Raw genomic sequence first — 137,105 nt, 5'->3', positions numbered from 1 at the left:
GGCTCTCAAAAATCCAAAGCCGCAGACTATCCCCAAACGAACCCTTCCCGATTTGAACTATCACCCCTCAGGCGAAGCCCCCCGGGTCCTGGTCCCCAGCGGGATGTCCCTGGGACACGTCTCCAGCACTGTCCCCAGCCGGTGCCCAGGGGCTCCCTCAGGGGACCCAGAAACGGTCCCGCTGCTTTCAGCATCTCTGCTCCCCCTGGGCTGTGCAGCCCTTGCCGTCCTCTCCGCCCCGGCCTCCGGAGCAGGACGGCATCTTACTGCAGACCTCAGCTCTGCCTCCAGCTTCGCAGGCCCAGCACAGCTATTATTTTTAATGATGTGCAAATTGGCTTAGGACATGGCAATCAATCCGAGGCTCAGCGCCTCGGTGATGGGACCTGGTGGTTGTTTATCCAGGGGTAGGAGCTGCCCGGCCGGGCTGTTTGAGCAGAGGAGGGGAGCAAAGGCTGCAGCCTGGCCCGGCGTCTGCCCGCTCGCCAGACACGCAGGGAATTGATTTTGGATTGTGTTTCTGTGCAGAAGGCGATATAACAATCAGATATATTTCACTTGTGGGTCTGAGTGCAGAGCTCTATTATTCATACTCTGGCTTTAAGTTATAGCCGGTGTTGTGTCAAATGTACCAATTCCAGCAGCTTTAATGGAGTTGGCCTCTGCACCCCTCTCCAAGTGGCAGCTGATATTTTCTGCCCACATCAGTTGTATCTACGAGGGAAAAATATCGAGTGCTCCCTGCGGCTGTTGTTCCAGAGCGCGTTAAGGGGAGGGGAGGTTTCCTGACTGCGCTGCCGGTGGGGCAATGCCGCGCACGCCGTGTGTGCCTGCGTGCACATGGCTGGTGTGTGTGCACGTGCACGTGTGGTTGCACACCGTCGCCGTGGGGCATCGTGGCTGCCCCGCGCTGCCGTGATCGAACGGGCTTTGCTCCATCGGCTGCAGCCCAGGGAGCCCAGGCAGCCCCTGCGCTCCCACGACTGTGCCTCGGAGGAGCAAACCCAAGCTCCGTGTGATTTGCAGCTTTCTTTGCCCTTCGCCCACCAGTTTGCACACTGATGCCTAGTGCAACCTGCCACGTACGGGTCGGTGTGACAAGAAACAGGACTTTATTGGGGAGCCTGGGCAGGGAGCACCCTGCAGCAGGATGCTCGCTTCTAGTGACCACTCACTCATCAATGTTTTTCACATCTGCATGGTGCTGCAGCTGTCACCAGTGAAAAGCCCAAAGGGGTGGGAGGAAAAACCTTTAAATTCTGCCACTATTAAGTACAAGGTTTCCCCTGAGCTGCTCATTGCTGCTTCCTCTTCCTCCTGCCCTGGCCGTGGGGAGGCTGCAGCGCTGGGTGAGTGTCGTGTGCTGGGCATGGAGATGCAGGGACCTGACCTCAGTGCTTCATAGAGATGGGAGTGGGTTTGGAAGGAGTTGTCCCTGGCAGCCGATGTCCCAGAGCTCCTCTGACCTGAAGGAGGAGCCGTGGGCAGCCCAGCCACAAACGTCCATCTGGAAACTCAGCCGGAGGAGCTGTCGCAGGGAGTGGGAATCTTGTGTGTGGGTGACCCGCGCTGGTGTGTCCAGGGATGCTCCGTCTGGGCTGGCTAACCTGGGCCGGCCGGGCACCGAGCAGCAGCTCCAGCACCGTGCGGGGCTGAGCAGGGTCAGGGCACGTTCCCGTGCTCCCTGGAGGAGCCAGGTCCCGTCCATGCTCCAAGGCTCCCGCTGCAGCCGGGGCAGGGACCCTGGGGACATTCGATCTCTCTCCTGCTGCTGGTCAGAGCTCGGCCTTTGGCCCATAACTGAATCAGATGTTTTAAAACAAGCTTTGATCCCTCGGAAAAGGAAATTCTCCTGACTGCCCCCATCGCCATGGCGCCTGTAAACAGTTGGCAATCTGCCCACCTCCTAATTTTTGTAACTAATTACCTCTCGTTATCTCGCATCAGGCCAGTAGCCAGCATGTCACTAAATGATTAATGCAATGCACACAGCAACATGAAACTGCATCCTTCATTCACCACCAGAATTATCCTATTTGCCCTCTCATTATTTAGCTTAATGAAATGGTGAGAAAAGCAGGAAATGCAGGAGATCAGTATCTGCTGTTGGGTGAGCAGCTGGGAAGGCAAGGGAGCAATAGGGCTGGGTCAGGATGTTCTAGGGGCAGGAGAATTGTCTTTGAGGAATATATAATAAAGATTTAATACACAGGAGCCTGTAATTGGCTTGTACTCTGATGCTCTTTCTGCATGACCAGCGCAGTCTGTGGCCCGCTGACACCCTGCAGAAGGGTTTTATAAACGTAAAGGTCTTGACCTAAGACAAGACAATTTCCAGGAGACGGAGGGATTTTTCTTTATTTGCTTTCCACATTTTTTTTCCCCGTAGCTTCTCCAATGCAGCCGGAAGGACCCGGCTGCTGGGGCTCGGGCTGCACCACGTGCCACCGGCCAGCCCAGGCTGCGGGCGGTGATGGAGCAGCTGTGCCAGCCCCGCGCCGGGCCCTGGGAGCAGCCAGCCCTCGCCAAGGGTGCCCTGCAGCGCTCGGACCAAGGGGAGAAGGCTTCCTCCTGGGGTAGGTCCCCACCATCCCCAAAAAGCGGATCAGAGGGAGCAGGGGGGCTGCTGAGCCCGGGCACTGGTGCAACCTGTCACCTGCGTGGCTTGGCAAAGCGCTGCCGTCCCTGCCGGTGGCACCGCGGGACGCGGGCAGGTCTCACTACGTGACAGCAGCCGCTGGGTAAGCATGCATGTGCCCTGACACCATTAGTGCCCTGATAACGCTGCACTAATTGTGTGATGTGGATGATAACACAGGATTAGTGCTCTGCCACACGGCAGCGCTGGAGCAGGAGCTCTGCTCCCCGGCGAGGGCGTGCGGCTGAGACGGCCGCCACGTCCCATTGCTCAGCTATCGGCTCCATGCACATGGCTTGTCATGGGGTGTGTGCACTGAGCCAATAAATTAAATTGTAGTGGCTTCATCAATATTCAGTTAGATGATACTCAAAAGAGCCTGAGCAGAGGCACCAAGCTCGCTCTCAAAAAAACAAAGACGACCAGTTTGTTACCCCTGAATTTGTCCCATTCCGTCTGCTTCAGCCCTCGGCAGGAGGGTCGCTCTGTCACCCTGGGAAGGCGGCGGCAGCCACGGTGGTGTGTCGGTGCTGGGGAGGAGCTGGGCTTGCTTGCTGGGAGGAAACACTGTGCGAGTGGTCCGGGGCAGGCGAGCGGGGCTTGGGGTGTTCGGGGCTCGGATCTGCCGAGAGCTCGCTCCTCGCCTCTGCCCCTTCTCGCCCCGAGCTGGGCTCCCAGCAGCACCCCGGCTCCTCCTGCTAGCAAGGGCGGGCAAGCACTTATAATAATGAGGTATTCAGCGCTGACACCTTTTAATTCCCCAAATGATTAACTTTCAGCGGATTAGAGCTAGAATGGCTATTTAATTAACAGACATGTCAAGCTTGCTTATGAGTCATTAAAAAAAACCCACCCTAGTGATTGACTTGTTAATACGGAAGAAATCAATTAGGTTTTTTTTTTCCCCTCCTCTGAAGTTTTTGGCTCCAGCCGAAAGGATGGAGGAAGAAAGGATGCTGGGATTCAGCTGAGCTTTATTCTTTACAGAGGAGATTGCAGGAACAGCTTCATGCAGGGATTTGCGGTGTTTCCTGGGAGGCAGACACTGAGCCCTGTCCCAGGGTGCCGCGGAGGACGGGAGCAGCCCCTTGACGCCAGGCTGGTTGTGGGCTGGAAAGCTGCCCCTGCCCCCCTTCATCCCCCCCATTCTCTCCTCCAGAGCCAGATTCCAGGTCTCCCGCTGCTCCCACTGCCCCTTCCCAAAACCACCTCCCCTGAACCGCCTGGCTCCGACTGTGGCTTTCCCAGGAAGCCTGGAAGCGGGGACGGGAGTGGCTGGAATGGGGGGGGGGGCAAGGTGGGGGCAGCAGAGCAGGGGCTGCCCTGGGGCTGGAGCAGCTCCTTCTCAGCTCAAAAGCTGGGGGGTGATTCTGGTGCTTCTGGGAGAGGCAGGGTGAATCCCGCGGCGGGGCTAATGGCAGCCTCCTTAGAAATGGATCCTGCAATTTGCAGAGTTAATGATTACGTTCGGGGGGGGAAAAAATGTACAATGTCTCTTAGGCAGCAAAGGCCAGACCTGAGCGGGAGTCTTCTGCTCAGGGAACAGCTGATGACGTTCAGGGACAAAGAGGAATGAGCAGGAATTTGGGAGCTGAAGGCCGTGCAGGTGGTGGGAGCTGCAGCTGGTGCTGCCGTGAAAGCCCCGAGTTCAGCCGGGGGTGCCGGGCCTGGGGCAGCAGCAGCGGTGCCGCTGCGTGGGGAGGTTCAAGGATTTTCCGTGCACCGCATCGGCGTCAGGGTGTGGGAGGGCCGGGCGTCGGGCCCTTCTGCTCCCTGGGGAAAACCCACAGGGGGTTAAATGTCTGTCTTATACACAGTTATAAATTGCTGTCTGCGGAGTCTGACTTTATGCACAGAAACTCTGATTGCTCAAATTGTAGATTGCCTCTTGACATTAATTACTATGTAAATCCGGCAGATTAACATTGTCAGATGATGAGTGGCAAGTTTCACTTGCAGCCAGTCTCCCAGGAGCTCGGCTGTTGCAGAAGTTGCCATAGCAATTTTTTCCTCTTGGAAAAAATTATAATAAGATAAAACCAAAACAAAACAGCGCATCCTTGTGCTCCCACCCAAGCGCTGGTGCTTTCCCTGCTGCCCCCCGGTTCCTCATTCAGACCCCGTTAGACCAGAAGATGAAGTTGCATTTTGCCCGGTCAGTGGATTTAACGCTCTTCAAGCGCTTGTCTGGCTCCTCTTAGCGCTTGATGCCTAAATGACCGTGATGGGGAAGATCATCACCGCTCCTGCACAGGGTACAGGCCGGCTCCCGCTCCCTGGGCTTTGATCGCTCTGCCGGCTGGGCACGGTGCGGTGGTGCCACGGAGCCCGGCGGGCGATACGGCTGCCTTTGGGGGAGAGGAGCTGCAGCTGCCCCTCTGTGTCCGCTTGAGGAGATTTGATTTTGTTATCTCGGTCTCTGAGACCAAACAGAGAAGAGAAAAGAAAAGAAAAACCCCTCATTTTTCACTTGAGATTAAAGATGCATGAGCAGAATTGAGCAGGGCTGCTCACCACGGAGTCAAGAGGCTTTGAAGGTGAGCTGCAAAGCTGACTAAATAAATTGATAAACTGCCTCAGATCTCCGGTCAGGAGCAGAACAGGCAGACAGCTTCAAAACTCACTAAATCTGGGGGTGCTTTGAACTGCCCCCGCCCCAGCCCAGTGCCCCTGGCACATGTTGGCCCCTGGGACTGGCAGGAGGGTCCTCAGTACCTCAAGATGCTGCTGAGAGCCGGGTCCACTCTGGTCCGAGATGTCCCTGCCGGGGCTCCCGCCATGCCCTCCCGCAGGTTACCCAGCTCCTCGGGGACTGGAACAGGGGTGTGAAATGGGGGTCTGGGGCACAGGGACCTCCAGACCTGGAGCCTTGTCCCTGTGTCCTGGCTGAGGGGCGGTGGGGGCCAGCCCTGCGTGGCTGGTAGTCCCCAGAGAGCTTCCCCAGCGTCCCCCCCTTCTCGCTGGCGCAGCCGCAGCAGCTCAGGCTGTGTTTCACGGTCACGTTTATCTGCTGGGGTGCCACTCAGCAGCGCTGAGCGAGGAGCTGTTTGTCCCTGCACCTTCCCTGGCGTGCCCTGACACCAGCAGCACACCTTCCCGGGGGACGAGCCCAGGACCTGCTCTCGGCACACAGGGCAGGGGATGGGGCGCAACATCTCGTCCTTTATTAACGTGTTGTCCTTTGGGTGCCTCGAGCACATGCTCCTCCTGAGCTGCTTGTCCTCATCCCACTGGCAGGCACTGCTGCCTGCCAGCCCCCCTTCATCCCGAGCACCGATCCTCTCCCCCATATCCCATACAGATGAGGATGTCTATGGCGGTCCTCAGGGTGAGGAACTCGATGTTTCATCGTGCCCCCCTTGGGCCCCAGCACCTTCTCCTGGGCTTAGACAAGGACCCAGCTCCCGCTGCTGCGAACCGGCTCCCACCAGGCTGTCGAGATATCTTAATCTTATTAACACAACCCAATCCATTAACTCTAATTACTGCCCTTGTTGAGGAGGGGCAGTGTAATTAAAGCTGCTCGTTGTCCAGGCTAGGGCTCCCCTGCATCCCTCAGCTCGGCGGTGCCGGGAGCACGCAGGGCTCTGACCCACTGCGCAATGCCTCTGGGGCCACGGGCATCCCTGGGGCAGCGATGCTCCTGCCTCAGCCCTGGCCCCAGCACCCCCCAGACCTCCCCCAGTGCTAGTCCTCTCCCAGCACTGAGCTGTTAGGACAGGAATCAGCCCCGGCTCGCCCAGGGAAGAGCAGGGGACAGAGCCCAGCGCACCCCGTGGGGCTGGGTGGGCTCCGCAACACCCGTCAGCTCCGTGTCCCCCGAGGGACGTTGCACGACAGAGATTGTTTATTGCCTTTGAAAGGCAAGAATATGTTTCTCATCCATGTCATACTTCTAAAAATACCAGACGTGTTGCCCCGGCTTTCCTCTTGTGTGCTAATGACAGCTGAGGAGCGACATCTGTATCATAATAGATGAGAAACAAATTCCTCTACCCCCAGAGAAGGCTGATTATTTTACTGGCAAGCTGCATTAAAAAATGCCTTGTGACACAAAGTAACATTAATGTCAGGAAACGGCAGCGCGGCGCCTCCGGGGAGCCCCGCTCCTGTCACCCTGATTAAATTAGCGTGTGTCTTCCCCCCGCATCCAGCTGCCCCATCAATATTCATGCCGGAGCCGCTCCTGGGCTGTGCTGCCAGGCCAAGGCTGTTACTGCCTGATCGTGGTGATAAAACGTGGGTCGGAGATGAAGCAGCCTCAGCTACGGGATACAGGAGCAGATCCAGGAGCGGTTTCACTCGAGACGGTGCAGGAGCATCCCTCGCTCCAGCCTCGGGGCTCGCAGCAGGGCAGGGATGCTGCCAGACCTGCACCCCAGGGCTTCCCTGGGGCGATGCTCTGCAAGGGACTCCTGCTCTGTCCACGATGTCTTCCCGCAGCAAAAGACAATTTGCAGGGTGGAACGAAAACATGCCAAACCCCATAGATTTGACTCTGCATTTCTCAATTCCACAAGCCCCAGCCCGGGGGAATTCACCGGGGCTCCCTGACCAGAACCCCCTGCCTGGAGCTGAGGCCACCACGCGCCTCCCCTGCAGATGGGAGCTGCGATTCAGCTCTCCTGCTTTATGTAAGAAGATAATTATGCTCTACTGGGATTTGCAAAATTCATAGCTATAAATTTCTCCCAGGGAAGAAGGTGCTGTAACTCATGAAGAATCAAATGCCAAAATGCCGCTAAGGAAAGGCCGGAAAGAGCTTTAATTGTCCCAATGAATCAGTGTCGTCCCGGGTTTCCAAAGACATCACCACTTCTCCACCCCCTGAACGCCAGCCCCTTTGGCAGCCCGGCCTGGGGTGAGCCCTCGCTGCCCGAGGGGTCCCACCCGGTGGGGGGCCCCCCGAACCCTGCACCCCCACGGTGGGACGCTTGCTGTGCAGCCCAGGGCGAAGCGGCGGCGGGTGCAGGATGCGCCCTGCGCGGCACCTGTCCTTGCTGCTGCTGCTGCTCACGGGCAGCACGGGCTGGGCTTTGCATTTCTGCAGGACTTCATAAACCCATGGCTCCGGATCCCTCTCTCCGTGCCCGGCCCTGGAAGCGCAGCCCCGAGGTCCCTCTCTGAGGCCCAACCCTGGCTCAGCAGTTTGCCCCCATCGCACGTTGTTCAGCTGTGCATGGTTCAAGGCTGTAACTTCTCCTGGACTTAATAGCAGCATCTCCGTATATCTCCATGAAAGGAAAGTGCAGACTAAATACGCCCCAGGGAGACGGCAGATATACTGCCGGCATTACCAGCTGCTGGGAGTGCTGCTAATGCGAGATAATTATTCCATAACTCTGCTCGCTGCTGCAGCCAGGTTGGTTAACGAGTGAGAACGGGCCCAGGGTGATTTAAGGAGCTGTGAAGGGGCTGCCCTTGTGCTGGGCTCTATGAAAGGTGCTGACCTGCTTGGGTGAGGAAGCCTGGACCTCGCTTTGTGCTCATGGGAGGTGCAACCCACCCGAAGCATCACCCGTGTCCCAGGTGATCCCAGCTCCATCCTCAGTTTAGGTCTGACTTGCAAGAGGACAAAGTATCATTTTATTTCAGGGTTTTCCCTGCGCGTCCCTCCTTCTGCGCCAGCCTCCCTCCAGGTCAGTGCCCTGTTCTGGTGATTTGTTTTGGCTGGTAATGTGTGCACGATGCAGGACATCACTGATTTCCAGACACATGCAGCTCCCAGCGGTCCCTGTGAGCTTGGGTTCGGGTATTGATTTAGCTCTGTATTCCCTGCTGCCCGCTCTCCTCAGCGTAACACGGGTGACAGCAGCAGGATTCACCCCGGCAATGCCAAGAGATGGCCGTTTCATTTGAGAGCAGCTCCCCCAGTAATTGCAGGGCCCCGGCAGCTGCTGCGGGCGCCCTTGCCCTCGTCCTGCCCCGTTCACATCACGGAGCGGCTGGCAGGCATCGCATGGTTTCCGTGCAGGCAGGGATTTTGCCGAGGGATCCGAGCGCGGCAGCGAGCGCTGGCCCGGCTCAGCACGTGCTCCCCGGCAAGCGCTGGCGTTGCTCCTATTTGCCATCAGCCCCCCGCCGCAGCATGCAGTCGTGTCGGCTTCCACCAGCCCGGCGGTCAGTGTAGTTAACAACCTTTTTAAAAATTAACTCCCTGGGAACATGTTATTCCAGGATTCCAGCCATTATGGGCTCATTAATATTTATGAAATAATTAATAGATGCACCTATGTTCTTTAATAACTCATTTAAAATTGTGCTACGAAATGCAATCTGTTCGGAGGAGGTAACGGGCATTCTGCAATGGAGTAGCTTAGAGCATGGAGGGGCCGTTAATTATGTGTTAAACATACACATATATATTACACAAAGTTATGAAAAAACAAAGGCATTTAATTTAAGAAATAATGAGGCAAGTTCTGCTACCTGGAGACCTGTTTTAAAGAGCTGACTGGCTTTGGAGCTCTGCTCCAAGGAAAAACATTTACAGGGGGGACCCGGCCCCATCGTGGCGGGGTTTTTCTTCTTGTGGGCGTGCACAGTGCTCACCGAGGTGGGCAGCGGGAAGGGCAGGCAGGGCTGCCCGCCGGTCTCTGCCGAGGCTGCCCAGTGCCGGCCGTGCACACGTGGTGTGCACACACACGAAGCTTTTTGGGAGCTTTTCCGACGCCAGCTCCTCCCCGTCGGCACGAGGTGCTCCTTTACGCCAGGGACCCACGTGCTGCCGTCGCCGCGCGTGGGCTGAGGGTCTCTGGAGCCGCGGCGCACTGGGCTGGAGGCACCGGCAGCGAGCGCACGCGTGTACTTCTACCCAAACAATGATCTATATTTTCAATTTTCCAAAAGATTATGTTTTCATCTTAAAAGATGTTGTCTCCTGCTTTTTGACCTGAATAAAGTGAAAGATAATAGAATCCAGATGAAATCTATATCTATATTAATCTTACACAGAAAGAGCCTTCTCTGAGCCTCCAGGTGCTGCAGCAGGAGTGGAGCCGGTGTGTGATCAGATGGCCACCTTTAGCTGAGCAATTTCCACTCCGCTTTAACAGGATTAAGTGCTGCTGTGGGATGCAGCCGCCCCTGGTGCACAGCCCGCTGGCGCGGAGCGGGGAGCACGCGGGCCCGTCCAGGTGTGATCGTGTAAAAGCTCGAGGGTGCATTTTCCCCAACACACGGCCACGGGGGGGTGTGGGGGGTGTGGGGGTGACCCTGCCGCCTCCGGCCACCCGAAGGTGACACTGGGGGTTTGATGGCAGCTCTGCCTCCAAGCTCGGACCCGGCGGCTGCTGCTGACTGAGTGGGGTGAGGCTGTGCTGAGCAGGATGACGCTGTCTCAGCACTTGGAAGGGGACTTTTGAAGTGGTTTTTGGCAGCAAAGAAAGCTGCCGGGAGCTCGGCGGGGGCTGCCCCGTCCCCAGCCCCAGCCGGGTTAGATGTTAACTGCCTTCTCGGTGCAGGAGAGAGGATTCACGTTGCTTTGTATCTTCTCAGGTTCCTCCTGCAATTTGCATTTCAGAGCATCTCCTGCCTGTCCTACCTGTGCAGAGCATGTCCCCGTCAGACAGGCCATCGTGCAGCCGCAGGCGCTCCCATCCCCGCTGCGGCACGTGGCCGGGGCACCTCGCACCCGTCGCAGGCACTGTTCCCTGCCGGGGACAGCGCTGGCTCCCCCAGCCCGAGAGCAGAGCCAGGCACGGCGGTGGCTCCGGCGGCAGCGAGCTGCAGCAACCTCCTTCACCGGCTGCGAGAGGGAGAAATTGGATGCAGAGGCAGCAAATGCAGTTCCCCAGAATGGATGTACATTTTCATTATACTTATACGCTGAGTAATTGGTGGTAATACAAGAGATATGGGCAGTATCATTACAGACCAGGCTGAGCTGGAGATGTATTATCATCATCTGTCATTATCTGGGCTTCCTCGTGGCTGCTAAAATTGTAGAACATGATTTTAATAACCCTGGAAGGCAAGAATCATTTTTCTTTTGTCACTTAACAACTTGGCCTCATTCACTGATACCTTTAAATAAGAAGGGGGGGATTAATTTCTAGTGGAATAAATGCAGACCTGGTTGTTTTTCTCTCCCTTAATTTGCAAAGGTGCCTCAGCGAAGCCTGACAGCTTTCAAGGAAATTGCAGATAACGGGGGGAGGACGTCAGCGCGGTGCAGGGTGCACAGCAGCACCCGGAGGCGGATGATGCTGACGCCGATGCCGGCCCTGGGGCCCTCGCCTTCAGCTCCCTGCTGACGAGCAAAGAAACGCAGCGGCAGCACCGTCCCGGCTGCGGCAGCGTGCCCCTGGGCAGAGCACTGGCGGCTGCTGGAAAGCGCGGTGCGAGCCTCGGAGATTTATTCCTCAGGCCGAGGGCTGAGCAGGCTCCAGTTTGCAGCAGGACCGTTGCAGGTGCCTGTAGCATCCCTGGAGCTGCCTCGGCTGCTGCACCCAGGGCAGCACGACGACCCCCACGGCGCCGCAGAGGTGTCCCCGGAGAAGTGCCCTTCCCGAGCCCGGGGAGGCAGCTCCGTCCAGCAGCCCGGAGTGGGGATCGGTGGCGGAGCCCCCGGCTTGCTGACTCCTCGGGGCCAACACCCTCAGCTGAGTCCCCCTGGGAAAACAGGTAGAAGGAAGCAAACCAAGGAGAGAGAAAACAGGTCTGCAGGGAGACCGGCCCGGCATCGCCTCCAACTCCCTCTGCTGCAGACTCACAGCAGAGTGGATTGAAGGGGAAAGACCTTAATCTGTCTTTTCAGAAAAGCAGAAAATTAATTTCTAGAGAAATTAATGTAGATGAAATGTAGAGAAATTAATTGGAATTTGCAGAAAACAAGCCAGCCTAGGTGTGTGACAGCAGCAGCGGAGGTGACGTCCCTGGCACGCTGCTCCTGGGATAAGGCCTGCCCTGCAGCAGGGATGGGGTGTCCCCTGCCTGGTTTGTAGCTTTGGGCTCTGCCCTCCTGCACCGAGCACTTGGCTGCGGTGACTCCGGCCCGGCTCAGCCCTCCCGGCAGGCTGCCTGGGATGCCACGGTGCCAGGGCTCGCCGGCGGGGACGGTCCGGGCACCCCGAACCCTCAGTTCCTCTCGCACAAACGGGCACAAACGCAGCCGCTTTTGGGGAGCCGGAGGAGCTGCGTCACTGCTGACCCGTGTGGACGCCGTTGGGGTTCGCGAGTTTGAGGGTGTTTCATTTGTCGCTCCTCTTGGCCGTGGAAAAAGCCAGCAGCAGGAGAGCGACAAATCAAATTACAAGCCAGCTAATGAAAATAATGGGGAATAAAGCACTTTTGGAGGCTGCTTGGTTGGATTCCTATTTCCGTGTGTCACTGGATTTAAATCGGTGATGTTTATAGCCTTCAAGAAGCAGTCATTTAATTGCCCTTTGTGATTAGCTGCAACTCAATTGACCATGAATTTCTTGCTCTTGCAGACCCGAGCCTTTGGCAGATGAGAGGCGGCCGGCTCCGAGCCGGGCTCCAGCCCCACGGCTGCTCCCACCCCCGTTGCTCGAGCACCCAAAGCTCTCCTGGGCCTTTCAGGGGCCCGGCCCTTGCAGCTTGTCCCGGGGTGAAACAGATGGGGGATGCTGAGGGTCCTCCCACAGAGCGCAGCCGAGATGCTGTATTTATATAGCGGGAGCAAGCAGGGGATCTGTTGGGAGGGTTTTGCCCCGTTTCCATGCAATGGTCTGACAGCGAGCGGCTGTCAGCGCCTGCCTGGGCTAACAGCCTCCGTTTGCACCTATTGACTCTGAGTAAATAATCTCCAGATATATTTTTCTCCTGATAAAAGCTGATTTTTTCTATTATTGTCAGGGGTGTTTATTAGAGCAGAAAAATAATAGTGCTGTGCTTGCCGCCTGATTGCCGGGAAGTGTCAGAAGTCAGCCGTGCAGCCCTGGCAGCTGGGATCAAACGTGCTGCTTGGCCCGTGGTCACGGGGGGTGAGGGTGCAGGGGGGGGCAGGAAAATCCCCCTGCCCGGCTGGTTTGATGAGGGGTGGCATCAAAGGGAAATTTCTTTTCAGCAGTGGCAGAGGGAGAAGATGCTCCGCACATCTGAGCTCTGGAGCGTCTTGGCGAAAAGGAGGGGGAATTTCCAGGAGTGTCGGGGATGAGGGGCTGGCACAGGGCTCAGCTGTCGGACACAAGGAGGTTCCTCTGCTGCAGACACCTGGCAACAGAGCCAGTAATTTAGGGACGTGCAAGTTTTATGTGGTCCCATGGAAGATCTCGCTCCCTCTCGCCCATCCACCCGAAGGACCGCTCTCCCGTGCTGGAGCTGCAGCCCCTTGGCATCATTTTGGCATCTTGCAAATTAGAGATGAATAATGGCAGGCAGCACAGGCAGCTCTCTGCCCCTCTCGCCCCATCCTCCCCCTCCCTGTGCCCACCAGGGACTCCCCAGATCCCTGCAACACAGAAAATTAATCCTCCTGCCTCATTAATTACAGTAATGTGTCAGGAGCCTCATTCAAGGTCAGCCTCTCAGACCCCTGTAATCAATTCTCTCCAATTTGCAGCCGCCTCGCTGGGGAGGAGCTGGGTGGCAGCGGCAGCACACGGCGGGGATGGGTGACCGGAGCCTGCGGACACAGGAGGGTCCCAGCCGGGCTCCCCTCCCTGGAGCGGCTCCATGCTGGCAGCCTGGGCTCCCCGTGTCCCCTCGTGTCCCCCCGTGTCCCCCTGCGCTGCTGTCCCGAGCCAAGGGTCTCCCCCCTACCACCTCTGCCTGCCTGCAGGGTGGCTCGGCCGGGAGCCCTCTGCTCCCTCCCCATTGCTGACGGCTGAACGAGGTGGTTTGTTTGCCTTAATCGTGTTGGGCAGCAGTTAAACAGCTCTCCTCATCCATTACAGACTGCAGCAGATTTTGCACTTAGATCTTGCATCTTACATGACTGGCAATATTTTATTTTTTTAGGGAATGAAAAGAAGAAAGGGAAAATCTCTTTTGGGAGGCCGGTTCTTGCTGACAGCTGAGCTGATACAAGCCGGTAATGTACTTTATTCTGCTTAATAGCAATGATCCGCCCAGCAGGGATTAAATCAGAGGCGCTGATAACACGCCTGAGAGATGGAGGCAGCTGACAACCCCCCGGCACTTAACGTGGGGAGCGGTGAGAGAGCGGTGCTGGTCGGTGGGGCTCCGCCGGCCCTGCTGCCCTGGTCCCCGGGATGCAGCGTGGGGGTCCCGCTGCCCCCCACACCCCGTGTCACACTCGGAGCCCGGCGGGAGCTTTGGCAGCCGCGGTGGGGAATGGAGCCACTTCACACCTCCCCTGCGACCGGATCTGCTCGCCCCGAGGCTCCATGCTGCGGTGCCGGGAAGGGTCCGTATCCGTCCCTGTCTGTCACCTCCAGTGCTACCTGTGGATTGTGACTAGAGCTGCCCGAAGGCTCTGGCCGTGCCGGTGGGCTGCCGCCCGGTGCCATCAGTCCCCATCCCACGCGCTGCAACCCGGGAAAAGCCCCGCGGCCGCTTCCCCTTTCCGCCTTCCCCCTCGCCAGGCGGCCCTGGGCAGGGGGGGGCTCTTGCGCCACAGGCTGGGGGCCCACTGCCCTGCTGCTCACCCCGAAACGTGTCTCATCCGGGCTGCGAGCACCCACCCTCCCTCCAAACTGTGCTCCCCAGCCCGTCCCGCACCATGTCCCTGTGTCACCACCTGCCTCTGCGCTGCCACAGCCTCATCCCGCGGGACCCTCCGTCACCCAGCCGGCTCTCACACCCTGGCAGCCTCCTCCCCACGCATCCTCCTGCCCCAGCCCCTCCGAGGCCCCTCCGCCAGGCTGGCCGGGACCCATGGCTCTGGCTGCGGGTGCCCTGCAGGGACGGCACCCTGCCTCTTGTCCCCATGTCCCATCCCAGGGACGGGATCTGTGGGCTTGTGAGAGTGACTCAGAGCCGAAGGGGAACCGAGAGCACTGTCATGGGGGCACGTCTGCTCCATCTCTGATCTCAGGAAGGGGCCGCTGCCCCGGGTAGTCCCGGGAGCCGTGCCGAGAGCAATGCCCTGACAGATTGGCACGCTCGGAACCTCCTTGGGGACAAACGCTTTCCCTGCGGAGCATGGGTGAGGCGAGCCCGGGGGCAGGCGTGCGCTGGGGTGGGATGCACGGTCCCCTCCGCACACCAGGACACGGGGTCCCACGGCACGTACCCCGTGGCGGGGCCCCAGCGGCAGCAGCAGTGGGCGGGCGTGGGGAGGGCAGCGCTTGTTTGTGTCCGGCTGGGTGTTTGCAGCTCTGCCTGCCCTCCGGTTCCCACGGAGATGCCCACGTCGCCATGGCTACCGGTGGATATTCCTGCTCTGGCTGGTAAACAGCCTGCAAGCTGCACGCTTCCGTCCCAAAAGACTGGGGGTTGCTACACCCCAGGGAAATGTTGCAAGGCCAGCTCCCCTGCCCCAGGCCAGCGGCTGTGGGAATCGGCCCAGTGCCCTAGCCCGGGGAGCTGTGCCCCCGCATCGCCCCTGTGAGCAGCCCGGCCCACTCCAGGCAGGGGAGATCTGGGGGAAAAAACCTTTGTTTGGACTGTTGGGGCTGCGGGGCGGCTGGCCGCAGCCCCGGGCCATCTCCCTCTGGCCAGCAGCCTGGCTCTGCAGGAGGCGATGCTGGGAGTGCATCTCCTCCAAGGCTGCTCTCCCGCGGGTCTGGGCCACCCTGCCTCCCGGGGGACGTCAGGGTGGGGGGCTGCGCTGGCCCCGCAGTTATTTGCAGCATGGGGTTGCGCGAGCGCTGAGTAACGCACCGCTGGAGGTGAAACGCGTGCTACAAATCCCGTAGTAAACAGCTGTTTGCACAACAGCCGCCTCCGTTGCGAAGGCTGCGAGTGTGTCGCGGGTTGGGCAATCCCCTGTTTACCTCCATGCTCCAATCCTGTCCCACGGGACACAGGGTTCTCCGGCCAGGGCTGCGATGCCAGCCTGGCACGGGTGGGCAGAGCTGCCCGGCATCCCAGCAGTGAGCCCCCCTGGGGTGGCTGGGCAGGGCCCTGGGCAAGGAGCTGTGGGAAAAACCCGGGTTAATGGATGGCACGGGGAGGTACCAGTGGGAAGGTCGGGTCTTGGGTTGCCCTTGGGGCATCTCACAGGTCCCCTCGCTCTGGGGCAAGCTGGACTGTGTGGTGGGAACATGGACAACTTGAGTCAAACGGGGCTTTGCCGGGCAGCTCTCCCCAGGGCCGGGCTTTAGGAGACAGCCCAGGCTTGGCTGCAAGGGGCAGCGGTGCTGTCCCCAGGGACCGGGGCGGTGAGGCTGGCAGGCATGTCCCAGGAGAGGGCTGAAGCTCGGAGGGACGAGGATGCGGGGATGATCCCAGTCCCCCGCAGCGAGTGCCCAGCGAGGACACCAGAGCGGGCTGGGGGATGCGAGCTGCGCCCAGGCGGCACCACACTGTGCTGGCAGCCATGGCTGGCTTTGCCTCCTGCCCTCTGAGTCCCACGTCCCCCAGCCCACGTCCCCCTGCCCTGTCCCCCAGCCCAGCTCCATGGTCCCAGGGGAGTCACAGCAAGGAGCCGGCTGTGCCATGTCCCGGCTGTGCCATGTCCCAGCTGCGCCACGTCCCGGCTGCTGGAGCGGGCAGGGTGGGAGGCCGGGTGCTGCTCCCCGCCGCTGGATGTGTGTGTGCCGCTGGGCTTTCCTTCCTGCGGCGAGTGAGGCGGTCGCAGCCTTCAGGGAAGTGTTTTGCAATCACCTTCTTCAGAGAGACACAGCAATTAACGACACTGGTTTTGAGGAACTAACGGTGAAAGCAGCATGTTAGCAAACGGGCTGAGCACAGCGAGCTGCCGGGAGCCGGAGGCCAGCGCTCGGAGCGGGCGGTGAGTGGCAGCCGGACGCACCAGGCGCAGAGGAGAGGTAGAGATGGAGGCGAGGCAGGGATGGCGGTGAGGTAGGGATGGGTTGCGCGGTGCTCGGGTCCGGTTGAGCACCTTGTCTGTGGCTGTGCGGGCTGCTCTGCCCTGTCCCCTGCCTGGGACAGCCACATGTGCCGGGTGCTCGGGGGTGGCTGCTCCCCCATTTCCCACACTCGAGTCCCTCGTCTGCCTCTGGACGTCGGCTCGGTGGGAAAAGGAGCTGTGGGCACCCAGAGCCGGGCACAGCGTGGGCAGCCCCTCCTGGGGCAAGTGCCCGGCACCGCCAAGGACACAGCCGGGACCAACCCGGGGCAGAGGATGAGCTGGCGGCCGGGCAGGGGCAGAGGCAGCCACTGCTCCCGGGGCCATTCCAGCAGCAGGCAGGGGGGTGCAGCTGGAGGGGGCAGCAGAGGGGAGGGGGCGCAGGAAGGACCCCACAGCTCTGGCCAGCCCCGCTGCGCTGCCGTCGTTCATTCGTTTCCCTCTTTCAGCTTATCAGCTCTGCCGCCCCAAGCCCCAGTGCTAACCCTCCCTGAAACCGCAAATCTCTGCCCGGCAGAGGCTGAAGATACCTGAGATAAAATCAGCCCGTGCCTGCGGCCAGGCACGGGGCGTTGCGCCCCAGGATCGGGGTGCGCGGGGCCGAGAGCCGGTGGCAGGCTGTGCCGGAGGGGCCTCCGCCGGAGAGCCTCACCGCTGAGCTTTTCCATGCCGGCGCCTGCGGCGGCACGGGCTGCCGAGCCCAGGGGCGGAGGTGTCAGTGCTGCAGAAGGGCTGCGGGGGAGAGGCTGCCTCTGATGGCAAAAGGACATTTTGCTCCAGGAAGCGTCGGTGACAGTGGCAGCACGGCTCCTCCAGCCCGCCTCATCCCCAGCCCCTTCCCGACCCACCAGGACAAGCTGCTTTCTCCATTCCAGGTGATGCCAAAGCCACGGAGGGAACCATGGCCAGGCACGGTGCTGGGACACCCTTCCTGCTGCGGCTCTCCCTGCTCCTGCTCCTCTGCCCGGGCGGTGAGTGGGGCCCGTCCCGTCCCACAGCCGTGTGCCCCACGCCGCCCCCGTGCACCCAGTGCCCGTCCCAACTAGCCGGGGCCGCGGCACGCAGGGGCTGCTGCGGGCAGGCAGGAGCACCGGTGGCACGGCGGGCGCTGGCAGGATGGGGCCTGGCATGTGCCAGCAGGCTTGCCCAACACCCGGCTCTTCCTCTCCAGCGGCCGGGGGGCCCGTCTAAGGGAAGAGGTGCTCGTCCCTCTGTCCTGCCTGGGTGCCGAGGAGCTGAGATGGCTTCGTCACAGCCATGCCCTGGATGTGACACGTTTTTCCTGCCTGCAGGGACCCTGGGCTGTGCCTCGGTGGCCGTGGGCTCACCCGTCGTGCCCCTGGGCTCAGCTGTCACGGCGTCCTGCACCATCCAGACCGAGCTCTGCCGCGGCTTGGAGCAGGGGAAGGTCTGGATCACCTGGATGCTGGACAACGAGCCCGTGGCTGGGAGCCAGCGCCGGGGCCCGGGGGGCACGGAGGTGTCCAACCTTACCCTGCCCCAGTTCAACCGCACGCAGGCCAAGCTGTGGTGCTGGGTGGAGTGGAACGGGACCAAGCAGCGTGTCGGCATGGCCGAGATCAGGGCAGGCTGTAAGTCTGCTGCCGCCATGGGTCACCCGCGTGTGCACGCGTGCACTTCACAGAGGCGCAACCTTGCACGGGAGAGGTTCTCACATCTCCTCCCCGAGACGCCTGTCTGCCCCGGGCGAAGCTGCTGGGGTGCGAGCAGCAGCTGGGGCCGATGGCTGATGGAGGCTGTTTCGGGGCTGTGCCCAGCCACGTCCCGGCGCGCCGGTGCCCAGCAGGCAGGCTGCGGGGCAGGGGAGGTTTGGGGAGCGGTGGCGTGGCAGCGGGGCTCTGTGCAGGCAGGCACGGAGGGGGCTGCGGCTCCTCTGCAGCCGGGATGGGCGCTTCGCTCAGGCTCTTCACCGGCCGGTCTCCCCCAGACCCGCCTGCGAAGCCCTTCAACCTCAGCTGCATCCTGAACCTCAGCGACTACGGGCTGACGTGCCAGTGGGAGCAGGGAGCCGACAGCCACCTCCCCACCAGCGTCGCGCTGAAGTGTGCCGGGTAAGCCTCGGGGGGTGACACGGTCCCCAGTGTCTGGCCCCTGGTCACCTCTCCCGGCCCTCACCCCCCTCCAAACCACATGGCAAGCCTCGTCCTCTGCCGGACGGACCCCCGAGCCCACTCCTCCCACTGCCACAGAAGCAGAGCCCAGGCAGTGACAGGCTGCACCCCGCAAAGCGGCCGCAGCCACTGCACGGTGCCGCGCCGGCTGCTCCAGCTCTACCGGCAAATGGAGATCTGGGTGTCTGCCACCAACGCCCTGGGCATGGCCGAGTCGGAGCATCTCTGCATCGACCCCATGGATGTCGGTGAGTGACAGCCGGAGCTGCCCACCTTGCGTGGAGGTCAGGGGCCAGGGAAGCTCATCAGCGGTGAGAGAGGGGTATTAAAGCGCCATTAAAGCACGTCGGGCTTTTAGGTCCTATTTTACGAGCAGGTTCCCATGATAAATGGCTTGCCGGGATGAATAGGTGCCAAAGCCACATTACAGACTGAGCAGCGTGTGCCGGCGGGTTATGAGCCGTCAGTTGACCTGCTGCACTCTACAACTCTCTCCAGCAATTGATCACCCATTTATTCAGGAGATCTATTAATAATATATCCAGCTCCTATAAACTATTTATAAAAGGAACCTTCCCAGATGGTGCGACTCGTCCTCCCTGCTCTGGACCAGGGGAAGGGCTGCCCATGAACCAGCTGAGCCCTCCCGTGGCCATGCCGGGCCCTCGCCCCGGGGCAGACCCAAATGTGCAGCTTTCCTGGCCGTGTACCAGGCTCTGGGTCCCGTGGGATCTGTTTTTCCTGTGTAGGCGTTAATCCTGCCTGGAAACCAGGCTGCAGAGCAGTGTCGGCGCTGTGCTCCTGAGCATGACCCCATGTCCCGGGCAGGGGCACACACTGGCTCCCATCTCCTGCCACGAGCCATTCTCCTACTGTTTTGGGGCAGTTTCTCCTCGTTCCTCGCCTCGGGCAGGCCAGCACCCCGGCTGCGGCTCGTGGCATTAACAACAATGGCTGCATGCGAAGCCACAGCCCCACGCACTGCCCGCCGCGGCACCTCTCCAGCTCTCTCCTCTGCTCTTCCTCCAGCCAAGCTGGACCCCCCAGCCCTGCAGAGCATCCAGTCCATCCCCTTCCAGACCGACTGCGTCGCCCTGGCCTGGGAGGTGGCCCGCAGCAACGCGCACATGGAGCTGCAGTGCGAGCTGCGCTACCGGGCACCTGAGGACCCCGCCTGGGCTCTGGTGAGTGCTGCTGGGGCAGCGGGACCGGGGAGGGCGAGCGAGCAGGAGTTGGGACCCTCCCCTCCGCTCCGAGCTCTGCCAGGTTTCCTGCAATGGGAGCGGTGGGGTGCCCGCGTGGGAGGGGGACGGCAAGGTGCCCCCTCGCACGCCCTGCGCAGCACCCACACCAGGGCCGGCCCCTGCGCTGGCTGTGCCCCCGCAGCCGGCCCCTGCTCGAGGCAGGAGCCAGCACAGCCCTCGCTCCGGCTGCCACCAGGTCACCGGCATCGTTGGCCAGGCCGGCACCACACAGTGCTGCGGCTTCCTCTTTGGCATGCAGTACCACTTCCAGATGCGGTGCCGGCGGAGCTCGGCACGGGGCTACTGGAGCGAGTGGAGCCTGGGCAGGAACTACACCACCCACGAGAAAGGTGGGTGCGGAGTCACCCGAGGGGGGGTCCCCTCTGCCCGGCCAGGCGGCACAGCCGCGGTGGCATGGCCACGCTCACCCCCTCAGCTCCCCGCTCGCCCTTCTCCTGTTGCAGCCCCCGCGGGGAAGCTGGACGCATGGTGGAGCGCTCGGCCGGCCGGGGCGGGTGGGCGGCTGGAGGTGCAGCTGAGCTGGAAGGTAAGCACAGGCGGGCGGTGGGGGCGCGGGGGCTGCCGGGGCATCGCCCTGGGGACCGAGCATCCCCGTGGGGACCGAGCATCCCCGCACACCCTGCCTGCGCCCAGGCCCCACGGCGGCAGGAGGCGAACGGGCGAGTGCTGGGGTACCGCGTCACCGTGAGCCCCAGGAGGAGGGGCAGGGACCCCCCCACCGTCTGCAACACCACCCACACCCAGTGCAACTTCTCTGCGCCCGCGGGGACCAGGAGGGTCTATCTCTCAGCCTACAACGCCGCCGGCGAGTCGGCAGCGACCGAGGTCGTCCTCCTGGAGAGGAAAGGTGAGGGCAGTGCAAACCTCCCGTGGTCCGAAACCTCCATGTGCCCCCCTGGGGCTCTGCCCCCCACCACCCGGCAGCTCCACGAGCTCTCAAACTGCGTGCCGCTCCCTCACCCCGCGGCGGGGGAGACACCTCCCTGGGGGTGCAACCGGGGGGCTCCCAGGCAGGCTGCCCGTGGGGTGCACAGCCAGGGTGAGGAGCCGGGCAGGCTCCGGGCTGGGGGGCACAGGGGGACAATACAGCAGGGATGCTCCCCTCTCCTGTCATCCCGTCCGGTTGTCCCCATGCAGGTCAGCCCCTGGCCGGGCTCTGGGCTGTGCCCGGGGGCGAGCACAGCCTCTGGGTGCGCTGGGAGGCACCGCCGGCCCCGGTGGCCGCCTACGTCCTGGAGTGGCAGTGGGTGTCCTCGGAGCTCGGCCACTGCAGCGCCTGCTGGCAGATGGAGCGTGACGGGGCTGCCACCGCAGCCCTCATCCGGGGTAAGCCGGGTGCTGCCGGGGGGTCCCTGCCCTCCCGGTCGGCTGCATGGGGAGGGGGGGGTGTACCAGGGGGCTGGCACCCCTCCTGACTGCCCCAGGACCAAACCCTGCCCCGAGCCCACTCCACACCCTCCCTCCTTCCTCTGGATCCACTGCCGGGGTACGGCACGGGGCAGGCAGGCTGGTGCCATGGGGCAGGCGCAGGGCAGCCAGGGGCTCTCGGTAGCCAGAGCCCCAAACCGCCGGCCCCCCTGTGTTCTCTGTTGCAGATGGCATTGAGCCTTTCCAGCGGTACAACATCTCGGTGTACCCCCTCTACAAGGACGCCATCGGGGTGCCCGTCCACACCGCAGCCTACTCCAAGCAGAAGGGTAGGTGTGCTCCCAGCAGCCGCCCTCGGGGCCCCAGGGGGCTCGCCCCACACCATCAAGCCTTTGCCTTTCAAAAAGGAGAGCCAGCCTTCCCGCCACATACCCCTAATTCAGGGGCTGTGCAGAAGAGCTCAGCCCGCTGGGCTGGATCTTGGCTTGTCTCTGAAGGGGCTCTCAGCTGGACCGAGCCCCACGGGGGCACAGCGTGGGGCAGGGAGTGGGACTCACCACTCAGTGCATCCCCCCCCGCCGGTCCCCCACCCCGAGGCAGCGGTTCTGCACAGCGCCCGGTCACTTGTCCTGCTCCGTTTCAGCACCGTCCTATGCCCCGAAGCTCCACCTGAAGAGCATCAGCAAGTCCGACGCCGAGCTGTGCTGGGACCCGCTGCCGGTTGAGATGCAGAACGGCTTTATCACCAGCTACACCATCTTCTGGGCCAACAGCACCGCAGAAGTGTCCAGTGAGTCCTGCCTGCATCACCGCTGGCCCTGCCCTCCATCCTGCCTCGATGTGTCGGGTGGGGATGTCAACAGACTCCCTGCCCTCATCAGACAGGGTCAGGGTGTGTGTGCGGGTCCTGTACGGGGACCGCCCGCCAGCAGAGACCCAAGGGGCCATGCAGGTGAGGGGCACCTGCCGAGCAGCCCCCGCTGTGCCAACACCCCCCGCATTTCCCCAGGCGCCGCCGTGAACCCCTCTCTCAGCTCCTTTGTCATCCGGGAGCTGAAGCCGTCAACCCTGTACAAAGTGCACATCATGGCATCCACGGCTGCCGGCGGCACCAACGGCACCAGCCTGACCCTGGTGACCACGGTGCTAGGTGAGGGGGTGCAGCCACCCAAGGCGGGTGTAGGGACGGGAGGGGACCCGCCAGACCCTGGGTCCTGCCCCGGCCTCGCAGCACAGTGCAGCCAGCACTGCCCCACCGCAGTTCCCCCTGTGACCCTCTCCCCTGCCCGCTTTCCAGACGACATCGAAATCCAGTTCCTCTTCCTGACCCTGGGGCTGATCTTTGTCCTGCTCATACTTTTGCTCATCTGCTTTCAGAAGAACGGGCGGTGAGTACCGAGAGCTGCCGCGGGCTGGACCAGCCCTGCACCGGGCTGGGCCGCCCTGGGAGTCCCTGTCCCCAGTGGCTGCGGTGGCCCTGGCCGCAGCCCGGCTGCTGGAGGGACGGGGTGGACGCGGGGAGTGGTGGCATCCCGCTGTGAGCTCGGCGGGAGCAAGGCCAGCCCCAAGGCCGCTGGTTTCAGGCCCCCTCGCTGAGTCCCCTCGTCCTGTGGCCACCAGGGTGAAGCAGCAGTTCTGGCCCAGCGTCCCTGACCCCGCCAACAGCAGCCTGGGCAAGTGGGTGCCGGCAGAGCTTCAGCAGGTGAGACCTGGACGGGTGCTCCCCCCTGGCCCTCCGCTCCCCACCTGGGCACCGCTCGGTGCGGAGGGCACGGCACCCGGGGCGCGGGGCCATGCTGGGATGGGGAACAGGGGTGCAGGGGGCTTCCCTCGTGCGGTGCTGGGAAGGGGGGGGCAGAGGAGGGGCTGCACCCTGCAAACAGGCCGTGACCGCACGCCGTTCCTCCAGGAGCCTCTGCAGGTCCCCAGCGTGAGGGAGCCCGGCCTGGCAACCATTTCTACCGTCACAGTGCTCGAAAGGGCGGCGGGGAAGCAGCCATCCACCTGGGCCAAGGAGCCCGCCATGGAGCCTGCTGGCACCTTTCCCGCTCTGCCCCAGCCCTACGTGCGGCAGGAGAGACCCGGCACGCCGGGCCGTGGCTGGGCGGCAACGGAGCCGTGCCAGGGCCCCGGCGGGAGTGGGGAAACCGTCCAGTACGCACGGGTGGTGGGCGACGGGTACAAGGGCCAGCAGCACGCCCCGCCTCGCCTCTACCTGCGCTCCAGCTCCACCCAGCCCCTGCTCCTCGACCCCAGCCCCAGCCCCAAGCCCTACGAGAACCTGTGGTTCCACGGGGCCGGCTGCCCGGGGGACGGGGACTACCCCGAGGAGCCCCCCGCCACCTTCCCCCTGCTGCAGGGCCTCCGCATCAGCGGGGCCGAGGAGTTCCACGAGTGCCGGACGTTTTAGTGGCACCGCTAACGGACCCAGCCCCGGGCCTCCTCCGGGGCCTGCGGGCGGCCGCGGGCCGGGCCTAGGCCTGGGGCCGCCCGACGAGGGCCCGGCTCCCTCCACCGGTGACCGTGTGCGTCCCCTCCCGCCCCTCCTCTCCCCTCCCGCAATAAACGGGGACGCGCTGAGAACGGCCCGGGACGCCTCTGCAGCGGGACGAGCCCGGAGCGGCCGGCGGAGCGCGGAGCCTCCGCCGCGACCGGGTGTCGGGGCGGGGGGGGGGGGGGGGGGGGGGAGGGCAGGGGAAGGCGCCCGACCCGCGCCCCGCCCATCGACGCGCTCGGCGCTCGGCCCCTTCGCCCTCGCTCGGCCCTCGGCCGATCGCGCCTGGGCAAGATGGCGGCGCCCGTGGCGGCGGGGCCGTGAACGGCGGGCCATGCTGGCGTTGCGGACGGCGCTGGGCCGCTGCCTGGCGGGGCCGGCCCGCGGCGGGGCCGCCGTCCTGGGGAGCGCCCGCGGCGGCGACGGGGCCGGTGAGGCGCGCGGGGAGCTCGGGCCGCGCTAGAGAGGCCGCTGGGAGGGAGGGTGGAAGGGGAAGCGGGGCCCGGCGACAGAAGAGGAGGCCGGGCGGGGGGCCGGGGCGGGAGCCCAGGACGGGGGGTAAGGGTCGGTGTCGGGGTTAGCCTGGGGCGGGGGGGGGGGAAGGAGCCTGAGGCGGCCCTGAGAGGGGACAGGGGGCTGGGTGACCCTGGGGGACCTGGGGTGCTGCGGGGGAGGCGGGGCGCGGGCAGGACCCCGGGTGTCCCCCAAGGCACAGGGGAGGGCAGGGGTGAGCGGGGCTGAGCCGTCGCCCCCCCCCCCCCCCCCCCCGGGCCGTGCTGGGGCAGCCCCGAGCGTGCCACCGGCAGGGAGCCGGCCCGGGCAGGCACGGCAGGGCCGGGGGCTGCCCGCTGACCCTGCCCCACGCACGGCGGGGACCTGCTGGAGCAGCTCGGGCGGCTCCGAGGGCAGAGGTCTCTGGGGGGGAAGGTGCTGTGACCTGGGCCGAGGTGCGGACTAGAGTCCTGGCGGGGCTTCTGCGCGTGCTGTTACCGTACCGTAAGCGCGGGACGGCGTGCGGAGCCCTGCGCTCACCGGCTGTGCCGACAGCCCGCGCGCAGCTCTGGTGCCGTACAGACCCAGAGCCGAGCTCGCGTGCTTCTCCAGCCAGTTCCGTTTGCAGGTAGGTACGTGGACTGGCAAAGTCTGTGCTTGAAAACGTGTTTGAGGCACAGGTGAATAATCTGAAGGAGGTATTGATTCCAGTAGCAGGGGCATTGAAAGAGCAGTTGGAAGAGTTCATTCTTGAAAAGTCAAAGGACAGCCCAATTCAGGCTGCTGATGAATATTCTCATCCGTACCAAGCTGTGCCGGTCAAAGGTTGTCTCTAGGTCTCGCTGCCTCTGCGCTCTGCCGCTGGGGTAGTCCAGAGCAGCCCGTGTAACTCACACATGAAATTACTTGAATTAGTTCATCAGTTTAAACCCTCTAAATGAACACAGTTCAGCTGGGGAGCCCTCACACTCTCTGCTCAGTGTCTGTAATCTCTTCCTGCTGCTCTGTTCTTCTCATCATTTGAGTTCAGATCACCCTGAAGCAGCACAGCTTTGCCCATTTGTTTTAGCACCCGTGTGAGAACCACACTGAACTGTTCCACACTCCTTTGGGACAAAAGACCTGGCTGGCCGCTGATCACCTTGGAGTCCAAGTACTCTGACCAGTTTTCTAGTACAGACTGAGCAGTATTTAATGTGTACATAGCTAAAAAAGTGCACACAGGTCTGATAAATCTGTGTTTTCTTCTGTCAAGCTCGCAGTCCCTTTATTCAGACAGCCAGATGTTACGCCAGACCTGTGAGGAGAAAGAGGAAAGGTACGTCGGGATTAGTGGGACCACGTGGCAAAATGTTTTACTGTTGACATTATCACAGTTGTACCCTAATGCCGCAGGAAGAGAGGGTATTTGGAGAAGTTAGTGGTTTTCACTTTAAAGCTGCAGAGCTCATCATGAGAAGACAGAGGAAATATAATCCTTGTTGCAGGATTCTGCAATCCTGCAGCTTCTTGATGGGTAATTACAAGGGTGAGGGAGCCAGACTCTTCTTGGTAGTGCCAAATGATATAATGAGGGACAGTGGTCCCAAATAGCAGCTCAGAGATGTTCCAGCTGGACACAAAAGGACAAAGGATTCACTGGGAAGGCAGTGCAGCATGGGAACACGTTTCACAGAGGGGCTGTGGAATATCCATCCTCAGAGGTTTTCAAGGCTTTGCTAGACAAAGAAATGATGACAGTCCCACTTTAACAGGGCGATTGGACTAGAAACTTCATAAGGTCCCTTTGTAAACCTTTTTGTGGTTCTGTGCTTCTAGAAATAATTCCTTGCAAGCTCAAAAGTTACTCAGAAAATTCAGCAGCTCATGAATGTGTGGGAAATTAGCAGTTGTCATTAGCAAGAGATCACTGATCTTGGTGGACTATACACCATGTTGTAAATCCAGAGCGCTGAAGGCAAGAGACCGGACCCAATTTTATTCACTCAATTCCTGCCATCTCAGCTTGATCTCTTAAGTTCCTTCTTGCTTGGAGCATACAGTCTATTTTCTTTGCAACTTGTTTCCTCTGATCTAGTTTGCAAGCATGTTCAGAGCTCTGACTTTGTACTGCTCTTCCTCAAATCTTAATCTTCTCTTTGTAGACATCCCCAGCCATTTGGATGATCTTCCTCCTACAATGCTGAAGAAGGATTATGCCAATGTCCCAATAATAGATAGGTATGATACAGGGAAAGGGAATGACTGTTCTCTTCAGAGATTTGTATCTTACACGCGCACACAACCACAATACGTGGAAGCTGTCACCTGCTCAGTAATTAATTAACACTCTGTAGTCACTGGTATGCAATTTAGCACAAAAATTGCAAAGTCGTTTTGAAAGTCAAATTTGCAAAAGCAGTCACTGATTAGGGTTATGTAAGGATTTTGTCTACTTGATGTAAGATTAAGTGCTGGTTGCCCACATCTTCTGTGGGCTTTGTAGTCCATAGAAAAAAGAAATAATCTTGAAATGCTAGAAATAATCTTCTTAGAAATAATCTATGCCCGTCTTGAACTCAGGTGCTAGAGAGCGTGTAGTTAAACAACTCAAAAGGAATGGCTGCTTCTGAAATTTGGACCTGGAGTTCAGCATTTTTATGCTTCGATTCCAGAACCGCTCATGTGCGGTGCATGGAGAGCCCCCAGTGGCGGAACTGAGACTTTCACAGATCTTTGAAGGAGCCGGCCTTAAAATTAGTTATTTTGTCCTTGCACACTTACTTGGGGGTTAATCTTCAGCACCCAGTTTGCACGTAACGTTTTTGGAATTGATAAGACTTCATCATCGTTTGAAATAACTGTGCTTCCCACAGCAGCAAAACTACTCGATGCTTCTGTAATCTCAGCCGTGATTTTTCTTAAGAATGCAAGAAACAGTTTATGGCTGACAGGTTTGGGAGGGGAGGAGAGGAGAGTTGCTGTAAATTTGTAGAGTAAGTTAAAGTTGAGAAAAGTTAATATGTTCTGAAAACCTAACCTCATTTCTGTTGTTAAATATACTTTGTTTCTAGCTTATAAACTAATCTGCAATCTCCTTGCAGTGTTGATGATGTAGTGAGAAGACTGTTGTCACTGGAAATGGCAAGCCAGGTTAGTTTCATTCTACTTGCATAAAAAAACCTAGAAGATTTAGTGAGCACATTTGTGTAAGACTTGTCTATATTGTTAAATGCCCTTCACTTTACTTTTAAGTGTTGCTCGGTGACTGCAGATCTGGGGCTATTAAATAGATGAGAGTGATAAGTCTTGTATGCTCTTAAAATTTATCGTGCAGTCTTCTTTATGATAATAATTGCATACTAAAAGGAGAGAAGAAAATATTAGGCAATCACAGGGGAGATGAGCTGTGTTATGTTGCTGCTGATGGTTGGCCTGTGTTCTAGAAAATAGTACACCGGACAGCAGATGTTCTTCAAATTACTTTTACTTTTTGTATGCCCAGAAAACAAAGTAAGCAAATTGTAAGGTAGCACAAAGATCTTGCCATTTCTTGCTGCTTACTGCTTAAGCTTAAAAAGATGCGAAAAGTAAAGGCTACTGCCATGTGAGATCAGCTTCAGCTCTCTCTTCCATTCATGAGAGCGGTGGGGCCTCTTCAACGCCCTTCTTCTGTAGTCTTGGGATGAAGGGTGTGCCTGGACTCTTGGTTTGAACAACGGCGATTCTGTGTTCTGCTGAGATCTTTTTGTGCTGCTTCGCTGCTGTACTCTGAGCACTGTCCTGCAAGCAGCAGGTCCTTTTTTGCAGCACTTTTTACACGTTTTGTGGTGGACACTGAGTAAAGCTATTCATTACAAAGCCTTTATCCTGGCATTTGGGAAGAGAGCTGGGGTGTCTCAGACCTTTAGTGTTCCTGAGGAAGTGACAAGCTCTTTTCTGTTATCCACAGAAGGAGAAGATGAAAATAAAGACACAGCAGCTGGTGGAGAAGGTCAGGAGGTCTCCCAACGACAATGGCTCCTTTGAGGTGCAAGGTAAGTTAAAAAAGTAGAAGGCTATTGTTGGCGGATGATCCATCTCTGCTTTTATTCAGCTATTCCCACCCCAGCACTTCAAGTTTCCTGTATCAGTTAGGAGCATCTCCTTGAGGAGAGCACCTGAGAGGCAGGTAGCCTGCAGTACGCCCTGGAGGACCTGTTCAGGGTTTGGGAACGTTGCAGAGGCGGTGCGTGCACTTACTGGCAGATGTCTGCTAGGGTGCTTTCCAAATTCCTGCTCCATATCCACCCTCCAAAGGCAGCACGTGCATTAGTCTGCTTGAAGTGCTTATATGGCATGAAGCATTGCACTGCATTCATTACCAAAATGAACTACTAGATTTAGCCATGGAACCCAAATTTCCCTCTGCGTCAGAGAGCTCTGGCTGAAGCACAGTGTAGGGACAGTGCAGGGACGAAGGCCACACTGCCGTTGACCAAGATGCACTCCTTTATCATTAATAAAGGCCTTCCGTTTCTCAGGATGCCACCAGCACCTTTCGCCAAAGCCTGAAGTCACAAAGAGCTGGCTGCTGCTCTTAGAAAGAACCTCTTAATTTGTCTCTGTTCCTCCAAAGCTTAAACCAAGTGAAGTGAAATGAATGTAAAGTCATCAGTAATTAAGTGAGTGCAAGAGGCATTTTACAGATAAATTCATATGATCTGTTGTTAAAATTTTAACCTCTAGTTAAGCAGCTTCATAATAGTAATAGTTCTGACTCGGGTTATGTAGGTTATACTTTGTGGTTTGTTTTGCACTTATTCAGAAGGCTGTGCGGTAATATTTGCTGTGGCGCAGTGGGTACCCACAAGAACAGCAGTGCTCAACCGGCAATTTGAAGGGAATGCAAATGATGCTGTCTCACCCTGGAAAGCTGCTGCTCTCACACGGCTTCTTATGTCTGTTCTTTATAGTTGCTGCGTTGACTGCCAAGATACGCACTTACGAGGAACATCTTCAGAGGCATCCCAAGGTAACTATCGGTAATCTGAGCCCACACGTCCGAGACAGCAGCTATTCAGGTTGTTTTCTCAGTTTAGAACAAAAGGATTTTAATTCTGCGGATTATGGCTTTCCTAAGAAGGTTTATAAAATAGTTATAACTGTCCCGTGTTGCCAGTCTGGGAAACTGCTGGCTCAGTCACAGCTACATTCTCACTGACTGAAATGTGGAATGTGTTCTTTTTGGTTACTGGATTGGTGGAAACAGCTGAGCAGATACCTTTGAATGGAGTTTAGCTAAATTTATCCTTGCTGCAGATGTGGCTTCACTGCTTAGTTTTCAATGTAATTAATGTTATGACTTCAGCAGCTGTATTCTCTTTGTTCTGCCTCTGAAAATGTTTAGCGGACAGGACTGTTAATGTCGTAATGACCACTTTCCTACCTAAAGCTACCTGGGTTCCGAACCCAAATTCGAAACATCACAACTATGAGTTTATGAACAAGATATATTAAAAGATTCTTTATGCAGTGCAAAAGGTGGGAAATGGATTAATCAACTGCATTTGAAAAAAGTGTGTAATTATTTGTTAATCGTAAAAGCTTTTAGGGTAAAACAGAATAGAATTCAGTTTTTATAAGCAGCCAGAAGTTGTACCAAATGTTTCAGCAGAAGAGGCCTTTTGAAATTACTTGGATGAAGCCTGCTTTTTACACAAATTGCTTGTATAGGATAGGGAAATTTCTCCCATAGGGGATTGCCCGGAATGGCATGGCTCAAGCTACGCATATTCTCTTCCAAAGAACAACCCAAACTGTCAGATAGAGCCAAGTCACATTTTATTTTCACATTTAAGTTCTGGAAAAACAAATGCTTCTGTGTTATTTCTGGAAGAATATATTTCAGGGCAAGCAGAGTTTTTAGCCAGCAGACCTTCCCTACAGCCTTTGCCTCCAAGCCATTGCAGCTTTTGCCACCGCCTGAAACTGCGTACAAGTTGAAAACAGTCTTCAGGGTTGGGGGAGGAAGGTGCACACGCAGAATGAAGAAAGCAATTTCAGTGAAAAGTAAATTAAGTCTTCCCGGATCTCCTTGTGATGACCTAATGTGCGTGCAGTATCTGCCAAGAAAAATTATTCGAAGATACTGTCCTTAACCTGATTGTTTCCTTTCAGCCATAATCTAGTCTATTCTAAGTAATTTATGGGAATGGAAGTATAATCTGTCTGCAATCTAGTGAACGTTAAGTCCTTTGCAGGATAAAAATAACCGTCGTCGCATGCTGATGGCTGTAGATCGCCGGAAGAAACTGCTTGCATATCTTCGCCGTGTCCGCTATGATACCTTTGAAAACACCTGCAAGCAGCTGAATATCCAGTACACCCTACCCCCTCCCTACTCCAGAAGGGTCACCAAGCGCTGGGTTGTGAAGAAGGCTTTCTGTCTCAAGGTATGGAGCAATCTGGAGAGCACCACGTAGCTGGAGTAGGAAAAAATCCCTTTATAGAAGGGCACAATTAAGACAGTTAGAAAAGATGGATAGGTATGCTTTGAATTTGAGGAGACAGTGATAATGTCTGTAGAGAAATGCATAAGCTCGGCAAAGAGCTCCACGAAAGAGTTATATAGTGGGCAGTGGCACATGTCCTGTGCTTGACAACTTCAGATTGTGCTACTAGTTTGCTCAGAAATGTATGATTCAAACCAGCTTTTTTTCAAAGCCTGGTATGGGAACTAATATGTGAGACAATTAAATTTGATGGCAGCTTTGGAACAGAAATGTGGGTACGCCCACTGCCTACTCTCATTTGCTCTAAATACATTGGTGTAACTGCTGTGTGCAATATATCTCGGTATGACTGAGCAGAATCAAAAAGCTGGACATGCCTTCAGTCTGTAAATACTAAATCTCAGTCCAATGAAATTATAACTGAAAGACTGGGTAGCTATAACGGAATACCTCCGAATGGTCCCCTGGAAACAGGGCTGGCTGGAGTCCCGGAGGAAGCGCACGGGAAGGAGCTGATCTTGCTGCACGGCGTGCCTCCTGGCCTCTGCTGCAGGAGCTCGGACCCGTGCTGCATGCAGCAGCAAGCAGTGGTGGTGGAGCAGCTCCGCTCTGCAGCAGGCAGCTTTGTCTCTCCCCTTCTCTCACCTCCTTGTGCTCCTCCCGCAGGTTTTTCAGGAGGTGCGGAAGCTGAAAGCACCGGAGAGGCTAAAGCAGAGAAGAGAGTGGCAAGCAAGAGCGAGAGCTGCAGAGGAGAAACAGGCGCAGTGCGAGGGGACGCCCGTGTAGTGGCACGTTGAGGCTGACACAGCCGGTCTCTTTAACAATAAATGACTACCTAAAGACCTAAAGCCTCTTTGCTTACGTGCGTACCTGATCTGCGCCACGGTGCGCGCCCGGAAAAGTGCAACGAGTGGTTTAAGCCTTTTAGAAGTTTAATTTAAGGCTGATGCGCTGGGCTGCGCTGTGAGCAGTTCCATCTGTGTGAGAGGAGTACCTGGGGGGGCTTCACCACCGCCTCGTGGCAGGGAAGGCAGCGATGTCTTTGAGAACACCTCCGAGCCGTGTCTGTCTCCTGTCGCTCCCCGGCGAGCCTGTAGGATTGCGCTGTCAAACAGCATTGACCCAGCCGCTCGGCAGCATTCGGCAGGGATTTGGGCTGTGGGATGACAAATGAGAGAGAATGAGGTGAAATGCTGGTTATTTGGAAACAAAGCAGCCCTGACAGTAGCTCAAAGTGCCGTTTTTTCTCGGAGGAAAACGCGGGTTGGTTCGGAGCTCTGCAGCTGTAGAAATCGCGTTAATAATCAAGTCTGTAATTTCCCAGTGGACTTACATGCTTACATTCGTTCTCTGGCAATCATCCCTCGGTCATTCTCAAACTTGGTGATTTTGTGTGTTACACCAAAAACGGCGCTAATGGCGGCTAAAGGAGAACTAACGATTACGGTGGCGCCTGTTGGCCGCCCTGGACTGTCCCTGTGGTTACCCAGTCAGGCCCCGGGTAGCGCGGAGCTCTTTTTTTATTGCATTAAAATCCCTTTATTTCAGTCGTTTCCTGATAACTCCGCTCGTTTTTTCTCGCAGCTGGTGGTGTGGAGTGTGCGCGCCTGCGCGGGCGCACGCGTGGTGGGCCCGTGCACGCGCAGGGGCGGGGCTTGCACGCGCGCCCCGTGCCCCAGCCGGCCAAGACGGCGCCTTCCGATTGGCCCCTTGGCTGCCCGGCAACGGCGGCGGCGGCGGGGTCGGCGGTCGCCATGTCGGTCCGGACGCTGCCGCTGCTGTTCCTCAACCTGGGCGGGGAGATGCTCTACATCCTGGACCAGCGCCTCCGCGCCCAGAGCATCCCCGGGGAGAAGGCCCGCAAAGGTGAGCGGCGGCCGGGGCCCCTCCCGGAGCCGGTCCTGCGCCGGGGGCTGCCCCCCGCGGGGGGGGTGTCGCTCCGGTCTTCGGGGCTCCCGCGGCCTGTCCGTGCCGTGCGGGGCTTCTCCCTGCGGCCCGCTGCCGGGGCACCCCACCGGGCTGAGTGCGGGGCCGTGTCTGGAGCAGCGCGGAGAGCCCGGTCCCGCGGCGTGGAGGCCGCCCCGGTCCTCCGCCCCGGCCGGTGCCGAGCAGAGCGCCGGGAAGTCGCTGGCGATGTCGGGGTGGCCCCGAGGGACAGGAGGAGCGGCGCTGCCATGGCTGCAGGTGCACGTCCCCCGGGCAGGGCTCTCCTCCCGCCCTCCCCCGGCGAAGAGCTGTGGGCCGCTCCCTGACCCGCCGCGGGCGCCCGCTCACTCCGTGGTGCCGGTTCTCTATGTGTAACACAGGAGTAAATACGAGTATACTTGCTGTACTGTTACTGGAAGAGTGCTTGAAAAGTAACAGAGCATCACCGTGTCTGTCGTCGAAAGGAGTCTCGGGGAAGTGGTTTCCTCACCACGGTTTCACGGTGCCATCGCGGTGACTGATCGCGTCTGTTTTTCTTGTCTTAAATTTGAAGTAAAGCCCGTTGAGTAAATCAGCTCTCGTGACGTTTCTGTGGTAATAACGGCCTGCAGGTATTATTGAAGCCAATTTGTGAAAGGCATACAGCTAAGGTAGAAATTGAAATACATTTCAGTGTTTCTGTACTTGTTTCAGAGGTTAGAGCTTCAGAAGTATACTTTTGGAATCAAAACAATTCAGGATTTGAGTGTCTCAATCCAGGTCCTGAGCTGTTTCAGGAAGACCAGATTGCTTTGCAATCAGAAGTAGTTTCCAGGAATAATTTTGTAAAGCCTATGCAGAAGAAGCACATGCAATTAAGAAAAACTTCAAATAACATAAATACAGCTCCTGAAACCCTTGTCTGGCTTTTATAAAATCTGTCAGTCTAGCATTTTGTCAAAATTATTGTAAAAGTAGAGCCCTGTGCTTTCACATGCGTGCACAAAAATTCCAGCTTACAGCTGAGCACCTCTTTGTTTACCACTTATAAATTAAAACTGCTTTGCTTTTAAAAATTGTTGCAGCTTCCTGTCATGGGACGGGGAATGCGCTTCAGGAAGCTTTAGTATTTTGTAACAAAAAATCAACTCAATATTAACTCGGTATTGAAGAGTTTGTTACTTTTTTTTCTTCTCCTGCCTATCCAATATGAAGAAGTGCTAAACAATAGCAAAGGTTTCACTACAGCAGTGTGATTTTTAATTATTCATGTGTGTCTTCAGAGAATGAGCTGACAAAAGGTTACTACTGTTCATATAGGTCTAAGTTTAGAGCTTAAACTACATTAGCCATACTTGGTGGAATATCTCAGCAGGAGAATTAGATCTGTACTAGTTTATCCACATTTCTGTTTTATCTTCCAAAAAATTAGGCGTTAATTTTACTGAGATGTGGTTTTGTCCACCTTGAGGTGTTTGTTAATGCTTAAAGCCGTTCACTCAAATGTTGTTCACTTGTAAGTGCAAAAAACAGCTGAAAACTTTCCAAGCTCAATGCAAAATGTGCTAAGATTCAATCAAGGGTAAAATTTTATCTCCATTGAAGCAACAAGATTTTTTCCAAGGGCAGGGCAAGGTTTCGTCTTTTGTGTGCTCATTGAAAGTGAAAGATGTCAAGTAACAAGAGTTGGTTCTTGTTAAGCGCTGAATGCTGATGAGAAAAACCAGTCCAGTAGTTAGATTTTTTTTTTTTACGTTTATTTCTTTTATTCTCCTTGCAACTATTGTTCTTACTTCTTGAACTGATGTTTTTGTTTTATATGCTTCGTGTAGATGAATGGACAGATGTGGACAGGAAACGAGGTACTGTAATCTTCTAGCTGCATGCAGTAGACAAACACCACTACATGCACACATGAGGCTCATCGTATGTGAACACACCGTATGCTGTTCCTGCAGCCTTCTAGTCATAGTGTCAAAGATGAATAATAATACTCACCTGTTCATTAAAATGCACTTTAACTGTAGATCTTAGAAAAAATAGACAATATCTCAAAATCATATGGCTTCAAAAATAAGTTGCTAGTTTAACCAAGACTATAAATAGATCAAAACTTTTTATCATAGCGGTCTTCCTAGCCAAAATGATATTTGTATTTTTCTAGCATATTAATGCAAGCATATAATTGTGTGAGCATTGTGAAGGTTGCTTTTCTGCTTAAATGCAGGAATATTATGTATACTGCATTTTTCTAAAGTTCTTTCTAATTCATCGCTTAGGGTTTTGACAGGTGAACTCCAGGAAAGATTTAAGGCATTTCCATCCTAGCTGCTTACCCATCTCTGCTAGTGGTCACCACCCTTGCGGAGTGATCACAAAGGAGCGGGTGCTCGCACTTCAGCCACGCTCATCTTGACTGAAATTATCCCTGAAGGTGGGTTTGAGCTGAGACATCAGGTTTTGCAGTGGAGCAGCTGAGGTGTGAGTGTGCGTTTCCTTCTGGACTCTGCCTTGAAATGGTAGCCTCCAGCAAAGGGATGTGGTAAGGAGCTGGATGAGGAAATAAATCACTTAAACTATCTCAGTTTTTTTGCTAGGTGAACATGAGTAGAACTGTCAGTGTCTTTTTGAGCAGCCCTTTTTTAAGAGAGATCAGGGTTATGATTATGTTTTTCAAAATAAGCATCATTTGTAGGTTTTGCATATTTACTGAAGGTAAATACTGATATCCTGGAGTTTGCCCCAGCTTTTTTTTGCTACCACTACATGCTGTTTCCAAGAACACTTTTTTCCAGCATTTAATATCTCAGAAGTCTGAAAGATTCTATATTCCTCTTTTATCACATCCAAAATGATGATGAGTTGTATAAAAGCCCGCTTTATCATATTTAGATGGTAGTGGCACAGATGCAGATCCCATGTTGACCAATCAGCTTCTCTTGTGAGAGAAAAAAGTTTGCCTGTGAACGCTGCTCTTGGGGCGATCTCTGAAGGGTTACATAGAGTAACCAGCCGAGTCCATTGCTGATGAAGCCATGACGAGGCGGCTTCGCCTGCCTTTGACCTTGTTATGAACTATAAACCTATTGCACGTAGAATGTGTGACCGTTTCAAACTCGTAACATTCCCTCTGCTGCCTCGAATGTCCTCCGAGAAGCACGAGCATAATCCAGGCGTAAAGACTCCAGTCTCATGTCATGCATCCGAGCCATGTTACGTGACAGCGCACTAGATGTTGGAACGTGTCTGTCACCAGTGACATGGCACATGTAGGCGAAAACCACCGTAAATCCTCAGCTTCTCTTCTGTCCATCGCATTGTCTATACTTGGTTTCCCTCTCCCCATCCCAGTTGATGAAACCCCTCTCTGCTAAATTGCTTTTATGCTATGTTGCTTGGCGTGCCATTTTCCCTGAGCTAACGCTCCTTTCTTTGTTATTTTCCATTGTTAGAATGGTGTAAATACCTCCCTAGGGACTACCTGTGCTCTGAGATCTCTCTGCTGTGTCATTATCAAACATACCGTGTGAGATTTGCCCTTTACCATGATTTTTTTTATGTCTTTCTCAGTTCTTTCTATAGCCAACACAAGAGGTTTTCATTTCAGAAGATAATTTATGTAAGGCTGGGTGTGTGGTTAACAAAGATCTTCCGATTCCATTGTGAATATCTACCAGCCACAGTCAGCGTTCTGGGACGTTGTCTGTCTCCTGACAGTTTTGGTTATTAGTGACTCTCCAAAGACGGAGGAGAAGCCTTTGTGTGGACAACATACACAAGCAACTTAAAAATATTTTTCTTGACAGCAGTATAAGGCAAAAATTCTTATTTTTGTCATAATTGATTACTTGCAAAACAAAATATATACTAATACTAATATATTTGATTTGCTCCACTGAAAAAAGTGAGGATTTTTGCCTCAGACTGCAAGTAGGAATTGTTTTATGGACAGTTTATTTGAAAAGAAGGAGAAAGAGGAGGGATTTTTTTTCCCCATTTGTAATGAGGTGTATTTGTAATCCATGCTGCTTGGAAACTGAGCTGAGACCTGTCTGTATTGTTTTGGTACTTAAAACAGGAACTAGTGAGCCCCATTAGGTACAGTGCAATGGATGCTGAAATGTGTGTGTCACCAGTGGCATACACCAGTGTAGGAGAAAACCTGTAAACATCAGGTTTAAGCAGGGAGAGAGAATCTCCTCCGAAGGCACTTGCCCTCAGGCAAACAGCTATCTGTGTCCAGGTTCTCAGCGCCTACAGCGTACCTGGCAATGTTCCCCAGAGAGTTAATCATCTAAGAAAAGATGAAGTGACTGGGACATTAACTTTCTTCTGGCTGTTTGTGTTGTGTAGCTTCAGCACCACAGTTGTGAAAAGCCAGATGTCTAACCCACCAAGGAATAATTACAGCAGTACTTCAAACAGCCGATCACTACCGCTATGTGTATGTTCACTTTTTCTTTTTTTTTTAATTAACCTCCGCTGAGATTTTTCTAATCCATAAGAATCAGCTGGCATTATGAGCATCAGTAACAGTCATCTGCTTAGGAAAATTCATGCTTGTACAGTATTCTGTGTGAATTGAAATTTTTATTTAACATTTTTTTGATAGAGAAATAAATGCTCATTTATGATAACTCTAGAATGTATTAGGTATATAATAAAAGTATCAGATCCAGCACAAAAGCTAAGATGCTGCATCTACTTGAAATCACCGCAAAATGTTTTCTATCTTCTTTGCATTATAAAGCTTGATAACCAGAGCATAGCCCTTGTACTCAGCACTCCTGATCTCTACATACTCTTGAGTAAGTTGCATAACAATTCCATGTCTAAATTTACACATAAAAAAATGAAGCATGCATAAGAAGTTTAGAGTTCTGCGCTTTTGAACTGCTGTAGTATCCGTAGATATCGCTGCGTAAGAGCCCTGAATGGCCCGACATAGATTCCAGTGTTATAAATGCTTCCTTAAATACTTGTCAGTGTTAATCCATTTGAAACAAATACTTCAAGGAGCCTTGAACCATTCAGGAGCTTCTGTTTAGAAGGAAAAATAGACTAATAGTGTGAAAGGCTAAAGAGAGAACAGGCAGAGTCAGCTAGCTATAGTTTGCAAAAACCTAGAGCGATGCGAAACAGTCTTCTTAGGAAGCAGAACTGTGGCTTTTATAGATAATACATGTCAGAGTAGCCTATAAACAAAGTTATTTAAAAAGTGAAAAGTGCTAGCCATAGCTGTAAAAACAAGGCAACAAAACCAGTCTTATTCTCACTGGAAAACAGTTTGTTGTCTACAGCTCAAGTAGCATTTCTGCCCCTGGGGACAGTCAGCAGGAATCGTGCTGCTCGCTTAGACCAATGTGAGATTGAGAAAAATGTTGACATTAAGAAGCGATGTTCCTCCTCCTTTTTTCTTTTGTGGCTGTGTACCTAGTTTTCACAGGTAAGCATTCATGTCAATCCGCGCAGCTGTCAGTGTCCAAGTTCTCAGTGTGGAATGAATCAGAGGAATGTGCTGTTTCTGAAGCAAAAAACAGAGACTCTTTGTCTTTGCAGTTATGAATGACATCATCACAACCATGTTCAATAAAAAATTTATGGAAGAGCTGTTTAAACCACAGGAACTCTATTCCAAGAAAGCTCTGCGAACAGTGTACGACCGGCTAGCTCATGCTTCATCATGAGACTGAACCAGGCAAGCATGGACAAGGTAAAAAAGACCACCTGCCCGGTCCTGCCTATGCTGTACCTCCATGCTAGTGTTCACAACTGTCTGATGGCGATAATTAGTACATGGCTTTACGTCACTGTAATTTTGAAGCATTTTGTAACAGCCCTCTTTCCATTTGCTTTCCTTGTAAAAACGGTTCTCAGCTGAGGAAGTTTTGGGGAAATCCATGGTAGTATCAGATATTTCAGAACTAAGTATTTCTGCTTTAATAGCTAAATGTTTGATTTTAAGAGGTTCAGTAAGCATTCTTTGTCGGATTTTTTAATATATATTAAAAATATATACATACATGGGTGTGTATAGATGTATATATTTCTATATTTACACTCACTGTTTTGCAGTTGCAGGTATTAGAATTTTTGCCTGCAAACAGTATATCCAGCAGAGCATTTGAAAAAAATTGTGGGAACTGGATTACCTGAGAGACCTCTACCCAGGTGTCAGTGTTGCTGAAATGGGCAGTAGTTTTAAAGGCAGTTGGAGAGACCAGCAGGAGGGCTGACAATGTGATTGCAGAGGTCGTATTTCCTTAGGAAACAAGGCTAAAATGGTTCTTCTTACCATAGGCAGGTGCTAGCCTAAGTGTCTAAATCCCTTTCTACATCAATGTGAAGTTACCTAAGCGGTGTTGTGCTCTCTGCTGTGACGGAACCAAAATTTCCCTGTGTTACTTTGCAGCTCTATGACCTTATGACTATGGCTTTCAAATACCAAGTGCTGCTGTGCCCTCGGCCCAAAGACATTCTGCTGGTCACATTCAATCACCTGGACGCGATCAGGGATTTCATACACGATTCCCCTGGCATTCTGAACCAGGTGGATGAAACTTTCCGACAGCTGATTGAAGTAAGAATCCTTAGAAAAATGGTGGGACACACTGTGGTTTGAGATCCCCCCCCCTTCAAGCTAATCTTAGAGACTAAATACTACATCAGTAAGTGCCATATCAAGTGTGGAGGTTGATATGTTCTCAACCTCAGAGAACCATCCAAATAACCTTCCCCTCTTTTTAACCTGAGGGAAACAAATTGGCCTCCCAGTTAGCAACTTTTGCTCATGTGACTGCTGTAATTCTTTGGACAAAGAATATGAGTGTCCCAGTGAAAGGGAACTGGTTTCATAAAATGTTAAAAGTTCTGGGAGGTCATGAAATGTTTTCAAAGGGCTTCTGGAGAGGGAGATGTCTACGAGTCAAGTGTTATTTTTCTACTGGCCCAGTTTAAATCAATACATTGCTTATTCAGCCTGATCAAAGTCTCCACTGACTTCAGCAGAAATTGAATCAGACTCTTGGTCACGGATAATAATTACTGATAATGACCAGCAGCCCCCCTTATATAATTTCTGCTTCCCCTGCCACACACGTACCATTTTTGGCCAGCAGTATTCTGCTATACTTGTTTGCACCTTTTCCTGGGTTGGACATGGTACACTTGCAAAGCCTTACATGACGGTTTTTCTTTTCCAGACGTACAGCTTGCTCTCTGCTGGTGAATTTCAGCTCATCAGGCAAACACTCCTCATTTTTTTTCAGGACATGCACATAAGGGTAAGAGCCCAACACAACTAGTGAGTAAGAATGAAAGGGAGTTTGTGGCTAGAATATGAAGGTATCTTGTTATAATTACACTGTAGTTTTGGTTTTGTTACTTATGCTTGTCAGTCATCTTGATGTGCTTGTAATTTCAGTCTTCAAAATTTCACAAATTGAGCACATCTACTACAATAATACTCAATAATTCCAAAATGTTATGAAAAAAGGAATCTCTACCAGTACCGATTTGCTAGTTGATAAATATGTTTTTCCTTTTAGTAGAAACTTGATATCAAACTCAGAACCTGAGCTTGAAGTCGTGGGGCTTGATATTCTCTAAACAAATTGATCATACTCAAGTGCATAAACAGTACATATTTTTTTAAATATATATTTTTTAATGTTAGATCAGTGTGCCCATCCTCTGGACCACAATTCTACATTACTGGCTTTGGCCTGTATCATAGTCTCTATATACATCACAATCTCTAGCAAACCTACCCCAGTCTAGGCAGGAAGGCTGCAAGGTCAGAGTTCAAAGGATTCGGATCAGAAGATACGTAATTGATTTTCTCAAAGGTGGAATATTCTTTTGCAGGTCTCTATCTTTCTGAAGGATAAAGTGCAAAACTCTAATGGTCGCTTTGTGCTGCCAATATCAGGCCCTGTTCCTTGGGGTACAGAAGTTCCAGGACTCATCAGGTGAGTTCTGAACCGCTGCTTACACTGTTTGCAGTGCCTTGCATGTATGGCTGCTCACGGAGGAACAGTCTGTCTGTCCTGGTTTCGGCTAGGACAGAGTTCATTTTCTTCCTAGTAGCTGGTATAGTGCTGTGTTTTGGATTTAGTATGAGAATAATGTTGATAACACCCTGATGTTTTTAGTTGTTGCTAAGTAGTGTTTATACCAAGTCAAGGATTTTTCAGCTTCTCATGCCCAGCCAGCAAGAAGGCTGGAGGGGCACAAGAAGCTGGGAGGGGACACAGCCAGGACAGCTGACCCAAACTGGCCAAAGGATATTCCATACCATATGACATCATGCCCAGTATATAAACTGGGGGAGTTGGCTGGGAGGGGCGGATCGCGGCTCGGGAACTAACTGGGCATCGGTCAACGAGTGGTGAGCAATTGCATTGTGCATCACTTGTTTTGTATAGTTTAATTCTTTTAGTATTACTATTGTCATATTATTATTATCATTATCATGGTTTTTCATTCCTTTCTGTCCTAGTAAACTGTCTTTATCTCAACCCACGAGGTTTTTTTTCTGATTCTCTCCCCCATCCCACTGGGTGGGGGGGAGTGAGCGAGCGGCTGCGTGGTGCTGAGTTGCCAGCTGGGGTTAAACCACGACACTGTCCCAGAGGTCTAATAGGAATTGAGCTTAGACTGTCATTCATGTTGCATGGATAGCTGAACCTCCAGTAAGCGCTATTTAAAGGGCAGGATTTGGGACTAAGTCACCCAGCAATGAACTACTAAGCTGTGTCTGGCATTCTCTATTCCAGTAAATTAACGATTAGTAATTTATCCTATAAAATAGGCATTTACCAACATACAGAATAGGGTTTTATTCCCCTTTTTCTTGTGCAGGAAGCAGAGGAAGTCACTACTGAAAACCAGTAATAAAACTACTAAATATGTTTTGATAATGACTTGTTTTTAAGGATGTTTAATCACAATGGAGATGAAGTTAAAAGAACTGAGTTCACCACTAATGGAAATTATGTTACGCCACAAAGGGAAGGATCTTTTGATCTTTATGGAGACAGAGTCCTCAAACTTGGAACAAATATGTAAGTAATTTTTGTCCTACATAGAAACATGAAGTAAATGTTGATGGTTATGGATTTGTTCAGAAGCACGGCTTCAGCCTTGTGTATTTTTGCCTCTTTCGCTATTATCAGCTTGACTTTTTTACGAAGTGATGTCCTGAAACAGAACGCGTGTGGACAGATGTGTATAAAGAGCTGTGAAAAAGAGCAAAAGTGTGATTTATGTCTACAGTACAGCTGAGTAAAGAGTGTTCTCATCTGGTACTGCATATTATGTGAAATGTAATTTAATTTTAACTGCATTCAAGAAATCCTTTCTTTTCTCCATCTTTGTCTTAACGTAATTTTTCCATTCAAAGAATAAGGGAGAGCAGTGTTCTTTCTTACAGCTTTGTCACTCACACATTTTAATGCCTCAGTACTCCATAAAACTGAAGTGTAACTTCTCATTTCAGTTATTTACAGTCTTCAGAAAAATATCCTAAAATCATAGATACTGTGCTGCTTCCTTCAGTTCCTGTATCATACAAGTAACAGGTTGCTCTTCCTCATGTGGTTTTCCCTCTAGGTACAGCGTTAGTCGGCCAGTAGAGACACACATGTCAGGATCATCCAAAAACTTGGCATCCCACGCAAAGGTCAGTGCTGTTCAGTTCCTGTCACAGGTTAACTGGCTAACATCTGTGTCAGTGAGTCCTGCAGCCAGTCACACGTGGTGGGAGCGTTTCCTTCGAGCAGTTTCACCACATCCACCAGATTTGACATTCTGCTTCCCTTGTCTCTTAATAGATGGTCACTGAATGAAACGCCCACATCCGTCATCTCCAGATCATTTACTATACAGTTGCACTGTCTTCCCCTTTGTTCATCTCCTTTCTCAGGGAAACAACAACCATCTTCTTAGCCTACAGTTATGGGATAACTTCAGGGGAACCTGTTCTGTTGTTGTTCTCAGAGCCCCATCCAATCCTCCACGGTCCCGTTTGAGCTAGGGGAAGGGCACGTTTTCCTAAAGAATCTTACACACAGGCTTATGCAATGATGTACTTGCTTCCTATTTTAATCTCTTCAGAAAACAGCTGGTTTTACAGATTTCTCAGCTGTTCAATTGAGCTGGAAAATTATCTTGTCCTAGGTCTATAAATTCAAGCAACCATTTTAAATATATAGCTGATAATTACTAGTTATCTGCACAGTCTGTACCATTCACAATACAGAAATGTATATCACTCTGAAGAACATTTATGTACTATCAGAAAACACAAAAATTATTACAGTCCTCATCTCCCTGGTAACCTGACCAATGAACCCATTGCTGTTTTCTGCAGGAGAATATAGTCCCTAACCCTCTTGCTAAAGAAGAACTGAACTTTTTGGCCAGGCTGCTGGGAGGTCTGGAAGTCAAGGAACCAGGTGGCAGCGAGACAGGATTTCGACTGAATTTGTTCACAACTGACGAGGAGGAAGAGTATGCTCAAGTCCTTCTTGGTTTGGGGTTTGTGATGTAGTGCCACATGGACAGCCCTGGCGACTAAAGCTGGCCCTTAACAGCTTTAGGGACAGGATAGCAGGGTTTTAGCATTTTGTTATTCTGGTCCAGATGGTCCCTACAGGAACCAAAGAGGAGCAGTTTCCCTGGCTTGACCTTTTTATTACGGCTGTCAGCAGGGAGAGCCATTTCCCTTACTGGTGTCTCCTGTGATGCACGGCCTTGCATTCCCTCCAAGTGATGCTGGCGGTCAGCAGCAGGTGACGATCTGTGCTCCGTTCTGTCCCGTGGAACAGAGACATCCCTTCAGCCCTTTTAGCTCTCCTCTCCCCCAAATACATCTACATATTTCAGAGATAAGAATATAACTGATGGAGGTGATGAGCCCGACAGGCTTGAACACCGTGGCCCCCTCCTGGCAGGGAGCACAAGGGTAATGAGAGTTTTTGTTACGTGATTTCTGCAGAATGTTTTTACCTACTTTTAATCTCAACTACAGAGATATTCCCACTGTTCTACACTTAGCATAAAAAGATCTAAGACAGGGAAAAGCCTCCAAACTGGGGTCAATACATTAATTTGCCTAGTAGGAATAGGGACGTTGTCCAAACTTCTTCCCTACAGGAGCCTCATGAAATCTGATTTTTATAATTTACTTGTATGTCTTCATGAGATTAAGCACTCTTTTCATGTTTTTCATCAAGACACGCTGCATTGACTAGACCAGAGGAGTTATCTTACAAGGTTATCAACATAGAAGCCACGCAGGTACGTACAGCGCGTTTCAAATCTTTGATTCTCATTGTTCCTGCCTTGCTAAGAACTGAGTTTCACCCAGAATAGTAACTTAAAAAAATACTTTTTTCCCCATTTCAGTTAAGCTCATAAATAAGTAATGGCAGTATTTTCTGCCAAGCCTGTGGATTTGATGACTATTTAATGAGACAACTTGAAACCTGACAAATACCAGAGCAAGTTTTTCGCTGCATAGGATGGAGAACTGTTACTGGATCATTTGCCCGCTTGCGGTTACAGCCTAACGCCTATTTTAAAGAGGTTCATGGGCATCAGCGAGCAGTTGGGCATGTCCCAGTACAGCCCAGTAGAGGCCCACGTTAGCAGGCGGTAGGGCACGTCCCAGGCCCCCCCAGTACGTCCCAGTAGAGGCCCACGTTAGCAGGCGGTGGGGCACGTCCCAGGCCCCCCAGTACGTCCCAGTAGAGGCCCACGTTAGCAGGCGGTGGGGCACGTCCCAGGCCCCCCCAGTACGTCCCAGCAGACGCCCACGTTAGCAGGCAGCCGGCCCGCGGTGCGGGTGCGTGGCCGGCGGGCTGAGGCGCGGTGTCTCTCCCCGCAGGAGCCGGGGCGGCGGGCGGAGCTCTCCCGCATCCTGGGGGAGCTGGAGGTGGCGGAGCCGCGCCCGGCGAGCTCCGGGAAGGGCGAGGACCTGCTGGCGCTGATGGACGGGCTCTGACCGACATTAAAGGCCTGCGCACAGCCCGGCTGCGAGCGGCTGCGGGCGGGGACGGGCCGGGGCCGGGGCGGGCGGCGGGGCGCAGTGCGCAGGCGGGGCCGCCCCTTCCTGCCGCCGGGGCCGGCGGGCGGGCGGGTGAGTGTGCAAGGGGAGGAGCGGCACCGGCGCACGCCCGTGCAAGGGGAGGGGGGCGGCGGGCACGCGCGTGTGCGTGGGGTGGGAAGGGCGGGGCGCGTGTGCAAGGGGAGGAGCGGCGCGGGAAGGGCGGCAGCGTGTGAGTGTGCAAGGGGAGGAGGCAGCGGTGTGCAGGGGGCACGTGCAGAGCGGGAGGGGAGGCAGCGTGTGGGTGAGTGTGCAAGGGCGGGAGGGCGGTTCGTATCTGCGTGGGTGGGGGGCACATGGAGAACGCGAGTGACTGGTGGGAGAGGGGCAGTGCGCAAGCGGGCGTGCAAGGGGAGCAGGCAGTGAGGACCCCGGTGTGCAAGGGTGGGGGGGGCACATGGAGAATGTGAGTGACTTGGGAGAGGGGCGGCCTGCAGGTGAGTGTGCAAGGGGTGGTACGTATGCATACGAGCGTGCAAGGTGAGGAGGGTGGGTTTCCCCGGCGGTGCGGAGGCGGGCGCCCAGCCGGGGCGCAGCACGGCGTCTCCCTCTTCCCCGCCGCAGCCGCGCGATGGAGGTCAGCCACTCCGTCAAGGAGCGCACCATCGCCGAGAACAGCCTGGTCATCCTGCTGCAGGGCCTGCACGGCCACGTCACCACCGTGGACCTCCGCGACGAGAGCACGGCCACGGGGCGCGTCACCAACGTGGACGCCTTCATGAACGTGCGGCTGGCCGAGGTGACCTTCACGGACAGGCAGGGCACGGTGTCCCGCCTGGATGAGCTCTTTGTGACTGGCAGGAACGTCCGCTACGTCCACATCCCTGACGAGGTGGACATCAGGGCCACCATCGAGCGGCAGCTGCAGGCCATCCACAGGGTCCGCTACTTCGGGGGCCGCGACAAGGGCAGGAAGGAGTTCCCTCGCGCCAAGCACAAGTGAGCCCCCGGCCCTGCCCGGCCCTGCCCGCAGCCCTGCCCGCAGCAGGGCCAGGATGGACCTGCCCCTTTGACCGGACTGCCAGCTGCCTCCGCACCTCGCCCCGGACATCCCGCCCAGGGACTCGGGGCTCTGCTGCTCCCCTGGCCAGTGCCTGCGGGGGAGCATGGTTATCTTTTTTTTAATTAATAACCCTGCTTAAAAGGGGCCGTGATCTCTCAGCTCGTTTCCTGTTCCGTTGGCAGCTACTCGTGTCCCTCCTCTGATGGCCAAACAAAGCCCTTTTGGCCAAAGCTGCAGCCTGGGGCTGTTCAGCTGCAGCTGCCCACAGGCAGGCCACTGCCCGCAGCTTTACCTTCCCCTGCTTGCACGGGCCGGGATCCTGCTGCTGCCGGCGTCGCTGCCCACAGGAGTCAGAGATGCTGGTCCTGAGCTGGGGAGGGGGCTGGTCGTGGTCTGTCCTCTCAGCTTCCTGCTAGACAGCCGCCATTCTGAAAGTGTTTAACGGGAAGAGGGAGAGACAAAAGTCTGTCCAGAGCGGAGCAGGGCTGAGTTCGGAGGGGAAGGAGCAGCACCGTCTGGAAAAGCACGAAGGTGCTTTTGCCCAGGATGCGGGGAATGCTGCTGCTGCCCGCTCCTCTGCTTCCCTGCTCCTCCGTCACCCTTCCCCAAAGCTCTGCAGCGCTTCCTCAGCCCACTGCGCGTCTGCCGAAAGCACTGCACAGTCAACAGATGACTTCATCCTGTTTCTGCAGGGATCGCTTTGTTACCTGCTGCCGTCTGGCCCCCTCTGAGATGGAGCTCTGTGGCTCTCCCCCAGTGTGTGCGATTTGCACAGCTCTGGGCCTGGGTGCCTCTCTGGGGTGGTCAGCAGCTCCAGGGCAGCCCTGAGCGCCGTGCTGCTGCTTCGCTCTCCCTGAAGAGCCGCTCGGCTGGAGGCTGGGGTCATTTTTAAGAGCTGACACGTCAGAAGCTGCACGTGAATATAGAGACCGTGCATCCCTACCCCGGCCAGGGGCGGGCTGGGGACGTCTCCAGCCACGGGAGCGGCTCGTGGCCCTGTTTGCGTGGGCACCAGCAAGGCTGCTGGGGCAGGAGGGTGTCACAGAGATGCCATGGACGTGCTTCCCACTCAGGAGACGAGCCCAGGGGCTGGAGCACTGGCATGGGACTTGCGAGGCCTGGCCTTCGCAGCCGCCTGCAGCACGGGTGCCTGGGGAGCAGAGTGCCCAGCCCGGGGACGCCCGGCCCTGCCAGCGCTCCTGTCCTGCCCAGGCTGGCCCCACTGTGGGGCAGGGCCCCAGGCCCTGGCTGCTGGGAGCGGGGTCGGCTGTCGTGGCGGCTCCGGCGGCCCCGTGGGTGGCTGAGGGGCACGGCAGCCTGCGGGGCGGGGCCCGCGGGAAAGCACCCGCCTCTCCTCCAATCACGGCGCGTTCGAATCTCCCGCGTGCCCACCAACCCCCTTGGCATCCAGCGCCGGCCGGAGCGGGAGCCAATCGGCGGAGGGAGCCGTCCCGCCCAGCCAATCAGCCTTCGCTTTTTGCGTCCCGCTCGTCTCCGGTCCTCGACCAATCGAAGCCTGCCGCAAAGATCCCCTCCCAATTCCCGGGCTCTCCCCCAATCACAGCTGGCGCTGGCTCAGCTGGCCAATCAGCGCCGCCCCTTCCCCGCGGCCCCGCCGCCATCTCTGCGGCGGCGCGGCGACCGCCAGGAGGCGGGATGGTGGCGGCGGCGGCGGCGGGGGCGGTGGCGCGTGCGTCACTTCCGTTGTCAGGTGGCCGCCGCTGCGGAGCGGAGCGGAGGCCGCGGCCGGGCGTGGGGCTGCGGGAGGCGCCGGCGGCCGCGCCGGCCCCGGGGCCATGGGTGAGCGGGGACGGGCAGGGACGGGTACGGGCGAGCCGGGGCCGGTCCCGGTTCCGCTGTGTGAGGGGGTGGGCGGACCGGACACCGCGGCCGGGAGGCGCCGCCGACAGCCCCGTCCGTGTGGGGCTGTGGGGCCTGGGCCGGGTGCTGCGGGGAGCCGCTTACGTTCTTGCTAATTCTGCGCCGGGCCCCGGCGGAGGCTTCGCCGCGTGGTCCCGGGCCGGCAGCCCGCGGGTGCCCGGCCGCCCGCGGGGCCTCCGGGGCAGCGCCCTCCCGGTGGGCGCCTCTCCGGCGGCCTGTCCCAGGGCGACGGCGGGTGCCGTCGGACCGGCTGGCGGGGACGCGGCCAGGCCGGGCCGGTGGAGTTCGCCCGTTGCCGGCAGCTCGGGAGGGGCCCGGCCGAGGCCTCGGGAGAGCCCGAGTTCCCTGCCCTGGCGTCCGGGCGCTCCCGGGCCCGCCGGTGGCGGCCGCCGCGCCGGTCCCCGCGCTTGTGCGGTGGCCTGGGACCGCCGTGAGGGTCTCCGGGGCGCCGCTCCGGGAAGCCTTCCCCCGGGGGGGGGCGGCCCGGCGGGTCTGCGTGCTGCCGGTGCACCGGCCGCAGGCCGCTCGCCAGCGAAGGGTGGGATTTGGTGTAGCGGGGCGGGTGTACGCGGCTGGATTTAAAAATGTCACTTAGTACAGCTCCTTTGTAATTTTCTTCCCTGTAACGGCTCCGGTGGGGATTTGGGCTTTGCTGACGGCGTGGCTGGTTTTGCAGCGCAGTGACGGGCTCAGGGCTTGCCGAGGGAGCGGAGCGCTTGTGCCTGGCGCTGACTGCGCTTTCAGTCTAGGCAGGAATTTCTTAACATAGTAGTTTCGGACTTCTGTTCTGAGGAGGAGTCTCGTGTGTCTCAGCAGTGAGTAGTTGAAGGTTGTACCTCTAAGTGAGAATGAGTAAGACCATAAAGTATTATTACAGCCGGAGCTAGCTACAGCAACCTGTCCCGTCCTCCCTGTGCGAGCTCACCTGAAGAAGATAAGGAGGCAAGCTTTGGGATTTCCTGCGTTCAGAACCTGTTTCTGTTACCTGTTGGCTTTGGCTGAGGCCTTTGGGAGCTTCGCTGCTGCAATACGTGAGAGCATTGAAGGTCTCGCCCGGTGCTGTTGGAGGGAGCCCGTGGCACAGCGTCTTTGCCCCACTGCTTCTCTCCCTGACACGAGGGGTTTGGGGCTTGTCTTGTTCCTGGCTAAGTGCTCCCTCCTTCTGCCGTGGCTGTGGATGCAAATGTGCTGCACTGGTGGTGATGATTCAGTTCTTTGCTAGTTTAGAGTCTTAATGTGTAGGCTTAATGTATACTGCTATGTATAGGTGTGCTAGGCATCTTAGGCTCTAGTCTTGGGTTGTAATCCTGTGTCCAGAGGGAGGTAGAGAGGTCGGAGCAGAGGCCGAAGCCCGGTGTAGTGGGGCTGAGCTACCGTGCCTCTGCTGCCCGCCTGCTGCGGGACAACAGGCTCCCTTCAGGGCAGAAGGGACCTGAGTTGGGTGCAGGTGGAGGGTGGTCGGGTTCGCAGGGTGCCTGCAGCCCGGGTGGGGTGTAACTGGAGGGACGGGGTGGAGTAAGGATTACCTGCTGGCAGGCAGCCCCGGTCAGGATGCAGGACGTGTTTCCCTGATGCTGGAGTGTTTGTGCTACATCCTTTTATTGTTTCTCTGTGGCATCCGCGCTGATGGTTTGGTCACATAATCACGTTACTTAAAAGCACCCTCATATTCAGCTGCTTTTTATTTTCAGGATGTTACAGAATCATCTCCTTTTGAAACCACGCAGAGGGAAGCCTTGTAGGCACTTAGCTGCTGTTTGATTAAGGACAACCCTATTGATTTTACCTGAACTGCCCACCATGCTTAGCCTAAATAAGGGATGTGTTATCTGTCTGCAGGGACTCGGCGGTGCTCTGGGCTTGTACTGTGTGCGCCTCACTCGTGCCTGGGAGCTCTCCAGCTGGGAGCTCTTGCTAGACCGGAGGAGGCTCCGTGCCCATTGTAATTTTCTATGTGAAACAGTCTTTTTTTTGTTAGTCAGGTACATGTTTGTGAACTTCCAGTGTCTGTCAGTGTGCTTCCGTGCTACAAATGATAGTAACATTAGCATGGCAGTATATGTAGATAACTTAAATATATTTCTTTCTATCTAGTTAGGGCTAGATGAGGAGATTATCGTTAAAAACAGCAACCACACCTCACTGTAAAGAAAGTGTCAGCACGTGTGTGAGTCATGTAATAATCTTTGTGCGCATGAGGAAAGTCCTGCTGCAGTGGATTTATGGAATATTAAGTGTACATAGTAACATAAGCTATAAACGAAAAATAAAATCTCGTAATACAATACACATCTCACCTGATGGTGATTTTAAAGGTAACGACTGCCTGACTTCATGGGATCAGCCCAAGGTCGGGAACTCGTGCACTGGGCTCTGTGCTGAGAGAGCGTTGCAGTCTCGGGTGCTGTCAGAGTGCTGCAGTTGGGTTTCCAGGCTCTTCTCCTGCCCATGCCCTGCTGTAGGTGCCCCTGCCGTGAGGATATTGGGCTGGAGCGGGGATTTTTCCTGGTGGATGTGGCCTGTGCTTTGGTGTGAAAGGGTTAAGCTGAAGTTGAGGTTTATGTAACCAAACAGGGAACTCCCAGAGATGAGTCCTTGGCTATCGCATGTGTTGATGCATCAGAAGGGTTTAAAGAAAGCCCAGCTTGTTGCTTGTGTGCACTGTAATTACGTTGCTGGAATCCTGTGCTTCAGAGTTTCCCTGGCTGCCTGGGGGGGGCCAGGAAGGAATTTGCTTTCCCTGATGTGTGACTTGGCCTGTGGAAGCCTTTTTTGTCCCTGAGAAGTTGGAGATTGGCCACAGCTAGATGTGGGATGTAGGCAAGGTGTACTGGGGCGCCTTTTAGCACTACGGCCTATCAGGTGCTGGCTGTGTCTTGCTCACATACCTGGGATTAAACTCATCGGCAGGTTGGGCTGAGGAAGGAGGTTTTCTAGTGGGTCAGTTCAGCAGGGGCTGTCGGAGGTGTTCGTGTCTCCCAGCTTGCGAAGCACGGCTCGCTCGGTGAGTTCACGCTTTCCAGGTGCCTTCCGACGGCATGGGGGTGCCCCAGCCCCTTGTGCTGCACCAGCGCCTCGGGATTCTTCCTTCTCCTTCGGTCAGAGAAACTCTGCGTCTGGTTTTGAGCAAACTTCTCGCTTGGGGAAGAAGCTTGAATGAGTCTCTGCACGTTTCCAAGAAATCTCTGAGTCAGGGCTCCTCTGTTTCTGGAGAAGGCTTCCCTTCCCGGAAGGGCTCGCACAGCGGTACATGGGTTGTACTGGTGGCTCTGAGTCATCTGATGGGCGCTTTTTTTTATTATTGCTTCTCTTACAGAACGATTAAACTTCCAAAGCCTTTGGTGAAGTTAATGTTCCTGTATAGTGAATCTACTACAGTGATTTGCAGAGGGAGGGGAGCCCACCCCAGCTGCCCCTGTGCCCGGCTGCTGCAGCTCCTCCTTCCCGCGCGCCTGCTTTGCTTGGGATCTGCCCGGCAAACATTCCCTGTAATCCCCCAGCCGGTGACTCCTCCACAGGCCTGTCTGATCCGAACTCCGCCTGTTCTCAGGGAAGATTTTCCAGTGGGAATCGAGCCTCTGTCACTGGGAGCGCTGGTGACTCGGGTCTGAGCTGTCCCTAGCTGGGTTTGCCCAGGGAAGGTGTGTGGCAACGCTCCGGGATCGCTGCTTCTCGCAGTGATACCAACCTGCTTGTTCCCGTGCATTCCCGTGCTGGGAAGCCAGACCATACTCGAGGTTTTACTCATTTAATGTTAGCGTTCATGTAGGTTTTTAGGTCATGTCCAACATCGCTTCTCGCGAGCTGGAATTTGCCATGAGCCAGGCTTCAATGTGAAATTTGATTAATCATCACTGATAAATACTGCCCAGTGTGTTATTTAGATGGTAAAAGGTGCAGCCTGATACTGCTCCTTTGAATCAATTTTTTAGCTTCATTTTTGCAAAAGCTGAGGCCTGCGCTGGCTGAGAGGAGAGTGGACAGGGCGAGTGGGACAAAAACCTTTGGACTGGGTCTCCAGCTTTGCCCCAAATGCTACAGCATTTGGCTCCTAGAAAAGAAAGCTAGGCAGAAATGCTGCTGCATTGGGTGGCAAGTCGTCTCCCGTCTGGGGTGGGAGATGGATAGTTCATGAGTACGGAGCAATACTGTGCTTCCCTGGGCGGCCGAGCGCCCGGCGGGCCCGGCTGCGGTGCTGCCTCTCCGCCACGGAGGTTTCAAGCCCGGTGACGAAGCCCACGGGGAGCGGTGATTCATTTGTCCTGTGCGCACGCCCGAGTCGGCAGCCCGGCAGCCCTGCCTGCGACTCCCGCGCAGCCCTGTCGTGTTTCCACCTGCGGCGTTTCCAGGTCAGGAGGGGACCGGTGGGTTTGAGGTGCCGGGGTGCTGGCGGCGGGGCGAGCGGGAGCAGCCACAGCTCAGCTCCTTCGGCTGCCTGGGAGCGGCTCCTGCGGCACCTGGGCTCCCAGAGGCAGATTTCCTTCAATGGTCTGAGCTCCTTGCTGAAGGAGCTTGTCCTTGATAGCCCTGAACTTCCAGCAGACGCTGGTGGGCTCCGTCATCTGCTGCTGGTTCCCAGCTGCCAGCTCATCCCATTGCCTTACTTGCAGAGATCGGCTTGCTTGTAGCAGTGGGGTAGGACACCTTCGGGATTGGCAGTCATCACACTAGAAAGCGTAAATACCAACTAACTCGTTTTGTCCCCTTGTTGCAAGATAAAACAACAGAAAGTGTCGTGGAGGTTGTATCAGCTGCTCCAGTGTCTTAACTAGTTTCTGTGCTGCTGAGTAATCCTGCTAACGCCCCAGAGGTACTTTTTTTTTTTTTCCTGCTCCAGCTATTAGCTGTGGCTGCTGGACTGCAGGACCTGCTTGTTCTTTAATCTGAGATGAAAAGGTCAGTTTCCTCCTCTCTTTCTTTGTTGTTATGCTGGGCACTGGAACATCATGCAGTAATTTGGGAATTAGACAATTTCCTTAAGCTACGTAATGAAAAGACGTTACATCTAGGTCTCCAAATTATTTGATTAATAATTCTATTAAAGTCATAGCACAGTAAGAAGCTTTAGACACTTCTCCAGTAAGATGTTTGATACATTGCATGCATCACATTAAAATTGTTAAGTAATGAATTTTTGCACTAGACTTGTAACTTCATTGTCTGTGTGAGAGACCATTTTTGTTACAGATGGTGGGACAGGGAGCGGGGGTGGTTTGATTCAGTTTGTACAGTTTGGTTTTTGGGGGAGGGGGCGGTGAGCCCACCACATCAGTATCTAACGGTCCTGTCCCTAGGATGGAGCGTTTTAAGGGATAAGTGTTTTTGCTCTGGTTCTTTGCAGACGTGTTGGATGCTCTCTCTTGAGACTGATCCTGCTGATGTTAAAATGGTACTTTTTTTTTCAGTCTTAAGAATTGGAAAGTCCTGGTTATCTGTGGGGCTGCCTGTAGGCAGAGGTGTTGCTGCAGGGGCTGGGGGGATGCTCTTCGCCCTTACGAGGCTCACCACCTCTCATGGAAATGTTCTAAATTCTCAACTTTGGGCTGTTTTAAACCTCAGCTGTGCTGCAGTGTGACCAGTTCGTTTGTAGAACTCCACTTACTGCGTATTTGCCCTCTGCTCGTTGTGTGTGAGGAGGAAATCCTTGTGCGATGCAGTAATCCCCTCTTGTGTACTCTGAGCAAACCTGTCCTGGGAAGGCTCGGCTGCTCCGGCGGCACTAGCGGCAGGACACGAAGCAGCAGCTCGTTTGCTGTTTGAATGCGTTAGGCGGAGGAGCAGTGACGCTGCCCGTGTCCCTCCAGCTGAGCTGCGCGGGGCTGGCAGGGCTCCTGCGGCCAGCGCCTGTCCAGGGGCTGGGGACGCTCCGGGGCCCGTGGGTGGGATGGCAGATGGCTTCAGCACACACTGCTTGTGGGACGGGACCCCCATCTCGCAATGGGTCCCGCTCCGGGTCTGAGTGCTAAGGGCTGCGGTGGCATCATGTCTCTGCTTACAGCTGCGGAGTCATTTTAAGCCATCCATTTTGTTATGGCTTTTATCTAAAACTTATTTAAAGCTTGTTCTTCCAGGATATAGTTCAGCTGTTGGTGTCTGAGTGATACCAGCTTCGTGTTGTGAGTACTTCTAGCAGTGAAGCCCCTTGAAATCAGAGCTTTGTATCAGCCCAGCTCAAGCCAGGATTAAATGAATTGGCAGGTAGAAAACACCCGCTGGCTCGGCAGGGAGGAGGAGCCTCCTGCATTGCTGTTCTTGTTTTAAGTTTTTCCTTAAGCCCAGTCTCAAAATACTGTTCTTAGCCCTATGCCTAGTGGATGGCCACTTGTTCTGCAGGAGGCTTACACAAGGAAGTCCATGCCCTTTTGACCAATTTCTTTGCTCTAATTGGGGTTACACAATGTGCAGAAAAGGGAACAGTCTTCCTGCTTTTTCACAGCATCTGCCCCCGGTTTTCTTCCCTTTGCTCTGGGACCTTCCTTCCATCCGACCGTCCTTCATTCCAGTCTTGGAGGAACCTGAAGTGCTCATGTGTAAACCCTCTGGGTGCTGCTGAGGGCCCGTGAGATTTTTGGTGGGCTCTGCCACTCTCAGGGTGCAGCCCAAGCAGCAGGAACCGAGTAGGGAGCCGGGAGATTGGCTAGACAGTGCTGTGAGCAGCACAGGATTATCTTTTAATAGCTGAGTACTTGTTTATATTGGTGTTTTTCTCACTTGCTCTTACAAGTATTCTGTGACGGAGCTGTGATATTTAAGTCGGTGGATGTCCTTTGAGCAGCGGTAGGGCTGGGGCACCTCCGCTCGCTCTCGGTGCCGAGACGACTCATACCGAAAGTGCTGGCTAGCCAGTGCGCGGGTGAGCGGGCTGCCTGCATGCTGTTGGCACGGGTCTGCCTGACCGGGCGTCCTGCTGCCTAGAGCGGTGGCTCTGAACATTGTTCATCAAAGTATAAATAGCTTCGGTACTTTAATTCAGAAAGATCTTTAGCAGTCTTTGCAGCTCCCCCAGGACCAGGTGATAGTACTGTGTTGTGTTTTGGGTGGTGCTGGGAGTTGGGTTCCCATGCCCCAAATGTTCCTTGTGCATTTTTCAGTTGATCTAACTGGATACTGGTAAAGTAAACCAGCTTGGATTAACAAATGTGTAACACATGCAATATCTGAGGGTTAAACTAAGCATTTGGTAGAGGTGGTATAGATTCAATTCTCGAGAGTCTGATTTAAATCCTAAATTTCTCCTTGTTAATGGGACCAGATGAACTATTAAGCAGCACTGAATTTAAGTTGAATTAGTTTGATTATTTTTTTTAAAAGGCCAAATATAAATTGTAAAGAGGAATTAACTTGCAGTGGGGATTTGATACGAATGAAATTCAGTGTATTCTTTGCCTTTTGCAGAAATTGTTCTGTCCAAGTCCAAAGTTTAAGCATTAACTCTTACCGTGATTAAAAATTGCTTCCAGTGATGAAGGTTCTGTTGTGGCACTGTTGCTAACTTGGGTGTATTTAAGACACTGTTAAAAACAGGCAAGCTAGTACCACGTGGTGGAGGTTAAAACGGAGAACGTGTTTGTTTCTGCTCTGAAGGTCTGTCTCGCATCACAAAATGCCTTTTGAGATCGTTGACGCTTTATTTGTCTTGCTGTGCAGGGCCATGCATCTGTGACTCTTTGGGGACTGAACTTCAAGAGCCCTTTTATTCTCTCACGTGATATCAGGAGCTTCAGGCCTTTTCTAAGCCAAAATAAACACAGATGTTTCAAGCTGCAGAAGTTTTGGTGCATACCACGTTATCGTAATCAAGAATAATCCAGAACCACAGCATCAAGTGTATCTCGTTTCGCATTACAGAGTCCTCGACCTTTCGACCATCCAGCCTTCTCCAAGGTGATGACTCCTGTCTCCTGAGACGTTGGAAAACCTAGTTTGGAAGAAGAGTAAAGATACAGTTGATGCTGAACTACGTGAGTCCTCAGATTATTTTGTTTACGATAACGCTGTTTGCACCAGCGATTCCTATCCAGCTCAGATTGCACAACGGTCATTATCTCAGAGTTTCTGTGCAGTGGGGTTTCTCCAGTGGAAATGTTACTCATACGTTTCCAGCAGGGATGATGATGTTGCAAGGAGTGGAGAATTTTATAAGGCATAATCAAATATTAGGTCAGGGATGTGGAATGAACAGAACAAGGAGCATATGGGGCTCAGGACTTTGTTCTGTTCAGCTAGCTGGGCCTGGTTAACGCTTCTCTGTCAGAGATCTGAACGGCTGGTGGAAGTCGGTAGTGCAGGGATGCAAAGTCTGCTGCAAGACTTCTCACCTTATCTCTCTTGCTATCTCTGATCTTGGTGACAGGTACTGCTAGATGAATTAATGCAATGAGATCACGCTTGTGTCCACGGGAAGGGTGGGACTGCCAGAGGGTAAACTTCATTCAAATATGGTGATTTATCAGTCTCTTAAGTGGTGAAACACTGGGACTTTTTTAAAACAAATAAGTAACCAACCGAAAAATATTTTCCCAGTCTGCTGTAGTAACCTCTTAGGGAAGACTACCGGGGCTTGGTTTTGACTTGTTCAGAGTAAGAAAATGGATCTGTGCTCAGTTCCTCCTCCTTCCCCACCACCCCTCCCCCCCAAAATAAAAATCTTTGAAATGTTAGAGCATGAGCATTTAATGTCTAGATATTTGTGAAAGTCTTTGAAACTATTTTCCGAGAGATAAAGGTGAAGAGGAGGTGTATTGGGAACAAAACTTCCGTTTGATGGAGCTGATTTATGCTTGCAGTGAGCATGCAGCACGTGAAGGCTAGCCTGGCAGCAAACATAAGAGGTTCTTTTCCTGCTAAACTGAAACAAGACTTTCCTTTGGGGAAGAAGTGTTTTAGTCACAAAGGCTTGAATTCATTTGGCCCTTTAGGTATTGGTTCTGCAATACCGCTGCAAATTCCCTTTAGATTTCTGAGCAGCAGAAAATGCGTGTTAGAAATCAGATTTTTTGCAATACCTGAATAAGTAGGAGTTAGTCAAGCTTTTAGTTGTTTGTGCTGAATTGTAATTATGTGTGGACCTTGAATAAATACTTGGATGCAAAGCATGAGATTCACATTTAATGGATTAAATTGTTCTTTGCATGGGGTGGTAGTGCAAGAGAGCACACGTACTGGCACCACAGTGTTTCCTTTCATTGGAATATCCATTAAAGGCAGGTAATAGCGTGTTAATTCTAAACAAGGCATCGATTCCTGCACATGGAGACTGAAGTGATAGAGTTTTATATGTTGGGCTCCAAATTTCAGCTGCATTGGCTGTAGATAGATGGGAGATGTAATAAAAAGGTTGGAGCCTAAAGAGGTACAAAGAGAGAGGGGGGACTTATTTTAAGACTAAAAATACATTTTTGAAAAATCGTTGTCAAATTAACTGAATCTCACAATAACTAGCATGTTTCAGTCTTCTATGCCCTTGCTGGAAAAGGTGAAAGATATTGTTCATTTTTATGGTCAGTTAGTTTTGTGCATTCTTGGCTGTTTGAGGAACAGACTTGAGCCTTCTGAGTTACTTGGTGAGCTGGCTGCCATGCCTAGGGGGAAGTCCTCTGCGAAGGAACCCGCCAAAGTCCATAGGCTGAATCAGAAGTAGACATCCATACAGAAGGATAACTTAGGCATTTTCTTTCAGAGTTTTTTGGAATATGTTAATTTGCAAACTTGTTTTTGCTGTAAAACAAGCTTTAATTATTTTGACTTGTTCCCACCATGTGTCTCAACTGTTCTAGGAAATGTTGCTTTGAATAATAAGGCTGATTTATACCTTCAAAAATGCATGAAGGCTCCAACCCACAACTGGTCTATCAGTAATGAGCCATAGCTTTTTTGTAGAAACACAAGTAGGCAGAGACACAAGTGCATCAGTAAGTGAAAGCCTTCCAGTACAAAATAAGGGATAGTATAAGAAATTAACTCAGTTCCTCACCAAATGTGATCTTCTTTCTCTTTCAAGAGCCAAGGATGAAGCGGCGAGCATCAGACAGAGGAGCTGGGGAAACATCCACTAAGGCAAAAGCTCTTTGTACAGGGATTTCTGGAAATAATGCCAAGAGAGCGGGCCCTTTTATACTAGGTAAGCAGGGAGGGTTTTCTTCAGTTTTCAAGGTAGCTACTGATTGCAAAACTGAAAATAAAAGGCACTATAAAATGAGGCAAAGCAGATGTGTAATTTAGCGTCTTACCTCAGAGTGCAATTCACTTGATGTAGTAGAGCAGCAGCCCTTGGAGCTTCTGCAGCTGGTCAAGCTAAGGAGAGATTTGTAATACTAATATAGCAAGGCAGGCATGGCTTTTAAGATAAATATGAGCCCTTGCTTTTACCCTCTTTTTTTTTTTTTTTTTTTAAACTACATTCTTAAACTGTGTTAAAGAGCAAATTCATTTAGGGACCTTTTTCGTTAGAGCTCTGGGGAGGTGTTCAACCCTGCTTGCCTGGAATATGCTGTCAAATCAGCATGTAGGCAACTTAATAATGCACTAGTGGTCATTATAAGCGGTATGTGCCAAGGCAAGGCCACTGTGCTAGCTTTTGAGAGTTGCTAGAGTAGTTGTTAGTTCAGAACTAGTTATATGAACTGTCAAAACCATGATGGACTTCACAGTGGAAACCAATGATTAATCAATTGGAAGCTGATTGATTTAAACTGGAGAGGGAGACTGTATGTTAACTTGAAATTTGGACTAATCTGTGTACCTGAGCCGTCCTTGCAGAGGTGGCAGTTGGGTTCAGAGGTGTGGTAATACCAGTTGCCATGGGTGTTGCTAGTAAATGTAAAAGCTGTATGGTTCAGGCATGCAGAAATTTGAATTTCTGAAAACAGCTGTGCCATGTGTGGGCTTTTGTTAAATGTTTCTCCAGTGAACAAACGAAACATTGTCCAAAAAGGTTTCAGAGTTCAATACCATTTTTTTTCTTTAGATCGTAATTTGTGGAAATGCACTTAGTCTCCTGAAAAAAAGGAACTTAGTTTAAACTGCGTGACACTTGCATACTGATGTAACCCCGAATTAGTCATTGCTGCTTAAAGGAAAACAAGTCTGTTTTTGCTTTGTGCTGTTAGGTCCACGTTTAGGTAACTCCCCTGTGCCAAGTATTGTTCAGTGTTTGGCAAGAAAGGATGGGACAGATGACTTCTATCAGCTAAAGGTAAGCAAACTGCAGGGCTTCCAGATCTTCAGGGCTCTCTAGCTCTTGTGACAGAAGCACTTGCAGCAGTGCGTGGTGTAGGCTGAACTGGTGCACTGTCGGAAATGGCTGCTGGAACTTCCCCGCGGCGGGGCAGTTCTGCCAGGTGTAGATCTGGTGTCGAGATTAGCCCTGAGACGAGGCCTCTGTGACTGCTGTGCTGCTCTCCTGGAGCCCTCTGATCTGCTGTGCTGTGCCTGAAATGGGGGCAGATCCAGTGGGAAAAATCACCCGAGATTGTTGCGGAAAGCCACCTGAGCAGCTTTTCTGTGTTAATCAAGCTCATGCTATGCATTCTGCACAGATGTTAGTTCAGTCAGGTTTGTGGCAAGTAGGCAAACATCAGAGCAATTACATCAGCTGTTAAACACATGTGAATACCTAAAATGAGAGAGGTTTGGGGGCATTTGGGTTTTTCTGGGAACTGTAAAGGTCTTCTCCCTTTTCCTGAAGATTCTCACCTTAGAAGAAAGGGGCGATAAAGGAATAGAAACCCAGGAGGAACGACAGGGCAAGATGCTGCTGCACACAGAGTATTCTCTCCTTTCCCTGCTCCACAACCAGGAAGGAGTGGTTCATCATCACGGGCTCTTTCAGGTATGGCTGGTCACCATCCAGGTTGGGGGAATGCCAGTGATTGCTGTTGGCTTGAGCTGCCTTTGTTTAAGGTACAGTTTGTGCTGACCCCATTCTGGTGTGTAAAGAATTACCAGCACACTGCTGAGATTAACCGCTGCTGCTTCAAACAAGCAAGTTTGTGGCAGGGGCTTTTGGGAGTTAAGTGGGATCTAACGGGGTTTGGGATTTGGGAAATATGAGAACATTCAAAGATGGGACAGGCGCTCAGTAGCATCCCCTTCAAACAGGAAAATAGCTGCTTCACTGGCAAATTAATTTGTGCCTATAGAGCACCTTTTAGAACTGAATTTGTGTTTTCCAGTCTCTGTTTTACGATGATGTGTAAGAGGGGACAAGCTGCCAAGAAACTGTTTCAGCAAGTTAAACTAGTCAGTGAGCTGATCAATGTCTTGTGTGAGTGAATTGTGTTGCTGTTAATGCCTTCAGAGCTGTTTATGGATGTGATGGGCTGATAGGAATTACTGGTTTGGATGTTGGTATTGCCTTGCTTGCTGGTTAAATTTTGTCAATTCTTTTCACTTGAGGCCATTTTAAATAAGCCAAATGTCCAACTTGTCTGTGTCCTAGTTAATGTTATGGAAGAACTGCTAATTGTGTCTTAAGATTTCTGTCCTTCTCGTTAATAATGTGTTGGATCCCTAGTAGTCACAGTCTGTACCACTGTAGAGTTTTTCTAGGTTTTATCTAAAGGTGTCTGTGTGTATATAAACAGTATCAGTGCTGACATACGCATATAGCCAAACAGCATAGACTTTCTCTGGCCTCTTTGAGATCGTGTATCTTCTTTTTGAAATCCCAACCTGAAGCAGAGATCAAGTGCTATGATTGCATTTGCTTATTTTGAGATCACCATGTAGTTAGTTATTCTCTAGTGCTCTGTATGTAAGTACATATGCCCAGATAGCTTCCCTGAACTATTGCTCATTTGTTTGCCTCCCTGTAGGACCGAGCTTGTGAAATTATAGAAGATCTAGAAGCCAACAGAATGGTCAGAAAAATGAAGAAGCGCATTTGTCTTGTGTTAGACTGTCTCTGTGCTCATGATTTCAGTGACAAAACAGCAGATCTGATCAATCTGCAGCATTATGTCATTAAAGAGAAGAGACTCAGTGAGCGGGAGACGGTAGTGATATTTTATGACGTGGTACGAGTGGTAGAAGCATTACATAAGGTAAGATCTTTGTTGTCCCTTTCAGTGCTGGAAGGCTTAGTTTTCCTACGTTAGTATAGTAGATGTTTTAAAACTTCCTTGTGCAGGCAGTGGCAAGGTTACAGAGGATGGATGTTTCGGCTCTTGCCCTGTAACAGTGTTCTGCATAAGACCTCATGCCCCAAGCCATAAAAGAGCATTCCCTTCCCCTCCCCTCAAGTTTCTCGATGATAACGTAGCATTTGTTGACTGTGGAGAGGGGCCAGCTGGACTAAATGCAGATCGGGTGAACTACGGTGTTACTAACCTCAGAAGGGGGTGGTTGAAGAGGAGAGCAGAGGCTAATCAAATGCAGGAAACACTTCAAGCGATTTCCTTTTGAAGCAAAATAAATCACAATGTAAGAATTGATTTCTGAGATCAGAACCTCAAGCTACAAGTTTGAGATCAATGAACTAGAAATTACTGTAACAAAAACGGATTCTGCCGATGTTTGACTTCTTACCCTGTGACGAGGGACGCCCATCCTTCCTTGAGAGAGCAGTGAAGCATGTATCTTTTGAGGGAATGCTCATCATATTGGTCTTACTGAACCTGGACACTTAAGTTCCAGGTCTTTTAGTTTCAGTCAAGTCTGTCTTTGTGTTCAAAGTAGCAAATTTGCTTGTTCTGTCCTTCTGACCAGAATCGGAAATGAAGTGCGCAAAGTACCCAGGACACAACCTGACTTGAAACCTTGACCTAGGTTATTTCTGAGAATGAAGACGATGTGATTTCAAAAGATGCTTAGTTCTTTTGTCCAAGTATCGAATTTATACTTCTATAACAAATATGCTTTTGCTCATGTTATACTATTATATATTTTGCAGAAAAATATTGTGCACAGAGACTTGAAACTAGGAAACATGGTGCTAAACAAAAGGTAAGTCTGCTGGAGAGCTGCTGTTCAGGCAGTTGTCTTATGCTTCTTCCCTGAAGCAGACTTCTATTAGAAACACAATTGAAGGCAGCACTTGTTGAGAGTGCTCTCGTGTGAGAAGGGTGAGGGAACTGGAAGCAGGCTGCACAAAAATCCAGTTCAAAGCTATATATGAGTTAATCTCCAAAAATGAATTGAGGCCAACCTAGATAGTTCGCTCTTCCACCAAGCTTAGTGACCCCGTGTCAGCACTTCTTTTTGGATTCTGAGTTCTGAAAAATAAATTTTATAGTAATTCAGAAACCTGCAAGAGAAATACTTATTTTATATATATTTTTTAAAAAGAATTAAAATGTGGTAAGTGATTCTGTTCACATTATTCACTTTCCATCGTGCTAAAGGAATTCCCAACATTGCAGTCTGTACTGTACTCACAGCAGTGTTAAATCTTTGACTGTTGCACTGCTGTGTTTTTGCTAGCAGTAAAATATTTACTTACCTAAACAAAAGTTCTTCTGTCTAGTCTGTATTTGTGCTTGAAATAGCTTCTCTGTTGCCATTAGCTGGTTTGATGCAAGCCTCAGTTTATAATGCACTGATGTCTAACATGTCTTGGATGCTGTGCAGACACAGGAGGGCCCAGCCCTCCCGGAGCAGAGCGGACAGCATCAGTGGGGCAGGAGTTCAGCACGAGTGCGAGGCAGCTGGTGATAGCGTGTGCTTTGCTTGGTGGCTCCTTGGAGTTTATTAGTTGTCTTGGGTTATGCAGTTATTTAGTTGGCAAGCTAGTTCCAGTTCAGACACGCTGCTGTGTCCTTCAGTGTTACATTACTGGCTAAATATTTTGCACTAACTTTAGGAATGAGTGGAATTCATTGTCTTTTCACACTGTCTGGTTTTCTGTGGAGTGAATAAAAAAACTGGAAGGCTTTAGGTCTGCAGGCTTTCAGAGTCTATACAAAGCATGCAGGTTCACTGTGGACACAGCTTGCTTTTTTCTCCTCCCTAATACTGTTTGAAAGCGAACAGATTTTACCTACTGAGGTTGAACTTCTTGGTTCCGCCCCCCCCGCCAGCAGCTAGTGCTTTTCAGGGCCACCTATAAATTGTTTTAAGTCGTTTCTATAGAGCTGCTTTAAGATAAATCTGTTATCTTCTGCTTGCTGCTTTGATTCTTGCTAGGAAGAGGCAGACAAAGGTTGCTGCTTTGAAGGATCCACCCAGAGCTTCCCTTCTTTTCTGGGCAGAGTGTGCAGTGGAGCATCCCACTGATAGAGCTGCACGCAGGGGCCCCCACTGGCAGGAAGGGGGGGAGGTATTTGAAGCTTTGTGAACACACTTGCCAAAGTCATTCTTTGTGTTACATACTGTGTTTTTGCTTTTTACGAGCAGGACCATCAGCTTTGGTGAGGAAAAACTGTAGCCTCTATAGCAGTGAGTCATATGAAAGGGTGGGTGAGGCGTAAGAATAGATCACCATGGAGAGGACCAGCCATTTGGGCTGATCAGAAATGTTTGTTCTGTTCCAGCCGTGCTGACAAAAGAGCTGGGTCTCTTCTGCTGGCGAGGGAGTGAAGGTAGCTACATATCACTGCAAAGTCCTAACCAGGCATGTTACACCCTGGGCTAATGTAGGTCCCTCAGACGTTGTCCCCCGCGAGATGCGGACATTAAAGCCTCGCAAGTTTTCCAGTTAGCCAGTGCAGTAGTTGGATGATTACAGATTAGATCAGATTTCAGTGACTAAATAAAACCAAGCAACCCTGAACATTTTGGTGTCCTTTAGAACACTTAGTCTTTTAAATCCTTAACAAATCCTGCAGATTGTTATTCAGCCAGGGAAGTCTCTTGACAGTTGAAGCTAACACTTCTTAAACACAAATCTGTCTTTATTAATAATCAACTCTCCGTTGCCAGCCCACACTTGGTTTTATATCACTTGTATGTTAGACTTGCTGGAAACATTTCTTGGTTATTGTGACTGACTTAATTCATTCTCTCAGGCTCTAGTTGTGTAACACTTTTCAAGAATATAGAAATCTTCTAGACAGTGTTTTTCTACTCAGTCCTTTAATATCCAAATTATCTGAGTGACATGGAAGATTTAATGTGATAGTAGTTTTGTAATGAGCTCACTTTCCCTGGAAAAATTCATTAATTGGAGCTGGCAAGATCATAGGGATGTAGGGGTATCTTAATAGAGAAATTGCATGTACGTGCGGTTCTCACCTGTTCCGTAGGAGGTTTTTTGGATGTTGATTAGACTTTCTCTGTTCTGCGTACTTGCGTGTGAAGAACAGTCCTGCAGATCAGGTAAAACTGCCACCAGCCTCCTGCTGTGGGACTGTTGGGTAACGCAGAAGTGGTTGTACTCAATCTGATCAAAGGTCCTGTAGCTCATCTGCTGGCGACGCGTCAGCAAACAGTGCACGGAGGCCAGGCATGGGGCAGTCCTTCTGTAGGGTATTTTCCCTCGGCTTCCAGAAAATGTTTTGTGGAGAAGATGCTTTTAGAAATGGTAGTTGGGAAGCGTAGGGGAGAATCGGCAGTTAAAATAAACTTCTGCTTTGTTAACACTCATGCCCTGCAGCGGTCAGCAAGCACACAAGTGCAGATCCTGGAGCTGCTGGTGCCTGCAGGGTGCTGTGCTGCGCTGCTGGCTAGGATGCTCCTGGGAGGCTGGCCAGAAGGCAGCTGTGTGGCTGCAAGGTGGGCAAGTTACGTGAGCACCCTGTGCTTACAGCCACGCTTACCCGTGCCACTCAAGTTGGATGTAGACATTGTCCGTAGCTGTAAAAGAGATTCTCTTATTCCCCCTGTAAGAGCCGTGCAAGCCATGCTGACAAGTGTGGAATCCCTCCCCTTTGGGATGGAGTTGATCTCACAGCTCCGCTTGTCTTTTCCCAGCACTTCAAGCTTCCCGAAAGATCCCGTAGACATGCACCTCTGTTTTGGTGTTACCTTCCTCTGTTTGTGCTGTTTGGCTCGTGCAGGATGGCCCTTGTTCACTGATGCCTTCTGATTCTCCCCAGGACTCATCGAATAACCATAACAAACTTCTGTCTTGGAAAGCACCTCGTGAGTGAAGATGACCTGCTGAAAGACCAGCGAGGGAGCCCTGCCTACATCAGCCCAGATGTGCTTAGTGGTAGGCAATCCCCTTCGGTCCTCAGTGGGAGTTCACAGCCCCCACACTTAACACTTGTTTCATTTATTTGTGGCTCTTGACAATAAATGAAAACCACCTAGTTCTGTTCCCATATGTAACCTGCCTTCTGTGAGAGCCTCTTAATTAGGGTCCAATTATGAGACTTGGTCTGTTTTTTCCAGCTGGGAAAGTATGGAGGGAAGGAGCCAGTGTAACTTAAGGCTAGTCTGAACTTCAAAGCTAATTAAAAGCTCCCTGGCTGTTCCTAAATAAGTCTGACTGCAGACAAGATTTTCCCTTTCCCATGTCTGAATCTCGTTCCTGAGGCTTCACTTAAGCTGCAGGTAAATCCTTAGGCCTAAGAGGCAATTGGTCCAAATCCCACCGTAATGTCGGTTTATTCCAGGCCGTACACTAAGAGGAGCAGTCGCTGCAGCTGCTGGCTTCCAGAAGGGAACTATTGACCCTCTGGGCGGCTTCTGGGCTGACTGAGAGGAGTTACTTAAAAATAAAGGAATGATCACACCAGGCCAGACTAGCAGTCTGTTGGGGCTGTATCTTGTCTCCAGCCGTCTGGCCTATGCCTTGTCTCCAGCAGAGGCCTGAAGCAGAAGTCTGGCAAAGAACAGCTTTCCCTTATGTCCTCCCACCTTTTAACTGTTTCCAGTGCATGGGACTTTCAGAAACAGATGTGGCTTCTGTCTGTGTAGTTGCTTCAGGAGGTTTCTCTTCGATGAACTCTGTCTGCTACTGTGCTAGCTTTTGTGCTGGCAATAGCTGAGCAGGCAGTGGTTGTCCTGTTTGTCAGGGCAGTGACTGAGGCATCGTTTTGGGGGTGGTTTTGGAGGTTTTTTTGTTCTCATCCGGGTGAGCTTGGTTAGAGTGTTGAAAGATGCATTTACAGTTGGGACTGCGCATCTGAAGCATCTCTCTATAAGTCTATATAGACTCCGGTTACCGTGCATTAGCTCATCTTGTGGAGTACTCCTTGTGAGCACAGATAAAATTCCCTTTGGATGGAGCTGAACTGCAGGATGCAGTCCAGGATCACCCCTAATGCATCCCACCTGCCTGAGGGTCATCTGTCTGCAGGGCTGAGCTCGCATTTGGACGATGGGAAACTGCCTAAAACTGTGGTTTCAGTTCACCAACTGTTTTCTGGACAAGTCGGCAGTACGTTGGGCAGCACCACTTGCTGGTGTGCATATAGCTAGTGTGAAAGCCCGAATCCTTGCCGGTCTATCGCGTTTGTTTATGCGAGGATAACATCTAGAATACTGAAGACACCTCTGCTGAAGATTTGAGTTATTTGTTTATGGTATCCCGAGCTATTGTATTTCAGAAATGCCCTCAGAGGGAGCTAGTCCTGAAATTTCCAGACCCAGTGGACTCCACTCAGTAAGTTTGTTGTCGGGTTTACAGGCGGCAGCAGCAATAAATGTAGCTGAGCTCTTCTGTCATGATCTGCCAGGCAGGTTTGAGGCTGCTTCCCTCCTGGGCAGGACTAAGCCAGGAAGGGAGCAGAGGCAGGCGAGGAGGTGGAACATGTGTTTTTTTGCAGGCCTTTCCTGTTCTGCAGGATATCCTGAGGCCCCTGTAACCAGATGGATGATATGAGCCAACTGCTCTGCAGGAGCTTGGAGCAGTTGCAGCTCAAGTGGCTGGTGTCTGGTAAAGGCTGCATGGAGCTGCTGGTCCGGGGTACTGTTCTGTCCTGGACTTCAGCCCTGTTACCCTCCCTGCCAGCACAGCTCGGCTGCGAGCACCCGCGTTTCTTCTAACTGCTCTCTTGTGGGTGGATTGACTGGCCTGTCTGTAGGCCACACAGCACAAGGCACTGAACAGGCTGTCTTTGACTTCCCTGAGAGCTGAGGCTGTTAGAGACTCTGCAAGGAGCAGCCTTAGTTACAGGACTGCATCCTGCTGTAGCACCGCCTGGCCTGACCTGCGGGTGCAGTCGCACTGCGCTCCGGCTCTGACGTCTCTGCGAATAGTCCTTCCCTGCGGGGCATCTGTGCAGCCCGATCCTGGGCTCTTGAAAACACTCTTCTAAAATGGCTCAGTCTGCAGTTCCACTTCAAGCATTGAGGGAGAAGTTACTTAAGGACATTCCAGGCTTCACCACCACCTTCAGACTCTGAGCATCCCTCTGTCTGTATTGCTAATGCTCCTGGGCAAGGGGAAGCTAAAACGCCTGAAGACTTAATCATTGTTTTGGGTCTCCAGAAGAAGCTGTCTTCTGCTAAGAGATGGCTTGCGTTTTATGGCTGCTGAAATGTCACTGCAGGAAAAGCTGGAGGAGGAGGGAGAGGTGCCTTTTTTTGAGCATATAAAGCAAAGAATAATTAGTACAAATAACAAATGCTGCAGCAGTGACTCACTGCGTGAGTCAGAGGAAGTCATTCCCTCAGTCCTATGCTGTGGTACAGCACTGGAGTTTAATTTTTTGACCCTCATGCATGCTGCTGTTTGTTGATTTATTGTGCGATTGAAGGGGCTTTAAAGCAGCGTTTCCATCCAGCAGATCCCAGGGTGTGCTGGGGCTGCAGCAGCTTCTGGGAATGCCTCTGTGTGTGGGAGGCACCTTCCTGCGCCCTCCACAGCTTCCCAGCAGGCTCCAGTGGCCATGTGCTGGATCCGTCCTGGAGGCAGAGTCCCATCTCGATGGGCTCAATCTGAGCCGGGTATGGAGAGTGTTAGTCTGCGCTTCCACACAAATCTCTGGTGCAGCCGGGGTGGTGAGGTTGGCGTTAATCTTGGGCTGCTCCTCACCTGAGGAGCACTTGCTCTTCTCAGGGTTTCTTTCCTGCCTCCCTGTGCCATGTGCTCTCAAATTCCCTTCTCCTTTGACCCGGACTCGCAGCAGGGTGCATCTGTGGAGCCTGCGAGGCTCAGGGACTCCCGGCAGAGACAGTCTGCAGGGATGGCAAAGGGGAATGAGATGTGAACTCCAGCACAGTACGCAGTTGTTCTAATTACTTGATGCTCTTGGATCACATCAAGGCCATTTGGCAGGGATAGCCCTGCTCTGTAGGGAAGGGGAAGACACCTGTGTGGAGATGAACAGTTTGCTTATTTGCAAAGGATGCATCTTTAAAAGAGATTCTTGGTGTCTTGCGATAGGAAGTCCTGAGCATTTTGATTAATGCTTAGAAAAAAAGGAGCATATGCTGGGGTTGCTTCAGTGCCTTTACTGCTGGTGGTGCGCCGCAGAGGTGAGCGGTGTTGTAAAGCCTGTTGCTTTTGTCTCCTTGCTCCCTGCAGGACGGCCGTACCGCGGAAAACCCAGTGACATGTGGGCGTTGGGTGTGGTGCTCTTCACCATGCTCTATGGCCAGTTCCCCTTCTACGACAGCATACCTCAGGAGCTTTTCCGCAAAATCAAGGCTGCCGAGTACACCATCCCTGAGTGAGTACAGCCTGTCCCGGGGAGGCCCTTCTCATAGTGCCTGTGTGGGCGGTGCTCTGGGCCTTACTGGGACAGCCAGAGCTGGAGGGGCTTCACTCAAAGCCCCTGAGGGTCACAGCAGTAATGAGAACAAAGACTGTATGCAGTAGACACCAAGGAAGCAGTAGCAGAGCTGGGACATCTTGCGCAAAGGTGAGAAAGGCCCCATGCTGCAGGGACAGGGAATCAACCTCCTGGTTAATTCTGAGGTCTCTTGGTCAGAGCAGTGGTGGCTCCTCTGGTTCCTGACCTGTGCTCCCAGCACGTCCATCCTGCTGCTGCCTCTGCCCTCCTCAGGCACTCGGGCTCACCACGCGTTCTCTCTCCCAGGGATGGACGGGTCTCAGAAAACACTGTGTGCTTGATCCGAAAACTGCTGGTCTTGGATCCGCAGCAGCGTCTGACAGCTTCTGAAGTGCTGGATTCTCTCAGCTCCATCATAGCATCATGGTATGTGCAAGGGGAGAGAGACAGGAACATGGTGTCTCTGGCCGCAGGCTGTGTTATTCCAGCTGTGGCCAGCAGACTGCTGCCAGACAGGACACCAGAGGAGGATCTGTGAGAACTACAAAAAAAGTCTTTAAATCTGGTGTCTCAACCACTGGTGTCTGCTGATGGATACAGCCGGAGTGGCCTGTACAAATGCTTGTCATTGTGACCGAGGTTGGGGTCTGTAAAGCAATAACATTACAAAACGGTACTGACATCGCTAGAGGGGAAGAGCAGGAGATGCCATTACAGGTGGGAACACTACACGTGCAGGGTGGGGATGCCTTCTGAGGGTAAATCTGACTCCAGGACTGGCATGAACCAACTGGGATGAGATTCCAGTAGCACACTCCAGTAGAAGTGGATCCTGGCGGTGTTTGCTCGGTGCAGCCCTCTCTCGTCAGCCCTGTGACCTCCTGTCTGTGCTGCACAGCATGCCCAGGCAAAGTTCTTGTGCTGCCTGTTGAGTCAGCAGTGAAGTCTGTGATTTTTGGAGCTGTGGCTGTTTTCTCTCCTACCTATGCAAGAGTTAGAGTTCCACATCCTGTTTAAAAAAAAAAAAAAAAAGAGAGAGAGAAAAGAAAAAGCAGCTCTGGGATTATAACATGACTTCATACCAGGGAAGTTGAATTTGGAATAGTGTCCTTTAGTTGCAGTAGCTGGTGTGGCATCCGGGCAGCTCTGTGCCACACTCTCGTGTCCAGCCGCGGCCAGCCAGGTGGGGTTGCCCTGGCCAGGGTGTTGGGTGCGGGCGGGTGAGCTGGTGCCGTGCTCCAAATCCCTGACACTGTGCTCTCCCCCCAGGCAGTCTATGTCCTCGCTGAGTGGCCCTTTGCAAGTGGTGCCAGACATCGATGACCAAGTGGCTAACCCTGAAAACCCCCAAGAGGTAGGTTTTCCTACTTTCCTTTCCACGGAACTGCTTTTCTGTGCCAAGCCTGTCTGTAATGGAACGAGCTGGCAGCCCCTTGAGGCCCCCAGGCTGGCGAGGGGAGGGCGGTGAGGGCCCAGCTGTGGCCGCTGCTCTGTGAGGCGGCCGAGTCCATCGCTGTCTTGTGCAGCGGAAGGAAAGGCTCATGCTGCTGGGACCCGGAGTCACATCCAGCTGGCTGCGCTGCCTGGAAGTGAGCTCGCTGGCCCCGGAGCAGGCTGAGGGGCAGCTTGCTCCTCTCCGAGCAGCGCTCACTCCCTCGCATGCAGCTGAGAGCTCACATGCGCTGGGAGAGCCGGGAAGAGGTAGCGGTGTTGGCTCAGGCTCCCTGGTGAGTTCTGCGATGGGAGCAAACATCCTGTTTTCTTGCCAGTGTGTTTTGTGTTGGAAGTGACAGCCGGTGACGTCACTGCCTGGGGACAGCCTTGTAGGAGCTTTTGTTGTCCATGCCGCAGTCGGTGTTGCCATCAGAAATCCCGCCGCAGGGCTCGGGGGGATGTGAGAACTGGGGTCAAACAGCTGCAGCCCCTGAATATCTGGCAGGGTTGGGATGAGCTGCGTCAGGACAGAGCCACTGAGGTTTCCAGACCTCTGTTCCTGGTGGCACTAGGGAGTCCTGCCTGTACGTCTGGCAGCAGGTCCAGTTCTTGCATTAAGACTCCAGTTATCCCGTGGTAGCTCAGGACCGTCGGAGGGGAGCTGTGGGAGCATTGCTTGTTGCTGTGGCTCTGACGGGGTGGTTCCCTTGCAGGTGAAGGTGACGGAGGAGTGCTCGCAGTACGAGTTTGAGAACTACATGAGGCAGCAGCTGCTCTTGGCTGAGGAGAAGAACACCTTGCATGAGGCCAAGAGCTTCCTACAGAAGCGGCAGTTCGGGAACATCCCCCCTGTGCGACGCCTGGGCCATGACGCCCAGCCCATGAACCCTTTGGATGCAGCTATCCTGGCCCAGAGGTACCTTCGGAAGTAGCTTCCCACACATCCGAGAGCACAAGCACCATCCTGCAGTCTGCCTTTCACGTCGCCTACTACAGCTCAACAGCAATACCGGTGTCCCGTGATGGAGAATAATGTAGCAATTCTTCTGAGCTCTGTTCAGGGACACGCACTCACACTTGCTCTGGAGGGAGAAGACTTTTGAAAAAGCTAGTTTTGGAAGCAGCAACCTCTTGGCATCTTCTGGAATCTGTTTTTTAAATCGAAGCCTAGATGACTAATCTGCTTTTAATCATGACTGTAATCTACCTCTCTTGTCTTTTTAACCATGCTGTTCTCTGGATCGAGCAAAGCCTGTGGGAAAGGAGAAGACTACCAAGGGTGAAGCTGGTTTGCTGGCACAAGAGTCGCGGCTGTGCATTACGGAGAGTCGGCTGATTGCATTCGCTCCATATGGTTTGAATAAGCTTAGATTTATCGGGGTTTCTCGAAAGGAAGAATTTCTTGAAACCTCCCACTTCCCTTCATCTGCATCAAATCTTTTTCTGTCCTTAACGTGCCACCTGGTTTGGGCTGTGTCGTCTAACCCTCGGTGGCCGTGTGTGGGCTGCAGTGTGCCGAGGCCTCCGTGAGCGGCACAAACAGCCGCCCGGTTACGCGGTGTGACCGGGGGCTGCCCGGAGAGCCCGGCCACCGCCTCGGGCGAGAGTCATCCTTGCAGGCGATCGCTGCAAAGATCGGATCTTGTCCACAGTTCAAAGGTTTTGCAGGACTTGGCCCAGTGTGGCCTCTGACCTCTTTCCCACCTTTCACTGATTCTTTTAGTTTCATAAGGATGTATGATTTAATCTTATTTTTCAGTAGCTTATCTAAGGTGCAGTTAAAATTGCATTAATTCTGATTTAGCATTTTCACACTTCAGTTGTGGTACAGATATAATATATGAGTTATAATGTGAAAAAGCTTCCCAAAATAATCTGCCTAGAATTAGGAAGGGGCTGGCTGAAGTCTCTACTGTATTTGTTCCCTAGCTTATCTTGCCATCCCAGCCTCGCCATGCAAACCTGGGGCCGCCTCTGCTGTCCCCGCATGGTGCTGAGGCAGGAGAAGGATGTCCCGGTTTGTCACCTAATGCCACTGGAAGAGCATTTGCCTGTGCTGAGAACAGGAACGATTGTTTCTGAGCCTCATTTTGTGAACTGGATGCCTGTCTTGCCAGATGAACTGTTCTCACACAGACGTCCCAGGGCTCACAGTGCCCCAGCCAGGGCTCCCGCTCAAGGCAGCGGCTCTCCGGCTGCCTCCTTCCCCTGCTCCCAGCTCTGCGGCAGCTCCAGCATCGCCCTCTCCTGCCCACCTCGGGCTGGGCACAAGGAAAGGTGTGAGCAGGGATGGGAAAAGCTGCTGTGGCCTTGGCTGTGGGGGCTGGCCCTGCTTTTTGGGGCCAGCTCTACCACCCCGGTCAGTGCGGGCAGGGAGCGAGTAGCAGATCTATTTGTAGCGTGTTGTTGCCTTCTCTTGCCCCGGGCTGGGGCAGCAGACTGCGTCTAGCCTGGGCCAACCTACAGGTGTCTTTGTGGAGACATAGGGATTGACCTGAAACTCCTTGGCAGCGTCGGGCATTATGTCCTGCCTGCAAACTCGCCGAAGCCGCTTGGCAGCGGGCAGGCAGGGAATTGTGAACACTAATACAGACTAGAACAGTTGCACCAACCCCAGCCAGCTGAGCCAGTAGCCTGAAGTCTTAGCCTTATTTATTTTAAAGATGGTAGGTCTGTCCTGGCACACCCCGGTGTGTGCCCATCACCCCCCTGTGCCACCAGCAGCAGAGAGGGGACCCCCAGCCCCAGCACCCCTGGGGCCTGGACCCCCCCGCTGGGGCCCTGCTCTCCATCTGTTTCTCCTGTTTTGCTCCCACCTCTTATGTTTGTTTTTGTTTTTGGTTTTTTTTCCCAAAGTTAAAGCAATATTCTGGGACTCTGCAAGGCTGTATCATACCCAGTATTCCTGCGCACCGGTCATCGCCAGTAAATCACACTTGTATTAAAGCAAACTGGAAGGGGGGGGTGCGGGCAGAGGGGCCGCGCTGCGGGAAGGAGCCTGTTGTAAGAAAAAAGAGGAAAAAAAAAAAAAAAGGAAAAAAATTTGTATAAAGACATTATTTTTGTACTACATCAAAACTACTCCTGCATGTCGGCAATAAAACTTCATACCGAGAGCGCAGCGACCCTGTGGCGGTGGGGGGAGCGTGGGGACGGGCCAGGACCCCGGGGCTGGGGGGGCTCCTGTGCTTGGGGAGACGGGTGAGAGGGCACAGCAGGGATGGGCCTGCAGGGGAGCGGCGTGAGCAGCCCCACGGGGACCCCCAGCCCTGTCCTGCCCCTGGGGCTCCGGCTCCCCTTGCCAGGCCCTGCCTGGGGCTGAGCCCGCTGCCCTGGCAGAGCCGGTCCCTCCCTGTCCAGCCTGGAGTGGTCCCCTGGGCCATTGGGGACAAACGTTGGGCACAGAGTGTTGTGTCCTGGGGGTCCAGCCCAGCCATGTCCAGGGCTGACACGGGTGGGGCAGAGCCCCCTGCCCGCACCCTTGGCTCTGCCTGGTGCTGCTGCCGCTGTTGAGCAGCACGTGCTGCGGTCAAGCTGCCGGGTGGGCTGCCATGGGGCCGGGGCGCTGCCCCTTGGCCTGGGCTGCTCCATCCCTGCACGGCCCCGCTGGGGGCAGCCAGGACCAGGGCAGGATCCTACCTATCCCCACACCTCCCTGGGGCTGGGGGCTGCCCCAGGAGCCCCTGCACCCCCCTCCCTGTGTGGCTGCGGTGCGACACACGGGGGCTTCGCCAGGCCGAGGCCCAGCCCCACGAGCCCAGGGTGCTTGGCTGGCATCCGGCACCCCCAGCCCAGCCTGGGCCTGGGGACAGCCAGGCCTGATCCTGCCGGATGGGTGCTGGGCTGGGCCGGGATGGGGCCTGGAGCTGCCCGCCCGCGGCCCCACTCCCTGCTCCGGGGCGGCTCCGCAGCAGGGCCGAGCGCAGCGTCCCGGGGGAGCGGGACGAACCCCGGCCCCGCGCCCCGCTCGGCGTCGGGACGGGGCTGCCATTGGCTCCGGCGGGGAGCGCTGACCGCCAGCTGCCTCCAAACTATTTCCTGTTGCTGCGGCGTTAATGCTAAACAGACCTTTCTCTCTCTTCCCTCTCTCCAGCCAAAGTGCAGCGGGCTCCTGCCGCTGCTCGCCTTCCCGCCCCGCTCCGGGGCCACCCGCCACCCCGGTGAGTACCAGTCCCGCCGGCCCCTGGGCACCAGCACGGGGCTCAGGGCCGCAGGGGACCGCGGGGCGGACGGGGCACCCAAAGGACCCCAGCGCCCCACGTCCACCCAGCCCTGATGGCTGCGGCGGGGTGTCACGGCTCTGCCCTGTTCCCTGCTTGAGGTGCTCCGGGTGGTGTGCCCGGGGACGCAGGGACGAGTGCCAGGGGACGCGGGGTTTGAGGGCGCAGGGCTCCGTGCCTGGGGATGCAGAGCTCAGGGCTCGGGGACGCAGCGGTTGAGGATGCAGGGCTTGGTGCTTGGGGATGCGGGGCTGGGTGCTTGGGGACTCGGAGCTTAGTGCTTGGGGACACAGAGCTCAGGGACGCCGAGCTTGGCGCTTGGGAATGCAGGGCTGAGCGCTCTGGGGCTGTGCCCGCAGGCGCAGCCGTATCCCGGGGTGATCCTGCTGTGGTGCCCCGGGGGTCCAGGGCAGCCCGGGCTCCGGTGGTGGGGACTCAGCGTTCTCCTGCCCAGCATGCAGCACCCACCAGGGCCCAGCTCCCTCTGCCTGTCCCCGGGCTCGCTCGCTCACACCCTGTGCCTGCTACCGCCCCGGACCTCCACCCTGCCACGGCTGACGGCCACGGGCGCCGAGCACCCCCGTGGCCCTGGGGCCAGCCCTGCGGTGCCCTTGCCAGCAGCCCTGCCACTGGCGGGTCTCCAGGGGTCCCTGGGGCCCCATGGCGGGGCTCTGCCCCTCCAGCCCCACAGCGGGGCTGTGCAGCTCCCAGCTGGCCCCCTTGCAGGGGCAGGGGCTGGCGGTGGGGCTGCTCTGCAAGGGAGGGTGCCAGGACCCTCCTGGGGACGCAGCTGGCCATGTTTCGGGGTGTCCCGCCGTGAGGAGCTGCTCAGTCCCGGGATGTGCAGCAGCCCCACAGCACTGGACTGTCCGGGGACGGTTCTGCTGATGTGTCACATTTTCTGCATTTCTTTCCTCATTCCTCCCTCTCTGGAGCCGTTTCTGGGAAATGAGCTCGTCCCCTGCCAGGGCCGGGCGCTGCATCGCCTCCTGCCCTGCCCGCTGCCCTGCCCGCTGCCCTGCCCGCTGCCCAGCCCTGTGCCTTGGGGGCCACAGCACCCCACAACTGAGGGGGACCCGGCCCCACACCAGCATTGCGGGGGCAGTGAGGGGCCGCGGGGACGGGCTGCCAGGGCTGGTGCTCAGCTGCTTAGGGCCAGGCGGGTCCCCGGGCAGGAGGAGGTGGGTGTTCACCCCTGCACCCCAGCGGGGGCTCAGGCACCCCATCCCCACGAGGCGTCATGGAGGAGATGACACAGGGCGCTCACGTCCCCTCCCAGCTCCCAGGGCAGGTTCCCGTGGGAGCCATGGCCAGCCCTGCTGAGAGGACGCGGGCGGCTTTTCCTCTTGCAGAGAGGCCAGCGCCTGCCCCTCGCCTGTCCTGCTCCGGGGCTGTGGCAGGAGCTGGGGGGGCGCGGGGTCAGCCCCGGCTCAGCGGTGTTCCCTGCTGCCTGCCGACCCAGCGGCCTTTGCACCATGGCCCGGTCCTTGCCCCCGCGCCGCGGGGCCCCACGGCAAACAGCCGAGGCTGGAGCTGGGCTGGGAGCAGCATGGGGACTGGGGGGGACGCTGCCCCGGAGGGGCTGTGTGGGGAGCGCACGTGTGTGTGCACACGTGCACAGGCAGCACCAGCTCCCGCCTGCCCCGTGGCCCTGCCGGCGTGGGCAGGCTTGCAGGGGTGTGCTGGGACCCCGGCCCGGCTCGGCACCGAGCTCAGCCACATGGCCCAGCCCTGTGTCCCGTGTCCTGTGCCCATGACCAGGGCAGAGGATGGAAAGCCTGGCCCGGTGCCGCAGATCCGCTTGACGTGGTGTCCTGGAGGAGCCGTATCCGTCCTGATCCCGCAGGAAGGATGGAGGGGCAGCGGGAGCGGGGCGGCTCCGGTTCAGCACCTGTGGGGCTTGGCCCTGGACTGAGCAGCCCAGACTGGGCTGGTGCTCAGTGGGGAGCCCTTGGGGCATGGTTGCACCCAGGCAGGCCCTAAAAGGGACAGGGGACTCCGGGGGCCCCAGCCCCCAGTAGTGCCTTGCTCAGCCCCTGTGTTCTGCAGATGCCGAGCACGTGCCATCCCTGGAGACGCTGAGCACGGCCGGGCGCAGGATGGAGACCCGCAGGCGGGACATGGAGCTGCTGAGCAACAGCATGGCCGCATACGCACACATCCGAGGTGAGCCCACCCGGAACAGCAGGGACACGTCCCAGGGGGGACCCTAGGGCCACCATGGGCCCCGCGGCGGGCACAGGCCATTCCCTCATCCCCTCTGCTCTCCCTGCAGCCAACCCCGAGAGCTTCGGGCTCTACTTCGTGCTGGGTGTCTGCTTCGGGCTGGTGCTGACCCTGTGCCTGCTGGTGCTGCGCCTCTCCTGCCGGTCCCCTACGCGCCCCCTGCCCCACCCACGGGACCTCAGCGAGGACGAGGAGGAGGAGGATGAGGAGGAGGATGAGGAAGAGGAGGACACCGTCGACCGCGCAGCGTCCGAGTCACTGCTGCCGGTGACCGAGATCCCGCTGGACAGCCATGGCCCCGGGGACGGGGCGCTGGCCGTCAACGTCTTCGCCTCGGCGGAGGAGCTGGAGCGGGCGCAGCGGCTGGAGGAGCGCGAGCGCATCATCCGTGAGATCTGGCGCAACGGGCAGCCCGACATCCTGGGCACCGGCACCCTGGGCCGTGTCCACTACTACTGAGTCCCGGCACGGGGGCAGCTGCCCCGGCACCATGGCCGGCTCCCCCCAGTAGCTCAGCCGACACCGTGCCACCCCCAGGAGCTGCCTAGGACCCGGTCTGGGGCCAGGAGACAGGAGGACAGGGGGGCTGCTCACTGCCCCTGGGTTGGAGGAGCTGCCCTGGAGCATCTCTGCACCGCTGCCAGCCGGACCCCGGTGCCATGGGCACCCCCGGGGCCAGACTCACCCCCGCCGCTGTGGGACACGACGCACTTTGAGCCATTGGTACGACTGCTGGCACCAGCCGAGCAGCCCCGGGACCCTGCGGGGACAAGGACAAGGACAGGGAAGACCTTGCCAGTCTTGGCCACGGGCGCTGGGCCCATCGGCTCAGCGCTGGCACCGCAGGGAGGCCCATCCCCATGGGTCGCGGTCGGGCTGTACGTCCGTGTAAGCTGTGGGGTCCTGCCCCTGAAACATGGTGCTGTTATACACTACCTGGAGCCCAGGGTGGCGAGGGCCCTGCACGCCAAGGGGGGGGCCCTGCGTGCCGGGGCGGCCATGGCTGCAGCAGCCGGCACAAGCGGTGCTTGGGGGGGGGTTGTTCTGGCTGCGGCTGCCTCCCCGGGCCGATTCCCTCCCCTTGGCCCCACTAAAATTAGCTGGGTCCTTTCCGGCACCGCCCGGCCCTGACCCAGCGCCCTCCCGGGGGTGCCGGGGCGGATGTTTCCCCACTGGGCTCTCGGGGCGGCGGGTGCTCCCCGGGGATGCGGGCTGGGGCGGCATCCTGCCCACGCTCCCAGCACCGGCCCAGCCCCGCGGGGTGCGGGGGCCCTGCTGCCCCCTCCCCAGCCCCTTCCCCGGCAGCTTTATAAAAATAGCTCCTTCCCAGGCCAGTCCCCCACGCCGCCAGCGCCAGCAGGATCCAGATGTTTTCCAGATGTTCTCCCAGCCCCACGCCGGTGGCTGGAGGCCAAGATGTGCTGGGGCTGGGCTGGGAAATGGTGCGGGGGCTGGAGGACGAGGAGGAGGATGAAGATGAGGAGGAGACGCTGCCCCAGCCCTCCTGCGGGCCCTGGCTCTGCATCCCAGCCTGGGATGAGGTGCAGGGGGTGGCAGGGAGCACTCGGCCCCCCCGGGACTGGCTGGCAGAGTTCTGCAGCCCTGCCCAGGACTGCTGGCACGTCCACTCCCAGCACCTGGGGCTGAGCACTGCAGGCTCCTGCCCTGGGCTCTGCAGTGAGCCAGCCCCGGTGGGACCCCCCTGTGCTGGGGCGGGACCCCCTGTGCCATGGTGGGACCCCCTGTGCCATGGTGGGACCCCCTGTGCCTGGCGGGACCAGCCCAGCCCTGCCCAACCCCGCAGGGACGTGGCAGTCCATGGCAGAGCCCCAGGGCTCTGCCCTCTGCAGCACCCACACAGCCCAGCAGCACTCCGTACCCAAAACAGTTTATTTTAAACAATATCTATACCCCCAGGGGCTGTTGCACGGCCTCGGGGCCACGCCACGCCGCAGAAAGCAGTGCCTGCGTGTGGGGTGGGCGTTCGTGCCCGATGGGTGCAGAACCGGGCTGGGGGCAGCGGGGCCAGGCAGCACATGGCACAGCACCGGCACAGCGCCCGCAGCACTGCGTGCCGCCCGCCTGCCCCGCACCCCCGGGGCCGCAGAGGGGTGGGCACCGCAGCTGCAGCCCCTGGCCGCGCTAGCAGGGCAGTGCCTTCCTCACCCGCTCGATCTCCGCCTGCGTGGGGAGAGGCTGTGAGCGTTGGGGGGGCGGTGGGGACCCCGGCACGGGGGCAACCCCTTGCCAGGGACTCACCTGCAGTGCCTGGCGCTTGGCCCGCTCCTGGCACATCTCCAGCCGCATGTCCTCCAGGTCCCGCCTGCAACGTGCCGGGGACGGCTCAGCCGGGGCCAGACCCGACAGCAAGCAGCCGGGTGCTGCTGGGGACCCCCCGCCACCCCCGTCCCCACTTACAGGTGCTGGACGCGCATCAGGTCCACGAGGATGTGCAGGGACCGGACCTCGGCCTTCAGGTCCTCCAGGGCCAGCCTCTCCTCCGGCCGCGGTGCCGCTGGCACCTCTGTGCTCCATCGCGGGCCGGGTGCCTGCCCCGCACCAGGGAGAGGGGCACAGAGCCCGGTGTGGGGTGGCCCCTGGGGCTGCTCCCCCTCGCAGGGACCCCCCACACTCCCCAGGGCGAGGCTGGGTGGCCGCTGACCCGGCACCCGGGGGCGTGTGGCAGTGGGGTGGCTCAGCTTGGCTGTGGTGACCGGCACCGCATTGAAGCCATCAGCATCTGCCAAAGAGAGAGCATCAGCACCCGGCGTTGGCACAGGGCATGGCCCTGTGATGGCTGCAGTGCCCGGCACCGGCACCCAGCACCTACCTGGGTCGCTGGCTCTGCCCCACTCCGCGTCAGCCGAGGCGCAGAGCTGGGGGCCGCCGGGCCTGGGGACGGCAGAGGTGGTAAAGCGGCACAGCCGGGCCGTGCTCGGCCCTCCCATGCGGGAGATGCAAGCCCCACTCCGGGGACCAAGCACGGACATCGGCACGGTGCCAGCTCTGGGGGCATCATGGCGGCCCCAGACACCCCGGCACGGCCGCGTGTCTCTTACTTGCTCGCCAGCGTGGGGGCCGGTTTGGCCTTGGCAGGGACAGGGGGAGCAGGAGCCATCCTCTTGCTGGGGGGGAGCTTGGCCGGCTCCATCCTCACTGGTGCCGAGAGCTCTGGGGAGAGGAGGCAGGACCAGGGCTGGGATCGGCACAGCGAGCACCCTGCGGCACAGCCAGGCAAGAGCGGGGCAGGAAGCGCTTCCTGACGGGGAGCCCCGACTGCGGCCATGCCCCGGCACCGGGGACCTGCCCAGGCACGGAGCTCCTGTCCCGGGCATGTCCCCATCCCCATCCCCATCCCCATCCCCGTCCCTCCTTCCTCCCCTGGCCCAGGACTCACCCGGGTGCTCCCCCTCCTCGCCCGTCTCGTCCTTCGCTGTCTTACAGGCTGCCGGGGAGCAAAGGGGCTCGTCAGGCACTGGGGGAAGGACCCTCGTTATGGCCCCTCTCCCAGGGACCCTTTGGCTGGGTGGGACAGCCCCCCCACGCCCTGCTAGGCCATGGTCTCCGGGGGCCCCTCCATCCCTGACTGCCCACGTCTCCGCACTCTGCTCCTGCCAGGGGCCCTGGGCTCAGGGTCGTGTGGGGGGGACAGGGAGTGCTGGGGAGGAGTCGCCCACAGGCAGGACCGGTGGGTGACACGGTCCCACGGTGCTCCTGGGCCCAAGGTTCCCACCAGCACCGTCTCCCACGCCTGCCAGGGCTGGCAGCGATGTTCGGCAGGACCCGACCAGCCCCATGGCGGCTCGGCCCCACCGCCCACGGCACCATGTGCCTAGGGTCATATCTGCTGGTTCGGGGGCAGCCACCCCTCCTGCCAGCCCCACGCCCAACCCTGCACCCAGCTCTGCACCCATCCCCGCACCCAGCCCCGCTGCGGTCGGTGCTTCCTCTGTGCGCGGCAGAGCAGGCAGCTGCAAACCTCCCCCAGAGCACCGGCACCGCAGCACGGGCAGGATGCCGTCCCACCGCCGCCTATGGCGCAGCAGCAACCCTCTGCCACCGAGCCCCGGGGTCCCACTGGGACGGACCCCCCAGCAGAGCAGGATACGGGGCATCAGGCCACAGGCATGTGCCCATGGACCACCCTGTCCTCATGGTGGGCCACTCCGTCCCTGTGGTGGGTCACCCTGTCCCCATGGTAGGCCAGCAGCCCTGATGCCACCTGGTCCCTGCCGCCAAGAGCACAGCCCTCACCACGGTGGCCTTGCAGGCACCAAAAATGCCTGCGGGTTTTATCCACCCAAAAAGACAGCTGCAGCCATGAAGGCCACGGGGACGAGGATGGGGACGAGGGTGCCCGGCCCCAAGGGTGCGGGGAGCTGCTCTGCGGGCCCCGGGGCTCCATTGCTCTCAGCGGCGCAGGGTTGATGGTGCCCGGAGCTGCCCAGCACCCTGCCACAGCCCCTGCTCCTCCTCAGCAGCTCCCCCGGCTCCCCCTCAGCAGCTCCCCCAGTTCCCAGAGCACCGGCACAGCCTGGGAGCAAGCACAGCCCTGCGCAGGTGCTGCTGCCAGGATGGTCCCCATGCGTGGCACCTCCGGAGCCGCGGCCGCTCCATCCTACCTGCCGGCGCGGGGCTGCCCACGAGGCCGTGTGGCGTGGTGCCGTGCCAGGCTCCCCCGGCTGTTACAGCCCCACACCACGCATGTGACGCTGGAGGAAATCGGCTCCGCGCTGGGAAGGAAGTTGAAGCAGAGAGCACCTCCGTGCCGGTCCACGCCGCATCCCCATGCCCCACGGGGCTCCTCCTGCCCCCCGGCACGGCTGGCCCCACGGCTGCCCCAACCCACCTTGCACCCGGCCGCGGGGCTGCCCGGCCATCCTGGCGGGACACCGAGGCCCCCGGGGCCAGACGGCCACCGTGGCCGGACTCACCGGACTCCACGTCCCGGGATGGCATCGCCGGCTTCAGCTGCAGGAGAGCAGGGGTGGGTGAGGATGGGGCACCGGAGCACACCCGGCGCTGGGACCTCAGGCAGGGACCACTGGCATGGCACAGCCCACAGACACCGGACTTTGGCCCTGTGGAGCCCACCACGGTGCAGGGTCTGGCTGCACGAGCCCTGGGGCAGCACGGGCAGGGTGGCTCTGGTGCAGCCCCCACTCACCGTGGGCACCGGCGCCGGCAGGAGCTCCACGAAGTTGTTGGGGAACAGCCCTCTCTGGTGCCGGCACTGCCCGTCCCACCAGCCCTCGACCTCTGTCCGCTGCGGGCAGGGCAGGGCAGGGGTCAGCGCCAGGGACCAGCCTCAGGGTCGCCCCTGTCCCCGCGCCCCCTCACCTTGCTGAGGACCTGGATGACATCTCCCCGCCGCAGCGGCAGCTCATCCGGCAGCTCCGGGACATAGTCAAACAGGGCCCGGCAGAGCTGTGGCTCCTGGTCTGCGTGGGAAGGGCAGGACGGGGCTCGCAGGGTCTGGCTCCTCCCCAGGTCCCCCCAGCACCCCGAGCCCAGGGGAGTCCCCACAGGGCATGGCCCCGGTCCACGGCATGGGGAATGGGTGACTCACCCAGCTCTGGCGGCAAGACGGGTGCCGGGCGCTGTGCTGCTGGCCACGGCTCTGCCTGAGGGACAGGAGACAAGCTGGGGCACGAGGGTCCCGGCTGCGAGCTGGGGCCGAGGACCAGCCAGGCAGCACCCGCCAGCTTGCAGAGCCCTGTGTCCCCCCAAGCCCCAAGCTGCCCCCAGCACGGATCCCCCCACCCACCTTCTCCTCCAGCACTGGGAAAGGCTTGGGCATCTGCTTCAGTGCGGCGTCTCGGCCTCGCCGTCAGGGCAGGCACCTGCGAGAGCAGGGAGGGGGTTCCCTGCCGCGGCTGAGCCCCGAATGCCGGCAGGGAGCACAGCACCGGGGCCCCGCTGTGCCAGACTGTGGCCCTGGGGGCCCAAGGGAAGCTGCGCCTGCAGCCACCAGCCCCGCAGCACAGCCCGACATCGCTGCCCCGGAGCTTCACCACGGGGACACACACAATGGCCCCCGCTTGTGGCATGAGTAGCACGGGGAGCCCGCACCACTGGGGCCAGGCCAGCTCCCCCATGGGCCACCCTGCGCTTGCACCCAGCCCTGGCACCCCCTGATGCAGGCAGTGGGCTTGGGGACCCATGGCAGCAGGGGGGCTTGGTGACAAGGGCCAGGACTGCAGGAGGCCGGGGCTGCTGCACGGCAGCCAGAGCGGAGGAAGTCACAAAACTGCTGCATGGAAAGAAGGGGCTGGCGAGAGGAAGGGACCGGGAGCCGGGGGCAAACCCACAGGGCTGCCCTGCTCCTCCTCTGGCACCTCCTGGCTGTGCCGGAGGCCGCCAGGAGGCTTCGGTAGAGCCAAATCCCCACAAGCAGCCACGCAGGAATTGCCTGGGCTGGGCTGTCCGGGACCGTGGCAAGGGGAGCTTGGACATGGCCAGACCAGAGGGACCAGCCGCCCCGGCAGAGTGGGCACCTGGGCCCACCGGCACAGGGGCGTTCATGCAGGAGGGCAGCAGTGGTAACGCGCAGGGGCCAGGCGGTCGGGGCTGCTGGTGCTGCTGCCGGCTGGCGCTGGTATCTGAGGAGACCTGAGGCTGCAGCCGCAGCGTTACAGGTTAAAAAGGGGCACCCGCTCGCCTTGTGTGGGCTTGGTCTCCTCTGGGGTAATCCCATCCGATGCACAGGCACGCACAGCCGCTGTGGCATCTCTCCCACCCGAACGCTGACTCACACCCTCCCAACACTCACGCCTTCACTACAGGCGATTTGCCGCCTCCCCCGGCGTTGCTGCCGGGAGCCGGAGAGAATTTGTCCCAACTCTCCCACCGCTGCCACCCGGCAAGCTCGGCAGCCGCCGGCTGGGGAAGGCACGTGTGCCAGTAGCAGCTCGGAAATGCTGGTGCATTGCTTTGGCTATCGCTGTTACATGGTGGGTTTAGCAGAAGCAGCCAACTCCAGCTGCCACGGCAGAGCGCGGAGGGGATTCATGGCTCTGCGACTGCTCCCACCTCGCTCAGCCAGCCAGGGAGGTGCCTCGCTGTGAGGCGAGGGGAGAGGAGGAGAGGCGAGCCCCCCTGAGCTCCCTCCAGGCCGGCAGCAGCCCCAGGCCCCCTTGCCCCAATGATAGCACCCAGAGGCAGCCCACGGTGCGGCACAGCCATGCCCAGCGCCAGCGCTGAGCTCTCCGCACCACTCGCATGGCGCATCCCTACCTGAGCTGCACGTGCAGGCAGCAGCCGAGATGGGCCGACACGGGCACGGCTGCAGGGCCGGCACAGGCTGCCAATCCAGGGAGCGAAGCACTAAGGCAGGAGTCGCACCCGGGTCAAAGCCGCCCGGGTCTCGCTGCGCGTCTGTCACCTTCGGTGTGGAGGGGGAAGTGAAACCTAAACCACAGAGGGGCCGAAACCCACAAACCGCGGCGAGCGTGCAGGGCTGGCGTGGCCATGCCGCTGAAGTCCCACCGCAGAGCGCAGCAGCCAGAAGGGTGACGAGCGGCCCCGGGGCTCCCCGGCTGGTCCTGGCCAGCGCTTGGTCCAGGCCGACAGCAGGAACGTTTCCTTTCGACCAAACGCATTTGACCTGGCAATACTGAACCACGGTCCGAGGATCAGCACCGGGCAGAGGCGGCTGATGGGGGGGTGGAGGTTCCTGTTGCGGAGCGGCAGGCGTGCTGCTCTCCCCGGGTTTGGCCATTCAGGCTGAGGAGCCGGGAACACTGGGCACCCTTTGTCTCAAGTTGGCTCCAGGGCTCAAATTTAAGCGTGAAGGAAAACACGAACCGTTAACCCACATTACTGTCTCAACTGCTGTTAGCCAACACCATTAACCAACACCAGCCAGGAATGCTCCTGTGCAGCGCAGGCAGATGCCGGAATTCACCACGAGCGCCGCACACCCGGCGTCCCCCCCGCAGATGTCAAACAGCAAGGAGCAATCTTCCTTTGCGGTGGCAGCAATGGAAGAGCATTTACTGCCTGGCACCAGCAAACGCCATCGCCAGCTCACACAGCTGCACCTGACAAGCGTTGGGGTTTAATGGCATAAAACCGGGCTGCCTGGAGCCGTGATCTTCAGCGAGTTCGTTTTAGAGCATGGATGGAGCTGGTCTTCCTGTTCACGGGTGACACAATCCCTGCTGGCAGCAGGGCTGGGGAACGTGGCCTGTGGCTGTGTCACCACCGCTTCCCCCCATGCAACTACTGCTAACACAAAGGGGCCAGAAGGTCTGTCAACTGCTTAACACACAGCAGTTACTCGCTTTTAGCAACTAACTTAGAGAGCACTTCAGGCTAACGGTCAAACGAATACCTGCCGTGCTGCCCGGTTCTTGCATCTGCAATAACGTAACTCAAGACAACCCCAGCCCTGCAGCGCCCACCCCTGACCAGCTCCTGGAGGGGGAACTGCCGGAGCCTGCTCCCGCACGCCCTGGTGCTGCGAGGGCAATTTTTCTACTCGGTTTTTCTACTCGCTTCCAAGCGCAGCATTCCCCACCTGGAGAGGAGAGCCATATGAAACGGGAACCTCTTGTGCACTGCACCAGGAGAGTCACTGCTTGCAAGCGCTGCTTTTTAACGGTGGGGTCAGCCCCACAGGCATCAGGTTGAGCTTCCTTTCATGACGGCTGTCTGGTCCAATCTCTCTTCCAGGACCGTCACGTTTTACAGCTTCCCTTCCCAGCAACTCTTCTGCAGCTCCGCACTGGGGCCGGCCACAGGCATTTGGTTCTTTTGGCCTCACCAGCTAATTCAGAAGGCAAGTGTCTGGCGCCAGAAGGAGCCCCCGACTCAGAACACAAAACAAAGCAGAGTTACACCTACTACTTATTTTATTGTATTTTATTTGCATAAACAAACTCCAGGGCTTCGCTAAACAGGAACTGTTCAAGTCAAAACAAACCAAACTCTAGTTGGTGTGTGTGGGGAAACAGCACAGCAATCCTGGGGAAGGGAAGGCAGAGATGGAGAGGAGAGGGAGAGCGGTGTCTTTACAGCACGTGCACACTCAGCGTCGGTGCAAGGACATGCCTCTCCTGCTAAGAAGGCTCACTGACTCAGCCAGGGAACTATCTGCAAACTTCTTCAGAATACTTTTAAGTAGAAGATAAAAAGAAATACATCATAACGGCTGTCCTTAACCAGCACAGGAGGGATTTCACTTTTGTTTTTATAAAAAGATTAATAAAAAATATTGAAAAATTCTCATCTCCTTTTATATTTTTAACCTAGTAGAATTCTGAAGTTTCTTAGAAAACTATGTTACCTTGGAAAGAGCACTCAAGTTCACAACCAGCTGCAAAGAGGATACACAAAATGCCTACAAGCAGTTTGGGACTCCAGCACACACCAGGCCTAACAGTGTACACAAACAGTGGTGAAAAGTAGGGTGTCTTTTTTTTTTTTTTAAACCATGCTAATTTTGTTAACTTTCAACATAAAAGGAAAACAATCTTTTTTAAAAAGGCCCTAAACTCAACTGTTACATAAAAAAAAGTTTTTTAAAAAAAATCATAGCAGTTTGGTCCCAACAAGTTAACATTTAGATGTTTATTCACATGCTTCATTGTTTTCTTATTTATAAGAACCAAAAATAGTTTCCAAAATTATCATTTAATTGATGTTACTACATACGTAAAGGCCTAAAATAAGTAGAGTATGAATTTAAAAAATTGAATACACAATAGGGGAGAAAAATTTGAACTGGCGAGTTAATCCCGACCTTTACTATTTCAAATTATAGAAGAGAAACAAAAGTGTCAAGACTACGGGGTTAAGATGGGCACAAACCAAAATCCACATTGTCTTCAAAGCCTGTTACCAAAAAAATAACCGACCATTCAATAAGGTCACAGACGAGAGAAAATCCAGGATCTCACCCTGTACTTGACCTTATTCAGTCCAGAAGGTAAGTCTTTGGGAAGATATACTCCACGAGTGGATCCAAGCATAAATGATTTATCAGTTCTAGTCCACACTTAGGGAGGCTGAACTCTGGAAATGCAGTTAACTTCGGGATGGTTTCAGAGCTCCTCTCCGGGGCTCTGCTCAGCACTTCAGGGTCGCCCTGACAATCTCCAGCACCAGCATTGTGCTGAACCCCTTCCCTCCTGCCAGGGCTCTCGGAAACAGGCAGACACTGCGGCTATTCAGCCGTTGTCTGTAAGGTGTCCTTTTCCTCTCTGTTCTCCGTTCCGCTTTCGTCATCTTCGATTTCTCCTTCTTCTCCACTGAATTTGTCATGAGCCCACTTGGGGCTGGTGCTTGACTTTCGGAACATGAAGCGACCTCTTCCTCGGGGGAAAGCACCCCGACCACGGCCTCTGTTCACCCACTTGTCCGCACCTTCGCCCTCCCGGTCATCGTGCTGCACAGGAGGAAGCCAACAACATCGGTTGAAACAGACTGACTACTCGCAATATAAGAGCGTGAACACTCTGGCTTGTGATACGCAACCCTGCAGCACAAACCAGACTGCCGTGTTTATGCCACAGTGAATACTGCCACCTAAAGAGAAATCCTGGCTTGTCTCGGGGAAGAAAAACAGCAGATGAAGGCAGGAATGCACAATGGCTACACGGGCCCTTTCCTTGCTGACAGGAAGCTCTCCATAGAATATTTAGGGGTGGGCAGGGGACGGGTGTCTAGGCTTGGAGTACCATTACTGGTTCTGCAACTCTATGATTTAGGTATTCTACATGTTTCCCCTTTATTTTCTTGCCAATCAAACCACTTTGGCAGCTTCAGTCCTTATTGCCGGGTACTCAGGGAGTTTAATAACATGTGCCGCTTTCAGGAATGCTTTGCATGTGCTAAGGCAGATGCAGTCGGTACAAGCTGACACGGACCGTGTCACTGGGCTCACACTGATCCATTTCTGTACGTAAAATGCAGTGTAGAGACTGGATACCCCAAACAATTACAATTCTGCCTTCAACAAGATCAGAGAAAAATGCAGTAAAAAAAAAAAATCAAGGCTTTCTTGTTTGAGGTACAAGACTGAAATACTGCATTATTTAATGAGGAGATTAGGGATCTCAAGTACCCCAAATTAGGAAGAGAAAAAATGAGTTAGTGTCTGTTTAAAACTACCTCTCTTTCAAAGTACACAGTCACACAGGATCCTCATAGATTAATGCCTGTTAGTATGGCAGACCACTATCACCAGAAATAAAAAGGAACAGTACTAACCCATCCAGGAAGCTGGACACTTTATGGGGATAGAAGAACCAAGAAATGCAGGCCATCTGCAACATAGACTAACAGATTTAAGCTGTGTTTTCCACAATACTGTGAAACACGTGCTCTTTAACTGGCCTTTAGGATCACACTTAATGGCAAACCACTCTACAATGAACAGAAAGAAGTTCTCTTTAGTCAGTAGCCAGAAGCTTCTTGTGAAGAAGTGTCACATGAAGCCTTAACCTGGTGATTAGATAGTTTAATGACAGTTGGTGCTTTCACCTCTAAAGCATTTAAGACCAGATATACCTGGAGTGTACATATGTGTTTCGGTACTTAAGACACATACCAAGTAGTACTTCTTGCTCTTAGGTGTGTACTCTGGATCCCACTCCTCATCTCTGTTTCGCTTCTGGAAGTCATTGTTGCCACCGCTGTTGCTGTTATTGTTGCCTGAAAAGTTGCCTCTGCCCCATCCTCTCCCTCTTGCTCTGAACTGCTGCAACAGCAAAACATGGAAGAAAAATAAAATGGTTGCAGCGGCAGTGCCCTCCCACCCCCAGACAGCTTCCAGGGCTACCAAGAGATACACCATCGCTTCTCTAACCATCCAAGAACACCTTTAACCTATCATTAAAATAAGAGGTCAGTACATTTTAGGGTTTTCTAGCTCATCTGATCACACAGTGCATCACAGTTTCTATAAAGCTGTTTAAGATCATGTAGAGGCGTTTCCAAAGCACCCAAGAGAAAGCATCTGACAAATACAATATGCACACAAGACATCTATGTAACTAAGGCATAAGAATTGCAAACAATAAGCGTGGTTGTGACCAGATGAATCACTTTGGTAGCCTAACCCAAACTGACTGATGCACGTCGTGCTGCCCGTTGGGGTTGCTCAGCAATTACTAATGCACAAAAGCTTCCAGGCTTGATTCTGCTCCATACGTCTTGAGTTCAACTGCCCAGACTATATTCTCAGCGCCCTGGTTTGTGCTCCACACCTGGAGCGATCGTATTCTGGCTCATCATCCACAACCAGACAATGTCTTTGGGGTTTCTCCTTTACGGTATGCTTTAACTGTGAAGGAGCAATACACAACGGCCGCTTTTTGACCGCTTTGGGAATTGCTACTTGGGGCAGGGGGGGTGGAGAACACTTACAAAGGTCCCTCTAGCTCTTCCTCTCTCATTTGGACCAGTGAATTCTTTAGTCCCAAGTCGGGACTTGTCAAAGCCTGTGGTGCTTTCCTCCCTCTCCTCAGTCTCCTCAGGATATTCCTCCGCTTTGACTGAATGAGAGGACCGCGAAGATGACGAACTGGATCTGGATCTCTCACGTACCCTTCGGTGTTTCCTGTTTCAGTGATAGGAAATGGAGGTGAAGGGGACACTAACAGGGTTAATAACTCAGTTGTGACTTGTTCGCTACAGAACCATTTCTTTATCACTCCCCTATCAATGCAATGCTCTCCTCTTCCTACTATGAAAAGGAAAAGCCATAGTAAGAGCTCAGGATCCGCTACAACACACATATCTAACATAAGTCCCAAGTCTTCTCCAGAAAGAACTTGTTGCTTCTCTCTAAGGTGTTTACACCATCTACTACGAGATAAGCATGCATCTACAGAGTTTTAGTCAAACGGAAAATTAAGCTAATAGAAAAGGATTAAATTAACATTAAAGCAAAGTAATTTAAACATGGCTGTTCTCTATAACACAACAGGAACAAGAAGGAAAAGTGACTCACCCATTCTGACACATGGAGCCTTCTCATTTACCTTTAACAATTACTTAGCGTTTCAGAGAGATATAATGATATCAAGAAGACACGCAGAGGAATAATTCACGCCACTGGAGCAGTTACGTCAAAAGGTGTACAACTGTATGTACACGATGTCGTCTCCAACCTTAACAGCAGAAACATGAAAGGCAGAAGGAAATGGCTATTAGGTTTCCTACATACTTTTTCTTTGAGCCTTTGTGACTTTTCTCCGTTTTCTCAGTTGATCTTTCCCTTGAGTGACTTGAATCTCTTGAGTCCACCGATTCTCTGGATTTATCACGTTTAAGATCTCTTTCCTTATGTTTTTTACGGCGTTCAATATCAAGGCGCAGGTCAACAGGGTCGTCCTTATATTTCCCTTCAGCCTACAAATGCAGGGAAGAGGGGAGAGTTTAATACAAAGGTTTACAGTGCACTAGTTCAGCACCATTACTTTGCTATTGACTGCACAGACTTCTGGAGAACAGGAGTTTATCTGAATACTAATCAATAATCCATTTTAAGATGTAAAATAATGCACTATTAAAATAAGTTGTTATTTGTCAGAATTCAATTTTCCTACTGCTTTTTAAGATCACTGCTTTTTAACTTTTATTCTCCTCTTTTAAACAGCATTAGAATAAATAGCCTGGTAATAGGGGAGGGAGATACATGGAAGCTGACACTTATTGTACACCACAGCCAGTGAGAGACGAGAACAACTTGGAAATCCAATCCAACTGATTATGTATCAGAACTACAGCATGTCAAAAATGTCTAACAGCCCATGGACGTTTGTCACAACAGCAGCATGCTCACTATCCTGCTGACAGACATCATCTAGCAGGGTGCAAGGAATTTTAATCACCAGGTCTGGAAACAGCACTTAAGGAGAAGCAAAAGCCATTTGCTGCTTGGAGATACCTAAGATAGTGATTACTGATCAAAGTGGTAAGAGACAAAGGCCACCGAAATGCAGCAACCGAGTGCATCTGGGAGAACTGCAACATCCCACTGATAGGTAGCCTTTAATACGTCTGTCAAGAAGATTTACTCTGTGGCAGACATCACCTATAGCACTCCTTCCCCCTCGACTGGAAGGCACCATGTGAAAGATGCCAAGAAGTCATCACAGACAGAAGTATGCGTTTCTCCACACAATCCTAGCAAGCCTACTAATGCAAGCTGGCCCTGGTGCTTCACAAAGCAAAAACCAATCAGCTGTATGAAAAACACTCCACGACTAGCTTTCCCCCCCCGCCATTGTTAATTTAGAAAAAAATCTGGTAATGCTTCCTTTGAGGTCTCTTTAAATTGCTACTTAAATAACGGATTAAGATAGTTTCTTTGGAAAATGAGAAGTTGTGTTACCTGCGTATACTTTAAGACCAGTGGTACCTGGATGAGATTCTGCTGACTGCACATACAGGAGCAGCAAATTGACAGTGGCTGTGGTTCTGACAAACATTTAACTGAGTAGCAGTACGTCTGCGGGAAGCCTGTACACAACGTTGCTAGCAACAACATACAGCCTCCGTGGCTGTGCTCAGTGATTGCTACTTTATTTACACAATACTAATCTTGGGAACTGTATGACTCGATATGCAACATACATCATATTAATTGTCTTGAATTAAATACAAAAGGATTAGTAATTCTCTAGCTATTAAATTTTTTACTTACATGAGTTTCTAAACACTTTTTTGTTTAAATAAATATGTCATATAACGCAGGAGTGAGAGCAGGCGTTTTGTTTTGGTATTTTGCTCTTCTACTTTCCCCAGGCAAAGAGCTTTAATTTCTACTCTGAGAATAAAACTGCTCCCAACACGATGGATGACAGATAAGTGACAAAATCAGCAGCAGCTCCCTTATGTGGTACAGCAAACACCTATTTGGGTTTGTGAGGGCACGTCTGTTTCACGGAAGGCTGGCGAGCTGTTTGGAAACCACGTTTATAATACACTCTGCCAAGCTGATGCTCAGAGTTCAGGCCCATCAAATCCATCTCACCATCGTCCATGTCAAGCCACAAGTGTGTTTGGAAAAAATCGAAAACAAATATGAAACAAGTAAGGTTTCAGCAGGACTGTTTAAAATCTCTTCAACGTTCAACGTAAATATGTATGAAGGTGAATAAACAAAGGTTAAAATCCCAAACATTTTACGTTAAGCCATTTTTATGATTGTTTACAGGAGTGCAGTGGCTTAACATTCATCTACTCAGAAAAGCTAATACACTAAATTCCAAATGGTCTGGATCTACTAAAACAAGTGCTGAATGTTAAAGTAACAGCAATCAACAGAAATGGTACAGTAAGTTGTTAGAACAAAATTTATAATCTGCTTAATAGTGTATTTGGTTTAGATAAGTATTTAGTTTTACTTTCCTCTTTTTGACATGCATGTCTTTTTGAAAACATGGTTGGAAATATCGCATGTATACAATTGATTTAATAATACTTACAAGCAGAAAAATATCACAAAAAGTCTCTTCTCTCATCATGGGCACTTGTTCCAAAAATCCTCTCTTTTTTCTCAAGCTCACCTCAATTGACTTTGGGGTCATTTACCATAGTCTAACCACTTCACAAAGGTTGTTGATACATTTTTAATAAAAATTAACCCTTTGTAGTTCATTTTTAGAATTATGCCCATCCTTAAAAGAAAAACACAAACTTAAGTAGAGAGTAATTTAAACAAAAACATCACTGTTAAGTTCATGCCCAATGCACTCATTTTGTTGAATTAAACTAATCAGAGTAACAGTTCACCTTGAAGCCAGGATCTCTGGAACTTTTCGTTTCCTCTTGAGAGAATCCATGTTTTCTAAAAGTACTGGGAGATATATCTATCCTCCTAAAAGTAAAGAAAGTACACGGATATAACCTTACTTGTAAGAATCTGAAGTTTTTAGATCAAATGTCATTTAAAGCAGACCGATATTTCCAAAGGTACTTAAAACTCCTCGTATTTTTCCTTTTTTTTTGCTGAAGCTAGTTATGTACTTGAATTATGCCGGAATTATTCCGGAATTTAAGAGAAGGAAATCTGAAATATCCCTGAAATGTTAAGACAGTGTCTAATGGCACCAACCTGTGGATTTCAGGGCTCTTTTTGTTTTTAGCTGCATCTTGTTCCATTCCTTTCTTTAGATATTTGGTAAAGCGTTCATTCAGTGTCATTCCTGAAGACCCAAAGTGATGCTCTGTTGGGGGTTTGAGTAAAAAATGCCAAAATATTAATACCATTTTCGTAAAAAGACAAAGCACATCAGTCCTACAGCTTGGTCAAATTCAGACGCAGGACCCATGAAGCACACTGGTGATGAGCTCTAACTAATGCTGCTGACAAATTTCAATTTCAATCTTGAAATTAACAATTTATTCAAGTGAGTCACAAATTCACCAGAATACACAAATTCTAAGTCACAGTCTCTCTGAATATTGCTCAGGTAAAAACAAGAATGCCTCTTCTGCTTTTCCAGAAGAGAAGTTATTTATGTAAATAAAGACGACTCATGATCGGGCTGCTATTCTCAACTATGGCATATCTGCCGGAAAACAACTCTTTGAGCATTAACTAGAGTGCATGAAACTCACGTATTTGGGCAAGGGAGGAGTGAACCTTCATCTGAGGATACGTGGACTTCTGACCTACCTCTTACATGATGGACTATAGTCACTATATGTTGAGCAAACAGTTCAGAAGGACTTCGCTGAGACTGAGCAGACTGAATATGATGGAAAATCGAACGAAATTCTTGCTCTTTTTTGTTGCTGTGCACAAGGTCACGACACAGCTTGCGTTCCTGAGCCAATATGCCGCTTGGACTAGAAAAAGAACAGACCACGTGAAATAGAAGAACAAGGTAAAGGGAAGCAGTATAAAGTGATTAATGTTTCAGAAGCTGGAAGCTGACTGCATTTTTTATTATGAAGGCACCTAAGAACATTCAATAGCATGAGCAGGACGCTTATTTAAACATCTCTAAAATACACTGATCTAGGTTACTGTAATAATTCAGGTCACTTGTTATTCTGTATTTGGAGGGCTGTGCAGGTATTAAACCTTGACATCCTCTGAAACACAAGCCCATTCTTACACCACTAGCTAGCTGGCTGTGATCTTTTGCTACTCTTCCTAAATTCTAGATTAACCTCTAACATCCCACACAGCGTATTAACACTTACTGGCTACTGCTGTACAAAAGTACATTCTGGAATAACTTTTTACTGTCTTCAAGAAATCTTAAGCAATGCTGAAGTGGCTTTCAGAGCTTCCTAGAGTTTCAGTAATGCTATGTTGAGAATAAGACTAGTTAAACACACTCCAGACAATGAAATGCCATTTAAGCAGCAATGTAACTTTACCGTACCACTAAGCTTCTAGCAGCAAGAAGCCACTGAGTACCTAACTCTTTCCAGAGCCCGGTGTAGCATGGAACCTGATGCAGAAGCATTTATATTCTGAACTAATCTTACACCTAGTCGCAGAAAAGATTAGGAAAAGCTGTTTAACCGTCATGCTATACTTTCACCATCTGCAAACTGGTAACCCCTCTAACCTCACACCACAAAAAAAGGGGCCATACAAGTATTATAATGCTAGAAAAAAATTAATCTATCTCCGAAAGATGCAAATTGTGATGCAATATTATTTAAGCTTTCCTCACACTTGGCAAGCATATGAGGATCTCAGGAAGAGAAACAGGAAAAAAATCACTATTTAGACTTCTCAAAAAAGATAGCAAATACTTACCGTGCAAGATCTTCATCAAAGGAATCCATTCGAATATTGACCTGGGCCTCACGAGTAATGGAAAAGGAGGATTTGCCAGGAGCTAGACCCTCTACTTTGGTGCCTGGTTTCTCCTTTACCTCAGAAGCCTTCCTTGGTGGGGGGGAAGAACTTTTTTCCTGGCTTGATTTGTAAGTGGTCACTCTAAAATTCTTTTCAGGAACAAACCCCCTGTGACCTGGTTCAGCTCTCTTGGATGCTGGTCTCTCTTCTTTTTTTGATCTTTCAGAATAGCTTTCCTCCTCCATTTCATCAGGTTTCCTTTGCTTCTCTTTTCCAGGTGGCAAGAACACCACGCCTTCCCATTTTCCTGGCCTATCCTCTTCTTGACTTTTACTTGAAGTTGCTACAACTTTAGACATAAATTTGGGCTCATCATCAAATTCCGAATCTTTTCGGCCCTTTGCCTTGTCTTTCTTTTCCTGCTCATCCGTTTCCTCTTTGCCATAATGACTTTCCTTGTGGAACTCCGGGACCTTTAGCTTGTCAAAGTCATCCCGGAACTTGTAGCGCTTGGGCGACTGGCTGCCACGATATCCCTTCTCGGAGTCGGCTTTGGATGCATAGGAGTCAGATTTTGCCTTTCCATCTGTTGATCCCAACTCAGAGAAATTCCCTTTTTCTTTAGTTTTTTCTTTTTCAACATTTGTTACTTTCTGTTCTTTGTCTTTCCCATTCTCAGTCTTCTGCTCTTCCAGATACCTGTTCATAGAACAGACATTACAGTAGTTCTCTTATTAAACATCAAAGAGGTTAATACTTCAGTTGAAAGCAGTCAATTTTTAGAGAACACCAAGCTATGCATGTACAGAAAGCTGTCTCTAGGCCCTAAAACAGTTAAAATGTAAAGCAGCTCACTCAGCCTGGATTTAGACTTTTAGTTCTCAATAAATTCAGCAAATGTAGAAGAAAATGGATATGCAGAACTGATGAAATGAGGCTTAAGAACAAATAAAAAAACAGCTTACCCACAGATTCATTTTAAGGAAAATAGTAACATCTTACCCAATTGGTTTATTTACTTACAAACCTGGTTCAGCAGAATAACACATCAAAACTTTCAAACTGGGCTGTTCTGCTTTAAACAACACACTGGAAATAAAAGCCTCAAAAGCTACTTCAAATTTTGGATGCAAGTTTCATAGGTAAGCTAAATATTTCATGACAGACTGTAAATACAAATAAAAGCAAAAAGGTTAACAGAGGAGAATATTTATTTTGCTGGGAGAAGACAAAACACTTCTAGTGAGAACAACGATTTAGCTAGTTTAAAGCATCAGAACTATGTTTTAAAGCATTCATTAAGCAAAACCCTAGCTTTGAGGAAACAGCAGTAAAGCCCAAGGACATTAGTTCAGTGCTTTGGAAAGCCCAAACAAGAGTTACAGCTTCCCCCCCACACCTTTAAATTTCAGACATCCTTGATATAGAATCAATTCAAAATAACTTTAAAAATAATAAAGAAAATATTTTAAAGCACTTGTGAATGCTACCATATCTTTTAAAACAAAGTGTCACCTTCAGGCACAAATCTGCAGTGACTAACCAAGCAAACAGAAACATGGTAAGTTGATGCCTTCTGTATGGAAGGATGTCTTAATTTTAGCGATGATCTTGGTGCTTTAGTTTCTCATACTACCCACATAACAGGCACAAGCACTGCAACTACACCTGTCTTAGGCTGCCTGCAGCAGGACATGCAGTAAGATTTAATTAAACTTTGCTAATTTATCTTATCTAATGCAATTCAAGAGTGTAATACTAAAAAAAGTCTTTAACTGAAAAGTAAATAACTTAGAAATGCAAGCTTCCAGTGTGCACTGTTAGGTTGCTAGAAAATCTCATCAGGCACATCTTCACTTCAAGTGTTCATGAGCTATGAACATTTTTGCAGGGCACCCATGCAATCTTTAGAACTATCCAAGTCAGAAAACTAACTCCAACTTCCTACAACACCGGGCTAGGTCTGTATTATGTTCTATAATTTAGACAGTACCAGGCCCAAACAGCTGGCAGCTTGCTAGCATGGCACCCTGCGCACACTGGGGCCTCTTTCCAGCTGGAGCCTGCACACACACTGAGAACCCTTACAGTGCTCACCGAGAGCGCCTACACATGCAAGCTGGCTTGTCAAAAAATACTGCAGCACAACGAAACGCGTCACTTGCCTTTTTGAGAAGGCTCCTCCTCCAGGAGCTGTGGTTTCCTCCTTCTGAGATGTATTGTAAATCGAACTGATTGGTGTTGGACTTTTGCACACAGGGCTCTTCCTTGTTGGGCTCAAACCTGCCGAGCCATGGTCAAACGGACTCTGATGAGAGCCTGCCTGAAAGGAGGTGCCGCTGCTTTGTAAAGCAGAGCTCATCTGTGATGGGTTGGACAGTGGAGGGCTCGACTTTTGCAATGGACTTGGCCGAGGAGAACGACGCCTCACCACAACGGATTGGAGAGGGCTTTTTAATGCAGGACTGCGTTCCCTTGGGCTAAGTTCAGACACAGAAGCTCTTGACGTTGAACTTGTACCATAGGTGGTCATTTCTTGCCATGGTTTTGATCCCTCAGATGCCTTGACGTCTTGAGCCACTGCTCCTGAAAAAGGCTGCTCCTTAGACTCATCACCTTGATTATCTCCTGCAGCCTGAGATGCCCGAGTATCCTTGGAAGATGACTTTTTCTCCTTTCCGGATTTACGCTTGGAAGACTCAACTCGGCTATGATTTGAGGAAGACCGGGAAGAGGAAGACCTCCTTGACCGATCAGAAGATGACTTATCAGAATTTCTAGAATGACTTCTAGACCTTGGTGAAGGAGACCTTCTCTTGGGTGAACGAGAGCGTGACCTCCCTCTACGAGGGCTATACGCTTGGCGATAATTTTGCCAGTTTGATCTGTAATTCCCATATCCTCCTCGGTTATACTGGCCCCACGGATAAAACCCTCGATTTCGGCCACGAAAATAATACGGTCTCCTGTATCCTCTATTATGACCTCTGAAATCCCGGTTCTGATAGACTCTCGGATGGTTCCTTTCTCTGTTATGAGATGGAGAATATGATCTTGAACGGGACCTAGAACTGATAAAAAAAATTACACAAATATTTTAAAGTTTATTCTTCTGTCACAATTTTTTATTTGAAGCCTTATGAAAAAGAATTTGAAAAATTCATTTCTAAGCTTTTAGAAGTAATTTCTTTGGTTTACCCTCATCCAATTAAGGTATTACACTTTGCCCTCAATAAATTGCAGTGGAAATAACTTGCATCTGTGATACTGCCAAGCAAATATTTGACTTCAGGATCATTGCAGAGACCATGATAAGTACACATTGCTCTTCATTTTTCTAGGATCAACATGGCTGCTATCCAGCTTCAGAAAAAGTGACACATCTCAAAATTCCAGCCCTTTACAGCTCAAGGTCAAGGTTATACCTCATCTTAGATCTCCTCCACAAAGTATTTCTTTATGCATGTCATGCTACCATTATGGGAACAGATCCAAAATCTTCCTCTTGTGTCCCAAGTTCTCATGTGCTTTTGAAATTCTGATAATCAAGATGAAACTCCACTCCTTTGCCAGGTGAGTTAAATAAATTGCTACACCTCAACATGCGAAGAGCAGTACTGGAGCAAACAGCACACTGCTCTACAGTTTTAAGTTTCAAAAGGTGCACCCCTTGCCACAGTTCAGAAGCTGGAGCTCCAAACAAGCGGGACAGCAGAGGGATGCGCTCGCTCTCCAGCCTGATGCCGCGAGATGGCACTGTTCAGTGTCCCTCTGCTTGCCTCCACGCCGTGCAAGAACATTCATAAAGAACAGAACTGAATCCAAGACAAGTACAAAGCCTGTAAGAATACAGATTTAAGTGGCAAAACATTAAGGGCTAATTGTTCTCATAGTCTCTTCCATTAAATTTTTGGAGCTGCAGTTGTGTAAGTGTTTAAAAGCCCCACTGTAGCTCAGGATTAAATGCCACCTTCACAGTAAGTATTTCACAGCTGTTGGAAAAACAATTTTCTGCTGAAAGTCCGAGATTTTAGCAAATTTGCATTAGTAAAACACAGAAAGTGTCCAAACTAGTAAGTTTAAATAGAAAAGAGATTTTTCCAAATGGAATTTTAGTAAATAATATTAATTGAAACCATTTCCACAGCCCCTTCTTACATTAAGGGAGATCTGGCTCTAAAACACTCATTGGTCACACTCCGATAGACGTACTTCTTTCACAGACTGGCAATACACAACTCACTGCTGCCCCCTCTCTGCTCACACCCCAAACCCCGTAACGTAAGGGAATGCAATGCTGCCGTTAGAATTCCTACAGGATTAGCATACATGCGTGCAGAGACGAACTTTAGTTCTGTTTTTATTTCTTCCACCTACCAAACACATTACAGTTTAGCAGGAAACCGTTTATTCATACTATAGTCATTGCTAGCAAACAGTTCAATGATAATTTTAACATATGCTTCATCCTTTACTTCAAACAGCCAAAAAACCTAAGCAACTTACCCGAGACACTTCCTCATTTGAACAACGAGAAGGAAAAGCACAGAGGCAGACAGCACGAACCAATTATAATGAGCCCTAGTCAAAAGCACCAAGAACACATACGCTCCCATTTTCAGACAACTGCTGCATTTGTGATCAATTACCAGCGAGGGACCTGTTGCACGCCGCTTCCAAAATCTGTTCTATCATTTTAGAGAGGCTTGCAGCAGGAAGATTTCCCTCCAAAAGTTGCAGAGATTATTTACAAGAAATCTTTTTAGAAAAATACAGTAAATGTTATGCAAAAGAAACACCACAAGTAATAATTCTCCCAACTCTGCCAGCCCCTGTAGCTAGCCAGCTAATACACACTGCTGCAGTTCTAAAGCACCCACCATTTTACAACAGGTAAAAATTAAAATAAAGTCTTAAAGAAAGCAAGAAATATTAGGCAGACTGCAACACGGCAATACAACTTAGAACAAACAGTAAACCTACCAAATGAAGAATAAAACAATTTTTGTGGTGTATGCTGAAGTACACAATAATGGACTTTTATGCCAAGATACGACGAGACCTACCTCAGAGAATATCCTAACGCCATACAAGATGACTTGTCTGTACTAACCCCCTCCATTTTGATTCTTTTTTTAAAAAAGGAGTTATTTACAAAGCACAAGTAGATTCAGCAGCAGCACAGAGGAAACGATCATGTTTGCACAGGGTGCCTTTGTTTTCAACTGTCAAAGTTCCTTCATAGCTAGGCAGATATTCCCAAACGACCACGTATCTTCGAACATTCCAGCTTCCTTCTGCAAAGAACTCTGACTCAAGTCTCCGCCTCTAATTTAGTTTTGTCATGTCCTTCTCGCTCCCACTGTACATTTATTAGATCCTCTGCATTTTAAAAATCTCTTTAATTGTTAACAGTTGCATATGTTTACAGTCTAATGATTTTCAGAATATGTGTTATTAATTTAAGATTAGTGAAAAAGCAGCTGATCATTATACCCAGTCCAACTGGAATGCCTTTGCCAGATACAAAACATTTAGCCAAAAGAAAAGGCAAAAAACAGATATCCTGATATCCAGGGAAGACATAAGCCTTTAACTGGCCTGATCAGAAGCAATTCAGGGAGGTAAGAACAATTATTACGCACATTAATGATTTCTCAAAATTAACTGCAGTGAAATTAACTTTGTCTACTTTATCCATCCAGAACGATCATTTCTATTAATTGACTCCTGTATGTTGAGGGGAGGGGCAGGGAAACAACAACAAAAATTGCCCCTACTTTTCACAGCAGTATCTTAAACTGACATGAAAACTCGTTTGAACCCATTTTTAGAAAGATGGGGGAAGCATGCAACGTCTGCAAAGGCCCCTCAAGTCTGGGATCAATTACATTAAAAGCTTAAAAAAAAGCCAGAGGTGTTTAACAAAGCAAAGGAGCATGTTTTGCCGTGGACCTTCCCAACTCTGACTATGGAACACGCACTTAAACTCTCTCACTTAAAGCAGTAAAGCAAATGTCTGATCAACAGCAAAATCTCAAATAACGCCAAGTCGGGATAGAAAGCTATGATTTTTTGCACTTTGTCCTGCTTTGGCAATTTCAAACATCATCTTTAACCATGAGTACTTTTAATATAGGAAACTGGATCTCAGAGATTGTGCATACTTAGCATTAGGAAAAGCACAATAGGCTATCCCATGACATACAGCAGAAATTAAGAACTGCAGAAGAACATGGGAAAAACCCACATGCATTTTGACAAGGGCTTTTATTAATATGTTTAAGGAAAAACAAAGTATAGAAGTCTTCTCTAAGGGCCCAGTCTAAAAAGGCTGTAACAACTCCACTGTGGACTGTATTCCTGACAAAACGAGCTATACTAACAAAAACACGTTCTGATTTAACTGTACCTTAGAGTATCTGTTAGTATTCATATTAGGGGAAAAAGACCTGCACAGAAAAATAAAATTAATGTTCACCAAAAACATGCTACAGAGACCAGATTAAGGGCTCAAAAGAACTGTCTTGACAATGCTGATAAACAGTCAAAATTTATTCTCCTAGCTCATTGAAAACACTTCAAAACAGTACAAGTTGGCAGGAAACAGCCTAAGATACAGGACACTATCTGTCCTAGAATCTAATCAAAGTCTTTCCCTGGAAATGAATTAAGTGACAAACCATCTGAACAGGACAGAGAGGAAAAAGTTACACCCTTCGGCTTCAGAGCTGCACACACTTACCTAAGTCTGCGTTTTCTTGACCGTGAGACAGAACGAGAACGGGAGCGAGATTTGGAGAAGGAACGTGAGCGTGATCTTGATCCAGACCTCGAACGGGAAGAACGGGATCCAGATTTTGATTTGTTAGTTTTAGACATCTTTGCAAGCACCTGTCAGTTGTACCTGAAGGGAACAGGGAAATAAAAGTATTTGAAAAATGAAGTCAGGCGGCAGATTTGAGAGAACAGGCAACATCTGGCAGCCTGACAAACTACAGAGTGACATGAAGCTTGATAAGACTGGAAATATGAATGTTTGAAGTGGCTGCCTAATAACAGATGAATGGTGTTGGGCTCAGAATAGAAGGTTTATTTCAGTCTAAGGAGGAAATCTGCAAAAAGAATAGAAGGCTTTCAACCCAGAATATTTACAAATATGAGTGCTACAGCTGGAAGCAGCAGGTTAATACAAAACCCAGGAACAGAGGCCATGCTGCTAGCTTAAACAAGAATAGCTTTAAAGAGACAAACCATTTCATTTCAGTCACATCACTAGCAATACAGCCAGCTGTCACTGGTTTAAAGAACAATGAAGAAATAAAAGGCTTACCGTCAAAAAAACCAAAAACAGAACCCCCCAAACTCTCCTCTAAATTTTAAGAAGGAATCACGAACAAAAATGATAACCCAAGATACATGAATATAACCCTATTTGCACAGATCTGCCTCGCTACGAACGCTCAGGTTAAATCCTGGACGTACATGTCCTGTCTGCTTGTGCAGTTTATGCAGTTGCTATGATCAGTTACAAGCATGTATCATCCAGTGAGGAGTTCTGTTGCAGCCAAAATAAATCAGACGTCCTTCCAAATATTACACCGTAGCATTAAATGACTCAAAATAGCTATAATTATGAATTACCTGGGCTATTTTCAGGCATGTATCCAGGTAAAGGTTAAATAGTCCCTTAAAAGACATTTCAGGGAATACAGTTTGACCACATAATTGTTTCAGTTACACCCTACCTGATCTGTTCTCTTGTAAACATCAACTTCATATCAACGAGAAAGATTTTCTAAAGGATTTTTATCATCTCTTACCTCCAAGGAAAGAAAAATATTCAGGACTATTAACTCAAGAGGGGGGAGTGTCATATTGTTTACTTTTGAAGGCTGGTACAAATTTTGATAAAATTCAAGATGCTGTATTTCTTTCAGCTGGTCAGATTTTCCTGTCAGTATCCGAAAGAATTAAATGCGTAACGCAGTTTTGCAGCTTCCGACAGGGACCTTCACAAACTTTCCTCTTCGTGCTACCAACAACCTCCTTTTGTGACCTCCCTTCCACGAAGGGCTGGGGAAGCAAACCCAGCATACCAGACAGAGATGTGTCAGGAGAGCTCGAGTGCCTTTTCTGTCCAGCCATTACAGTGCTTCTCAATTGTGGTAATAGTTGACCTATTTAATCACTGTATCCAGCCACAAACAAAATTCCTTACAATTTAAAATTTGATCATGCTGCAAAATATGCTCCAGCTTCTGAATCCTGTTGGTTCCAGTGTAGTTCTTCAGCTTAAATGGAAAATGCTTTCGCCCCTGACTTGGCAAGGAGGAAGGGGACTCCACTCCTTCGCTCCTCAGTTTAAGTTCCCAGTCTCCTTCTATTTCTGTTCCTACAAACTGGAGGTTTCAGCAGTGGGCTGGGGAAGGGACTAAGTGCTAGTTTGAGTTAAGCGTTTGGATTGTCAAGTATTCCACACTAGCAGTTGGTATCAAGATTTGAACTCTGCAATTCCAGAGGTAGCTGACGAAGCTGAGAAGAAAATCTGCTCTCTTTAAACAATACATAAGTTTCATTCACAACATCAGAAGCAATTTATTTAGCATTTAACAGAATTCCTTAGGAATGTCTACAAGAAATTACATTTTCTCCCCCTCAAAGTTAGTAAAATATTGCATAGCTATAAGTAATTTGGGCAGAGGGAAAAAAAAAGAAACAAATCAGTGTACTGGTAGATTTACAGTTCTGCTTGTACCTATGCATGTTCAACAGCAAAATTATAGTTACTGAGAAAGTTTCTTACCTTACTGACTTACTACTCAAAGTGGATCTGTATACAGTGTTATTGATGTTTTGGAATTTTACATACAATGCATGAAAAATGATACTATAAGCAGAGAAAAGTCCAGTCACACAGCTTCCAGATTACAACTGTATATATATTTTATTTGTCAGGAAACATCCCCAGCGTTAGCAAACAAGAATATTGAAGTGATACTCATAATTCTGCAGAGCTTGTTTCAGAGTTGGACAGATTTTCATGCATACTTGATCATGTTTGATGGATTTCTCTGCAGATCTGTCCATCTGCACTCTTGAGTCAGGAAAACAGAACTAAGTCTCATGCAAAGCTTGAGGTTGCAACAACCACATTAGCAAAATGAAGGCTGCCAACGATACTGCAAGGAAATCTGACCTTAGTTTTAATCAGTGCACTGAAAAGGCAACTTGCTATTATACTCTTCTATCCTCTTATTTAGGATTGGTGAGCTATCCTCACCCTTTCAAAAGTATCACTGGCAGGTCACTAAGACTTCCTGTAACATGTATCATTGTTTTCTTGCCTCAACTTGTATTTTCCAGAACCTGTTCCAAAATCATCCACCACTAAGTTATCCCACCTCCAGGTAGAGGTGGCATGCCTATAAAGATTTAAAATTTGTCTTTGCATTTCCAGGATATATCTAAGGGCTGTGCAGTGTAATAAATCCAGAAGTAGAATTTTAGGTGATTCTGGTCAAGCAGACACTTCAGCTGCAATGGTGTTGTTAAAAACTTGTTACTGGATAAACACAACACACATTTTTAACTAAGAGCTGGATTTTTATTAATGTCTATTTATTTCTAATATGTAATCAGCACTTCAGCTTTAAATCATCAGATATCCTCTTTCATGTTACTTAAGGAAGCTCAAAATACATGAGAGCCATGAAGGATCATATAGTAAAAATTTAACCAATGTTTTTAACATATACAGCACTCCACAACTGCCTGCGGCTTTGAGATCCCTTAACAATCTGCTCTCTTTAAGCAAGCAGAAGTCCTTGGCCTCTGCTGCCCTAGGAGAGAATAAAATAAACACTGTGCAAGTACACGAGATCATGGAGTCCCCAAGAAAACTGAGCATCAATAACAGTTGTGATGGTCCAGAGAGTACATACTGTAAATTATTTTAATTATTTAATAGCTGAAAAGCATCTCAAATCATGAAATGAACAAAGAGGCATTTTGACAACAAACTGCCAAAACCTGAGCATCTGTGAAACAAATGCTCTGCAATGTTCATCGCCCACGTTCCAGAAGAGGGAAAAAACTAAGATTGCTCTGGGAATTAGGAAAAGGATTGTAAAGACAAAATTTGCATTAACTGGGTATTGCATAAAAGTGATCAACAAGCTTTTCAGCAAAAGTGACTAATGAATAAGAGCCAGAAAGAAAAAAGGAACTATATGAGTACAACTTTATCCTTTTTTTCACCTACTGATTAAAAATAGAGACATTTAGGTATATAAACACAACCAATCAAGTACTGCTGCTGCTGTATCCATTTTAAGCAAATTCCAGTGGACTGACTTGCAATGTCTTCACTTTCAGTCGCTCTCCAAAGCCAAATTACATATATGGTTACCAAATAGTCCAGCTACTGCCAGGGCACTTTCAGGAACAGCACACCCCCCGTCACAGGAGCAACTGCTGGGAAAGTGGGTTGTTGTTCATCATGAGAGCTCGCACTTTCCAGAAATGGGAAGTTGGCTTTTATTTTAAAAATCACATTACATGTTCCTGTTCTTCCCTTTCACTACACTAAAGATGCTATATCAATTCAACTGAAGTATTTTAATATATTCCATACTAGAAAGTATGCGGGGGGGGGGAGACGATTTAATGTTTCGTGTTCTATTAGGAAAAAAATAAATTGCACCAGGGATGAAAATCAAAAAGCGCTACCACTGAAGAAGCAAAGTTCATTCTTATGCATGGTCATTTTTCAGGGAAGGAATGTGTGAAAGGACCATTTATAAATATTTCTTTTTAATTTACTAAATACATCTGTTGAAACAGCAACATTTCCTAGTCTGTTGGCCAAAACAATCAAAAATTTAGCACAGTAAACCAAAACATGGAAGAGAAGCAGAAGAAACAAATGGTAATAGGAACTACTAGAAGATATAGGAAGATGATCTAAATTGCCTCTCAGAATCAGAGAGCTGCTCCCAACTGAATCCTGAGGGGCTTTGATACAATAAACCCAGAAAAAAGCTACATTCTGCAAGGAGATTACAAATACATTCCATAAACTGTGTAATTTCATGCTCTCTACTAAATGACAACCCTGTAGTTCAAGAACAAACTACACTTCAACATATTATCATCTGTAAGTTACCTTTATTGACACTGAACTCTGTACTGCTTGAAATATTTTAATAGACTAATATAATTAAAACAGCTTTCACTACAGCTCTTCTCTGCTGCGTCTCATCTGAAATAAATCATTTTCCAAGAAAAAGCACATGGTTAGAGCTGACTGACCAAGTAGAGTAAAAGTGGCAATAACTCTCCCTAAGTCCTGAGAAGGCCCCAAAATAGATTTTAAAAGTATCACTTGCTTTGAGCTGTTTAAGAGTCTTTGTATTTTACTTTGATCCACAGCACTTACTAGCCAAACATTAGTTTGGTATGTGTGATGTGTGCCAACAGCTCTCTTGTCTTAGAAGTTTTTTTATCTTTGTCAATATTTTTTAAAGTTGATTCATTCCTAACATGTGAGGTAACTCCTACTAGAATAGAAACTGAGTTGCTATGCTCTATCAGCACTCGAAAGGTTAAACTAAATACTGGAGTCATTTCAGCTCCCCTGTGTTAACACTGCAGTTGTAAACTTACTGTGATATACATTTAGTTGTTCTAAGAGCTAATGACTGACTCAGATAAAATGTGTTCAGCTGGTAAGCAAAACAAAACTGTTCTGAAAGAATCTATTCTTATAAAACATCCTAAGGATTACTCTGACTTTAAAGAAAGAAGTGCCTGTAAATGAAACAAAGGCAAACTGTGAAAGCAGTGGTGGCTGCTCGCTTACCTTACCATTTAGATTTTTCCACTGAACATGGTGCTGTGCCCCTAAAGCACACACACGCATACAGCCTCACAGAGCTCACAGGGAGATGTTGCTTTTTGAAACACTGGAAGGTAAAACGTGTCTGATCCTGAGTGGGGACTGCAGCAGAAGCATTTACACAGTGCTATGGAGACTTGTCGTTACCAACCTGCTCTGCCACAGGTCACATTTCCTTCCTGCTTACAGCTACAGAACTGCCTTCCCATGACACCGGCTCCACCTCTACCTTGAAAGGGACACGGTTGATCCCTGCTGCCTGATCCAGGTCTCATCTCCCAGCGGAGACAAGTGTGATTGCACACATCTGGAGGGCATGCACTCCTGGAAACATTGCCAGGAATTTTCAAAATTGTTTTTTGGTCTGTCTTTTCTGAAGACCCAGTTACAAGCTGTCCAGCAGATCTCCCCAAGTAGGTAGTCGCACATTCAAAAATATCAGCACTGATCCTGAGTGTGCTGAGTTTAAAAGTTCTGGTAAGGCATTACCCTATTGGAAAAGTGACGCTTGACAGCTTGTTCATCTGCCGTAAAACTACACTGTATAACATACCTCACAATTCAACACACACCAAGTCTGAAGAAACAATATGTATTCCAAATTAGTTTGCTAAATTCACTCATACCACACAGATTTAAAATTAGTTACGTTTACTGCAAGCCAGATCCGAAATCACTGAAGTTGGTCAGTGAAGAAAATAGTCAATCTAACAGCTAGTTGTTTAGTCTGCTGAAAGTACATTGCCAATGCAAATTACTAAGCATTATAGGTTTTTTTAGATTCATATTGTAAGAAACATGGACATTTCTGCAGAAAACAGGGAAATCTGCAGATTCCCACGTGCTGTGAGTACCACCAACTCGAAGGTGTAAAGTTCAGCCTTGTCTGAAAATGAGCAACAGCCAAAGCTTCAGTGAACAGTAAGACTCAAACTGGCAAACATCTATTGGAGTAAACTGTTTTGAATCCTTCTTCCATAGTTTATGGGAAGTAAAGGCAGGTTTGCTTGAGCTGTGAAAGTCTTTGACAGCAGTCAGTAACTTAAGTGAATTTGATTTCTCACAGGAGAACATTGCCAGGTTACTTATATCCCCTTCTTGGCATCAAAGATTTCCCACCCTGACCCCAAAGGCATACACCTGGAACTCTTCAAACCTACTTCTTGTGAAGGAAAGCAGGCAACACGAGCTGATCAGTTCTGCATGTAGTTTTAGCAATATTTATACAAGCTACTTCATTCCGGAAGTTCGAGCTGCTTTAAGATAACTTTTTTTTTTGCCACACTACAAATGGTGCCATTCAGAAAGGGAGGACTCTTACAAAGAAGGCTAATGCAGTAGAGAATGAGTTCTGGTCAAGAATTACAAGTCTTTACAAAACTGTTGCGAATCTTTAACATCTACAAAGAAAAAGCAGTAAAAGCGTGGTTTCTAAGGATCTTATCCAAATAGGACCCATACTGTGAATTGTAGGCAACTCAAGTCATCTACCAAGTGAAGACAAAGGCCAAAGTCAACCCTCTTTGATGTTTAACTGTAACCTTTGTGGACGGTTTTCTGCAGAGATCTACTTCTTAAAGAACTAGAACAAAAATTAACATAGACGTCTCTGAGGATATTTCTGTTGATATGCAGTTTGACTAATTACTATCTTAGCAACAAAGCCCACGTAAAAAGTTCCCGTCCTGCCAATACAATGAATTATTCATCTACATTCTACACTTAATCCACGTCCCGACAGAGGTTAGAAATGTTCTGTTTTACAAGAATATTTTTAATCCAGATTGATTCTGTGACCCCATTCATGCGAGCCCTACTGACAAATAAGGGGAGGTTTGAGATGGAGAACCAACAGCCTGGAAGCCTCTCACTCTCAAAATAAATGTTTCCTAAAATTTGGAGGCTATTTCAAGAAGCAAAGTTTGCCTGCTCCATTTCTAAATCCTCACAGCAATCCATCATACCACGCAAAGAGGTGAAAACAATGGAAGAGCAAATGCTCCTGCTAAGCCACCACAATGGACTTTGCCTGGAAGACAAACTTTTGTCATGAAACAGTGTCAGGAAAGTTAATGTTTCACCTGTTTTCAGTCTCCTGACAGAACTCAAAAGAACAGCTCAACTCTGCTGCACAGCAATGAAAAAAAGTCACTGTCAATAGTCTCTTACTGCTGTACACTTCCACTAGCTACCACAGCTTCAGAATTTAATTATTCAGAACAGTTAAGGAGAACTTTTATGGCCACTGACTGAAATCACTGCAACGCTTCAGCAAAAGAACAAACGTTGGGGGGAGGGGGATGGACAGAATATGGGGTTTTAACACTTTAGATCAGTATGATATTTAATAATTTGGCCAATTAAGGTATATAGAGGGAAGTAGTCCTCTTCTCTCAAAAGTCACCAGGGCATAAATCCAAAAATCACTCAACATAGCATGAAAAAAAAAGCAGGTACTACTTCTTCCAGGACATCCAAGATTATTTCACAAAGTTGTTCTATTTTACCCTTATATTTACCAGCTATTTGGAAAGACGAGCCAAAACATTCCAAGACGTGATGCTGAGTGTTTTCTTCAAAACCTGTACAGTCGTTTTTGCACAGCAACATTAACAATGAAAAAAGAATTCAACAGATACAGTTTAACTTGCAGTATGCCCAGGATAGAGGGGGATACAAGAAGGTATATTCCAAATCCCAAGACAGGCAGTTTTACCACTTTTGAAGGATTTTTTCCTGTTGTGGGCCTACCTGCTTGAGCAGGTTCACACCTTGCACCCTTCAACAGTCAGGTTTCACCGTCTCAGCTTTGTCAACTATGAAATCAGGAAGCAAACCTGAAATGAGAAGAAAATGCATTGAAGCATCTTTGTATGTACATTGTTGCACTTACTGCCACCAATGATCAACAGGAGTCTAGCTTCCTTAAGCTATCATCCAGTGCTGTAGCCATAATGTTCATCATAAGTATTTCAACAGAGTGCATACGTTGCAAAAGTTCATCACCCACTTCACCATGAATACTTTCATGTACTTTTATGAAGAACGTAGTTTTAAAAATGGTTATTCAAGCTTTCAAAATTTTAAGTCTAGTTATTCCTTCCTTCTTCCACCTCCCCTGCCCCCCATCCCATCTCCTGTTACATACATACTAATCACTGTCATTACATCTGTACAGCCGTACTGAAGTACTTTCTCTCAGCTCATTTATATGGTCTTACTGGATTCAGGACTAAGGATTTTCCCATATTGTTAAAGAGAATGCACAAGCCAAGAGAAACAATTGTTTTCCTGACAAATTCATCCATCAGCATATCGCCGTCTTCAAAGGGTGCCACCAGTCCACCGTGAGCTGTTTTGACAGGTCTACAATTACATTTCAGTATCCTTCCATGCACTGCTAGAGGGGTGTAAGTTTTAAAAAAGAAAACAACAGTAAACACAACCTCATAAATTACTCCATGTTATTAAACCTCTGATCTAACAGCAAGAATGTCATTTACTCTGTGTTCAACCATAAACTTGTTTAAAGCTATTCATTTCTTCTGTTTACTTCATTGAAAAAAGGCTTCAAGGCTACTTGAAGATTATACTTTCTCTGAAATGGTGATTAAGTCCTATTCTCACCCAAGAGGGAAGGTTGTATTGCAAGGTTTAGTGTTTTCTAAATCATGCTTACCAATCTTTGAAAAAAGTCAAATAAACACCACCACACCACAGACTTTTTTTTTATTTTTACTGTTGTCATGTCCATCCGTCTAAACATCCGTGAAAGAGAAATCTTGCCTTTTACCTTACAAAGACCTTTGACATGCAGCCTTTCACAGTGGCTACCAGAAAAAAAAATTGCCATAACCATTTTTTCTTGCTTTGTGATAAAACACTTGGGTTTTGTTTGTTTTTTTCGCCTATGCCCCAAACACCAACATTACCACAAACTTTTGGTACAATCCACTGCACATAGGTGTCATCCAGATAAAAAGCTGGCTGAATTCCCTTTTGTAGAAGAATACTATTCTCATATTTAGAGCACTACTACAAAAAAAATGAACCAAGACAACACACAACAAGCAAGAACAGTTAACCTTTCTTCCAGATATGGAAAGGAAAGTAGGAAACGTGCTCAACGCTCTCTGCTGAAGCAGAAATCATAGTCCAGGAGTTGCTTATTCCAGAACACTGTAAAGAACATTTCTATATGCCAAAACATGGGTCAAATGAAGAACATTTCTAGGTTTCACAATGCCTTTTTCCAGGAATTTGTTTCCTATTTCCAATTGGCCTGTATTACATTATGACTGTCTCTTTCCATCTTCCACTCCTTTTTTTGAAGTCTTTCAAGCAGTACTCATCGTTATTTCAGACCTTTCACAGATGTTAAAGCAGAACAGAACCACCATGGCCCTGTACAGAAAAGCTGTCTAACAAAATGTTACAGCTGAAATGACTCCATCTCAAGCATGTCATCGAGGACTGCTATACCACGTAGCACCACAATTTGCCAGCTTAGAGAGAAAAACACAGCAGATATGTCCCTACCGAAAGAAGCAGTTTATTTGCCTTCATATTTGGCTGTAGTACACTGAGCATAAACACTAAGAACATTTGGAAACAAGTGAAGTGGCTTATGTACATACCTTAGAAGTGTGCACAGCACCGCAAAACTCATTACAGTAGTTTCAGTTTATTACACAGTGTCTACAAAACATTAACTTGCAAATACTAAATATTTTGTAAAAGCATTTGTAGAAAGCTCTATGTAATTGTGGTAGGAAACCAAAAATTTACTTGTTCCTTTCTGGCCAGCATTTAATGAAACTGTTACAGTTTATTCTGCTGTAAGACCCAAAGCAAACAAGATAGCACCTCATTAGAGAAAACATTTCTGCCTGAGTGTCTTGTCATCCATTTAGCATTCCATAGCACAAACATTCAGTTTCAGAGAAACAGCTGAACTACTACTTTATTTGCTCACAACAGCCTTCATTATCAGGGAACAAAAAAAATTAATTCTCCTTCAGCCAGCTCTACAATTCATAATCCTGAGCTCGAAAACCCAAACAAGATTAGTTAATTCTAAAAAAAAAAAATAATCCTACAAAATGTCTTACAAAGTGTACTCTGTAAAATAAGGCAACAGCAATCACTACAAAAACACACAAAAAAAGTCACAGAACTACATAGTAAAAAACCACTTTCATTTTCCATAAAACAAGCTTTTTAACATTTGAATAAGATACCTGAATGGCTTACATCAATTTAAACTGTGGCAGCCTTTGTCCTAGCCAAGAAACTGCTTCTTTACAACTTAAAACCCCAGAAGATAAAAATTATTTATTGCTGATTGACCCTGTATCCCAATTCATACTCTACAAAGATATCAAAGATATTGGAAAATGCTGACATGAACAGAAATGTCACCACAGTTCTTTTTGAAAGCATTGAAAATAAGAAATTAGCTATTTTTAAACTATAGTAATCACCTAAATCTGGGCCTAACAGAGGCAGAAAATCTGATCAAGCCATTAAAAATCCAGTCCTACACATGATCTTGTAATTCACAACCCTGTAAAGATCACCACTTCTGTGCATTTTAATTCACCTGCCTCCCAGAGAAGCAGAGGAGGTAAGCGGCACCTGTACATATGTCGGAAGACTTGGGTAAGAATATTGCTATTAAGAACTGCCAAGTATTAGTTAAGATACAATGACAAACTGTAGGAAATAAAGTGTCAAATAAAACACAAAAGTAACTAACAACTGTCAGCATCTTTTAAAATTAATTTCAGCGTGATCTTGTTTCAATTTAACTATCTACCTACAGAATAAGAGTTGCACTATGTCCAATACCAAATCACTACCTGAACACCAAATAACACCGATATGAACAAATTGGTTAAATAAGCCAAACATGAGCTACTGGGCTCATGTAAAAACACAGGCAGAACTGTAACAAATTTGGTCCTTAGTACTTCCTCTTGCACTCAGGCTCAATACACTTAGTAAAAGCAGCCTGACACCAGCGTCAAATCAGAGCAATCTTTGTTTACTAGACATGTACCTGGCAAAGAATCGAAGAGCTATTCTTTTTGTTTCTGCAGCAAATGCCCCAAAAGGATATTTTTCATAGCGCGCATTAATTCCCTGGAAAGATCCGCAGTCCAAGCAGCAGTTTGCACTTGCACCTGCTGAGGCTGCTGCGGGGATCGCAGCACACGCAGAGGGACACAGCCAGAGAACACCCCGAAACCCGCCTCCCTTCAACCCCGCCATGGTTAGCAGGAAGACACATGACACCTGCTCTTCCCTTGCAGCTCCCAGATCTATCAGTTTTATCAAAGAGCAAATCAAAATAATGACCATAGCAGTTTCACTATCACAAATTCCTACATTAGATTAAAAGTTGAAAATAATATTCCTAAATCAGTTAAGTTTGACAGCCATCAATATACTGAACTAAAGCTCCTGTTCTAAAAGAGCAGTCCAGAAGCATGACAAATTAACCTTGCTATGCATGACAGCTATGTAAAATCTATTTCCCAGCAAGCTTTGTGCTGCAGCTGCACGAGATTTTGCTGTGAACTTACTTGAAGTGGAAAGAAAGTTGCAGCTATCTACATGTCAGAGCACACTGGAAGTGCCAGCAGTAACGTAGAGAGTACAAAAAGCAACACACTGGCTTTGCTAGTTCAGAAATCAAAGTCTAATAATCTCACTTTCTACTTGGTTCTTCCTTTTCAAGCTAAGGTTTGATCTTGCACCAAGAATTAAGCATGCTCTTGATATCAACAGAACAATTAAGGGGAAGAAAAAAAGAGCCACCTGCATAGCTCCCACTGCCAGCCTGGTGCACTGCAAATTAAAATGCTATTTCTAATCATCCAGTTCAAATTTCATTAGGGTAACAAAAAGCAGAACAATTCCTCTTTCTAGATCAAGTATCCAGTGTATGTTTTCAGGAGACTAATGACACGAGTTAAACTACAGCCTACAACTACACCTACCAGCCTCCTCAACAAAAGTTTTCCTGGACAACACTGCTAAAACCAAAAACAACAAAAAAACCAAACCAAAACAGTGTGTTCTACTTTAATACATGCCAAACACGCTTTGGGGAAAAAAAAGTTCAGATTATTCTGCCATGGCAAGAGAAGCACTCGTTTGTCAGTAGCAGTTCAAATTTCTCTCTAGGCTATATGCTTTCAAAATTAAGATTTTCCTTCAAACATGTTTGGGTTTTCACACAATTAAACTGATCCCTAAAGAAGTTTAATATTGAGCTCCAGCCCTGGTTTCAGATAAGCAGAAGCAGGTTCTATAGAATCATTGGAAGACTATTTACAGGTTCTTCCAAAAAGGACTGATTCTGCAGATTGCAGTGCTGAACAAACCCTTTCCAAATAATTTGACCAGCTATAAACACCAATCAGTGACTTCAATTCTGGCACTAGTTACTTGATAAAAAAATATTTTATCTATCTTTGAGCTTAAAAAGCCTTACATTGTTATTCAGACAGTTTAGTGACAGGGAGCTCAAAGAAAACAAATCCAAGAAAAAGCTGACTAGAAATCTGGACGTTTTTGTTACAAAAGTCAGGCGGCTGGATTTTCTGTTAAACATGGAAGAAAAACATCCATAATTAAAAAAAAAAAAAAAAAAAAAACCTATTTCATCATCTTTTTGCTTCCAAACATACACAACCCGGGAACAGACCAGCAGAAAAATCAGATCTTTCTCAAACTAATGGCTTCCCCTCAGTGCAGCCCTACTATTTTGAGCAGTGTTTGGATGTGAACTGAACGCTTGTCAAAACTGTTGGGGGTCTGTGAATCCTGGTGCCTGTAGTTTCAGAACCCCCAAGAGAAGTGAGAAATGGTCCAATTTACATAAGAAAACTATTCACAAATCAGTTAACCAAAAGAATTCAAACTTGTGCATAACTGAAGTTATTGTGCTACTCCCCACACAGCAATGGAATAATAAACTGTAGCCTCCAATGAAGTTTTCAACCCTCTCAGGTCACTGCAGTCTGGAAACCAGCAGACTCTGCACACCAGTATTTCCTTCATTAGAGTGACCACAATGCATTTACAAAAATGTGGAAGTTATGCTTCCAACGAAACAGCAAGTAATGTAAAAAACAATTGAATCTGGGGCTCTTCGGAATATCTTCTGAAACACACAGTACAGTTACAGCCAAAACTGAATCTGTCCTAAAGGATTACTACTCTTCACACATTTAACCTATGAAAATACAAGCTCCAGCAACTTTCATTTCTAAGCTGCAAAAAGCAAAACCATTCACATATTTATTCTCAAGCCAGCACTTCATTTATCTCTACCTTAACTTGAATCTCGTCACCTCAGGGGAAAACAAGGAAAAGGATTTCCATGACTTGGTATAACATTAAAAGTTCTTTAAAAATAATAAATAATCATGGAGTTAATGTAAGCACAAGCCATCAGAACAGGCTATCCCTACACTCTGCTAGGCTATGAAACAGAGGTAAATACTTGTCCACAGAAATCTTGTATGTATGGAATAAGCTTATTCGAACAGATGGTTTTCAGTGCTGTGTTTACATACCTTGTATAAGTCTCCCATCAATTATGTTTCTGAATACTGCTTTATTAGAAGCAATTGAGCTCTCACCTAAGTAAAAAAGGGAAAATCAAATTTAAACCAATCAAGATACTGGCAAATCCTCACATTTTACAAGCATAGGAAAGGGTTCTGATTTTAGCCATTCATCCCGCACCATTTCCCAGTAAAAAAAGGCTGCCAAAATTACTAAATCTAATCAGATATTGCATACACAGATCCTTAACTCAGGAAACCGATCTCATCCTCAGCCCTATAGGAGCAATTAACTGTAATTTTTAATAAATTTACACAGATACACAGGGTCTGAAATAATCAGGTACACAACGCCCACAAGATACCGTGTGTACAGCCCTCTGTTAAGGCACAAGTTAACATCTTTAATACTGAGCCTAATTCCCTTGAGAACAGAATTTCAGCTTAACACCCCCCACGCCATCACCTTTTGTGCTCTCAGAGCAGAGAAACCTATGGGGTTACTTGCCAAGCTTTCCTTTCTTCCTTTCACTCAACCAAAGGTAAAAGTGAAATGCAGGCAGCAGCAGGGACGACATATGCTGGCTAGCTGTGCAAGCTACAGCACCCCTCGCATTAGAGCAGGGGCTTTTTTGGGTTTTGTACAGCTACCTTACACTGTAAATCATGACAGGCTAAAAATGGCCGGATGATGAATTTGGAGATGAAACTATGAGCAGTCCATTCGCTCTTGTAGCAAAGGAGTAGTAGCTACGAGCAAGGCTTTGCAAAGAGGCCTCATTCTCGTACAAGTACAACAGGGGAGAAACGTACAAAGTATTTTCATACGTGACAGGAAAAAAGGGCACTGACAGAAAACTCTTTCTTGGGTAGGAAACGACGCCCCAGCCCTCACTCCCCCCCAGGACCCAGCGCTCCCGCAGCGAGGCTGGGTGTCATCTCTGTGTGCCATTATTTTTTTTTTTTTTTTTAATAGACATGACAGCTTCCGGTTACCATGGAGTGAAACAGCACAAACACAATTCTCAGCTGGCATGAAATGTAATCCCATGATTTTACTATTCATAGCTCTGACATGATAAAGCTAAATTAAGCAGGAACTCTTAACTTTCTCAAACCTAATAGCAGTGACTTAGCCTCTGCTCATGCTCTATTCCACTGTGAAGAGGGGAAGGATATTTTCCTTTATGGTAAGAGAGACTCCAGACCTACAAACCTAGCCTGTCATCCAGAAACAAAATGGCACCTACTCGTTCCCAGGCACCACTTCGGCGTGACTCCAGCAGGAACAGAGGAGACAAGACAAGCTCTTTGTGCTAAGTCTAACACCTTCTCCTCATCCTGGGACCCATTACAGAAACCCACAAAGCAGTTTTAAGCCACGCTCCCAGGCTTGCCCAGCAGTGAGTGTTTGCTGAACAAGTCTACCAGTACAGGAACAGGGGTCAGCTCAAAGCACAAATAAGAGAGACGCTAAGCACAAGGTAAGCCAACACAACCCCAATGCCTACCGTTAGCTGTTTATACAGCCTTGCAGGATTACCTTGCACAAGCTCCCCAGAGAGCCAGAACAGCTTTTGCAATTAACAACACTATTCCTCTCTTTCAATGCCCGTGGCCTAAACTATATGGCTAAATACACAGCAGGAATCCTGCCACACAGAGGAACTCTCTGTACCATCGTAATTCAGAGGAAACCATACGACCCAAAAACCACGTTATTGTACTGGCACATGCAGCCATTAAGCACAGCTCAGTATATTGTAAACTTTTCCAGATATGGAAAAAAGTTCAAGGGCTATGTAGCTGCTTAAACAATTAACAAGTTCCGACACAGCAAACTGTCATTTTGCAAAGACAGGCCAAGTGAGCTAAAAAAAAAAAAAAAAAAAATCAATATTCTGGCAAAACTGCACTATTATTTTAGGGAGCTAGTGATACAACTACAAAGGGAACACCACAGTTTTACAATGAAAAGCATCCTCAGGCTTAACCAGTCCAGCTCAGTACTTCCTAGGCCTCTCAAAGCAAGATTTCTTTTACAGTAGAGAAAGTGGGACCAGGTAAAAAAAAATTTAAATCTGCTGACTTGCATGGATTGTCACCTATTTTATATCCTGCTGTTTTATACACGTAATGTTTTTGTTGCCTAATAGCACCAACCACGTTAGAAGGTGTTCACCAGCTTTTCTGCAGCATACCAGTCTCAAACACCTCACCCGTGAACCCACCGGGCACAGGCCTGGCTTGACCCGAATGACTATTTTCTTAAATAGCTTACAAAACTTCCTGGCTTAAATAACCCGGAGAAACAAGCAGACAGCTAAATTATATTATCATAACCCTAACAGCAGAACATCCATTTAATTTACAATACACATGACAAAACTTTACTTTCGTCAAAGCAGAATTAGAAGTTAAGAAGTTAAGGTCCGGGGCACACGGCTGCTCTGAAATCCCAGCATACAGGGAAACCTCTTTCTGGACAGCACTTACTGACGCACTAAGAGCAGAACTACGTTTTCCAGAGATACAGAGCTCGCAGAGAGACATGGAATTAGCAAGGAAGGAAAAAAGCAGGAGGGCACCAGAGCATAACTCAGCAGAAACACAGGCATGACTTCTGCAGACAAAGAACTACACGCAGAACATGGGCATGGATTCATCGCAACACGCACCTGCCACTACCAACACATGGTCCGTATGGACGCATTGCAGGGCAGAGAGATCTGCCACTACTATAATGCGTTTAGAGCAAGCACCTCAAAAAGATATCAGGTAGACTGTGCTATAGATGCATCCTTACCGTGGCCAGGTTGTTTCTTTACCGTAAACTGGCAGGTAAAAGGTTTCACCCTGGACAAAAAAGGACGTAAAAATGCGGGCATTGGAGTTAGCAGGCGGCAAGGCCTCCCGCACCCTTGCCAGCAACAGCACGCTGCCCTACGCCGTCCTCCTTCCCACGGGCAGGAGCCCCAGCTGAAGGGGAACGGTGCAACGCTGCAGCCGTTCAGACTCCAGAACTCTGCAAACCCCCTGGGCTGAGATCGTTATCATTTACAGATCACACACTCTCACGTGTAATCAACACCAATTTTGAAAAGACACCTCGGGACACTAAGGCCTATCTGCTGGAGTACTGCCTCGGGAGCAGCGTTTGTAACTGGCAATGTCAGCTTCTTAAGGACTTCAGAGATAAATCTTAAAACTGACTTCTCATACGTGCCCCTCCCTGTTCCTGCTAAAGTAGGAACAACTAATTCACAGTAGGGAGGATGCGAAACAAAAATATATCGCAGGATCCAAAAAAATTTTAGACATAATCACAAGGCCCTAGGCTCTACAGAGGATCCTATGTCACAAAAACATACATTTTAGACAGCTCTCTACAATAACAGCCTTATATTATCCTCTTACCTGCTGTTAGATTATGTAACTAATAATGCAGTTCACAAAGTCAGCCATTTCCTCACTCTGTGCTGGGCACCTGCAAAGTGCCAGAGTAAGTATACAGACGAACTACTAAACATTCCAGGAGAAGGCACTGTTGTGTCTAAATACTCATTTTTTCTGCCTCTACAATATACTCCCTCAAAGGCAATCTGAGAGGCTAAGCTTCAAAACATATCTTTTTAAATGAACAGAAATCAGGTTATGCAATACAAACCCAAAGAACAGATCCCCTCTTCAGCCACAGCACTTGAGGGCAGCCACCACACAAAAGGCACATTAAAAACACACCTAAAACGTCACATTGGCCTTACCATAAACATTAACATAACTACCTGCCTTCGCTACTAGCGGGAAGGAATACTGCAAGAGTCCTTAGCAGACAGTAACTGGATGATTTAATTGTCTGTGCTCTTAGGAAAGAGCATCCTGAAAATGTCCATTTGCCGATGTGACCCTGCAGCCTATTACACACGCGCTCTGTGCTGACACTGCGCAGAAGCAGCAGATAAAGGCTCTTCTTCCTTCCACCCATCAGCTATAAGACAACCTATAACATTTTCCAAACTGTTTTACACATTGTTTATTTCATTGAACAAATCTGTTCTTATGCCACAGCATCAGACACATCACTGTACATTTAAAAAACAGGAACGGGTACCCCACCTCCGACAAGTCCCAAGGAAATGCTGTTGCACACACACCACCACCCACTCCACGTCTATGGAGTCCTCACACACACGAGCAAACAGAAGTGAACCTGCGCCTCCCAAGGCTGCTACACGGAGTACTGCTTACTCCAAACTTATCGCGTCACCTTCTGGCACATAAATGCACTCAGAAAGCCACTGAGGAGGCAATTACAGCGACAATTACCTTGTGGAGCCTTTGAAATATATTTACAGACACCTCACACACATTCATCTCCCCAAACAACAAGAGTTAGGGAAACAAGCCCTCGTCAGCCTGGTGAAAATGAAGACTCAGGGCTCGCAGGTGCCTCTGTGCCACTGCAAAGCCCATTCCGCCACATCACCTGAGGTTCTACCAAACTTCACTTTTAAACGAGAAGATGCAGAGTGGGGAACGCGAGTGAACAAAGCCACCCTGCTGCACCGAGAAGCACACGGTGCTGAGCGCCGGTGCGTGAGCCCTGTGAGAGCTACACACCATCGGGGGTTCAACCCCAGCTCAGGGGGTCACAGCCGCGGCCCGGACAAGCTGCTACCCCTGCAAGCTGCCGCTCCCCCCAGCCCCGCGGGCCCAGCGCCCCCGACCGCCTCCCCCGGGAATACAGGCAGCGCCTCCCGTGCCGCAGCGAGCAGGCGGGGACCCCGGACACAGCCCGTGACCCCGGCGAAGGGAAGAAACCTCCGGGGACAGGCCGAAGGCCCGAAGCGGGGGAGGAATCTCCGGGGCCGGGGCCCAGAGGCCCGGGCGGAGGTCAGGAATCTCCAGGAACGGGCTAGGCCGGGACAGCGGGATGAGTCTCCGGGGACAGGCCCGGGCCGGCCCCAACCGGCCACGGGGACGCGAGGAGGCGGCGCGAGGCCTGGCCCGGCCCAGCCACGAGGCCCCGCTCGGGCCGGGCCCAGGGCGACCCCGGTAGCACGCCGCGCCGCGCTCGAGCCTCGCCCGGGGGGGCCGCGGGCCGCGCCCGGCACGTGGCGGGGGGGCAGCGCCGCGCTGAGGCCCGGGGGGGGGGGGGCGTAAAGCCCGGCCGGGGTGGGCGGCGCGGCCGCGGAGGGCCCTCGGTGCGAGGCGGGAGGAGGGAAGGGGAAGAGATGAGCCCGGTGGCGGAGGGGAAGGCCGGGAAGGCAAGGCAGGCGGGCCGGGCGGGCCAGGCCTACTCGCACTCACCGAACCCCGCTCCGCCCGCGGCCTCCTCAGCAGCCAGGCGCCTCCACCTCCTCCTCACGCACTTCCGCTTCGCGCCCGCCCGCTGCCCGCCCGCGGGGGCTGCTGGGAGCCACAGTCCGGCCTCCCGCCGCGCTCATTGGCTGGCAGCGCCAGGCGGACTACAGCTCCCAGCGGGCCCCGCGCGGAGCTCTTACATCATTTCCGCCTCCTCCCCTTGCCCGCCCCTGGTGCCACGGCGAGGGCGAGGCTTCCGGCGGGGAGGGGCGGGGCCCGGCCGGGAAATGGCGGCGGGGGCGGATGGGGCCTTCGCTGGGCGGTGGCCGCCCGCCATCCCTGCCTCCCTCCCCGGTGTGGGCCGAGCCTCCTCCCGCACCGCCCGGCTCCCCAGTGCTTCCCCCGCCCTGGAGGGGAGCGAGGGCGCAGAGCAGCCGAGCGCTGAAGGGGCCCCGCGGGCCCTCACCAGCTGCCTGGGGCCGTGTACGGGCGGCCGCCCTTTCCCGCCCCGGGGCCCTGGCGGCGCAGGCCGCGGCCCTCAGGAGCCGGAGGCCCCGGGCTCCCCGCGCCTGGCGGTGGCTGCCTGGCTTTTCCCTCGTGCACTGGGCCGGTTGCAGCTCCCGAGGGCCCAGCTGCCGGACCCCGGCTCAGAGACCGGGCCAGGGTGGGTGCAGCTCTCAGGCAGGGGCCTGCTGATGTGTGGCGAGAGCAGCCAGGGTGAGCCCGCCGCGTCCCCGGGAGGCAGCAGGGAGCTGACAGAGCAAACGGTGCTGGGGGGCTCCAGGGGCGAGCCCTGACAAGGGGGTAAATCTGCCCCGCTGCTGCCAGGGGGGCCAGGAGAGCTGCCAGCCCTGCCCAGCCCCGCGGAGCACTGAGGCACGGCCGCCTGCCCGCAGGCAGCGCGGTTCCCCTCCCCTGGGGACACAGCCAGGCGAGGCGAGGGCAGTTGTCCACTTTTATTGTTCGCAAAGGTTGTCCGGATGCATAACACTGTCACAATGGCACGGAGAGCAGCGTGGTGCCGGCCGGGCCCCGGGCGTGCGCTCCGGCGGCACGGGGTCACCCAGTGCACACGCAGACATGCGTGGGGACGTGGGGACGGGGAGCGACCTCCCGCCGGCCGGGCTGCCGCCGTCCTCCCGGCCAGCCCCAGGCAGCCCCGAATCCTCCTGCCCCGTGCAGGGCCGGGCCAGGCGAGCGTCCCCGATGTCTGGCCGAGCTCTATTTACAGTATTCACATACATTGTACCCAGCAAGTTAAATAACTACATTATTACACCACACGTCTGGGGCGGCTCTGGCAGGCTGCTAGGGTGGGGGTGTCAGTCTGATAAGGTGCATATTTAAAAAAAAAAAAAAAAACCAACAAAATAAAAACAAGAACGAAGAGAGAAACCAGGCATCCCCGCAGCGGGCAGGGGGCCGGCAGCCGCCTCGCCGGGGTCCCACACCGCCCGGGCCCCCCGCGGCAGGGCCGGGCACGCGCGGCGGGCGAGGGGGAGCAGCGAGGTTTTTCTTCTGACAACAGCTACGGTTCTGCACGGGCGTCCGGAGTCAGGACGTGTGCGGTGGCCCCACGGGGACGTCTGCCAGGGCCTGGCCCTCACAGCACCTCTGCGGGAGGAGGGAGAGCGTGGCGGTGAGACCGGGCAGCCGTGGCATCGCCCTGGCCCCCCGCGAACCCCCCCGTCTCTCACCTGTCACCTGGGGGGGCTTGACCACGGCCTGCTTGAGGAAGGGCTCCTTGTCGCCGAAGGGGATGATGCTGCTGGGGCTGCTGCCGTGGTGGGAGAGCTCCAGCAGCTCCTGCGTCCCCTCCGTGCCTGAGAAGCCGTTCTCGTGCTTGCCGGGCTGCACACCGTTCACCAGGGATGCCGGAGACGCCACCTCCTTGGCTGGGGAGCTGTGGGGCGGGAGGGCTGGGGTCAGCCAGGGCCCCGCCGCTCCCCCAGCCCCCCTGGCCACCCCCGCACTCACCTTGGCTGCAGACCCTCACCCACCAGGCCCTTCGGCCCCGCTGGAGTCCCCGCGCTCGGCGTCTCTGTCTCAGGGAGTTCCTCTTTCTTCGGCATCGGCCCCGCATGCTTCTCGCGGCCTGGGGACGTTGGCAGAGCCCCCGCTCAGCCACGGCCCTGGGCAGGAGCATGGCTTGGGGGGCAGCAGGACGGGGTTGTGGCTCCGCAGACCCCGGGCACCCCAGAGGTGCAGCAGGCTGTGGGAAGGGGCTATGTACCTGGGACATCCTCCTGCTCAGGCGCTTTCCCGTTCACCACCTTTTTGTCCTCCTTCTTCTGCAGGGAGAGGAGAGCCGTGAGGGGCAGCGGTGGCTCCGGGCAGGGGCGGGAGGGCTCTGCAGAGTCCCCCATGTCCCCAGGCGCCTCGGGACAGGGGACAGGCACGCACCTTGGCATCCGCTGCATCCGACTTGCGCGTCCTCTTCATGATCTCCTCCAGGCGCTGCGGGGCAGAGAGGGGCTCGTGCACAGCCCTCGCCAGCAGCACCTGCCCTGGGTGCTGGGCAGGACCCCTTGCAGGGGAAGGCCCCGCCGTGCCACGCGCCCAGGGGTGCCCCCAGCCCTCACCTTCTTCCTCTCCAGCCGCTCCTGCTCCTCACGCTGGAAGTGCTTCTCCCGCTCCAGGCGCTGCCGCTCAGCCTCTTCGCGCGCCCTCGCCTCGGCCTCTTCTCTCTGTGGCACAGTGGGGTGGCAGGGACGGATGAGACAGGGCAGGGACGGATGGGATGGGGCAGGTACGGTAGGGACAGGGGACAGGCTGCCCGGGTGGCTCGCTCAGCACAGCCCTGCCCCATGTCCCCTCCCGCCACCCTGAGCATCAAGAGGCTGGGCTGGTCCTCGCCCCTGCATCCTGCTGGGGTGGGAACCACAGGAGAGCATCCCTGCCTTCCCCCTCCATCCCTGCCTTCATCCCCCATCCCACCTCTTCCTCCCCATCCCCTCCACCCCGCCTCTCCTGCAGCCCCTTGCCCCCGCACCCCGCCACCCCAGACCTGTCTCTGCAGCCGCTCCGTCTCCTCCCGCTCGGCCCGTGCTCTCTCCTGGGCCTCGCGCTCCTCCTGCAGCCGCCGTTCCTCCTCCCGCCGGCGTGCCAGGGCCTCCCTGCGGGTCTGCTCCTCCGCTGCCTGCTGCGCCCGCTCCTCCTGCAGCCGCCTGAGGGGAGGGGGCCCTCAGCAAGGTGGGGGGCCAGGGCCGGGGGCTGGGGGTGCAGCACCCACCTCTCCCGCTCCTCCTGCTCCCGACGCTCCCGCTCCTCGCGCTCCCGCTGCTCACGGGCCTGGCGCCGCTTCTCCGCCAGCAGCCGGGCAGCCTCCTCCCGGTCCGTGGTGCCGGCTGGGGGTCTGCCTGGGGGGGTGGCTGGCACAGGGCCGGGGGCTGCAGGGGCGGGGGGGACTGCGGGGTGCACACAGCGTCAGTGCTGCTCCTGCTCCCCCCAGCCCCGCTGCTCCCCCAGCCACCCTGTACCCACCTGCTGTTGGCTCTGCGGGCACCTTGGGGGGCTCGGGGAGGGCCGGGGGGGCCAGGCCCCGCTCCTCCTCCTTCCTCTCGCGCGCCTTCGCCTGGCCCTCCTGCTCCCCCCGCTCCTCCCGGGCCCTGGCCCGCACCTTGGGAGAGGAGTGGGTGCTGCGGGGCAGGGGTGGCTTGTGGGGAGAGCCAAGGGCTGGGCTGGGGGATGCCGGACGGGCTTTAGGGGTGGCAGGGGATGAGGGACGGTTCTTGGGGCCGGGGCTGCAAATAGAGTGAGAGACGGCGTTAGCAGGGCTGGGGCAGCCCCCGTGGCGGTGGGGCGAGGGGCCGGGCAGCCCCTGCGGCACCGGGTCCCTACCTGCTGTCCGCTGCGGGCAGGAGCCGGGGCTGTGTCGCTGGCAGTGACTGCCGCTTCTTGAGGCTGCGCTCGCGGGACAGGGCACTGCGCTCCTTGGCGTTCTCCCGCTCCTTCTCCTTCTTCTCCTTCTTTTTCTGCTCCAGCCAGGGAGAGACAGAGACAGCGTCAGCGCCGGGGGCTTGGCTCGGCTGGGAGCCATGCTGTGCCCCGCAGCCGCCTTGGCACCAAGGGGTCCCCACGGGAGGTGGCACTCACGGGCGAGGGCTCGGTCCTGCGGCGTGGCGTCACGTCGGGGCTGCCGGTGGTCCCCTTCCGCCTCTCCCAGCAGCGGTGCTGCAGGCGGTGGTTGTGGCAGGGGCTGAGGGGGCTGGCGGAGGCCGAGCGGGGGCACACGGGCACTGGGGGTAGGAGTGACCACACCGTCAGGACAGAGCTGGCACGGCACCGGCACCAGCTCTCTGCTGCCTTCAGGCACCCTCATCCCAGTCCCCTGCCTGTGCCAGGACCCGTGTGGCCCCGTGTCCTGCCTCAGGTCCTCACCCTGCTCTTTGCCGTTCCCGGCCAGTGTCACAGCACTCCGGCTGCGCGCGAGGAAGGACAGGGTGGGCGTCATCAGCCGGTCCACGATGCTGCTCTCCCATGGGCTCAGCTGCAAGCTCCGGTCTGGGGAGGGAGAGGGACCCTTAGTGCAGCCCCGAGCCCCCAGGCACCAGCCCCGGCCCCCAGCCCCGCAGCCGCCCACCGGGAAGGAGCAGCTGTGCGGTTGTGGCAAGGCCAGGGCACGTGCGCGGCCCCGGGAGTGCTCGAAGCTCAGCCACACTGGGGAGGGGTCCCCACTGCCCTGCACGGCCGGCTGAGCAGGACGAGGGGCCATGTGGGCGCAGGCATGGGTGGGCGACTGGGCGCCCGTGGGACGGCGCTGCAGCACCACGACGACGCTGTCCCCGTGCCCCGCAGACACCCCAGCCACCATGCACCCACAGCGAGCGGCACCAGCAGCGCCAGGGCGCAACCCTGCTGACAGCAGCCCCTTCCACTCTGGTCCTCTCCTTGCGCCCGGCGCAGGCATGCACCCTCCCTGTGCCCCTGTCCTGGTGTGATCGAGCCCCCAGCACGCTGCAGCTGCCACAGGGACACCGCAGCGTGCCTTCACCGTGAGGGAGCTGTGCCGAAGTCACCGAGCATGCCGCGGGAGCCAGGCCAGGCTCATGGCACCCAAGGAATGGCGGTCCCCGGCCACACTGCCGGCTCAGCTGGGCACGGGGCTGCCACTGGCTGCCCTCCAGCGCACGTCGCCAGCACCGAACACCCCACAGGTGCACAGGAAGCACCCACAGAGACAGGGCTCCTCTGCCTGTCTCCACCGGGGCCCTCGGTCAGGCCGGGAGCAGCACCCGCTGCCAGGAGGAGAGAAAACAGAGCCATTGGTGCAGCAGTGGAGACAGGGCACTGGGTCCGGCACCGGCCCAGGGAGATGCTGCTCCCACCCGGGCAGTGCCGAGAGCCCCTGGGTGCCTCTCCCCAGGCTGAGCCCCCAGCGCGGGGCCGGCGGGAGCCGCCTGCGTCACCACCGCCTGCAGCCGCCCGCGTCAGCTGCTCCGGCTATTTATACCCGGCTGGGAAGGCGCGCGCCCATCGCCAGGCAACCCCGAAACACAACAGCAGCCCCGGCGCTGGACGCATCCCTCCGGCGCGGCTGGCAGCCCCGGGCAGCTCGCCCAGGGCCAGGACGACCTCGCAGCACCCGATGCAGCACTGTGCCCACAGCGCTCCATGGCACCCAGCCCTGGGTGCCTGTGGGGACAGGCGTCACAGCGGCGGGCACCGTCACCGTGCCCAGCCCCAAGGAGGGTCTGGTGACAGGCAGCCCCGCTCTGCGGCTGCATCTGCACCCACCGGAGCTGCCCCGGGGCAGGGAGCCAGGGCTCCCGGTCCCCGTCCTGGCGCCCCACGGGGCTGCCACCACCCAGCCGCTCCTCCTCCTCCTCCTCCTCCTCCTCCTCCCAGCCTGCACACAGCCTCAAGGAGCCGCCGGCCGGCTCCAGCCTCCTCCCGCAAACAGCAAACGGCTTCTCCTCTCTCCGTGGGCACCGTGCTGCAAGGCAGGGCCTGGGGATGGGGGACCCTGGCCTCAGGGGTCCCCAGCGCTGGGCGGGGGCCGGGCTGCGCCCCCTGCGCTGGGGCAAATGCAAAGGGCTCTTACTTCTACTGGGAGAGTTCCAGAGGGTGGCGGAGGATTTGGAGAGCCGCTTGTTGATTATAGAGTCGACGTGTTTGGGGAGGTTTACAGCGGACACCGAGCACCGGCTCGCACCTGGAGGAGGGAAAAGACACAAGGGCATTAAGGTCCCGGGGCCGGGGCCGGGCCCCCCACATGCAGCATGCACGGCCGTGCCGGGACGCCGGGGCAGGAGCAGGAGGACGCGGCACAGAGAGTAGGGCCAGGAGATACTGGTGTCTGGGGACACGACACACGGCGCTGGCATCTGGCACGGCACGGTGCCCGAGCCCCAGGCGGTCATGCTGGGATCATGCAGGGATCTCATCCTCGGGGAGTCAGGGCAGCTCCCGGGCCCTACCACACCAGTCTCCCCAAAAAGCAGCCCTGGGAACCAGGAGCTGGGTGGCCAGGGACCTCGGCAGCACCAGGCGAGCAGCCAGCCTGGGAGGGCAGGTTGAGGGCAGCAGGTCCAGACAGACACGGGACAACGCTCACACCGGTGCCGGGTCACTACGGCAGTGCCAGGAGGGTGCTGGTGGCCAGCAGCACCTCCACAGGGCGATGGGATCTCTCTGCCCCGGCTGGGCTCCTCCGGAGAAAATGGCTGGAGGGCTCACTGCCGGTGGAGGCAGCAGCCAGGAGATTGGCGAGTGAGAGCACTGGCGGCAGCTCCGGCAGCACGTCCCCGCGGGAGGTGGCAGGGGAAGGTGTCCCCTTGCTGGACCCTGCCAGGCGCTGCACCATGGACACACGGGTCTGTCCCTGAGTGTGCCGCGAGCCACAGCCGGATGCACGGCACCCGTACGCGCAGCCCAGACAGGCGTAACCAGAACATGGCGCTTGTACACACAGCCTGGCCAGGCACAGCCAGGCACACAACGCCGGTACACACATGGTGCCAGGCACATGGTGCCGGTACACACAGCCTGGCACACAATGCCTGCACACACAGCCCGGCCTGGCACAGCCAGGGCTGCCACAGCCGCCCCACGGCACAAGCGGGGCAGACAGACCCCGGGGGCACAGTGCTCCCCTCTATGCCATCGGCCTGCCATCGGCCACACCGGGCAGTGCCAGTGCCCGCCGGCGCAGCCCTGTCCCCTCCGCAGTCAGGGGACAGGGGAGACCTCCACATGCCCAACCCCGGTGCCAAACCCTGCGGGGTGTCCCCGAGGAGCCCCCAAGGAGATGGGCCAGCTGGGCTCAGTGGTTCGGCTGTGGGGCAGAGGGCATGGCTGACTCTCCAGCAGCTGCCGCAGGGATACGGCACGGCACGACAAGGCACAGCACGGCCATGCACACCCAGGAGCACACACAGCCACAGTCACCCCCACGTTGGAGCTGGAGGGGCCAAGCGCTGCCCCCACCCAGCCAGGGGACAAGGGGACGCACCGCAGCACAGACCCCAACGAGAGACGGCAACGGCCTCGCACGGCTCCACAACCCATGCCTGACTCCTCCCGGCTGCTGGAGACCCGGCAGCGTGGCCACGGCATCCCCGCAGGCAGCCAGGGCTGTCCCCAAGCACGTCCCTACGCTGAACGGTGACCATGACGCACAGCCTCCAGCTTATGCCCAGCCCCACGAGAGCAGGGAAAAGCCAAGGGACCCCACTGGGCCCTGGCATAGCCCGGCACAGCCCAGGGTGACGGCAGCATGACCCCACAGCAGAGTGGGGCTGAGCTGGGTTTGTGGGGTCTCGCCCTCCTTGCACAGAGCACCGCAGAGCCATGCCCGGCCACCCCTGCCGCCGGCAGAGCCGTGGGGCCCCAGGTGCCCTCACCCAGCCCGGCACTCACCGTCCTTGTGCGCGGGGGAGCCGTGGTGCAGGGCCCCAGCCCAGGACCACCGCTGCTGCCGGATCTCTGCCCATGTCTTCTTGGCCGACCGCTGGATCGCCGCCTCATAGCGCTCCTGCCCGAGGGAGAGGGACAGGGTGAGGCCGGCGGCTGGGGGAACAGGGCCAGGACCGGCCAGAGCCTCCCAGCATGAGGCTATCGCAGTGATGGGGAAGCTTGGAGGGAGATGGGGCAGTGATGCCCACCCTGGGCAGGGCATGTGTGCCCAAGGAGCCAGGCACCGCGGAGGCTCTGCACCGTGAAGGATGGGCACCGTGGAGGACGGGCATGGTGGGCAGCTCCCAAAGGGCGGCGGGAGCCACAGGGTCTCCCCAGGGAGCGCGTCCCCGGCGTGCCATCCCGGCCCCCCACCCGCTGCACCCGTGATCCCCCATCCCCACCTTGTTCTTCTCCAGCTTCTGCCTCTGCCGCTCCTCCAGGACAGCGCGGCGCTTCTCTGCCTTCAGCCGCTGCTCCTCCAGGCGCTTGCGGCGCTCCTCCAGCTGCTTCTCCCGCAGCAGCCTGGCCTTCTCCTCCTTCTCCAGCCACAGCACCCGCTTGGCAGCTGCAGGGGGGAGCCGGGGCAGTGGGGTCGCACCCAAGGCACAGCCCCGGCCCCGGCGAGCCCCGCGGTCAGGACGCGTGCCCGTGCCGGTGGTGTGGGGCCGAGGGCTGGCTCCGGCTGGGGCATGCAGCTGGGCTCCCTGGGTGCACGGGGCAAGCGGCATCGCGGCCGGCCGGCGAGGGAGGGGTTTGGGCGAGGACAAAAGGGAGGCCGGGAGCCCGCCGAGCCGCGCCGCGCCGGCAAACAATGGGGGAATGAGGGTGGAAAGAGCGCGGGGATGAGGAGGCCCCATGTGCGGCGCAGGGGCCCCGCTCGCCCGCCGCCCCGAGCTGCTGCGGGGCTGCCTGCAGCTGCCTGCTGCTGCCTGCACACGGGAGAGAGCTGGGCACTGGGCTACTGGCACCCGCACAGACCAGGGGGCACCCATGGACCCGGGGGGCACCCGGACTGCAGGGAGCAGCGGCAGCAGTGTGCCGGGGGTGCAGCAGCGTGCTGGGGAGGCAGAGCCGCCGGCACAGCAGCTCCTGCCTGGGCTCAGCTCATCACAGCTAATGGGATTGCCGGTGACCCGGCAAAGCTCCTTAGCTCCTGCCCCCCCTCCCTGCCATCCACTTTCCCTCCCGGCGCGCACCCGGGCACTCGCCAGCCCCGTGTCCCACCCTGCTCCCCCAGCCCCGTACCCAGGTACTTGGCCCGCTCCTCGCGCCGCTCCTTCGCCTGCTTGTGCCTCGCCTGGGCTTTCTGGGCATCTGCAGTGGGGAGACACAGTCAGAGCAGCACCCGGCCCCCCCAGCCCCAGTGCTGTGCCGACACCAGCTAGGCATGGAGGCATCGAGCAGCACCCGCAGGGTGCCAGCATCGCTGGAGCACCCCTGGCCCCCCTGGGCACCCACCTTGCTTGGGCCTGGGGCTGGCGGCAGGAGCCGGCGAGGCTGCAGCCGGGGTGGGGCGGTCGCTCTGGGGGGGCACGTCCTTCGAGGGCCCGGCTGTGGTGCCTGGGCGGCTCTTGGCATCGGAGGGGGCCCCTTCACCAGCAGCCGGGACCGTGGGTTCGCTCCCGCGGGGCAGCGTCTCTGCTGGGCAAGGGGCAGCAGCAGCGTGGACGGGGACCAGCTGGCCAGCGGCGTGGGGCGATGCCTCTTCTTTGGGGTGCTCCGTGACAGGGGGCTGGGGGGGCCCAGGGGGGACCCGGTCACACCAGGGGGGGATGCTCTCTGCCGAGGGGGCCACAGGTGCAGGGATGGGGGAGAGGGGCTGTCCTGATGGCGTCACGGCTGGAGGGACGGGTCGGTCACGCTGCGGAGTGCTGCTCTCAGAGGGGGGTGTCATGGCTGGGGGGCAGACGGGCTGCCTGGAGGGGGTCACGGCTGCAGGGGCGGGCGAGACGGTCTTTTCGGAGGGGGTGATGGCTGGAGGGACGGGTGAGACGGGCTGTCCGGAGGGAACGATGGCTGGAGAGACGGGTCGGTCGCGCTGCGGGGGGGTGCGCTCTCCCTGCAGGGCGTCCCCAGGTGAGGGGGGCGGCGAGGTGAGGGGGGACACACTGTCTCCCATCGGGGACGGTGGCTTCCCTGCAACACAGGCAGAGCAGAGCAGACGGTCACTCATTGGGGGAACCAGGGGCAGCCCCGTCCCCCCCCAACACAGCCCTCGGGAGCAAGGCTGTCCCTGGCCGCAGGAGCTGGGGATAGTCCTCTGGTCCCCCCTGGGAGAAGGCAGTGGGACCCCCACCCAAGCTCTGCTGCAGTCCCCGTCTCAGGGTGTGCCCACGCCGCCCCATGCTGGGTTCCAGGCGCCGGGTGCACAATGCACAGAGGGACGGGATGGGGCTCCGCCAGGCACCGCCGCCACAAAGCCACCCTTCTTCCCCCGACAGCTGCCGCCCCGGCCCCGCTGCGGGGGGACGCAGGGACAGAGACCCCACGCGGGCATGGGGACCCACGCGCTTCCCCGCCGCTCTCCCCGGAGGATGCGGGGCCGCTTCCGCCGGTGCTCGCGGCACGGCCAGAGGCAGGATGGGCGCGGACCCCACGGCCTGACGTCACTGCTCCGGCCCATGTCCCCCAGCGCCGCGCCATGCCACGGCCAGGCCCGAGCACAGCCATGAAGTCATGGCCCAGGAATGCACACGAGGCTGCCGCCGCCGCCGCCACCAGCAAACAGCCCCCTCCCCGCATGGGGCCCGGCCACTCGCTGCCCCGGCATGGGGCAGGCGGGGGGCACAGTGCCTGCTCTGTGCACCCCGAGGGGAGCAGCCCAGGGAATCACCCCCCGTCCCGGCCATCCCCAGGGGAGCCTGGCAGCTGGGGACCCCGGGGGAGCCCACTGCACACCCTGGCACTGGGGACAGAGACGCGGTGCCAGCCACCCTGTGAAGCCACAGCATGTGCCCTCTGCACAGGGTGGATGTGCCGGGACTGTCCGCGGTGACCAGCAGCAGTGATCCCCCCCCACCCCGATTCACCAGCCCTTTGCAAACGCACCTTTGGGGTGCGTGCCAGGACCACAGCCCCGACCCCCCCACAGCAGGCAGGGACATCACTCCTGCCCAGGAACGATGCCCAACCCACCCTGGTGCCGCGGGCACCCGGCTCCGGTGCCGCAGGCACCGCTGCAGCGCATGACCCCAGCTCCGGCAGCGTGGGATGGCGGGGACACCAGTGACCGGCACCCGCCGGCCCTGATGAGTGGCTCTCGCCACGGGGTGATGTCACACACCGGGCTCGGCCGTGTTTGCAGAGCTCTCCACAATCTTCAGCAAGGGACAAAGTGTGGGCTCTGCAAACACGGGCCGGTGCCGCTCCTCCACCCTGCGCCGGAGCCCGCCGAGCCCAGGGGCAGCCCCAGGCTGCCGGGGAAGGTGCCGCCAGCCCCCCCCTGCACTGCGGGCACGGGTGCACCCCAGGTCCCATGGTCCCCCAGCACCCACACCGGGGCGCAGCACCCACAGCAGCACCCACCTGCTCAGGGAGGGGCTGGGGGTCCTGCTCCAGCCCCCCAGCGGGCCGAGTCTCGTGCCAGCAGGGTTCACCCACCCTGGGCTCTGCGGGGGACACAGCCAGCCCCGGCCCCCCCGCAGACCCCAGCAGCCTTCCGGGTATTTTCTGCCGCAGGAAGCCGGCCCATCCCCTGGCCCCGATCCTGCACATCCCGTGTCCCCATCACTGCGCCCTGCGAGGTGGCCATGAGCCTGATGCGTGGCCGGGAAAGTGCCGGGGCTGCAACCGGGGACTCCCCTGCCCCAATTCCCCCGGGCTGCCCCAGATCGGCACCTGTGGGCAGGGGGGGCTCGGCGGCCCCACAGGCGCCGGCTCTGAGGACAATAACCGTGGTGGCACCATGGGTGTCCCGGCTCAGAGGGGTGACCCCCCGGGAGCGCTGCGGTGACACAGCCGGGTGCTGCCTGCGGGGCCGCCAGCCGAGAGAAAGCTTCAAGGGCAGGCTGACACCTCCGAGCAGATGGGAATACCTCCCGCAGCCCCGGACGTGTGGGGAGCGGTGCTGGGGGATGGCGGGTGCCTCCTGCCACCCTGCGCCGCTGGGCACGGAGCCCTGGGTACAGCCCTGGGCAGGATCCGTCCCACCCCGCCGGCCGGAGGGACAGCAGCGCCCGTGGCCAGGGCAGGGCTGCCAGGCACGGCCAAAACCCCAACGCGCGGCCGGGGCCAGCCCTGCCGCCATCTGTCCCTGTCGCTGCTCCAGCGCGGCAGCTGCCCTGAAACCCAACGCTGCCTGCACCCAGGCGGCGTCCCCTCTCCCCCGGCCGGGGCATTCCGCAGGGGATTAGCTCCCTGGCCCCCCAGACATGCAGGCATGGCTCCCCCGCAGCCCCCAGCCCGGTGCTGCTGGCACCGGGACGGCGCTGTGCCCAGCCGCAGGCCATGGCCACGGGGCGAGGTGCTGCCCCTCGATGTCGCGTCACCCAGCCCATCCCAGCTCCTCCCGTGGGCCCATGTAGCACCAGCGCCCGCACCACCAAGCACCGCTGGCACCTCCGGCTTGGCACGGCCCGGTGCGGCGTTGCTCTGTGGCCAGCACATGGCTGGGGATGCTCAGCCAGGCAGAGGCTAATTCCCCGGTGCCGTGAAGCGAGAGCACATCGAGGCCCCGTGGGGTGCTCCGGTCGGAAGGCGAGCAGCCCTCGTTAACCGTCCGCCGCACATCCCCGCAGGGTGCTTCCCACGAGGGCGGGGGGGCACCCGCCACGCTTTCACCTCAGCTCCCCCCGTCCGCCGTATCCTCACATTCCCGCTCTGCGGCACGGCCGGGGCCCGCCATGGGCTGCTCCGCATGCAGGACTTGCCCGGGGCTGGGGGCATTGGACGGGGCCCACCCCTCCCTCAGGCTGGTGGGCGCAGCAGGGACCCATCGGTGGCAAAGTCACCCAGAGGGGCTGGTGTCACAGCACCTGGCCGGCGGACCCCGGCCACCCTGGCCATTGCACAAGTCCCTGCGATGCCCACAGATGAGGTCCCGAGGGGAACCCCAGCCCCGAGAGCCACCGCCGGCTCTGCAGGGTCGCTCCCCACAGCCCGTGGGGACACCCGCGCACCCAGTGCACCCTCAGTCCCTTCCCAGTGCGGCTGCTTTCCAGCTGCCTCCCCCTGCCTCGATGGCAGCCCCATGGCCGTGCCAGAGGAGGGGGAAGGATGGGTCCCCGGGACCTCTCCTCATTGCCAACAGGTCCCGGTGCTGAGCGGGGAGGCAGCTGTGGCCCCGGGGCCGGGACTGCTCTGCGGGTGCCGGTGTCCAGCAGGGAGAGCGGCTGCCCGAGGCCACTGGCGTGCCATGGGGTGCACAGGGGTGCTCAAAGCCCTGGGGGTGCTCGGAGCCCCGGCGCTGCCCTCAATCCCGCCTCGCCACGTCTCAGATGTGCTTCAGAGCCGAGCCCTGCCCCATCCCACCCAGCTCCCGGGATTCCCCCGCGCTGCAGCACCCCTCGCACCTGGATGACAGAGACAGTGAGCAAGCATCCCCGGCACAGCCCCGGCATGTCCCGGACGCGGGCGCAGCACTGACACACACCCTCGGCCCTGGCTCACATGCATGGGCAGGGAGACACAGGTGATGTGCACAACAAGCCCCAGCGGCCCCGCACCGCAGGGGTGGCCAGTGCCACCCTGGCAGCCACCGATGGCAATGACACGCTGTCCCCCATGGCGGGGGGTCCCATGGTGCTGCTGCCCACAGCCATCCTGCACCCTGGCCCCAGGCAGCATGGGTGCTGTAGCCCGAGGCTGGCTCCTCTCCCTGCCAGCTCAGAGCCAGCAAAATGCAGCCGGCAGCGCCGGGGCAGGTCAGGCACCATCCCATGGCACCCCACGCGCTGCCTGCAGCTCTGCTTCGGGGACGGGCCTCCAGGGCCAGGCAGGAGCAGGGCAGGAGGGGTGCAGGCAGCAGCACAGCGGGAGGGCACAGCCGGATGCGCGCGGTGGGTGCCGGGCAGGAGGAAGGGGCACGGCAGGGCATTGCCCACTCGGCTGGGGCCACGCTGCCTTTGCACCCGCTCCTGGCAGGGCTGGTTTGGCAGGGAGCTGCACCCGCTGCCCAGCCCTCCCCAGCATGGAGGACCAGTCCCCCTTCCCAGGGTCCATACCCCCGCAAGGCACCGGGACAGGGGGGCGTGGGGGCAGCCATGGGGGAACCGTGCCAGCCCCCGGCAGAGGCCGCCGAGCTCCTGCAGCTCAGCACCCAGCCGGTGGTGACGTGCCAAGCCAGAGAGCAACAAGGGGAACTTGGGAGACGGGATCTCGTGGCCAGCGCGGGGCCAGAGCTGGGGGGTTTCCAGGGTTTAAAATACAGGCGGAGGAAAAAGCCTGAGCTGCTGCTGCTGCGCCCCGGCACCCCCACGGCAAACTTTCCGTTTGGCTGCGGTCACGGCACAGCCCCCAACAGAGCGAGGGCAGGGGCAGGCAGCACCTGCCTGCCATCCATCTGGGCAGCGCCGGCAGCGGCGACAGGAGGTGCCCTCGTCCTTGGGGCGACCCGTGCAGAGCCGCCAGCGCCGAGGGCAGCTGGCCCAGCCGCGCTCCCGAAAACCTGTCTGCTAGCATCACGCTGGGAAAACAGAAACCTGGCTCGAAGGCAGGGCAGGGGGCTCCGCGCCTGCCGGGATCCGGCCTCTTGGGGAGCAGGTGCCCAGCACCTCTGAAAAACAGGTCCTGAGCCTCACAACGCGGATGCAGGCACCTACCGGGGCTGGGGCCGTGCAGGATCCGGCTCCACTCCCAGCAGGCTGCCTGTGCTGCCGCCCGTCCCTGCTCGGAGCCCTCCGACGAGCGAGAGCTGCGCTAACTATTTTGGACATGGCACCACGGGACTGTCACATCACCGCTCTGCACGTCGCATCACGTTGCTCTGACGGTTTCGCAGCAGCGGCTCTGCTGGCGTCCCTGCGCTGGGAGAGCTCCTGAGCTGCCTGCTCCCAAACACAGGCACTGGCTGGCAACCAGCTCGCCCTGCACCCTCCCTCTGCCGTGCTGGAGAGAGAAGGGCTGGACAAGCTGGGGGAAACCCGGATAAGAACGAACTCCTGCCTGCTCCCTGCCTTGGTCCTCACCCCTCTGCCCACCCGCAGGGCAGCATCCCACCCGGGCGGCTCCGCAGGGCCGCATCCTGCCCCATCTGCCCTCCGCGAGCTCCTGCCCCCAGCGCCACCGGCTGCCCCACACTGTGGTGGGTCCCGGTCCCTGGAGTGCAACCCTGGCCCCACTGGCAGCCAGGACACGGCACACCGGGGGGCCCAGGGGCTCCAACCCACGCTGGGCGGTGAGATAGGGAGCAGCCTGGGCCGCCCGGCCATGCGGGTCACCCAAATGAGAAGGATCGGGGATGGTCCCTCGAGCGGGATGTGCTGCAGAGCCACCCACGCTCCCCCGGCGCCGTCCTCTGCTCGCGGTAGAGGCAAGCACCTCCCCGCACCGGGGAACCGAACCGCCGGGGGGGGCCCGGCCGGCCGCAGGAGAGGCCAGCGTGGCCGGGAGCAGCCAGCCCCTCTCCCCAGGCAGTGATGGCCTCGAGCGGGAAGGAAAGGCCCTGCTGGGCTGCGTGCCGGGGCGGGCGGGAAGGCTGCGGAGGCGGCAAGCGGGACACAGACAATATGTCTGCAGCGCAGGACGTGCCGTTCGGGCAGCGCGGCCAGGGATCTGCAGGCAGTTTGTTCAAGAGCCGCCGATAAAGGGCGAGCGGCATTTCGGCATTGCCGGGAGCCGGCAGCGATCCCTCCCCGCCTGCGAGGGCCCGGGCGGCTGCGGGCGATGAATCACGGCCCAGCGGCGGGCACCGGGGACGAGGGGGAGGGGAGCCGCCTCTCCTCTTCCTCCATCGGTGGGAAGCAGCTCCGCCACGGAGCCCTGCTTAGTCACAGCCCCGCGCCGAGAGCGAGCGGCCCGGCGGGGCCAAAGAGCACTTGGCTGGAGCCCTGCACAGAAGAGCCAAAACAAACCCTCGCCCCAAGACTCGGCCCCGCCAGCCGCCGCCCTCCCCAGTTTGCCGAGCCGAGGGCCGGCGGCAGAGTTCATCCTGGGGCAGCGCCGGGACCAGACCAGCTGGGACGTGCCCCGATTCCCCATGGCGGGGGCGAGTGTAGCCGGCCCCGGGCAGGCGGGGGGCAACGCCTGCACCCCTCAACCCCCCGGCAGCGGCCTCTGCCCCGGGCAGCACCGGCCACCTCTGCTCCCCCCCAGCCGGGGTGCTGCAGCCAGGCGGCGAGCTGCAGGACAGGCCGTGGCGGTGACCCCGGCACAACCAGGGCATGGACCCCAGGGCCACCCACGCCCCACAGCACGAGTGGGGCTGCCCTGGCAGGCAGGCACCCCCCGCCGCGCCGCAGAGCAGCCTGCCTGGGCAGGGGGTCGGGACCCGGCACCACATGCGGCAGCGGGGCCCTGCCCGCCGGGACCCCCGGCAGCGGCACTTGGGGGGGGGGGGGGGGGGGTCGGGGCCAGGCCGGCATCTCCCACCGGCTGGCGGGGAAAAGCCAGGGCAGGGGCAGGCACCGCCGCCCCGGACCCCCCCGCCATGGCGGAGCCGCCCCCGGGAGGGCTCCCCAAGGGCAGCTCCCCCTGCACCCCCCGGCGGCGGCGGCAGGGCCGGGGGCTGCGCCGCTCCGTCCCACCCCAAGATGGAGGGGCCGTGCCCGGGCTTTGTCCCTCCCGGGAAGACCCCCCCCCCAACCCCTCCTCGACCCCCGGCCCCGGCAGCGCGGCCCCCCCGGCTCCTCCGCCGCCCGAGCGGCTCCGCGGGCGGCCCCGCCGCATCCCCCGGGCCCGGCGCAGCGCCCCGCTCCCCGCCGCCGCCGCGGCATCCCCGCCGGCATCCCCCACGGCCGCGTCCCGCTCCCCCCCACGGCCGCATCCTGCACCCCGACTCCGGCGCGGCCCCACCGTGCGGGAAGGGGCCTGGGCGCCCGCCGGTACCGGAGCCGGTGCCGGAGCCGGTCCCCGCCGCAGAGCCTTACCCTGGGCCGGCTGGGGCTGGGGCTGGGGCTGCGGCTCCCGCCCGGCGCGGCTCCTCTCCATGGCGTGGCGGGGAGGCGCAGAGGGCTGGCCGAGCCGTGCCGAGCCGAGCCGTGCCGAGCCGCGCCGCCCCGCTCCCCCCCGGCCCGGCGGGGGAGGACGCACGGCGCTCCCCGCCCCGGCCCCGGCCGCGCATCCCGCCCGGCCCCGCGGCCCCGGGCTGGGGGGGAGCGGGCAGGCGGGGGATGCTCTGCCCGGGCTCGCCTCTCCCCTGCCCCAAACGCGGCCCCGCAGCCCTGGCCTGGCACCGCGCCTCTCCGCAGGGCTCCCACCCCCGGGGTCTCGGCCGCCCTCCCGCAGCCAGGGCTGGGACCCCACGCCCATCACCCCGGCCTCAGGCCTGCCCTGCTGCCTGCCCCCGCAGTGCCCCAGCATCCCCCAGCTTTGCTCGGGCACTCGCCCATCTCCAGCCCCTCCTCTCCCAGGTTTTGGGGGCTTGCACCCACCCTTCCCACTCCCCACATTT

General features: G+C 54.0%; 8 protein-coding genes across 12 annotated transcripts; 6 read left to right on the top strand and 2 right to left on the bottom strand.

Annotated features, from left to right (window-relative positions):
• The first annotated feature begins 17,430 nt into the window (after positions 1-17,430).
• CSF3R (colony stimulating factor 3 receptor) lies at positions 17,431-23,735 on the top strand. The gene is made up of 15 exons (XM_050909933.1): positions 17,431-17,509; positions 17,831-18,130; positions 18,487-18,610; positions 18,749-18,918; positions 19,700-19,854; positions 20,111-20,264; positions 20,379-20,461; positions 20,569-20,782; positions 21,073-21,261; positions 21,531-21,632; positions 21,947-22,093; positions 22,313-22,453; positions 22,601-22,691; positions 22,924-23,005; positions 23,213-23,735. The coding sequence occupies exons 1-15, from the start codon at positions 17,440-17,442 to the stop codon at positions 23,711-23,713; spliced, it is 2,523 nt and encodes an 840-aa protein (XP_050765890.1). The 5' UTR covers positions 17,431-17,439; the 3' UTR covers positions 23,714-23,735.
• A 381-nt stretch (positions 23,736-24,116) lies between these two features.
• MRPS15 (mitochondrial ribosomal protein S15) lies at positions 24,117-32,295 on the top strand. 2 transcript variants are annotated; one of them, XM_050909862.1, is made up of 8 exons: positions 24,117-24,228; positions 25,545-25,607; positions 26,434-26,509; positions 27,373-27,421; positions 28,221-28,305; positions 29,224-29,282; positions 30,511-30,702; positions 31,429-32,295. In XM_050909862.1, the coding sequence occupies exons 1-8, from the start codon at positions 24,132-24,134 to the stop codon at positions 31,546-31,548; spliced, it is 741 nt and encodes a 246-aa protein (XP_050765819.1). In that variant the 5' UTR covers positions 24,117-24,131; the 3' UTR covers positions 31,549-32,295. The 2 variants fall into 2 exon arrangements, with proteins under 2 accessions (XP_050765819.1, XP_050765820.1); XM_050909863.1 differs by lacking the exon at positions 25,545-25,607.
• Positions 32,296-32,516: 221 nt separating this feature from the next.
• OSCP1 (organic solute carrier partner 1) lies at positions 32,517-44,704 on the top strand. The gene is given in 11 exon segments (XM_050909954.1): positions 32,517-32,628; positions 38,227-38,343; positions 38,346-38,380; positions 39,080-39,247; positions 39,870-39,950; positions 40,534-40,637; positions 41,604-41,732; positions 42,280-42,349; positions 43,040-43,179; positions 43,905-43,968; positions 44,558-44,704. Coding segments are annotated over 11 exon segments (1,137 nt in total). The 3' UTR covers positions 44,675-44,704.
• Positions 44,705-45,284: 580 nt separating this feature from the next.
• LSM10 (LSM10, U7 small nuclear RNA associated) lies at positions 45,285-45,937 on the top strand. Its single transcript, XM_050909984.1, has one exon. It carries the CDS (start codon positions 45,348-45,350, stop codon positions 45,717-45,719), a length of 372 nt encoding a protein of 123 aa, XP_050765941.1. The 5' UTR covers positions 45,285-45,347; the 3' UTR covers positions 45,720-45,937.
• A 1,584-nt stretch (positions 45,938-47,521) lies between these two features.
• STK40 (serine/threonine kinase 40) lies at positions 47,522-72,612 on the top strand. The gene is made up of 12 exons (XM_050909983.1): positions 47,522-47,579; positions 55,509-55,621; positions 57,661-57,780; positions 58,769-58,854; positions 59,347-59,490; positions 60,476-60,703; positions 61,552-61,604; positions 64,634-64,749; positions 68,014-68,158; positions 68,528-68,647; positions 69,491-69,575; positions 70,369-72,612. The coding sequence occupies exons 3-12, from the start codon at positions 57,669-57,671 to the stop codon at positions 70,585-70,587; spliced, it is 1,308 nt and encodes a 435-aa protein (XP_050765940.1). The 5' UTR covers positions 47,522-47,579; positions 55,509-55,621; positions 57,661-57,668; the 3' UTR covers positions 70,588-72,612.
• Positions 72,613-73,710: 1,098 nt separating this feature from the next.
• EVA1B (eva-1 homolog B) lies at positions 73,711-77,030 on the top strand. 2 transcript variants are annotated; one of them, XM_050909972.1, is made up of 4 exons: positions 73,711-73,762; positions 75,605-75,615; positions 75,909-76,041; positions 76,151-77,030. In XM_050909972.1, exons 1-4 carry the CDS (start codon positions 73,711-73,713, stop codon positions 76,558-76,560), a joined length of 606 nt encoding a protein of 201 aa, XP_050765929.1. In that variant the 3' UTR covers positions 76,561-77,030. The 2 variants fall into 2 exon arrangements, with proteins under 2 accessions (XP_050765929.1, XP_050765930.1); XM_050909973.1 differs by lacking the exon at positions 75,605-75,615 and having other exon boundaries at positions 73,762-73,815; positions 75,925-76,041.
• Positions 77,031-84,944: 7,914 nt separating this feature from the next.
• Positions 84,945-119,689, bottom strand: THRAP3 (thyroid hormone receptor associated protein 3). Of its 3 annotated transcripts, none has more exons than XM_050909724.1 (13): positions 119,666-119,689; positions 114,365-114,430; positions 108,528-108,613; positions 100,623-100,784; positions 96,043-96,948; positions 93,836-94,576; positions 92,735-92,907; positions 92,171-92,282; positions 91,849-91,933; positions 89,276-89,460; positions 88,474-88,666; positions 87,656-87,805; positions 84,945-86,491 (listed from the first exon to the last, which is right to left on the bottom strand). In XM_050909724.1, the coding sequence occupies exons 4-13, from the start codon at positions 100,757-100,759 to the stop codon at positions 86,270-86,272; spliced, it is 2,904 nt and encodes a 967-aa protein (XP_050765681.1). In that variant the 5' UTR covers positions 100,760-100,784; positions 108,528-108,613; positions 114,365-114,430; positions 119,666-119,689; the 3' UTR covers positions 84,945-86,269. The 3 variants fall into 3 exon arrangements, with proteins under 3 accessions (XP_050765681.1, XP_050765683.1, XP_050765682.1); XM_050909726.1 differs by having other exon boundaries at positions 87,656-87,802; XM_050909725.1 differs by lacking the exons at positions 114,365-114,430; positions 119,666-119,689 and adding an exon at positions 108,998-109,014.
• Positions 119,690-120,601: 912 nt separating this feature from the next.
• Positions 120,602-136,602, bottom strand: MAP7D1 (MAP7 domain containing 1). The gene is made up of 20 exons (XM_050910018.1): positions 136,582-136,602; positions 129,552-129,694; positions 129,017-129,434; positions 128,937-128,939; positions 128,804-128,872; positions 127,960-128,123; positions 127,520-127,634; positions 125,703-125,813; positions 124,040-124,162; positions 123,755-123,897; positions 123,500-123,633; positions 123,143-123,402; positions 122,892-123,066; positions 122,667-122,826; positions 122,242-122,346; positions 122,063-122,116; positions 121,893-121,950; positions 121,637-121,754; positions 121,357-121,562; positions 120,602-121,273 (listed from the first exon to the last, which is right to left on the bottom strand). The coding sequence occupies exons 2-20, from the start codon at positions 129,675-129,677 to the stop codon at positions 121,263-121,265; spliced, it is 2,553 nt and encodes an 850-aa protein (XP_050765975.1). The 5' UTR covers positions 129,678-129,694; positions 136,582-136,602; the 3' UTR covers positions 120,602-121,262.
• Between the last annotated feature and the right edge of the window lie 503 nt (positions 136,603-137,105).

Source organism: Gymnogyps californianus, chromosome 22, assembly GCF_018139145.2.
Source record: "Gymnogyps californianus isolate 813 chromosome 22, ASM1813914v2, whole genome shotgun sequence".
Taxonomy (NCBI): domain Eukaryota; kingdom Metazoa; phylum Chordata; class Aves; order Accipitriformes; family Cathartidae; genus Gymnogyps; species Gymnogyps californianus.
Note: the sequence above shows the minus strand (reverse complement) of the source record. Positions and strands in the feature narration are given on the sequence as shown.

What these genes read in the sequence shown, in the direction of transcription:
- EVA1B (XM_050909972.1), top strand. Translation starts at nt 73,711, where the DNA reads ATGCTAAACAGACCTTTCTCTCTCTTCCCTCTCTCCAGCCAAAGTGCA. An exon ending in CGCATACGCACACATCCGAG is followed by an intron (nt 76,042 to 76,150) that starts GTGAGCCCACCC and finishes CTCTCCCTGCAG; the next exon opens with CCAACCCCGAGAGCTTCGGG.
- THRAP3 (XM_050909724.1), bottom strand. Translation starts at nt 100,759, where the DNA reads ATGTCTAAAACTAACAAATCAAAATCTGGATCCCGTTCTTCCCGTTCG. An exon ending in TCAAGAAAACGCAGACTTAG is followed by an intron (nt 96,949 to 100,622) that starts GTAAGTGTGTGC and finishes TTTTTTTATCAG; the next exon opens with TTCTAGGTCCCGTTCAAGAT. An exon ending in AGAGCAAGAAGTACTACTTG is followed by an intron (nt 86,492 to 87,655) that starts GTATGTGTCTTA and finishes CCTCCTGTGCAG; the next exon opens with CACGATGACCGGGAGGGCGA.
- MRPS15 (XM_050909862.1), top strand. Translation starts at nt 24,132, where the DNA reads ATGCTGGCGTTGCGGACGGCGCTGGGCCGCTGCCTGGCGGGGCCGGCC. An exon ending in CCGCGGCGGCGACGGGGCCG is followed by an intron (nt 24,229 to 25,544) that starts GTGAGGCGCGCG and finishes TCTTCTGTCAAG; the next exon opens with CTCGCAGTCCCTTTATTCAG. An exon ending in CACTGGAAATGGCAAGCCAG is followed by an intron (nt 27,422 to 28,220) that starts GTTAGTTTCATT and finishes TGTTATCCACAG; the next exon opens with AAGGAGAAGATGAAAATAAA.
- MAP7D1 (XM_050910018.1), bottom strand. Translation starts at nt 129,677, where the DNA reads ATGGGAGACAGTGTGTCCCCCCTCACCTCGCCGCCCCCCTCACCTGGG. An exon ending in AGAAGCTGGAGAAGAACAAG is followed by an intron (nt 127,635 to 127,959) that starts GTGGGGATGGGG and finishes TCCCTCGGGCAG; the next exon opens with GAGCGCTATGAGGCGGCGAT. An exon ending in CGGATGCAGCGGATGCCAAG is followed by an intron (nt 121,951 to 122,062) that starts GTGCGTGCCTGT and finishes CTCTCCCTGCAG; the next exon opens with AAGAAGGAGGACAAAAAGGT.
- LSM10 (XM_050909984.1), top strand. Translation starts at nt 45,348, where the DNA reads ATGGAGGTCAGCCACTCCGTCAAGGAGCGCACCATCGCCGAGAACAGC.
- CSF3R (XM_050909933.1), top strand. Translation starts at nt 17,440, where the DNA reads ATGGCCAGGCACGGTGCTGGGACACCCTTCCTGCTGCGGCTCTCCCTG. An exon ending in AGGTGCAGCTGAGCTGGAAG is followed by an intron (nt 20,462 to 20,568) that starts GTAAGCACAGGC and finishes GCCTGCGCCCAG; the next exon opens with GCCCCACGGCGGCAGGAGGC. An exon ending in TGCCGGCAGAGCTTCAGCAG is followed by an intron (nt 23,006 to 23,212) that starts GTGAGACCTGGA and finishes CCGTTCCTCCAG; the next exon opens with GAGCCTCTGCAGGTCCCCAG.
- STK40 (XM_050909983.1), top strand. Translation starts at nt 57,669, where the DNA reads ATGAAGCGGCGAGCATCAGACAGAGGAGCTGGGGAAACATCCACTAAG. An exon ending in ATGACTTCTATCAGCTAAAG is followed by an intron (nt 58,855 to 59,346) that starts GTAAGCAAACTG and finishes CTTTTCCTGAAG; the next exon opens with ATTCTCACCTTAGAAGAAAG. An exon ending in CAGCCCAGATGTGCTTAGTG is followed by an intron (nt 64,750 to 68,013) that starts GTAGGCAATCCC and finishes TGCTCCCTGCAG; the next exon opens with GACGGCCGTACCGCGGAAAA.